Source organism: Dendrobates tinctorius, unplaced genomic scaffold (genome assembly GCF_039654945.1).
Source record: "Dendrobates tinctorius isolate UK_male_01 unplaced genomic scaffold, ASM3965494v1 ptg000173l, whole genome shotgun sequence".
Lineage (NCBI taxonomy): Eukaryota > Metazoa > Chordata > Amphibia > Anura > Dendrobatidae > Dendrobates > Dendrobates tinctorius.
In genome coordinates, this window is record NW_027361840.1 from 10,620,559 (window position 1) to 10,764,737 (window position 144,179).

Here is a 144,179-nt window from a genome sequence, read left to right on the forward strand (position 1 = left end):
GGACCTCTGGTCTGGTCAGTATTTCCCCTGACAGTAAAGCTGCCTCCTCCAGAATCTCTGCCCCTGCCACCAAGTCCTCTTCAGGAAAGTCCTTACAGATACCAGGAGTCTGGACAGTCCCTGTGAGGGTGACCGATCTTCCCACAGAGGTTGCACCTGATGTTCTGTCAGTCTGCAGCTAGATGGCCGACCTCCCCACACAGGCTGCACTTCACCACAGTACAGATATTTGCCAGGTGAAATGCCTTGCCACATTTAAAGCACTTACGAGGCTGCCCAGGATAGAAACACACACCCCTCTCCCGCCCAACAAAGAAGGAGTTGGGTAAATGGGCAGTGATGTTATTGCATTGGCGCAGTTTCACCAAAACCCGCCACCCCCCGTCCAGATACCATCACTGTCTCTGCTTTTGGTGAGGTCAGAGACCAGGTCGCAATGCCTCCGGAAGATGACAGACTCATTCCAGAAGATGACATTTACGGTGACAGTATCTGGCTTAGAGATAGGAATAAAGCTGAACTTACTCCAGCTCTCCGTGTCTCTAAACTTGGGGAAACTAGACCAGAATCTGTCCAGGTCAGACATGAGCTTAAAGCTGACATCATAGCCCTGCCTGTCTGGAAGATTAATCACTGCCAGGATGCTGACTGGCACAAACCCCATCTGGTGGCACAAGAGCTCTCTGACAACAAACCTCCTGTCTGGCAGGTCCTCCTTGGCACCTCTGTGCCGGAAACGCACGACGTTTCTCCGTTTAAACGCCTGGCCTGTATATTTGGTACCAGAGGTAAAGGACGGAGCATCACGATTCCAGGCATTACTGGGGGGACCATGCGGGGTAACATTGGGTTGACTGACGGGGTGAAGGTCTGCAGCAGGAGGGACAGCCACACCTTGTGTGCTCGAAATTAAAGGGGGGAAATCACAGACATTATCATGCACATTGTTATCATCAGCATCAATGTCATTATCAGACTGTGCAGTGTCCATCAAAGATACTGTGCTCCCCCAAGCCCCCGACCACTCAGATACAGCGCGGTTATCCCCAGCATCAGAGCCCTGCTGGGCACCATCAGTAATGACCAGCACATGTCCACTGCCCAACTGTTGTGCTTGGCATTCTGAGACTTGTAGTCCCTCTGCTGGAAAGTGCAGTCCATGCTGCTGCTTGGGATCTGCTGCAGGCTGCTGTGCTTGGCATTCTGACACTTGTGGTACACCAGCTGGAATCTGCATAACATGCTGCTGCTTGGGATCTGCCGCAGGCTGCTGCGGCTGCAGTATTTGACCCTTTTGGAAGCAGAAACTTGCAGGCTGCAGCACTGGCCGCACCGGCTTCTGGGGCCCACCTGGGCCAATGTCTGAGCTGGAACCTGCAGTGTCCTGCTTGTGTGACATAAACAATTCCTGGTTCCTATAAGTCTCTGCCAGGGGCCCCATCTTCTCTAGGACACAGTCCATGTCCATCACCACTTTTGCCAGCTGTATACCAAGTGTGTTCAGAGTCTGATCATAAAAGGCGTGATCCACAGGATTAGCAGCCTTTACATTATAGCCCATGTCTATTTGTATCTGCAGCAAGTCTTTGTGCTGCTGTAACTCACTGAGCTTCTTGACCAGTCCTGGGATCTCCTCTGCGACCTGAAGCTCAGGTGCATGTGGCGTCTCCTCCTGGGATCCTGCTTTCAGCAATGTCCCCAGATGCCTGAAACCAGACGTCTTCTTAACTTTCACCACGGCTGGTTTCGTGGCTCCAGGCTCCACAGCACTTTTACTGCTGCCACCTGACTGCGACCTTGTGCGCCCAGAGCTCGCCATGCTGGCCACCACATGCTTCTGCTGCAGGTTCTCCTGGAGCGTCTGTCTCTCCAGTGAGGTTCTCCTCTGTCTGCTGGGAGTCAGCTGCACACCTGAAGTTGGTGATTGCACCTCCTGAGCTGCAGGCTGCTTTCCTCCATTCAGCTTCTCACCAGTAGATTTCTTTTGGATTTCTCCTAGTTGTCCTTCCCTCTGCTTGCCTTGGCTGGCCGACTGCTTAACTAGAAGTTTCTTACCCACAGCCATGGCTTTTCCTTGTTCCGTTACTTTACGTACTTTCACAGCTTCATCTTTCTTGCTGCTGCTGCTACTGCTTCCATTCTGAGCTTTCTTTCCCTCAGAAACAACTTTGGGACTTGCATCCGCATAAGACGCAGCTTGAGCGTTACTTCCCAGTGTAGGCCTGGAAGCCTGGGCCTTACTTGGGGAGTTACCCCGCCCAGGGTGGCCTCCCCCTGGACTTGCTCCAGACATCAGGAGAGCTACAAACACACAACCTCACAGTTGGGAGGGAGTATTATAGTAGTTATATTCTTGTACATAGGAGCAGTATTATAGTAGTTATATTCTTGCACATAGGGGAAGTATTATAGTAGTTATATTCTTGTACAGAGGGGCAGTATTATAGCAGTTATATTCTTCTACATACAGTGGGGCAAAAAAGTATTTAGTCAGTCAGCAATAGTGCAAGTTCCACCACTTAAAAAGATGAGAGGCGTCTGTAATTTACATCATAGGTAGACCTCACCTATGGGAGACAAACTGAGAAAAAAAAATCCAGAAAATCACATTGTCTGTTTTTTTTTCATTTTATTTGCATATTATGGTGGAAAATAAGTATTTGGTCAGAAAGAAAATTTCATCTCAATACTTTGTGATATATCCTTTGTTGGCAATGACAGAGGTCAAACGTTTTCTGTAAGTCTTCACAAGGTTGCCACACACTGTTGTTGGTATGTTGGCCCATTCCTCCATGCAGATCTCCTCTAGAGCAGTGATGTTTTTGGCTTTTCGCTTGGCAACACGGACTTTCAACTCCCTCCAAAGGTTTTCTATAGGGTTGAGATCTGGAGACTGGCTAGGCCACTCCAGGACCTTGAAATGCTTCTTACGAAGCCACTCCTTCGTTGCCCTGGCGGTGTGCTTTGGATCATTGTCATGTTGAAAGACCCAGCCACGTTTCATCATCAATGCCCTTGCTGATGGAAGGAGGTTTGCACTCAAAATCTCACGATACATGGCCCCATTCATTCTTTCATGTACCCGGATCAGTCGTCCTGGCCCCTTTGCAGAGAAACAGCCCCAAAGCATGATGTTTCCACCACCATGCTTTACAGTAGGTATGGTGTTTGATGGATGCAGCTCAGTATTCTTTTTCCTCCAAACACGACAAGTTGTGTTTCTACCAAACAGTTCCAGTTTGGTTTCATCAGACCATAGGACATTCTCCCAAAACTCCTCTGGATCATCCAAATGCTCTCTAGCAAACTTCAGATGGGCCCGGACATGTACAGGCTTAAGCAGTGGGACACGTCTGGCACTGCAGGATCTGAGTCCATGGTGGCGTAGTGTGTTACTTATGGTAGGCCTTGTTACATTGGTCCCAGCTCTCTGCAGTTCATTCACTAGGTCCCCCCGCGTGGTTCTGGGATTTTTGCTCACCGTTCTTGTGATCATTCTGACCCCACGGGGTGGGATTTTGCGTGGAGCACCAGATCGAGGGAGATTATCAGTGGTCTTGTATGTCTTCCATTTTCTAATTATTGCTCCCACAGTTGATTTCTTCACTCCAAGCTGGTTGGCTATTGCAGATTCAGTCTTCCCAGCCTGGTGCAGGGCTACAATTTTGTTTCTGGTGTCCTTTGACAGCTCTTTGGTCTTCTCCATAGTGGAGTTTGGAGTCAGACTGTTTGAGGGTGTGCACAGGTGTCTTTTTATACTGATAACAAGTTTAAACAGGTGCCATTATTACAGGTAATGAGTGGAGGAAAGAGGAGACTCTTAAAGAAGAAGTTACAGGTCTGTGAGAGCCAGAAATCTTGATTGCTTGTTTCTGACCAAATACTTATTTTCCACCATAATATGCAAATAAAATGAAAAAAAAAACAGACAATGTGATTTTCTGGATTTTTTTTTCTCAGTTTGTCTCCCATAGTTGAGGTCTACCTATGATGTAAATTACAGACGCCTCTCATCTTTTTAAGTGGTGGAACTTGCACTATTGCTGACTGACTAAATACTTTTTTGCCCCACTGTAGGGGCAGTATTATAGTAGTTATATTCTTGCACATGGGGCAGTATTATAGTAGTTATATTCTTGTACATAGGGGCAGTATTATAGTAGTTATACTCTTGTACATAGGGAGCAGTATTATAGTAGTTATATTCTTGTACATAGGGGCAGTATTATAGTAGTTATATTCTTGTACATAGGGGCAGTATTATAGTAGTTATATTCTTGTACATAGGGGCAGTATTATAGTAGTTATATTCTTGAACATAGGGGCAGTATTATAGTAGCTATATTCTTGTACATGGGGCAGTATTATAGTAGTTATATTCTTGTACATAGGGGAAGTATTATAGTAGCTATATTCTTGTACATAGGAGCAGTATTACAGTAGTTATATTCTTGTATATAGGGGCAGTATTATAGTAGTTATATTCTTGTATATAGGGGCAGTATTATAGTAGTTATATTCTTGTACATAGGGGCAGTATTATAGTAGTTATATTCTTGTACATAGGAGCAGTATTATAGTAGTTATATTCTTGTACATAGGGGAAGTATTATAGTAGTTATATTCTTGTACATAGGAGCAGTATTATAGTAGTTATATTCTTGTATATAGGGGCAGTATTACAGTAGTTATATTCTTGTACATAGGGGGCAGTATTATAGTAGTTATATTCTTGAACATAGGGGGCAGTATTATAGTAGTTATATTCTTGTACATAGGGGCAGTATTATAGTAGTTATATTCTTGTACAGAGGGGGCAGTATTATAGTAGTTATATTCTTGTACTTAGGGGCAGTATTATAGTAGTTATATTCTTGTATATAGGAGCAGTATTATAGTAGTTATATTCTTGTACATAGGAGCAGTATTATAGTAATTACATTCTTGTACATAGGGGGCAGTATTATAGTAGTTATATTCTTGTACATAGGGGAAGTATTATAGTAGTTATATTCTTGTACATAGGAGCAGTATTATAGTAGTTATATTCTTGTATATAGGGGCAGTATTATAGTAGTTATATTCTTGTACATAGGGGGCAGTATTATAGTAGTTATATTCTTGAACATAGGGGGCAGTATTATAGTAGTTATATTCTTGTACATAGGGGCAGTATTATAGTAGTTATATTCTTGTACATAGGGGGCAGTATTATAGTAGTTATATTCTTGTACTTAGGGGCAGTATTATAGTAGTTATATTCTTGTATATAGGAGCAGTATTATAGTAGTTATATTCTTGTACATAGGGGCAGTATTATAGTAGTTATATTCTTGTACATAGGGAGCAGTATTATAGTAGTTATATTCTTGTACATAGGGGCAGTATTATAGTAGCTATATTCTTGTACATGGGGGCAGTATTATAGTAGTTATATTCTTGTACATAGGGGAAGTATTATAGTAGCTATATTCTTGTATATAGGAGCAGTATTACAGTAGTTACATTCTTGTATATAGGGGCAGTATTATAGTAGTTATATTCTTGTATATAGGGGCAGTATTATAGTAGTTATATTCTTGTACATAGGAGCAGTATTATAGTAATTATATTCTTGTACATAGGGGCAGTATTATAGTAGTTATATTCTTGTACATAGGGGAAGTATTATAGTAGTTATATTCTTGTACATAGGAGCAGTATTATAGTAGTTATATTCTTGTACCTAGGGGCAGTATTATAGTAGTTATATTCTTGTACCTAGGGGCAGTATTATAGTAGTTATATTCTTGTATATAGGAGCAGTATTATAGTAGTTACATTCTTGTATATAGGGGCAGTATTATAGTAGTTATATTCTTGTAAATAGGAGCAGTATTATAGTAGTTAATTTCTTGTACATAGGGGACAGTATTATAGTAGTTATAGTTTTGTACATAGGAGCAGTATTATAGTAGTTAATTTCTTGTACATAGGGGGCAGTATTATAGTAGTTATAGTTTTGTGCATAGGGGCAGTATTATCCATATACCTAATTTGGACGTGTCTGTGTGTCTGTGCACAATGAGTCATCCACAGCTCAACAGTAACTTAGGTATCCATAGTTACTACCACTCGCAGATGACTATATGCGTGGGTGTAACCATGGATGCCTAAGTACTGTAACGCCCTGTATAGGAGTTAAGTGACATATCTAATAAGGAGAGGAGCTCTCCCTGGTGACGAGTTAAGGCATAAGCCTTTTTTGAATGTTAGCCTATAAGGCAACATTGCAAAGATGGATCAAATTGATCGCACTGCTGCACGTAAAGAAGCCAATCGCATACGGATGCGTAACCTGCGTCTTAATGAAACAGAAGACGAACGAAAATGTCGAAGAACTGCTGATGCAGCCCGACAGAGGGCGGCCAGAGAAAGAGAAACGAAGGAAGTAACTGAATCTCGTAGAACATCTAATGCTGCAAGACAACGAGCAACACGCAATGCACAAAGTGACACACAAACTTCACAAAGACGAGAACAAGATAGAAGACGTGTCCAAAATGCAAGAGCCACTCGACGACGGCAAGTTACACAGGTATTTATGTTTGCTGTTAGTCTGCACATAGCCAGTCTGCTGCGTGGTTACACCCCATTGCGTGGTTCATAATCCCAGCGTGTGCCCGAAGGCCGCACAATCACTCGCATTAGTTATATTCTTGTACATAGGAGCAGTATTATAGTAGTTATATTCTTGTACATAGGAGCAGTATCATAGTATATTCTTGTACATGGGGCAGTATTATAGTAGTTATATTCTTGTACATAGGGGCAGTATTATAGTAGTTATATTCTTGTACATAGGGACAGTATTATAGTAGTTATATTGCACATAGGGGCAGTATTATAGTAGTTATATTCTTCTACATAGGGGCAGTATTATAGTAGTTATATTCTTGTACATAGGAGCAGTATTATAGTAGTTATATTCTTCTACATAGGGGCAGTATTATAGTAGTTATATTCTTGTGCATAGGAGCAGTATCATAGTATATTCTTGTACATGAGGCAGTATTATAGTAGTTATATTCTTGTACATAGGGGGCAGTTTTATAGTAGTTATATTCTTGTACATAGGGGCAGTATTATAGTAGTTATATTCTTGTACATAGAGACAGTATTATAGTAGTTATATTGCACATAGGGGCAGTATTATAGTAGTTATATTCTTCTACATAGGGGCAGTATTATAGTTATATTCTTGTACATAGGAGCAGTATTATAGTAGTTATATTCTTCTACATAGGGGCAGTATTATAGTAGTTATATTCTTGTACATAGGGGCAATTTTTATTGTAAAAACCAAACAAATACAAATAACATTCCTCCAATAATACAAAACTGAATTCACTAGGATTGTACATACATTCATTACATATCCAGTTTATACATATCAAATTAACTTAGAGTCCATACTCCTAGTTTGAGGAGAGAGAAAAAAAACAACAACAAAAAAAAAAAAAAAAAACACTTTGCAAACAGAGCTCATCATGTTCCTACCCAGTGACTCATCCTTCACTATCTTAACATTTCCTAATTTCTCCTAATGATTTTCCCTATCTGAGTTTGGACATTATCTGGTTGACAGTGTCAGAGATCTGAGTCGGAGTTATTCTGTTCACCACCGGTCTCCATCTCAGACTCTACCTGAGTGCCCTCAGGTAAGGGCTTCCGCTTTGGCTGAGGGCAGTCCCCTACGTCCCTATCACACTCTGCGTCAATTCTTTTAAGGTCATCTTCAAAATCGCCGTCAGACTCAGACAGAACATCAAACCTGTTAGATACGACCATTACACCTGCAGAACTCTGGAATTTCTTCCCGGCTCCTTGGCCAGTGTCATACTCCTCAGGTTTACGGGAGGCCTTGTCCTTTTTCTTCCTTTTCTGATTATTGCTATACTCTTCAGACACAGATGGTAGCACTGAAGTAATGCCTTCCTGTGACCGCTGCCCCTGAGGTACAACCTCCATACTCCCCTGTTCTCTCTCTGAACCCTGCTGCTCTGGTGTTAGCTGAGTAGACCCCTGGTGGACCTCTGGTCTGGTCAGTATTTCCCCTGACAGTAAAGCTGCCTCCTCCAGAATCTCTGCCTCTGCCACCAAGTCCTCGTCAGGAAAGTCCTTACAGATATTGTGCCAGGCGTCTGGACAGTCCCTGTGAGGGTGACCGATCTTCCCACAGAGGTTGCACCTGATGTTCTGGCAGTCTGCAGCTAGATGGCCGACCTCCCCACACTGGTTGCACTTCACCACAGTACAGGTATTTGCCAGGTGACCTGCCTTGCCACATTTAAAGCACTTACGAGGCTGCCCAGGATAGAAACACACACCCCTCTCCCTCCCAATAAAGAAGGAGTTGGGTAAGTGGGCAGTGGTTATTGCATTGGCGCAGTTTCACCAAAACCCGCCACCCTCCCGTCCAGATCCCATCACTGTCTCTGCTTTTGGTGAGGTCCGAGACCAGGTCACAATGCCTCCGGAGCCACACCACAATGTCCTGCGGGGGAACAGACTCATTCCAGAAGATGACATTTACGGTGACAGTATCTGGCTTAGAGATAGGAATAAAGCTGAACTTACTCCAGCCCTCCGTGTCTCTAAACTTGGGGAAACTAGACCAGAATCTGTCCAGGTCAGACATGAGCTTAAAGCTGACATCATAGCCCTGCCTGTCTGGAAGATTAATCACTGCAGGATGCTGACTGGCACAAACCCCATCTGGTGGCACAAGAGCTCCCTGATGACAAACCTCCTGTCTGGCAGGTCCTCCTTGGCACCTCTGTGCCGGAAACACACGACGTTTCTCCGTTTAAACGCCTGGCCTGTATAATTGGTACCAGAGGTAAAGGACGGAGCACCACGACTCCAGGCATTACTGGGGAAACCGTGCAGGGTCACATTGGGTTGACTGACGAGGTGAAGGTCTGCAGCAGGAGGGGCAGCCCCACCTTGAGTGCTCGAAATTAAAGGGGGGAAATCACAGACATTATCATGCACATTGTTATCATCAGCATCAATGTCATTATCAGACTGTGCAGCGTCCACCAAAGATACTGTGCTCCCCCAAGCCCCCGACCCCCCAGATACAGCGCGGTTATCCCCAGCATCAGGGCCCTGCTGGGCACCATCAGTAATGACCGGCACATGTCCACTGCCCAACTGTTGTGCTTGGCATTCTGAGACTTGTAGTCACTCTGCTGGAAAGTGCAGTCCATGCTGCTGCTTGCAATCTGCTGCAGGCTGCTGTGCTGGGCATTCTGAGACTTGTGGTACATCTGCTGGAATCTGCATAACATGCTGCTGCTTGGGGTCTGCCGCAGGCTGCTGCGGCTGCAGTATTTGACCCTTTTGGAAGCAGAAACTTGCAGGCTGCAGCACTGGCCGCATTGGCTTCTGGGGCCCACCTGGGACAATGTCTGAGCTGGAACCTGCAGAGTCCTGCTTGTGTGACATAAACAGTTCCTGGTTCCTATAAGTCTCTGCCTGGGGCCCCATCTTCTCTAGGACACAGTCCATGTCAGTCACCACTTTTGCCAGCTGTATGCCAAGCATGTTCAGAGTCTGATCACAAAAGGTGTGATCCCCACCAGAATTAGCAGCCTTTACCTTATAGCCCATTTCTATTTGCTTATGCAGCAAGTCTTTGTGCTGCTGTAACTCACCGAGCCTCTTGACCAGTCCTGGGATTTCCTCTGCGACCTGAAGCTCGGGTGCACGTGGCGTCTCCTCCTGGGATCCTGCTTTCAGCAATGTCCCTGGATGCTTGAACCCAGACGTCTCCTTAACTTTCACCACAGCTGGTTTCGTGGCTCCAGGCTCCACAGCGCTTTTACTGCTGCCACCTGACTGCGACCTTGTGCGCCCAGAGCTCGCCATGCTGGCCACCACATGCTTCTGCTGCAGGTTCTCCTGGAGCGTCAGTCTCTCCAGTGAGGTTCTCCTCTGTCTGCTGGGAGTCAGCTGCACACCTGAAGCCGGTGATGGCACCTCCTGAGCTGCAGGCTGCTTTCCTCCATTCAGCTTCTCACCACTAGATTTCTTCTGGATTTCTCTTAGTTGTCCTTCACTCTGCTTGCCTTGGCTGGCCGACTGCTTAACTGGAACTTTCTTACCCACAGCCATGGCTTTTCCTTGTTCTGTTACTTTTTGTACTTTCACAGCTTCATCTTTCTTGCTGCTGCTGCTGCTACTACTTCCATTCTGAGCTTTCTTTCCCTCAGAAACAACTGTGGGACTTGCATCCGCCTTAAACACAGCTTGAGCGTTACTTCCAAGCGTAGGCCTGGAAGCCTGGGCCTTACTTGGGGAGTTACCCCGCCCAGGGTGGCCTCCCCCTGGGCTTGCTCCAGACATCAGGAGAGCTACAAACACACAACCTCACAGATGGGAGGCAGTATTATAGTAGTTATATTCTTGTACATGGGGCAGTATTATAGTAGTTATATTCTTGTACATAGGGGCAGTATTATAGTAGTTATATTCTTGTACATAGGCGTAGTATTATAGTAGTTATATTCTTGCACATAGGGGCAGTATTATAGTAGTTATATTCTTGCACATAGGGGCAGTATTATAGTTGTTATATTCTTGTACATAGGGGCAGTATTATAGTAGTTATATTCTTGTACATAGGGGCAGTATTATAGTAGTTATATTCTTGTACATAGGAGCAGTGTTATAGTAGTTATATTCTTGCACATAGGAGCAGTATTATAGTAGTTATATTCTTGTACATAGGGGCAGTATTATAGTACTTATATTCTTGTACATAGGAAGCAGTATTATAGTAGTTATATTCTTGTACATAGGAGCAGTATTATAGTAGTTATATTCTTGTACATAGGGGGCAGTATTATAGTAGTTATATTCTTGTACATAGGAGCAGTATTATAGTAGTTATATTCCTGTACATAGGAGCAGTATTATAGTAGTTACAGTGGGGCAAAAAAGTATTTAGTCAGTCAGCAATAGTGCAAGTTCCACCACTTAAAAAGATGAGAGGCGTCTGTAATTTACATCATAGGTAGACCTCAACTATGGGAGACAAACTGAGAAAAAAAAAATCCAGAAAATCACATTGTCTGTTTTTTTTTCATTTTATTTGCATATTATGGTGGAAAATAAGTATTTGGTCAGAAACAAGCAATCAAGATTTCTGGCTCTCACAGACCTGTAACTTCTTCTTTAAGGCTACTTTCACACATCAGGTTTTCGGCGTCAGGCGCGATCCGGCGTCGTGCCGGAACGCCGGATCCGTCAAATGTTTTGTAAAACCTGATGTTCCGGATCCGGTTTTCTGCTGGATCCGTCTTGTTCTTGACAGACAAAACCGGATCCGTCTCATCCGGTTCATCCGTTTTTCTATCCGTTTTTCGACGGATTACGCCGGATCCGGTTTTTAAAATTGACCCTTGTGGCCTTCCGAACGGGATTGGCTACTGGAAAACTATATATAGAGTGTTCCTACAGCCCTTCTTTGACAGGTTGTCGAGGAGAAAGTGCAGGTTGGAGAGAAGAGCAAGTTACTGGCGAAGATGGATGTTGTGATTGGAAATATTTTGAAGAATTTGGCGGATTTTATAGCGGAGGCGAATCGTTTGAGGGTGATTGTTCTGGAGAAGGAGAGAGCGAGACAGCAGCGCATCAGGCATCGTAGACGACGTTTGTGGATCCACCCCATCACAGCCAAGAGAATGACGCGTGGGGTCTATTCTACACTCTGCATGGACCTTCGACGAAACCCGGATAAATTTTTTGGATATGTGCGGATGAAAATGGAGAATTTTGATTACTTGGTGGAGCGCATTGCACACCTCATAAGAAAAGCGGACACCTATTGCCGCTTCTCTGTTTCACCCGCAGAGCGTCTGATGGTGACTTTAAGGTAAGCCACATTTATTGGATATGCTCGCATCAGAGCACACTTTCACTGCAATCTTGTTGGTGGTAGTTTGTATCTCCAAGTGTTATAGCTGAGTTTTGGTATGTAATGCTGTGATTTTAAACTAATTGATTGTTTTTTAATTCCCCACAGATTTCTTGCAACTGGAGAATCCCTTTCGTCACTGCATTTCCAGTACAGACTCGGGATTTCCACCATATCAGGAATTGTGAAGTACACATGCCGTGCACTGTGGGACTCCTTGGCTGAAGAGTTTTTACCAGAGCCCACAACAGAGAGGTGGATTGAAATTGCTGACAAGTTTCAACAGATATGTCAGTTTCCCAACTGCTTGGGCGCTGTGGACGGGAAACATATCCGCATTGTAAAGCCAGCCGGATCGGGATCAGAATATTTAAATTACAAGAAATATTTTTCAATTGTCCTCATGGCCATCGCTGACGCGGAATACAAATTTATTGCTGTTGATATTGGGGCCTATGGCCGCTCCAATGACTCTCAAGTTTTCAAACTGTCTGCCATGGGGCGTAAACTGTATGGAAACACCTTCCAGTTCCCACCACCTAGACCGCTGCCGCAAACATCTGGTCCACCTATGCCATTTGTCTGTGTAGGGGATGAAGCCTTCCAGCTGTCAGAACACCTTTTGAAACCGTACTCTAGCAGAGGATTGACAAGACCAAAACGCATTTTTAATTACCGCCTCACAAGAGCAAGAAGAATGGTTGAATGTACCTTTGGTATTCTGACAGCCAAATGGCGGGTCCTATTGACTGCGATCAACCTCAAGACAGAAACTGTGGACGAGGTGATCAAAGCGTGCGTGGTACTCCACAATTTTGTTATCTGCAAGGAACCCATTTCCATTGAGGACACCTCTGAAGAAACCACCTTGCAAGATTACCATGACATTACCACTAGAAGTTCTGTGACGGTTTCAGTAATGAGGGACAATTTTGCACTATACTTTATGTCACCTCAAGGCAGAGTACACTGGCAGGATGACAGAGTGTGAAAGATTTGTGCCCTAACCAAACTTGTGTACCTTCTGTACCAACAGTATATACCTTTGCCAACCAAAGTTGGCTATCTTGTCATGGTCTTACTATTTTTAGCTTTAGGCCACAGGTGTGTACCTGGTTGTGTTTTATGCAAAGTATTTCACCTTTTAACAAAAGTTGTGTACATTGTTAGGAAATCACCAACAATAAACACAACTTTTTAGGTGAAATACTTTGCTTCAAACACAACCAGGAACACAACTGTGGCAAAAAGCTAAAATTTACCCACAGTTATATACCTGGTTTTGAATACCTTTTTACCTTTTAAATACCCTGTATTTAACCTTTTTTTTAAACATATTTCGCCGCAGAAAGAAATGACAGACAACCAGTGTAAACAATAATTTAACTTTTATTTAAAATATTTTTTTTTTGTAAACTGTTTTTTAAAGTTAAAAAAAATTTTTTAATAAAGGTTTGAAACCAACTGGGCATTTTTATTACAAAACACATCATAAATCTGTGTAGTGTGGGGTGGAAATACTGCTGGAGGGGCTGCGGGACACTTCGACAATGGGAGTGTGGAGAGAGGACTGGGATCGTGGTGGGGAAGGAACAGTTAGAGGTGATGGTGTGGAAAAAACTACAGAATGGGTGGACATGTGGGAGGCAGAAGAGGTGGTGGGCGGTGGAGTGGAGGGTTGGGCAGGGACTGTAGGAGCAGATGATGTTGATGGAAAGTTGTATGGGGAAGGAGTTTGGTACGGGGAAGGAGTTTGGTACGGGGAAGGAGTTTGATACGGGGCAGGTTGCTGGAAGTGGGGAGATGTCTGGTACTGGGGAGGTTGCTGGTACTGGGGAGGTTGCTGGTATGTAATAGGAGGGGGAGGATGGAAAGTGGCTGGAGGGGGTGCAGATGTAATAGGAGGGGGAGGATGGAAAGTGGCTGGAGGGGGTGCAGGTGGAGGAACTACAGTGGTGGGAGGTGGAGGTTGGGAGGTAACCTGCTGTAGAGCACCGTGGCACGAATGCATTACATGCATCTGCTGGGTAGAAGATAGTGTTGCCATGCGCTCCACAACAGACCTGAAAAAGGTGTGGTTTGGCGAAGATCTTGCTTCTGAATGCATGGTTTGCAGAAGTGTCTTCACCTCCAGAATGCTGGAGTTGATCTGCTGAAAGCCTGCGGAGATTTGCTCTGACAAGACTTTTAGACAGTTCTGGAAAGATGCATTCATATGCAAGAACTCTGGCGCATAACTCTTTTCCTGACCCCTCTGCCGCTGCTGCCCAGTACCCGCAGGTGTACTAGAGGTGGCAGGGGCAGAAGGGTGGGGTAAAGGGAAAGCGATCTCCTCACCAGCAGCTTCATGTAATGTAGGCGGCCACGATGCTCCTGTGCTGGTGGATGGGACAGATGGGTGAATGTGTGGGAAGGCTGGGAAGGTGCAGATGTACCGGGGCGATCGAAGTGTCCCTCGGTGCCGGTCTCCTCAGGGATCGCCTCAGAAGGGTCCAATCGTGCAGGCTCCCGAGTGCTGCTCACCGTGCTGTGGAATAAAGAGAAAAAAAAACAATTAAAATAGTGACATGGTATGGCCCTGGCTGAAAAAAAAAAGTTACATCTAAACATTTTTTTGTCACATGTGGTGTGTAATATTTACCTTCTGGTGAGCATTGTCTCCCGGAGGAACGACTGGGCTCGTGCGTACTTGTACTTGCTCCTGCGTCCTCCAGATCCACTCGGGGCCCGCATCTCTTTATTGAACTCCTTCTTGAAACGATCCCTCACAGACCGCCACCGCTTCACAATTCTCTCCCCTGAATCGAGAAAGGACAAAGTGGTTAGTATACAACATCAGTGTTTCCCAAACTCCAGTCCTCATGGTCCCCAGGGGTCATGTTTTCAGGATTTCCAAAGTAAATAGAAATCCTGAACACATGATCCGTGGGGACCACGAGGACTGGAGTTCGGGAAACACTGGTTTAAATCAAGCAACCGGTACTGTATATACTTACGCTCTTTAATCTGGGCCCGAGCTTCGAGGACCTCCCAGCGGTCCACAAGGAGCGAACAGATTTCCTCCCAGAGTCGTCGGGTAACGATCAGGTCAGCGTGGCGGCGGTCAGCCATATTCCAGAGCGGCTCCCTTTCTCTGACGAGATCGATGAGGCGGTCCACATCAATCCCTCCATCCTCACCGTCAGAGTCGGGAGCACGCTGTGAAGGCTGTTAAAGAAAAAGACAAAAATAACATAATTAGCCTCCACAAAAGAAATGAAATAAAAAGTGCAAAAAAAAAAAGCAAAAATATTCATACTTACACGCTGGTGACCGCCGCATTGCTGTCGCCGACGACCCTGGGAGGCACTGCGAGGACCTCTTGGCCGAGCACCAGATTGGGAAGACTAGAGAAGAAAACAAAAAATGTTATGTCTTTGGATGTAGGCATTTGTTTGCTGTGTGTGGTCTGCAGAACATTGTTTTCTATGTGTTGTGTGTAGTGTGATGTTGTGTTTCTGCGTTTGATGCAAAAAACTTACAAATTGTGAGCCCACTCCAAGTGTCTGTCCACCCCTTCCTTCTTCTTCTGGGAGCTCCTCTTCATCTTGTGATTCCTGTTTTGAAATAAAAGGCAATGAATAGACATATATTACAGAGATGATGGATTTTGGAAATAAAAACTTACCGTCAAACGCTGACGATGCGAGGGAGGGCTCCCAGAAGAAGATGTGCTGTCTTCCTCATGGCCAGACTCCATGGCTGTGGGTGGTGTTTCTGCTGCTGCCATTGCTGCTGCTGCTGCTGCTGCATCTATTGGGCGGCTGTTGAATAAAGAGAAACAAAGGGCCAATGAATATCTTGATATTCCATAGCCCTAGTTTGGAGGAATGGGGGATTTGATAATTACCGTCTCTCATCTGCTGCTGGACTCCCCTCCCGTTGTTCAGCATGCTGCTCCATTTGGGGTGGTGCTGGTGCTGCTGCAGATGTCTGCTGCCTTCTCCTGCTCCTGGTTCTTGGCTTGGGTGGCATGTTGGGTGTGGCTGAGGGTCCCACTGTCTTGCTTTTATATATGTCTTGTGGGCAGAGCTACTGAGCATGCTCAGACCAAAGAAACCGGATCCGGCCGCCGGATCCGGCTGTCGCCGGATCAGGCGCATTGCGGCACTCATAGGCTTTCATTGTATGAAAAAGCCGGACACGCCGGATCCGGCGTGTCCGGCTTTTTCGCCGGAGACAAAAAACGTTACAGTAGCCGTTTTTTCCAGACGCCGGATCGCGTCACATTGCCGGATCCGGCGAAAATCGGATGAAACGCATGGCCATCCGGCTCGATCCGGCTCTAATGCAAGTCAATGGGGGGGAAACCGGATCCGGCATTGCATTTCGCCGGATCCGGTTTTTGTCAAAAGCGCCGGATCGCGCCTGACGGCGAAAACCTGATGTGTGAGAGAGGCCTAAGAGTCTCCTCTTTCCTCCACTCATTACCTGTAGTAATGGCACCTGTTTAAACTTGTTATCAGTATAAAAAGACACCTGTGCACACCCTCAAACAGTCTGACTCCAAACTCCACTATGGTGAAGACCAAAGAGCTGTCAAAGGACACCAGAAACAAAATTGTAGCCCTGCACCAGGCTGGGAAGACTGAATCTGCAATAGCCAACCAGCTTGGAGTGAAGAAATCAACTGTGGGAGCAATAATTAGAAAATGGAAGACATACAAGACCACTGATAATCTCCCTCGATCTGGTGCTCCACGCAAAATCCCACCCCGTGGGGTCAGAATGATCACAAGAACGGTGAGCAAAAATCCCAGAACCACGCGGGGGGACCTAGTGAATGAACTGCAGAGAGCTGGGACCAATGTAACAAGGCCTACCATAAGTAACACACTACGCCACCATGGACTCAGATCCTGCAGTGCCAGACGTGTCCCACTGCTTAAGCCTGTACATGTCCGGGCCCGTCTGAAGTTTGCTAGAGAGCATTTGGATGATCCAGAGGAGTTTTGGGAGAATGTCCTATGGTCTGATGAAACCAAACTGGAACTGTTTGGTAGAAACACAACTTGTCGTGTTTGGAGGAAAAAGAATACTGAGTTGCATCCATCAAACACCATACCTACTGTAAAGCATGGTGGTGGAAACATCATGCTTTGGGGCTGTTTCTCTGCAAAGGGGCCAGGACGACTGATCCGGGTACATGAAAGAATGAATGGGGCCATGTATCGTGAGATTTTGAGTGCAAACCTCCTTCCATCAGCAAGGGCATTGAAGATGAAACGTGGCTGGGTCTTTCAACATGACAATGATCCAAAGCACACCGCCAGGGCAACGAAGGAGTGGCTTCGTAAGAAGCATTTCAAGGTCCTGGAGTGGCCTAGCCAGTCTCCAGATCTCAACCCTATAGAAAACCTTTGGAGGGAGTTGAAAGTCCGTGTTGCCAAGCGAAAAGCCAAAAACATCACTGCTCTAGAGGAGATCTGCATGGAGGAATGGGCCAACATACCAACAACAGTGTGTGGCAACCTTGTGAAGACTTACAGAAAACGTTTGACCTCTGTCATTGCCAACAAAGGATATATCACAAAGTATTGAGATGAAATTTTGTTTCTGACCAAATACTTATTTTCCACCATAATATGCAAATAAAATGAAAAAAAAACAGACAATGTGATTTTCTGGATTTTTTTTTCTCAGTTTGTCTCCCATAGTTGAGGTCTACCTATGATGTAAATTACAGACGCCCCTCATCTTTTTAAGTGGTGGAACTTGCACTATTGCTGACTGACTAAATACTTTTTTGCCCCACTGTATATTCTTGTACATAGGAGCAGTATTATAGTAGTTATATTCTTGTACATAGGGGTAATATTATAGTAGTTATATTCTTGTACATAGGAGCAGTATTATAGTAGTAATATTCTTGTACATAGGGGCAGTATTATAGTAGTTATATTCTTGTACATAGGGGCAGTATTATAGTAGTTATATTCTTGTACATAGGGGCAATATTATAGTAGTTATATTCTTGTACATAGGGGCAGTATTATAGTTGTTATATTCTTGTACATAGGGGGCAGTATTATAGTAGTTATATTCTTGTACATAGGAGCAGTATTATAGTAGTTATATTCTTGTACATAGGGGTAATATTATAGTAGTTATATTCTTGTACATAGGAGCAGTATTATAGTAGTTATATTCTTGTACATAGGGGCAGTATTATAGTAGTTATATTCTTGTACATAGGGGCAGTATTATAGTAGCTATATTCTTGTACATAGGGGCAATATTATAGTAGTTATATTCTTGTACATAGGGGCAGTATTATAGTAGTTATATTCTTGTACATAGGGGGCAGTATTATAGTAGTTATATTCTTGTACATAGGAGCAGTATTATAGTAGTTATATTCTTGTACATAGGAGCAGTATTATAGTTGTTATATTCTTGTACATAGGAGCAGTATTATAGTAGTTATATTCTTGTACATGGGGCAGAATTATAGTATTTATATTCTTGTACATGGGGCAGAATTATAGTATTTATATTCTTGTACATAGGGGCAGTATTATAGTAGTTATATTCTTGTACATAGGGGCAGTATTATAGTAGTTATATTCTTGTACATAGGAGCAGTATTATAGTAGTTATATTCCTGTACATAGGAGCAGTATTATAGTAGTTATATTCCTGTACATAGGAGCAGTATTATAGTAGTTACATTCTTGTACATAGGAGCAGTATTATAGTAGTTATATTCTTGTACATAGGGGCCAGTATTATAGTAGGTATATTCTTGTACATCGGAGCAGTATTATAGTAGTTATATTCTTGTACATAGGAGCTGTATTATAGTAGTTATATTCTTGTACATAGGGGCCAGTATTATAGTAGTTATATTCTTGTACATAGGAGCAGTATTATAGTAGTTATATTCCTGTACATTGGAGCAGTATTATAATAGTTATATTCTTGTACATAGGGGCAGTATTATAGTAGTTATATTCTTGTACATAGGAGCAGTATTATAGTAGTTATATTCTTGTACATAGGAGCAGTATTATAGTAGTTATATTCTTGTACATAGGAGCAGTATTATAGTAGTTATATTCTTGTACATAGGGGCCAGTATTATAGTAGTTATATTCTTGTACATAGGGGCAGTATTATAGTAGTTATATTCTTGTGCATAGGAGCAGTATTATAGTAGTTATATTCTTGTACATAGGGGCAGTATTATAGTAGTTATATTCTTGTACATAGGGGCAGTATTATAGTAGTTATATTCTTGTGCATAGGAGCAGTATTATAGTAGTTATATTCTTGTACATAGGGGCAGTATTATAGTAGTTATATTCTTGTACATAGGGGCAGTATTATAGTAGTTATATCCTTGTACATAGGAGGCAGTATTATAGTAGTTATATTCTTGGACATAGGAGCAGTATTATAGTAGTTATATTCTTGGACATAGGAGCAGTATTATAGTAGTTATATTCTTGTACATAGGGGCAGTATTATAGTAGTTATATTCTTGTACATAGGGGCAGTATTATAGTAGTTATATTCTTGTACATAGGAGGCAGTATTATAGTAGTTATATTCTTGTACATATGAGCAGTATTATAGTAGTTATATTCTTGTACATAGGGGCAGTATTATAGTAGTTATATTCTTGTAAATAGGGAGCAGTATTATAGTATTTATATTCTTGTACATAGGAGGCAGTATTATAGTAGTTATATTCTTGTACATAGGGGCAGTATTATAGTAGTTATATTCTTGTACATAGGAGCAGTATTATAGTAGTTATATTCTTGTACATAGGGGGCAGTATTATAGTAGTTATATTCTTGTACACAGGCAGTATTATAGTAGTGATATGCTTGTACATAGGGGGCAGTATTATAGTAGTTATATTCTTGTACATAGAGGCAGTATTATAGTAGTTATATACTTGTACATAGGGGCAGTATTATAGTAGTTATATTCTTGTACATAGGGGCAGTATTATAGTAGTTATATTCTTGTACACGGGCAGTATTATAGTAGTGATATGCTTGTACATAGGGGGCAGTATTATAGTAGTTATATTCTTGTACATAGGGGCAGTATTATAGTAGTTATATTCTTGTACATGGGGGGTAGTATTATAGTAGTTATATTCTTGTACACGGGCAGTATTATAGTAGTGATATGCTTGTACATAGGGGGCAGTATTATAGTAGTTATATTCTTGTACATAGGGGCAGTATTATAGTAGTTATATACTTGTACATAGGGGGCAGTATTATAGTAGTTATATTCTTGTACATAGGGGCAGTATTATAGTAGTTATATTCTTGTACATAGGGGCAGTATTATAGTAGTTATATACTTGTACATAGGAGCAGTATTATAGTAGTTATATTCTTGTACATAGGGGCAGTATTATAGTAGTTATATTCTTGTACATAGGGGCAGTATTATAGTAGTTATATTCTTGTACATAGGGGCAGTATTATAGTAGTTATATTCTTGGACATAGGAGCAGTATTATAGTAGTTATATTCTTGTACATAGGGGCAGTATTATAGTAGTTATATTCTTGTACATAGGGGCAGTATTATAGTAGTTATATTCTTGTACATAGGAGGCAGTATTATAGTAGTTATATTCTTGTACATAGGAGCAGTATTATAGTAGTTATATTCTTGTACATAGGGGCAGTATTACAGTAGTTATATTCTTGTACATAGGGAGCAGTATTATAGTAGTTATATTCTTGTACATAGGAGGCAGTATTATAGTAGTTATATTCTTGTACATAGGGGCAGTATTATAGTAGTTATATTCTTGTACATAGGAGCAGTATTATAGTAGTTATATTCTTGTACATAGGGGCAGTATTATAGTAGTTATATTCTTGTACATAGGGAGCAGTATTATAGTAGTTATATTCTTGTACATAGGAGGCAGTATTATAGTAGTTATATTCTTGTACATAGGGGCAGTATTATAGTAGTTATATTCTTGTACATAGGAGCAGTATTATAGTAGTTATATTCTTGTACATAGGGGCAGTATTATAGTAGTTATATTCTTGTACACGGGCAGTATTATAGTAGTGATATGCTTGTACATAGGGGCAGTATTATAGTAGTTATATTCTTGTACATAGGGGCAGTATTATAGTAGTTATATTCTTGTACATAGGGGCAGTATTATAGTAGTTATATTCTTGTACATAGGGGGTAGTATTATAGTAGTTATATTCTTGTACACGGGCAGTATTATAGTAGTGATATGCTTGTACATAGGGGGCAGTATTATAGTAGTTATATTCTTGTACATAGGGGCAGTATTATAGTAGTGATATGCTTGCACATAGGGGGCAGTATTATAGTAGTTATATTCTTGTACATAGGGGCAGCATTATAGTAGTTATATTCTTGTACATAGGGGCAGTATTATAGTAGTTATATTCTTGTACATAGGGGGCAGTATTATAGTAGTGATATGCTTGTACATAGGGGGCAATATTATAGTAGTTATATTGTACATAGGGGCAGTATTATAGTAGTTATATTCTTGTATATAGGAGCAGTATTATAGTAGTTATATTCTTGTACATAGGGGGCAATTTTTATTGTATAAAACCAACAAATACAATTAAAATAAACAGAATTCTTCCTTAATACAAAACATAAATTCTCATGAATGCATCAGACAATAATTATAGAACTAAATTAATACATTATAATAATAATAATAATAAATTTTATTTTTATAGCGCCGACATATTCCGCAGCACTTTACATTTCATTAGGAATAAAGGTAACTTAGAGTTCACTCCTGTGGAAGGAAGAATATGAAATAAACACTTTTAGTAACACGATCATGTTATTATCCCACAGACACATTCCTCCACAGTTTCTCATTACTCTGACTTTTCTTTATCTCTATTGCTCTTATCCATCTGAGCTCGGACAGTATCTTTGTGGCTGCGGTGACGGGATGGAAGGGCTCGCTGTGGAGGGACACTCGGGTACTCATGTGCCAGTGGTAATACTTAATGGTGGTAATGATCAGGTACATTGTCCCCCTGTCGATGTTACCGTCAGTGGATGGGACACCATAGATAATGTCAGGGTATTTCAGGGACAGCAGTCTGGGGATTTTCAGCTTGGTCGATACTTCCGTCCATATTTCCCTACCTCCCCAGCAATCACAAATAAAATGCTCCATGGTTTCCTCCTGCTGACAACCAAGGGGACAGTTCCGATCCAAAACACTTAAATATTTTAAGTTCCCCCTCACAAAGAGCTTCCCATGTAGCGACAGCCAAGCAATGTCAAAAAACTTTGCTGGAAGTCGCCTCCCGTTGAGGAATCGGAGACTGTCCTGAAGGGTACTAGTGGCACAATCTCTTAGGGCCAGTGGAGAGTAAAAGAAAGTCCTACATATATGAGCACACAGATCTTTCCTCGTATTACTCTCAATGTAGGACTTCTCCAGTCCCCACTTCCTGACACATTTCAGACCATATTCCAGATACTGGGGGAGGTGGTCACCTGTCCATCTCCTCCTCTTGAGACTGCCGCCTCGCACCCAAGATTCCGCAAAAGGCAATATCCAATACCTGATACTATTCGCCCACAGGGAGCCACTGTTTGAATCCATGCTCCCAAAATTTACTTTCAGAAACAAGGAGTCAAAGAAAACCCTTGGATTTAACATATCCAGCCCGCCCTCACTCCGCTGTAGGTACGTTATTCCCCTCTTTATCAGGTTCATCCTGTTCCCCCACAAGAGCTGGAAAAACAGGCTGAGGAGTCTCGCCGAGAAGGATTCTGGCAAAGGAAAAACGACAGAGACATACAAAAAGACGGGGACCAGGTAAGTCTTCAACATAGCAACCCTTTCTCTGTAAGTCAGCCTCCAGTTCTTCCATCGCTGAACCTTTGCATTTCCGGTCTCCAATTTTTCCTCCCAATTTAGGCTGGCATTATCTTCCCTCCCAAATTTAACCCCTAAGATCTTAATATGGGTGGAGGCCTTAACAAACTGCGGCAGATCAAAGTCTGGGTCAGATTGCAATGTCCACAGAGCTTGACTCTTCTCAAGGTTGACCAGAGACCCGGAGGCCTCTGAGTAACTTCTGATGGCCGCAGACAACATCTGCACCTCATGAGGATTAGATATCACCAGCGTCACATCATCCGCGTAGGCAACCACCTTCAGAGGCAAGCAGTGGGGGACCGGCACCCCCCAAAAGTTACACTCCTGCAGTGACCTCAAAAACGGGTCTATGGCAAAAACATACAGGAGTGGACTCAGCGGGCAGCCCTGTCTCACCCCCGCCTCAACTCCAAAAGTGCCACCCTGCCAACCATTAATCAGAGGAAAGCTCACCGCCTCTCTGTACAAAGTCTTCAGCCAATCCACAAATTGTCCTGGAATACCGTACTTTGACAAAGTGGCCCACAGATAGTCATGATCAACTCTGTCAAAGGCTTTAGCCTGGTCCAGACTGACAACATATCTCCCACACCGCAGAGCTTTACATCTCTCAAACATCTCCCGTATCGAGATGACTGCTCCAGAGATGTTCCGCCCTTTTACCGTGCCAAACTGAGAGCCTACCAACAGTGCCGGGGACAAACAGACTAACCTAGAAAACAGGATCTTTGCCAGAATCTTCCTGTCAACATTCAAGAGGGCAATTGGCCTCCAGTTCTTGATGTCGCTCGGCTCCTTACCTTTAGACAGCAGAATTAATGAGGACACTCTCATGGATAGAGGCATCAGGTGATTTTCTAGACAATTTTTGTAAACATCCACAAGAATTGGAGCCAGGAGGTCTTTGAATTTCTTATAAAATTCTGCTGTTATACCATCCGGACCTGGTGCCTTCTTCAGATGTAACTTATCAATGGCCTCCTTAACCTCCTCCACCGTTAATTCTGCTGTCAAAGGAGAAAAGTCCAGATCATTAATATCAGGTGTTGGAGTTGCCTCCAAGAATTGAGTCATTTTATGTTTATCCAAAGCCTTCCTCTGAAACAAGTCAGTATAATAAGATTTCACAACCCCCAGGATACCCTCCCGAGATTCCTGCAATACACCCTGGGAGTCAATGAGACCTGTGACCAATTTATTGGCCACCCGCTCCCGGCAATTCTCAAAGGGATCAGGTGCCCCCAAGACCCCATAATCCCGTTCGAGAACCAAGGAGGTATACCTGCTGTACTGATACTGCCTTATCTCAGATTTCAACCGGTCGATCTTCTCTTTGTTACCCCCGCCCTCTGAATAGAGTGACTCCAATTCTTTGCGCAGCCTTCGGTACTGGCTTTACTTACTCCTGCCTTTCTTAACTGACAGTCTCTTCAAGAGGTATCTGATATCATCCTTGACGTCCTCCCACCAGTCGGCCATGTTGTCATAGAAGTCCACTCTCCGTAGATGACCCTGCAAAAGGGAATGGACACAACTCTGGACAGAGACATCATGGAGGAGGCTAGAATTGAGTCTCCATAACCCCCTACCAACATCAGCTCGCTTAGTGGCCCCCAGGCAGAAATATAGGGCAAGATGGTCTGAGTATGGGACGACTCTCTCACTCATGGCACCAATGACTTCCATGGGACTTACAAAAGCCAGATCTATTCTACTGCCTCTATTGGAGCAGGAAAAGGTTAATTTTGGCTTTCGTCCTCTCCGTTTAAAGACGTCCCCTAATCCAGCCTGCAGGACTATGTTATTCAAGATCCTACCATCCCTCGTCACGGTTCTACCTGAGGAGCTGTCACCTGATGTCAGTATGGCATTAAAGTCCCCCGCCATTATCACTGGAAGAGAGGTGAACAGATAAGGCTTGACATCATTAAATAACTGTATCCTGTCAGTCACCGTCTGTGGCCCATAGATGTTAATAAGCCGGAGACGCCTCCCATGGACAGTGACTTCCAGGACCAGACACCTTCCCATTACCACCTCCGTCATCCTATGTACTGTCACATGCCCGGTGTTAAACAGAATGGCGACCCCGGCGTATGGCTCCATAGCCAGTGACCAAAAAGAGGGACCAGACCGCCATTCCCTCTCAGCCTCCCTCATGAGCCCCTGAGTCGTCAGCCGCGTCTCCTGCAGAAAGAGGACATCTGCGTCCAGGTATCGGAGATGGTCATAGACAGCGTGCCTCGTCCTCCTCACCTTAATGCTGTTCTCATTACTGGATGTTACTTTTAATGAGAAATCTGCCATCACAATACCACAACAGAGGAACAGAGATGCAAAAGCCGCCATCATAAGTCTGGGTCACAGATGTTCTGACTACCACCGGTCTCCATGTCAGACTGTATCTCAGTGTCAGCAGGTACAGGCTTCCGTTTTGTAGGGGGAAGGTCCGCTACGTCCCTGTCATACTCAGTCTCTATTCTTTTTATCTCTTCCTCCAAGTCCCCATCAGACTCAGACAAAACATCAAACTTATTGGACATGACCATCACACCTGCTGAACTCTGGACTTTTTTCCTGCCACCCTGGCTAGTGACATACTCCTCCTCAGGTTTACGGGAGGCCTTGTCCTTTTTTTTCCTTTTAACCTGATTACAGCCACTTTCTTCAGCTAGAGATGGTGATACTGAAGTGGCTACATGTGGCTGCTGGACCTGAGGGACGACCTCCATGCTCCCCTCTGTACCCTCTGTACAAAGCTGCTCTGATGTTACCTGAGCGGACCCCTGGTGGACCTCTGACCTGGTCAGTACTGTCCCTGACATTAAAGCCTCCTCCTCCTGAGCCTCTGTCCCTGTCACTAACTCCTCATCAGGAAGGAGCTTGCATATATTGTGCCAGGCATCAGGACAGTCCCTGTGAGGGTGGCCGACCTCCCCACAGAGGTTGCACTTGATGTTCTGGCAATCTGCCGCTAAGTGGCCGACTTCCCCGCACAGGCTGCACTTTACCACGGTACAGGTGTTTGCCAGGTGACCCACTTTACCACACTTAAAACACTTTCGTGGCTGCCCAGGGTAGAAGCAAACTCCCTTCTCCCTCCCGATAAAGAAGGAGTTGGGTAAGTGAGCCGTGATATTGTTGTGCTGGCGCAATTTCACCAGCACCTTCCATCCACCAGTCCATATACCATCCTCATCCCTGTTTTTGGTGAGGTCGGAGACAAGGTCACAATGCCTCCGGAGCCACACCACAATGTCCTGCGGGGGAACAGCCTCATTCCAAAAGATATTAACCGTGGCGGTATCCGGCTTAGATATTGGAATGAAGCTGAACTTGTTCCAGCCATCAGCGTCCCTGAACTTGGGGAAATTGGCCCAGAATCTGTCCAGATCAGACATAAGCTTAAAGCTGATGTCATAGCCCTGTCTGTCTGGCAGATTGATGACCGCCAAGATATTAACCGGCGCAAACCCCATCTGGCGGCACAGAAGCTCCCTGACCACCAGCCTCCTCTCCGGCAGATCCTCCTTGGCACCTCTGTGCCTGAACCGCACCACATTCCTCCTTTTGAAAGCCTGCCCGGTGTAATTGGCGCCGGAGGTAAAGGACGGAGCTCCGCGGCTCCAAACATTACTGGGAGGGACCTGTGGGGCCACACTGGGCTGACTGACAGGGCGAGGGTCTGCAGCGGAGGGGCCTGTTGCACCTTGTGTGCTGGAAACCAAAGGGGGGAAATCACAGACATTTTGCACATTATTATTATTATCATCATCAATCTCAATAGCATCATCAGGATGCGCAATGTCCACCACAGTCTCTGTATCCCCTTCAGCCCCCAACCCCACATGAACAGTATCAATATCCCCAGAATTAGTGCTCTCCTGGACACCAACAGTAGATGCAGTCTCATGTCCACTGTCTTGCTGTTGTGCTGGGCATGCTGGGACTTGTGGTACTGCTGGGATCTGAGCCTCTTGCTCCTGCTTGGGGTCTGCCGCAGGTAGTTGCGGCTGCTGGTGCAGTATCTGACCCTCCTTAAAACAGAAGCTAGCGGGCTGCAGCACCGGCCGTACCTGCTGCCGGGTCCCACCTGGGACAATGTCTGTGCGGGAACCAGCAGAGTCCTGCGAGTAGGACCTAAACCGCTCCTGGTTCCTATATGTCTCTGCCAGGGGCCCCATCCTCGCCAGCACACAGTCTATGTCCCGCACCACAGTCGCCAGCTCTACCCCCAGTGCATTCAGTCTCTGGTCATAAACAGAGTGATCCCCAGGATTAGCAGCCTTCACCTTGTAAATGCAGTCAATTTCCATTTGCAGAAGATTCCTCTGCTGCTGCAACTCACCCATCCTCCTGACCAGTCCTGGTATCTCCTCTGCCAGTTGCCAGCTGTAGCTCCGGGGCACGCGGCGGCTCCTTCTGGGGTCTTGCTTTAGGGGGTGACTCCTTGGTTTTTAATGTCGCTGGTTTTGGGACTCCAGCCTCCACAACACTTTTACCACTGCCACCAGCCTGCAACCTCGTGCGTCCAGAGCTCGCCATGCTGGTCACCACATGTCCTAGCTGAAGGTTCTCCTGGAGTGTTTGCTTCTCCAGAGATGTCCGTCTGTGTCTGCCTGGAGTGAGCTGCACACCTGAAGCTGGTGATGGACTCTGCCTCACCTTCTGTGCAGCCACCTACCCTCCAGCACTCAGGTTCTCAGCAGAAGATGCCTTCTGGGATTTCCTTCCAGACTCTGGACACTGTTTGCCTTGACCGGCCGACTGTTTAACAGAAACATCCTTGCACACAGACAAAGCTTTCTCCTGTTTCTTTACTGTGCTGAACTTCAACACAGGATCTTTCTCCATGCTGCTGGGACTTCCATTCTGAGGTTTAATTCCTGCAGAGGCAACTCTGGGATTTCCATCCACATGAGAAGGATGGGAGTTTCCTCCCAGTGTAGGCCTGGAAGCCTGGGCCTTGCTTGGGGAGCTTCCCCGCCCAGGGTGGCCCCTCCCTGGGCTTGCTCCAGACATCAGGAGAACCACAGACACACAACCTCACAGCTAGGAGGCAGTATTATAGTAGTTATATTCTTGTACATTGGTGGCAGTAATATAGTAGTTATACTCTTGTACATAGGAGCAGTATTATAGTAGTTATATTCTTGTACATAGGGGGCAGTATTATAGTAGTTATATTCTTGTATATAGGAGCAGTATTATAGTAGTTATATTCTTGTACATAGGGGTAGTATTATAGTAGTTATATTCTTCTACATAGGGGCAGTATTATAGTAGTTATATTCTTGTACATAGGGGCAGTATTATAGTAGTTATACTCTTGTACATAGGAGCAGTATTATAGTAGTTATATTCTTGTACATAGGGGCAGTATTATAGTAGTTATATTCTTCTACATAGGGGCAGTATTATAGTAGTTATATTCTTGTACATAGGGGCAGTATTATAGTAGTTATATTCTTGTACATAGGGAGCAGTATTATAGTAGTTATATTCTTGTACATAGGGGTAGTATTATAGTAGTTATATTCTTCTACATAGGGGCAGTATTATAGTAGTTATATTCTTGTACATAGGGGCAGTATTATAGTAGTTATACTCTTGTACATAGGAGCAGTATTATAGTAGTTATATTCTTGTACATAGGGGCAGTATTATAGTAGTTATATTCTTCTACATAGGGGCAGTATTATAGTAGTTATATTCTTGTACATAGGGGCAGTATTATAGTAGTTATACTCTTGTACATAGGAGCAGTATTATAGTAGTTATATTCTTGTACATAGGTGGCAGTATTATAGTAGTTATATTCTTGTATATAGGAGCAGTATTATAGTAGTTATATTCTTGTACATAGGGGCAGTATTATAGTAGTTATATTCTTGTACATAGGGGCAGTATTATAGTAGTTATATTCTTGTACATAGGGAACAGTATTATAGTAGTTATATTCTTATACATAGGGGCAGTATTATAGTAGTTATATTCTTGTTCATAGGGGCTGTATTATAGTAGTTATACTCTTGTACATAGCAGTATTATAGTAGTTATATTCTTGTACATAGGGGCAGTATTATAGTAGTTATATTCTTGTACATAGGAGCAGTATTATAGTAGTTATATTCTTGTACATAGGAGCAGTATTATAGTAATTATATTCTTATACATAGGGGGCAGTATTATAGTAGTTATATTCTTGTACATAGGAGCAGTATTATAGTAGTTATATTCTTGTACATAGGGGCAATTTTTATTGTAAAAACAAAACAAATACAAATAACATTCCTCCAATAATACAAAACTGAATTCACTAGGATTGTACATACATTCATTACATATCCAGTTTATACATATCAAATTAACTTAGAGTCCATACTCCTAGTTTGAGGAGAGAAAAAAAAAAAAAAAAAAAACACTTTGCAAACAGAGCTCATCATGTTCCTACCCAGTGACTCATCCTTCACTATCTTAACATTTCCTAATTTCTCCTAATGATTTTCCCTATCTGAGTTTGGACATTATCTGGTTGACAGTGTCAGAGATCTGAGTCGGAGTTATTCTGTTCACCACCGGTCTCCATCTCAGACTCTACCCGAGTGCCCTCAGGTAAGGGCTTCCGCTTTGGCTGAGGGCAGTCCTCTACGTCCCTATCACACTCTGCGTCAATTCTTTTAAGGTCATCTTCAAAATCGCCGTCAGACTCAGATAGAACATCAAACCTGTTAGATACGACCATTACACCTGCAGAACTGTGGAATTTCTTCCCGTCTCCTTGGCCAGTGTCATACCCCTCAGGTTTACGGGAGGCCTTGTCCTTTTTCTTCCTTTTCTGATTATTGCTATACTCTTCAGACACAGATGGTAGCACTGAAGTAATGCCTTCCTGTGACCGCTGCCCCTGAGGTACAACCTCCATACTCCCCTGTTCTCTCTCTGAACCCTGCTGCTCTGGTGTTACCTCAGTAGACCTCTGGTGGACCTCTGGTCTGGTCAGTATTTCCCCTGACAGTAAAGCTGCCTCCTCCAGAATCTCTGCCCCTGCCACCAAGTCCTCGTCAGGAAAGTCCTAACAGATATTGTGCCAGGCGTCTGGACAGTCCCTGTGAGGGTGACCGATCTTCCCACAGAGGTTGCACCTGATGTTCTGGCAGTCTGCAGCTAGATGGCCGACCTCCCCACACAGGCTGCACTTCACCACAGAACAGGTATTTGCCAGGTGACCTGCCTTGCCACATTTAAAGCACTTACGAGGCTGCCCAGGATAGAAATACACACCCCTCTCCCTCCCAATAAAGAAGGAGTTGGGTAAGTGGGCAGTGATGTTATTGCATTGGCGCTGTTTCACCAAAACCCGCCACCCTCCCGTCCAGATACCATCGCTGTCTCTGCATTTGGTGAGGTCAGAGACCAGGTCACAGTGCCTCCGGAGCCACACCACAATGTCCTGCGGGGGAACAGACTCATTCCAGAAGATGACATTTACAGTGACAGTATCTGGCTTAGAGATAGGAATAAAGCTGAACTTACTCCAGCCCTCCGGGTCTCTAAACTTGGGGAAACTAGACCAGAATCTGTCCAGGTCAGACATGAGCTTAAAGCTGACATCATAGCCCTGCCTGTCTGGAAGATTAATCACTGCAGGATGCTGACTGGCACAAACCCCATCTGGTGGCACAAGAGCTCCCTGATGACAAACCTCCTGTCTGGCAGGTCCTCCTTGGCACCTCTGTGCCAGAAACGCACCACGTTTCTCCGTTTAAACGCCTGGCCTGTATAATTGGTACCAGAGGTAAAGGACGGAGCACCACGACTCCAGGCATTACTGGGGGGACCGTGCGGGGTCACATTGGGTTGACTGACGGGGTGAAGGTCTGCAGCAGGAGGGGCAGCCACACCTTTTGTGCTTGAAATTAAAGGGGGGAAATCACAGACATTATCATGCACATTGTTATCATCAGCATCAATGTCATTATCAGACTGTGCAGCGTCCACCAAAGGTACTGTGCTCCCCCAAGCCCCCGACCCCTCAGATACAGCACGGTTATCCCCAGCATCAGAGCCCTGCTTGGCACCATCAGTAATGACCAGCACATGTCCACTGCCCAACTGTTGTGCTTGGCATTCTGAGACTTGTAGTCCCTCTGCTGGAAAGTGCAGTCCATGCTGCTGCTTGGAATCTGCTACAGGCTGCTGTGCTGGGCATTCTGAGACTTGTGGTACACCTGCTGGAATCTGCATAACATGCTGCTGCTTGGGATCTGCCGCAGGCTGCTGCGGCTGCAGTATTTGACCCTTTTGGAAGCAGAAACTTGCAGGCTGCAGCACTGGCCGCATTGGCTTCTGGGGCCCACCTGGGACATTGTCTGAGCTGGAACCTGCAGAGTCCTGCTTGTGTGACATAAACAGTTCCTGGTTCCTATAAGTCTCTGCCTGGGGCCCCATCTTCTCTAGGACACAGTCCATGTCCGTCACCACTTTTGCCAGCTGTATGCCAAGCATGTTCAGAGTCTGATCACAAAAGGTGTGATCCCCACCAGGATTAGCAGCCTTTACATTATAGCCCATGTCTATTTGTATCTGCAGCAAGTCTTTGTGCTGCTGTAACTCACCGAGCCTCTTGACCAGTCCTGGGATCTCCTCTGCGACCTGAAGCTCAGGTGCACGTGGCGTCTCCTCCTGGGATCCTGCTTTCAGCAATGTCCCCGGATGCTTGAAACCAGACGTCTCCTTAACTTTCACCACAGCTGGTTTCGTGGCTCCAGGCTCCACAGCGCTTTTACTGCTGCCACCTGACTGCGACCTTGTGCGCCCAGAGCTCGCCATGCTGGCCACCACATGCTTCTGCTGCAGGTTCTCCTGGAGCGTCTGTCTCTCCAGTGAGGTTCTCCTCTGTCTGCTGGGAGTCAGCTGCACACCTGAAGCCGGTGATGGCACCTCCTGAGCTGCAGGCTGCTTTCCTCCATTCAGCTTCTCACCAGTAGATTTCTTCTGGATTTCTCCTAGTTGTCCTTCACTCTGCTTGCCTTGGCTGGCCGACTGCTTAACTGGAACTTTCTTACCCACAGCCATGGCTTTTCCTTGTTCCGTTACTTTTTGCACTTTCACAGCTTCATCTTTCTTGCTGCTGCTGCTACTTCCATTCTGAGCTTTCTTTCCCTCAGAAACAACTTTGGGACTTGCATCCGCCTTAGACACAACTTGAGCGTTACTTCCAAGTGTAGGCCTGGAAGCCAGGGCCTTACTTGGGGAGATACCCCGCCCAGGGTGGCCTCCCCCTGGGCTTGCTCCAGACATCAGGAGAGCTACAAACACACAACCTCACAGTTGGGAGGCAGTATTATAGTAGTTATATTCTTGTACATGGGGCAGTATTATAGTAGTTATATTCTTGTACATAGGGGCAGTATTATAGTAGTTATATTCTTGTACATAGGCGTAGTATTATAGTAGTTATATTCTTGCACATAGGGGCAGTATTATAGTTGTTATGTTCTTGTACATAGGGGCAGTATTATAGTAGTTATATTCTTGTACATAGGGGCAGTATTATAGTAGTTATATTCTTGTACATAGGAGCAGTGTTATAGTAGTTATATTCTTGTACATAGGGGCAGTATTATAGTAGTTATATTCTTGTACATAGGGGCAGTATTATAGTAGTTATATTCTTGTACATAGGGGCAGTATTATAGTACTTATATTCTTGTACATAGGAAGCAGTATTATAGTAGTTATATTCTTGTACATAGGGGGCAGTATTATAGTAGTTATATTCTTGTACATAGGAGCAGTATTATAGTAGTTATATTCCTGTACATAGGAGCAGTATTATAGTAGTTATATTCTTGTACATAGGAGCAGTATTATAGTAGTTATATTCTTGTACATAGGGGAAGTATTATAGTAGTTATATTCTTGTACATAGGAGCAGTATTATAGTAGTTATATTCTTGTACATAGGGGCAGTATTATAGTAGTTATATTCTTGTACATAGGGGCAGTATTATAGTAGTTATATTCTTGTACATAGGGGCAATATTATATTAGTTATATTCTTGTACATAGGGGCAGTATTATAGTTGTTATATTCTTGTACATAGGGGGCAGTATTATAGTAGTTATATTCTTGTACATAGGAGCAGTATTATAGTAGTTATATTCTTGTACATAGGAGCAGTAATATAGTAGTTATATTCTTGTACATAGGAGCAGTATTATAGTAGTTATATTCTTGTACATAGGGGGCAGTATTATAGTAGTTATATTCTTGTACATAGGGGCAGTATTACAGTAGCTATATTCTTGTACATAGGGGCAGTATTATAGTAGTTATATTCTTGTACATAGGGGCAATATTATAGCAGTTATATTGTTGTACATAGGGGCAGTATTATAGTTGTTATATTCTTGTACATAGGAGCAGTATTATAGTAGTTATATTCTTGTACATAGGGGCAGTATTATAGTATTTATGTTCTTGTACATAGGGGCAGTATTATAGTAGTTATATTCTTGTACATAGGGGCAGTATTATAGTAGTTATATTCTTGTACATAGGAGCAGTATTATAGTAGTTATATTCTTGTACATAGGGGCAGTATTATAGTAGTTATATTCTTGTACATAGGAGCAGTATTATAGTAGTTATATTCCTGTACAAAGGAGCAGTATTATAGTAGTTATATTCCTGTACATAGCATCAGTATTATAGTAGTTATATTCTTGTACATAGGAGCAGTATTATAGTAGTTATATTCTTGTAAATAGGGGCCAGTATTATAGTAGGTATATTCTTGTACATAGGAGCAGTATTATAGTAGTTATATTCTTGTACATAGGAGCTGTATTATAGTAGTTATATTCTTGTACATAGGAGCTGTATTATAGTAGTTATATTATTGTACATAGGGGCCAGTATTATAGTAGTTATATTCTTGTACATAGGAGCAGTATTTTAGTAGTTATATTCCTGCACATAGGAGCAGTATGATATAGTAGTTATATTCTTGTACATAGGAGCAGTATTATAGTAGTTATATTCTTGTACATAGGGGCAGTATTATAGTAGTTTTATTCTTGTACATAGGAGCAGTATTATAGTAGTTATATTCTTGTACATAAGAGCAGTATTATAGTAGTTATATTCTTGTACATAGGAGCAGTATTATAGTAGTTATATTCTTGTACATAGGGGCCAGTATTATAGTAGTTATATTCTTGTACATAGGAGCAGTATTATAGTAGTTATATTCCTGTACATAGGAGCAGTATTATAGTAGTTATATTCTTGTATATAGGAGCAGTATTATAGTAGTTATATTCTTGTACATAGGGGCCAGTATTATCGTAGTTATATTCTTGTACATACTGTAGGAGCAGTATTATAGTAGTTATATTCTTGTACATAGGAGCAGTATTATAGTAGTTATATTCTTTTACATAGGAGCAGTATTATAGTAGTTATATTCTTGTACATAGGAGCAGTATTATATAGTAGTTATATTCTTGTACATAGGAGCAGTATTATAGTAGTTATATTCTTGTACATAGGGGCAGTATTATAGTAGCTACATTCTTGTACATAGGAGCAGTATTATAGTAGTTATATTCTTGTACATAGGAGCTGTATTATAGTAGTTATATTCTTGTACATAGGGGCCAGTATTATAGTAGTTATATTCTTGTACATAGGAGCAGTATTATAGTAGTTATATTCCTGTACATAAGAGCAGTATTATAGTAGTTATATTCTTGTATATAGGAGCAGTATTATAGTAGTTATATTCTTGTACATAGGAGGCAGTATTATAGTAGTTATATTCTTGTACATAGGAGCAGTATTATAGTAGTTATATTCTTGTACATAGGGGCAGTATTATAGTAGTTATATTCTTGTACATAGGAGGCAGTATTATAGTAGTTATATTCTTGTACATAGGAGCAGTATTATAGTAGTTATATTCTTGTACATAGGGGCAGTATTATAGTAGTTATATTCTTGTACATAGGGAGCAGTATTATAGTAGTTATATTCTTGTACATAGGAGGCAGTATTATAGTAGTTATATTCTTGTACATAGGGGCAGTATTATAGTAGTTATATTCTTGTACATAGGGGCAGTATTATAGTAGTTATAATCTTGTACATAGGAGCAGTATTATAGTAGTTATATTCTTGTACATAGGGGCAGTATTATAGTAGTTATATTCTTGTACACGGGCAGTATTATAGTAGTGATATGCTTGTACATAGGGCGCAGTATTATAGTAGTTATATTCTTGTACATAGGGGCAGTATAATAGTAGTTATATTCTTGTACATAGGGGCAGCATTATAGAAGTTATATTCTTGTACATAGGGGGCAGTATTATAGTAGTTATATTCTTGTACACGGGCAGTATTATAGTAGTGATATGCTTGTACATAGGGGGCAGTATTATAGTAGTTATATTCTTGTACATAGGGGCAGTATTATAGTAGTTATATACTTGTACATAGGGGCAGTATTATAGTTGTTATATTCTTGTACATAGGGGCAGTATTATAGTAGTTATATTCTTGTACACGGGCAGTATTATAGTAGTGATATGCTTGTACATAGGGGGCAGTATTATAGTAGTTATATTCTTGTACATAGGGGGAGTATTATAGTAGTTATATTCTTGTACATAGGGGCAGTATTATAGTAGTTATATTCTTGTACATAGGGGGTAGTATTATAGTAGTTATATTCTTGTACACGGGCAGTATTATAGTAGTGATATGCTTGTACATAGGGGGCAGTATTATAGTAGTTATATTCTTGTACATAGGGGCAGTATTATAGTAGTTATATTCTTGTACATAGGGGCAGTATTATAGTAGTTATATTCTTGTACATAGGAGCAGTATTATAGTAGTTATATTCTTGTACATAGGGGCAGTATTATAGTAGTTATATTCTTGTACATGGGGCAGTATTATAGTAGTTATATTCTTGTACATAGGGGCAGTATTATAGTAGTTATATTCTTGTATATAGGGGCAGTATTATAGTAGTTATATTCTTGTACATAGGGGGCAGCATTAAAGTAGTTATATTCTTGTATATAGGGGGCAGTATTATAGTAGTTATATTCTTGTACATAGGGGGCAGCATTATAGTAGTTATATTCTTGTATATAGGGGCAGTATTATAGTAGTTATATTCTTGTATATAGGAGCAGTATTATAGTAATTATTGTGCTGTACATAGGGGCAGTATTATAGTAGTTATATTCTTGTACACAGGAGCAGTATTATAGTAGTTATATTCTTGTACATAGGGGCAGTATTATAGTTGTTATATTCTTGTACATAGGGGCAGTATTATAGTAGTTATATTCTTGTACATAGGGGCAGTATTATAGTAGTTATATTCTTGTACACAGGAGCAGTATTATAGTAGTTATATTCTTGTACATAGGAGCAGTACTATAGTAGTTATAGTCTTGTACATAGGAGCAGTATTATAGTAGTTATATTCTTGTACACAGGAGCAGTATTATAGTAGTTATATTCTTGTACACAGGAGCAGTATTATAGTAGTTATATTCTTGTACATAGGAGCAGTACTATAGTAGTTATAGTCTTGTACATAGGAGCAGTACTATAGTAGTTATAGTCTTGTACATAGGAGCAGTATTATAGTAGTTATATTCTTGTACACAGGAGCAGTATTATAGTAGTTATATTCTTGTACACAGGAGCAGTATTATAGTAGTTATATTCTTATACATAGGGGCAGTATTATAGTAGTTATATTCTTGTACATAGGGGCAGTATTATAGTAGTTATATTCTTGTACATAGGAGCAGTATTATAGTAGTTATATTCTTGTACATAGGGGCAGTATTATAGTAGTTATATTCTTGTACATAGGGGCAGTATTATAGTAGTTATATTCTTGTACATAGGGGCAGTATTATAGTAGTTATATTCTTGTACATAGGGGCAGTATTATAGTAGTTATATTCTTGTACATAGAGGCAGTATCATAGTAGTTATATTCTTGTACACAGGGGCAGTATTATAGTAGTTATATTCTTGTACACAGGAGCAGTATTATAGTAGTTATATTCTTGTACATAGGGGCAGTATTATAGTAGTTATATTCTTGGACATAGGTGGCAGTATTATAGTAGTTATATTCTTGTACACAGGAGCAGTATTATAGTAGTTATATTCTTGTACATAGGGGCAGTATTATAGTAGTTATATTCTTGGACATAGGTGGCAGTATTATAGTAGTTATATTCTTGTACATAGGGGCAGTATTATAGTAGTTATATTCTTGTATATAGGGGCAGTATTATAGTAGTTATATTCTTGTACATAGGGGGCAGCATTATAGTAGCTATATTCTTGTATATAGGGGGCAGTATTATAGTAGTTATATTCTTGTACAAAGGGGGCAGCATTATAGTAGTTATATTCTTGTATATAGGGGGCAGTATTATAGTAGTTATATTCTTGTATATAGGAGCAGTATTATAGTAATTATTGTGCTGTACATAGGGGCAGTATTATAGTAGTTATATTCTTGTACACAGGAGCAGTATTATAGTAGTTATATTCTTGTACATAGGGGCAGTATTATAGTAGTTATATTCTTGTACATAGGGGCAGTATTATAGTAGTTATATTCTTGTACATAGGGGCAGTATTATAGTAGTTATATTCTTGTACACAGGAGCAGTATTATAGTAGTTATATTCTTGTACATAGGAGCAGTACTATAGTAGTTATAGTCTTGTACATAGGAGCAGTATTATAGTAGTTATATTCTTGTACACAGGAGCAGTATTATAGTAGTTATATTCTTGTACACAGGAGCAGTATTATAGTAGTTATATTCTTATACATAGGGGCAGTATTATAGTAGTTATATTCTTGTACATAGGGGCAGTATTATAGTAGTTATATTCTTGTACATAGGGGCAGTATTATAGTAGTTATATTCTTGTACATAGGGGCAGTATTATAGTAGTTATATTCTTGTACATAGGGGGAGTATTATAGTAGTTATATTATTGTACATAGGAGCAGTATTATAGTAGTTATATTCTTGTACATAGGGGCAGTATTATAGTAGTTATATTCTTGTACATAGAGGCAGTATCATAGTAGTTATATTCTTGTACACAGGGGCAGTATTATAGTAGTTATATTCTTGAACATAGGGGCAGTATTATAGTAGTTATATTCTTGTACATAGAGGCAGTATTATAGTAGTTATATTCTTGTACACAGGGGCAGTATTATAGTAGTTATATTCTTGTACACAGGAGCAGTATTATAGTAGTTATATTCTTGTACATAGGGGCAGTATTATAGTAGTTATATTCTTGGACATAGGTGGCAGTATTATAGTAGTTATATTCTTGTACATAGGAGCAGTATTATAGTAGTTATATTATTGTACATAGGGGCAGTATTATAGTAGTTATATTCTTGTACATAGGGGCAGTATTATAGCAGTTATATTCTTGTACATAGGAGCAGTATTATAGTAGTTATATTCTTGGACATAAGAGCAGTATTATAGTAGTTATATTCTTGTACATAGGAGCAGTATTATAGTAGTTATATTCTTGGACATAGGGGCAGTATTATAGTAGTTATATTCTTGTACATAGGGGGCAGTATTATAGTAGTTATATTCTTGGACATAGGAGCAGTATTATAGTAGTTATATTCTTGTACATAGGAGCAGTATTATAGTAGTTATATTCTTGTACATAGGGGCAGTATTATAGTAGTTATATTCTTGTACATAGGAGCAGTATTATAGTAGTTATATTCTTGTACATAGGGGCAGTATTATAGTAGTTATATTCTTGTACATAGGGGGCAGTATTATAGTAGTTATATTCTTGTACATAGGGGCAGTATTATAGTAGTTATATTCTTGTACATAGGGGGAAGTATTATAGTAGTTATATTCTTGTACATAGAGGCAGTATTATAGTAGTTATATTCCTGTACATAGGGGGCAGTATTATAGTAATTATTGTGCTATATATAGGGGCAGTATTATAGTAGTTATATTCTTGTATATAGGAGCAGTATTATAGTAGTTATATTCTTGTATATAGGGGGCAGTATTATAGTAGTTATATTCTTGGACATAGGAGCAGTATTATAGTAGTTATATTCTTGTACATAGGGGCAGTATTATAGTAGTTATATTCTTGTACATAGGGGGCAGTATTATAGTAGTTATATTCTTGTACATAGGGGCAGTATTATAATAGTTATCATCTTGTACATAGGGGGCAGTATTATAGTAGTTATATTCTTGTACATAGGGGCAGTATTATAGTAGTTTTCATCTTATACACAGGGGGCAGTATTATAGTAGTTATATTCTTGTACATAGGGGCAGTATTATAGTAGTTATATACTTGTACATAGGAACAGTATTATAGTAGTTATATACTTGTACATAGGAGCAGTATTATAGTAGTTATCATCTTGTACATAAGGGGCAGTAGTATAGTAGTTATATTCTTGTACATAGGGGCAGTATTATAGTAGTTATATTCTTGTACATAGGGGCAGTATTATAGTAGTTATATTCTTGTACATAGGGGGCAGTATTATAGTAGTTATATTCTTGTACATAGGAGCAGTATTATAGTAGTTATATTCTTGTACATAAGGGCAGTATTATAGTAGTTATCATCTTGTACATAGGGGGCAGTATTATAGTAGTTATATACTTGTACATAGGAGTAGTATTATAGTAGTTATATACTTGTACATAGGAGCAGTATTATAGTAGTTATCATCTTGTACATAGGGGGCAGTATTATAGTAGTTATATTCTTGTAAATAGGGGCAGTATTATAGTAGTTATATTCTTGTACATATAACAGTATTATAGTAGTTATATTCTTGTACATAGGGGCAGTATTATAGTAGTTATATTCTTGTACATAGGGGGCAGTATTATAGTAGTTATATTCTTGTACATAGGAGCAGTATTATAGTAGTTATATTCTTGTACATAGAGGCAGTATTATAGTAGTTATATTCTTGTACATAGGGGCAGTATTATAGTAGTTATATTCTTGTACATAGGAGCAGTATTATAGTAGTTATATTCTTGTACATAGAGGCAGTATTATAGTAGTTATATTCTTGTACATAGGGGCAGTATTATAGTAGTTATCATCTTGTACATAGGGGGCAGTATTATAGTAGTTATATTCTTGTACATAGGGGCAGTATTATAGTAGTTTTCATCTTGTACATAGGGGGCAGTATTATAGTTATATTCCTGTACATAGGGGGCAGTATTATAGTAATTATTGTGCTGTATATAGGGGCAGTATTATAGTAGTTATATTCTTGTACATAGGAGCAGTATTATATTAGTTATATTTTTGTACATAGGAGCAGTATTATAGTAGTTATATTCTTGTACAGAGGGGCAGTATTATAGTAGTTATATTCTTGTACATAGGAGCAGTATTATAGTAGTTATATTCTTGTACATAGCAGCAGTATTATAGTAGTTATATTCTTGTACATAGAGGCAGTATTATAGTAGTTATATTCTTGTACATAGGGGCAGTATTATAGTAGTTATCATCTTGTATATAGGGGGCAGTATTATAGTAGTTATATTCTTGTACATAGGGGCAGTATTATAGTAGTTATATACTTGTACATAGGAGTAGTATTATAGTAGTTATATACTTGTACATAGGAGCAGTATTATAGTAGTTATATTCTTGTACACAGGGGCAGTATTATAGTAGTTATATTCTTGTACACAGGAGCAGTATTATAGTAGTTATATTCTTGTACATAGGGGCAGTATTATAGTAGTTATATTCTTGGACATAGGTGGCAGTATTATAGTAGTTATATTCTTGTACACAGGAGCAGTATTATAATAGTTATATTCTTGTACATAGGGGCAGTATTATAGTAGTTATATTCTTGGACATAGGTGGCAGTATTATAGTAGTTATATTCTTGTACATAGGGGCAGTATTATAGTAGTTATATTCTTGTATATAGGGGCAGTATTATAGTAGTTATATTCTTGTACATAGGGGGCAGCATTATAGTAGTTATATTCTTGTATATAGGGGGCAGTATTATAGTAGTTATATTCTTGTACAAAGGGGGCAGCATTATAGTAGTTATATTCTTGTATATAGGGGGCAGTATTATAGTAGTTATATTCTTGTATATAGGAGCAGTATTATAGTAATTATTGTGCTGTACATAGGGGCAGTATTATAGTAGTTATATTCTTGTACACAGGAGCAGTATTATAGTAGTTATATTCTTGTACATAGGGGCAGTATTATAGTAGTTATATTCTTGTACATAGGGGCAGTATTATAGTAGTTATATTCTTGTACATAGGGGCAGTATTATAGTAGTTATATTCTTGTACACAGGAGCAGTATTATAGTAGTTATATTCTTGTACATAGGAGCAGTACTATAGTAGTTATAGTCTTGTACATAGGAGCAGTATTATAGTAGTTATATTCTTGTACACAGGAGCAGTATTATAGTAGTTATATTCTTGTACACAGGAGCAGTATTATAGTAGTTATATTCTTATACATAGGGGCAGTATTATAGTAGTTATATTCTTGTACATAGGGGCAGTATTATAGTAGTTATATTCTTGTACATAGGGGCAGTATTATAGTAGTTATATTCTTGTACATAGGGGCAGTATTATAGTAGTTATATTCTTGTACATAGGGGCAGTATTATAGTAGTTATATTATTGTACATAGGAGCAGTATTATAGTAGTTATATTCTTGTACATAGGGGCAGTATTATAGTAGTTATATTCTTGTACATAGAGGCAGTATCATAGTAGTTATATTCTTGTACACAGGGGCAGTATTATAGTAGTTATATTCTTGAACATAGGGGCAGTATTATAGTAGTTATATTCTTGTACATAGAGGCAGTATTATAGTAGTTATATTCTTGTACACAGGGGCAGTATTATAGTAGTTATATTCTTGTACACAGGAGCAGTATTATAGTAGTTATATTCTTGTACATAGGGGCAGTATTATAGTAGTTATATTCTTGGACATAGGTGGCAGTATTATAGTAGTTATATTCTTGTACATAGGAGCAGTATTATAGTAGTTATATTCTTGTACATAGGGGCAGTATTATAGTAGTTATATTCTTGGACATAGGTGGCAGTATTATAGTAGTTATATTCTTGTACATAGGAGCAGTATTATAGTAGTTATATTATTGTACATAAGGGCAGTATTATAGTAGTTATATTCTTGTACATAGGGGCAGTATTATAGCAGTTATATTCTTGTACATAGGAGCAGTATTATAGTAGTTATATTCTTGGACATAAGAGCAGTATTATAGTAGTTATATTCTTGTACATAGGAGCAGTATTATAGTAGTTATATTCTTGTACATAGGGGGCAGTATTATAGTAGTTATATTCTTGGACATAGGAGCAGTATTATAGTAGTTATATTCTTGTACATAGGAGCAGTATTATAGTAGTTATATTCTTGTACATAGGGGCAGTATTATAGTAGTTATATTCTTGTACATAGGAGCAGTATTATAGTAGTTATATTCTTGTACATAGGGGCAGTATTATAGTAGTTATATTCTTGTACATAGGGGGCAGTATTATAGTAGTTATATTCTTGTACATAGGGGCAGTATTATAGTAGTTATATTCTTGTACATAGGGGGCAGTATTATAGTAGTTATATTCTTGTACATAGAGGCAGTATTATAGTAGTTATATTCCTGTACATAGGGGGCAGTATTATAGTAATTATTGTGCTATATATAGGGGCAGTATTATAGTAGTTATATTCTTGTATATAGGAGCAGTATTATAGTAGTTATATTCTTGTATATAGGGGGCAGTATTATAGTAGTTATATTCTTGGAGATAGGAGCAGTATTATAGTAGTTATATTCTTGTACATAGGGGCAGTATTATAGTAGTTATATTCTTGTACATAGGGGGCAGTATTATAGTAGTTATATTCTTGTACATAGGGGCAGTATTATAATAGTTATCATCTTGTACATAGGGGGCAGTATTATAGTAGTTATATTCTTGTACATAGGGGCAGTATTATAGTAGTTTTCATCTTGTACACAGGGGGCAGTATTATAGTAGTTATATTCTTGTACATAGAGGCAGTATTATAGTAGTTATATACTTGTACATAGGAACAGTATTATAGTAGTTATATACTTGTACATAGGAGCAGTATTATAGTAGTTATCATCTTGTACATAGGGGGCAGTATTATAGTAGTTATATTCTTGTACATAGGGGCAGTATTATAGTAGTTATATTCTTGTACATATAACAGTATTATAGTAGTTATATTCTTGTACATAGGGGCAGTATTATAGTAGTTATATTCTTGTACATAGGGGGCAGTATTATAGTAGTTATATTCTTGTACATAGGAGCAGTATTATAGTAGTTATATTCTTGTACATAGGGGCAGTATTATAGTAGTTATCATCTTGTACATAGGGGGCAGTATTATAGTAGTTATATACTTGTACATAGGAGTAGTATTATAGTAGTTATATACTTGTACATAGGAGCAGTATTATAGTAGTTATCATCTTGTACATAGGGGGCAGTATTATAGTAGTTATATTCTTGTAAATAGGGGCAGTATTATAGTAGTTATATTCTTGTACATATAACAGTATTATAGTAGTTATATTCTTGTACATAGGGGCAGTATTATAGTAGTTATATTCTTGTACATAGGGGGCAGTATTATAGTAGTTATATTCTTGTACATAGGAGCAGTATTATAGTAGTTATATTCTTGTACATAGAGGCAGTATTATAGTAGTTATATTCTTGTACATAGGGGCAGTATTATAGTAGTTATATTCTTGTACATAGGAGCAGTATTATAGTAGTTATATTCTTGTACATAGAGGCAGTATTATAGTAGTTATATTCTTGTACATAGGGGCAGTATTATAGTAGTTATCATCTTGTACATAGGGGGCAGTATTATAGTAGTTATATTCTTGTACATAGGGGCAGTATTATAGTAGTTTTCATCTTGTACATAGGGGGCAGTATTATAGTTATATTCCTGTACATAGGGGGCAGTATTATAGTAATTATTGTGCTGTATATAGGGGCAGTATTATAGTAGTTATATTCTTGTACATAGGAGCAGTATTATATTAGTTATATTCTTGTACATAGGAGCAGTATTATAGTAGTTATATTCTTGTACAGAGGGGCAGTATTATAGTAGTTATATTCTTGTACATAGGAGCAGTATTATAGTAGTTATATTCTTGTACATAGCAGCAGTATTATAGTAGTTATATTCTTGTACATAGAGGCAGTATTATAGTAGTTATATTCTTGTACATAGGGGCAGTATTATAGTAGTTATCATCTTGTACATAGGGGGCAGTATTATAGTAGTTATATTCTTGTACATAGGGGCAGTATTATAGTAGTTATATACTTGTACATAGGAGCAGTATTATAGTAGTTATATACTTGTACATAGGAGCAGTATTATAGTAGTTATCATCTTGTACATAGGGGTCAGTATTATAGTAGTTATATTCTTGTACATAGGGGCAGTATTATAGTAGTTATATTCTTGTACATATAACAGTATTATAGTAGTTATATTCTTGTACATAGGGGCAGTATTATAGTAGTTATATTCTTGTACATAGGGGGCAGTATTATAGTAGTTATATTCTTGTACATAGGAGCAGTATTATAGTAGTTATATTCTTGTACATAGAGGCAGTATTATAGTAGTTATATTCTTGTACATAGGGGCAGTATTATAGTAGTTATATTAATAATAATAATAAAAATTTTTATTTTTATAGCGCCGACATATTCCACAGCACTTTACATTTCAGAGGGGATTTGTACAGACAATAGACATTACAGCATAACAATAATCACATACAGTAGATTATAACAGATACCAAGAGGAGTGAGGGCCCTGCTCGCAAGCTTACAGTCTATGAGGAAAGAGGTAGACATGAAAGGTGGGTGGTAACAGTTGCCCTGATTGTATGGACCAGCCATAATGTTAAGTGTGCAACAGTACAGACACAGAGGGCTAATGGATGCATAAAGCATGTGGGAACATGATGCTGGGAACCTGGTTATGGTAAAACTTTTGGCTCTGCCACACAGGGATAGGTTAGGTTAATGTGTTGAGGCGATAGGCCAGTCTGAATAAATGCGTTTTCAGGACACGCTTAAAATTGTGGGGATTGGGGACTAATCGTATTGACCTGGGAAGTGCATTCCAAAGAATTGGCGCGGCACGTGTAAAGTCTTGGAGACGGGAGTAGGAGGTTCTGACTATTGAGGATACTAACCTCAGGTCATCAGCAGAACGGAGGGCGCGGGTAGGGTGGTATACTGAAACAAGGGAGGAGATGTAGGGTGGTGCTGAGCCATGGAGGGCTTTGTGGGTGAGGGTAATAAGTTTATACTGAATTCTGGAGTGGATGGGTAGCCAGTGTAATGACTGGCACTAGGTAGAGGCATCGGTGTAACGATTGGTGAGGAATATGATCCTGGCTGCAGCATTCAAGACAGATTGGAGAGGGGAGAGTTTGGTAAGAGGGAGACCGATTAGAAGAGAGTTACAATAGTCGAGACGAGAATGAATAAGAGAAACAGTAAGAGTTTTTGCAGAGTCAAAAGTAAGAAAAGGTCGAATTCTAGAAATGTTTTTGAGGTGCAGATGACAAGAGCGAGCCAGTGATCGAATGTGGGGGGCAAAGGAAAGCTCGGAATCAAGTATGACCCCAAGACAGCGGGCATGTTGCTGGGGAGTAATAGTGGAACCACACACAGAAATAGCAATGTCGGGTATAGGTACATTAGTAGCGGGAGGAAACACCAGGAGTTCAGTCTTTGACAGGTTCAGTTTCAGATATAGTGAGGACATGATATTAGACACAGCGTTTAGACAATCACCAGTGTTTTCTAGAAAGGCTGGCGTGATGTTAGGAGAAGAAGCGTATAATTGGGTGTCATCAGCATAGAGATGGTACTGGAAACCAAATCTACTGATTGTTTGACCAATAGGGGCAGTGTACAAGGAGAAGAGGAGGGGGCCTAGAACCGATCCTTGAGGAACCCCAACAGTAAGGGGAACGTGAGAGGAGGAGGAACCGGCAAAAGAAACAGTAAAGGAGCGGTCGGAGAGATAGGAGAAGAACCAGGAGAGAACGGTGTCCTTGAGGCCAATGGAATGGAGCATAGTGAGGAGGAGCTGATGATCCACAGTGTCGAATGCTGCAGAGAGATCCAAGAGAATTAGCATGGAGTAATGACCATTTGATTTAGCTGTTAGCAGATCATTAGAGACTTTAGTGAGGGCAGTTTCAGTGGAGTGTAAAGAGCGGAAACCGGATTGGAGAGGGTCGAGAAGAGAGTTTTCTGAGAGATAGCGGATAAGACGGGAGTGGACCAGGCGTTCCAGGAGTTTAGAGATGAAGGGAAGATTAGAGACAGGTCTATAGTTAGCGGCACAGTTTTGGTCGAGGGATGGTTTTTTAAGTAGTGGATGTATGATGGCATGCTTAAATGAGGAGGGAAAAATACCAGTAGAGAGAGAGAGGTTAAATATTTTAGTTAGGTGAGGGGTGACAGCAGGGGAAAGGGACTGGAGGAGATGTGACGGAAATGGGTCACTGGTGCAAGTAGTTGGGCGAGAAGATGCAAGGAGCCTGCTTACTTCTTCTTCTGTGACTGGTTCAAAATCAGAGAGTGAGTTAGATGCAGTGGGGGAGGGAGGACGGTGCATGGTATGAGGGGATTTGGAGATAATTTCCTGTCGGATCTGGTCAATTTTTTCTTTGAAGTAATTGGCCAGATCGTCAGCTCGGAGCTCCGTGGTTGGGGCCTGTACTCTTGGATTGAGTAGAGAATGAAAAGTGTCAAAGAGACGTTTCGGGTTATTGGACAGTGAGGTGATGAGGGTGTTGAAATAGGTTTGTTTGGAGAGGTGAAGGGCAGTGTTGTATGTTCTAAGCATAAACTTAAAATGGATGAAATCTTCGTGTAGATTGGATTTTCTCCACAGACGTTCGGCGCACCTGGAGCACCGCTGCAGGAAACGTGTTTGCACCGTGTGCCAGGGTTGTCGCCGTCTGTGTTGTGGTGTTCTATTTATAGGGGGTGCAAATTCATCCAGGGCAGTTTGAAGTGTTTCATTGTAATGCTTCAATGCAGAATCAGGACATGAGAGGGAGGAGATAGGGGCCAATGAAGACTGCAAGTTCTTCATAAGTTTCTGGGTGTTAATGGCCTGTATGTTTCTATAAGTCTGAACAGTGGGGGTGACCTGAGCAGCCTGGCAGTTCTTTATAGAGAATGAAAGAAGATTGTGGTCAGAGAGCGGGAGAGGGGAGTTTGCAAAATCATCCACTGCACAAAGCCGAGAGAAGACCAAGTCGAGGGAGTTTCCGTCTTCATGCGTTGGAGAATTAGTGAGCTGCGAAAGGCCAAATGAGGAGGTTAGAGATAAAAGGTGAGTAGCAGATGGGGAGAGGGGAAGAGCAATGGGGATGTTGAAATCTCCCATGATGAGGGTAGGGATGTCACAGGAGAGAAAATGTGGAAGCCAAGTGGCAAAATGATCCAGGAACTGATGGGAGGGGCCGGGAGGACGATACACCACCGCCACTTGCATGGAGAAGGGGGTGTAGAGTCTGACGGCATGGACCTCAAAAGAAGGGAAGACAAGTGAGGGTACTTGAGGGATAACCTGAAAGGTACATTTTGGTGATAGGAGCAGACCAACGCCTCCACCAGCTCTATTGTCTGATCTTGGGGTATGAGAGAAGTGTAGCCCCCCATATGAAAGAGCAGCAGCAGCGGTAGTATCTGACTGCTGGATCCAGGTTTCAGTAAGAGCCAGGAGGTTAAGAGAATTAGAAAGGAAGAAGTCATGAATGAAGGAGAGTTTGTTACACACTGAGCGAGAATTCCAAAGTGCACAATTAAGAGAGATAGATGGCATGCAGGGAATATTAATGAGATTAGAGGGGTTTCTGAGTGTAGCAGTGGGGGGGTTTGACTTTCTATAACATGGGGGACCAGGGTTGGGAGCAATGTCTCCTGCGACTAGGAGAAGGAGGATAGAAAGAGTGAGCAGATGGTTAAGTGATTTGTGAGAGCGTCTCTGGTGTTGAATGGTGGGACTGCCTGGATCTGTGCAATTTAACAATGTGAAAAGAGCGTGAGTGCTATACATAGGAGAGGAAAGGAGTGAGGGGCCAATATGGATGGAGTGTGGAGAATTAATGCCAGGGCGGTGGATGTGTGTGAATGCAGCGGCCAGGATATAAATTACACAAATGCATATGGTATATATTTGTTGTACTCCAAATGTACAGGGAGTAGATGTATATAAATGTCTTACCTGTCTCCTGCCCTGTCTAACTGTCATGTTATAACTGCCAGTAGTACTTTGATACATGTACTTTGATTACATGTGCATAAATGCCACCCCTGCATAAATGCTCCCCCTAGCTATGTCCGAATATATAGGAGATTAAGGCTAAGTTTTGTTTTTTTTTGGCTCTCTCTTCTCGTTAATCAATCACACTAAATTGAGACACCAGGACCCAATAAAATGTTGTGGTCAAATAAACACATGTCCAGCACTACATGGATCATAAAGCACTTTGAAAAGTTTCTTGACCTCACAACATAAGGGGACAAGCAGAGTAAGTTGAAAAAAACTATATACCAGATATAAGTTTGCAGAGTTGAAAACACATAGATAGCATTCAGGATTAACTGCTTGCTGACATTGAATGGAGACACAGGAGTGGATTCAGAGCAGAGATTGGAAAAGCTGGTTACCTGTATGAAGAGAATAGAGATGCGTGTCACATTCATCCATGTTATAACTGCCAGAAGTACTTTGATACATGTACTTAGATTACATGTGCATAAATGCCACCCCTGCATGTTATCATCTTGTACATAGGGGGCAGTATTATAGTAGTTATATACTTGTACATAGGAGTAGTATTATAGTAGTTATATACTTGTACATAGGAGCAGTATTATAGTAGTTATCATCTTGTACATAGAGGCAGTATTATAGTAGTTATATTCTTGTACATAGGGGCAGTATTATAGTAGTTATCATCTTGTACATAGGGGGCAGTATTATAGTAGTTATATTCTTGTACATAGGGGCAGTATTATAGTAGTTTTCATCTTGTACATAGGGGCAGTATTATAGTAATTATATTCTTGTACATAGGGGCAGTATTATAGTAGTTATATACTTGTACATAGGAGCAGTATTATAGTAGTTATATACTTGTACATAGGAGCAGTATTATAGTAGTTATCATCTTGTACATAGGGGGCAGTATTATAGTAGTTATATTCTTGTACATAGGGGCAGTATTATAGTAGTTATATTCTTGTACATATAACAGTATTATAGTAGTTATATTCTTGTACATAGGGGCAGTATTATAGTAGTTATATTCTTGTACATGGGGGCAGTATTATAGTAGTTATATTCTTGTACATAGGAGCAGTATTATAGTAGTTATATTCTTGTACATAGAGGCAGTATTATAGTAGTTATATTCTTGTACATAGGGGCAGTGCAGTATTATAGTAGTTATCGTCTTGTACATAGGGGGCAGTATTATAGTAGTTATATACTTGTACATAGGAGCAGTATTATAGTAGTTATCATCTTGTACATAGGGGGCAGTATTATAGTAGTTATATTCTTGTACATAGGGGCAGTATTATAGTAGTTATATTCTTGTACATATAACAGTATTATAGTAGTCATATTCTTGTACATAGGGGCAGTATTATAGTAGTTATATTCTTGTACATAGGGGGCAATATTATAGTAGTTATATTCTTGTACATAGGAGCAGTATTATAGTAGTTATATTCTTGTACATAGAGGCAGTATTATAGTAGCTATATTCTTGTACATAGGGGCAGTATTATAGTAGTTATATTCTTGTACATAGGAGCAGTATTATAGTAGTTATATTCTTGTACATAGAGGCAGTATTATAGTAGTTATATTATTGTACATAGGGGCAGTATTATAGTAGTTATCATCTTGTACATAGGGGGCAGTATTATAGTAGTTATATTCTTGTACATAGGGGCAGTATTATAGTAGTTTTCATCTTGTACATAGGGGGCAGTATTATAGTTATATTCCTGTACATAGGGGGCAGTATTATAGTAATTATTGTGCTGTATATAGGGGCAGTATTATAGTAGTTATATTCTTGTACATAGGAGCAGTATTATATTAGTTATATTCTTGTACATAGGAGCAGTATTATAGTAGTTATATTCTTGTACAGAGGGGCAGTATTATAGTAGTTATATTCTTGTACATAGGAGCAGTATTATAGTAGTTATATTCTTGTACATAGGAGCAGTATTATAGTAGTTATATTCTTGTACATAGAGGCAGTATTATAGTAGTTATATTCTTGTACATAGGGGCAGTATTATAGTAGTTATCATCTTGTACATAGCGGGCAGTATTATAGTAGTTATATTCTTGTACATAGGGGCAGTATTATAGTAGTTTTCATCTTGTACATAGGGGGCAGTATTATAGTAGTTATATTCTTGTACATAGGGGCAGTATTATAGTAGTTATATTCTTGTACATAGGGGCAGTATTATAGTAGTTATATACTTGTACATAGGAGCAGTATTATAGTAGTTAAATACTTGTACATAGGAGCAGTATTATAGTAGTTATCATCTTGTACATAAGGGGCAGTATTATAGTAGTTATATTCTTGTACATAGGGGCAGTATTATAGTAGTTATATTCTTGTACATATAACAGTATTATAGTAGTTATATTCTTGTACATAGGGGCAGTATTATAGTAGTTATATTCTTGTACATAGGAGCAGTATTATAGTAGTTATATTCTTGTACATAGGGGCAGTATTATAGTAGTTATATTCTTGTACATAGGAGCAGTATTATAGTAGTTATATTCTTGTACATAGGAGGCAGTATTATAGTAGTTATATTCTTGCACATAGGAGCAGTATAGTAGTTATATTCTTGTACATAGGGAGCAGTATTATAGTAGTTATATTCTTGTATATAGGAGCAGTATTATAGTAGTTATATTCATGTACATAGGGGTAGTATTATAGTAGTTATATTCTTGTACATAGGGGGCAGTATTATAGTAGTTAGATTCTTGTACATAGGAGCAGTATAGTAGTTATATTCTTGTACATAGGGAGCAGTATTATAGTAGTTATATTCTTGTACATAGGGGCAGTATTATAGTAGTTATATTCTTGTACATAGGGGCAGTATTATAGTAGTTATATTCCTGTACATAGGGGCAGTATTATAGTAGTTATATTCTTGTACATAGGGGGCAGTATTATAGTAGTTATATTCTTGTACATAGGGGCAGTATTATAGTAGTTATATTCCTGTACATAGGGGCAGTATTATAGTAGTTATATTCCTGTACATAGGGGGCAGTATTATAGTAATTATATTCTTGTATATAGGGAGCAGTATTATAGGAGTTATATTCCTGTACATAGGGGGCAGTATTATAGTAATTATATTCTTGTATATAGGGAGCAGTATTATAGTAGTTATATTCTTGTACATAGGGGCAGTATTATAGGAGTTATATTCCTGTACATAGGGGCAGTATTATAGGAGTTATATTCTTGTACATAGGGGCAGTATTATAGTAGTTATATTCTTGTACATAGGGGCAGTATTATAGTAGTTATATTCTTGTACGTAGGGGCAGTATTATAGTAGTTATATTCTTGTACATAGGAGCAGTATTATAGTAGTTATATTCTTGTACATAGGGGCAGTATTATAGGAGTTATATTCTTGTACATAGGGGCAGTATTATAGGAGTTATATTCTTGTACATAGAGGCAGTATTATAGTAGTTATATTCTTGTACATAGGAGCAGTATTATAGTAGTTATATTCTTGTACATAGAGGCAGTATTATAGTAGTTATATTCTTGTACATAGGAGCAGTATTATAGTAGTTATATTCTTGTACATAGGGGCAGTATTATAGGAGTTATATTCTTGTACATAGGGGCAGTATTATAGGAGTTATATTCTTGTACATAGAGGCAGTATTATAGTAGTTATATTCTTGTACATAGGAGCAGTATTATAGTAGTTATATTCTTGTACATAGGGGCAGTATTATAGTAGTTATATTCTTGTACATAGGAACAGTATTATAGTAGTTATATTCTTGTACATAGGGGCAGTATTATAGGAGTTATATTCCTGTACATAGGGGGCAGTATTATAGTAATTATTGTGCTGTATATAGGGGCAGTATTATAGTAGAGTCCTGCCAATTGGGGGTTAGTCTTACATGAGCATTGTATTTAGTTCTATGAATGTATACTGTGTGTCTCACATGATCTCATCATGGTCACAGCATGCAGGGGGTTAACAACACTATATATTATACACCTCCTTTTACCGCTCAGGGATATGTCACGTGATTAGAGTCAGGTTTCCAGAGTGACTAATCCCATCCGGGCATTTGTTTCCTAGGCTCCGCCCTCTGTTTATTGTCCTCAGTGTCTCCGCCTCTGGTTTCATCCAATCCGGGCCGCGCTTCCCTTCCCCCACAATGTAACACTACCCGCCTTTTCCTGTGGAAACAGTGTGACTCCGCCTCTCACCATCCACCAATCGCCGGAGACTTCTCGCGCTCCAGATTAGTCGTCTCCTCCTGACTCCGCCTTTCGCTCTCATCCAATCCTCTGTCACTTTCTTTTCTCCCGCCTCATTTTATTCCCGCCTTTCTCATTGCGCCAATCGCCTGTCGCCGGCTGTCTCCGCCCTACTCTTGTTACCCCCTCCCCCATTGCGGCTCCGCCTCCGCCACAGATCGCTCCTCCCTCCGGTTCTCGCCCATTATTCGGGCTGTAGTCGGTGACCGGCGACGGCGGAACATGGAGCGCCCGTTGATTTCGGAGACTCTGGCGCAGGTAGGACCGTGCTCGGCGGCCTGGTGTGAGGAGAACGGCGCTGCTGTGCTCCGTGTGGTGTTATCTCTAGGAGCCGCCATAGATACGGAGCGGAGGGGTTAATAGAGCGTGAGGGGAGCGCTGCTGTGCCCGGAGCGGCCTGCAGGGGCCGCTGGTGGGTGCCGTCCCCTATACAATCTATAGGGCCCCGAATTTACATAGAAACGGATGATCCCGTGAGGTGAAAAGAGCTCTCCCCACCATCTATAGCATAGACCCCCACATACAGGACCCCCAGATACAGAAACCCCCCTGTATACAGAGCTCCCCACCATCTATAGCATAGACCCCCACATACAGGACCCCCAGATACAGAAACCCCCCTGTATACAGAGCTCCTGACCATCTATAGCATAGACCCCCGCATACAGGACCCCCAGATACAGAAACCCCCCTGTATACAGAGCTCCTGACCATCTATAGCATAGACCCCCGCATACAGGACCCCCAGATACAGAAACCCCCCTGTATACAGAGCTCCCCACCATCTATAGCATAGACCCCCACATACAGGACCCCCAGATACAGAAACCCCCCTGTATACAGAGCTCCTGACCATCTATAGCATAGACCCCCGCATACAGGACCCCCAGATACAGAAACCCCCCTGTATACAGAGCTCCCCACCATCTATAGCATAGACCCCCACATACAGGACCCCCAGATACAGAAACCCCCCTGTATACAGAGCTCCTGACCATCTATAGCATAGACCCCCGCATACAGGACCCCCAGATACAGAAACCCCCCTGTATACAGAGCTCCCCACCATCTATAGCATAGACCCCCACATACAGGACCCCCAGATACAGAAACCCCCCTGTATACAGAGCTCCTGACCATCTATAGCATAGACCCCCGCATACAGGACCCCCAGATACAGAAACCCCCCTGTATACAGAGCTCCTGACCATCTATAGCATAGACCCCCGCATACAGGACCCCCAGATACAGAAACCCCCCTGTATACAGAGCTCCTGACCATCTATAGCATAGACCCCCAGATACAGAAACCCCCCTGTATACAGAACTCCCCACCGTCTATAGCATAGACCCCCACATACAGGACCCCCAGATACAGAAACCCCCCTGTATACAGAGCTCCTGACCATCTATAGCATAGACCCCCGCATACAGGACCCCCAGATACAGAAACCCCCCTGTATACAGAGCTCCTGACCATCTATAGCATAGACCCCCGCATACAGGACCCCCAGATACAGAAACCCCCCTGTATACAGAGCTCCTGACCATCTATAGCATAGACCCCCGCATACAGGACCCCCAGATACAGAAACCCCCCTGTATACAGAGCTCCTGACCATCTATAGCATAGACCCCCAGATACAGAAACCCCCCTGTATACAGAACTCCCCACCGTCTATAGCATAGACCCCCACATACAGGACCCCCAGATACAGAAACCCCCCTGTATACAGAGCTCCTGACCATCTATAGCATAGACCCCCACATACAGGACCCCCAGATACAGAAACCCCCCTGTATACAGAGCTCCTGACCATCTATAGCATAGACCCCCGCATACAGGACCCCCAGATACAGAAACCCCCCTGTATACAGAGCTCCTGACCATCTATAGCATAGACCCCCGCATACAGGACCCCCAGATACAGAAACCCCCCTGTATACAGAGCTCCCCACCATCTATAGCATAGACCCCCACATACAGGACCCCCAGATACAGAAACCCCCCTGTATACAGAGCTCCTGACCATCTATAGCATAGACCCCCGCATACAGGACCCCCAGATACAGAAACCCCCCTGTATACAGAGCTCCTGACCATCTATAGCATAGACCCCCGCATACAGGACCCCCAGATACAGAAACCCCCCTGTATACAGAGCTCCTGACCATCTATAGCATAGACCCCCAGATACAGAAACCCCCCTGTATACAGAACTCCCCACCGTCTATAGCATAGACCCCCACATACAGGACCCCCAGATACAGAAACCCCCCTGTATACAGAGCTCCTGACCATCTATAGCATAGACCCCCGCATACAGGACCCCCAGATACAGAAACCCCCCTGTATACAGAGCTCCTGACCATCTATAGCATAGACCCCCAGATACAGAAACCCCCCTGTATACAGAACTCCCCACCGTCTATAGCATAGACCCCCACATACAGGACCCCCAGATACAGAAACCCCCCTGTATACAGAGCTCCCGACCATCTATAGCATAGACCCCCAGATACAGAAACCCCCCTGTATACAGAACTCCCCACCGTCTATAGCATAGACCCCCACATACAGGACCCCCAGATACAGAAACCCCCCTGTATACAGAGCTCCCGACCATCTATAGCATAGACCCCCACATACAGGACCCCCAGATACAGAAACCCCCCTGTATACAGAACTCCCCACCGTCTATAGCATAGACCCCCACATACAGGATCCCCAGATACAGAAACCCCCCTGTATACAGAGCTCCCGACCATCTATAGCTTAGACCCCCACATACAGGACCCCCAGATACAGAAACCCCCCTGTATACAGAGCTCCTGACCATCTATAGCATAGTGCCTATAAGGATGTGCTGTATACATCACTGAAGCTGCGCAGGAGGCTTCCATCAACATACGGGACCCCCCTGTATACAGAACTCCAGACCATCTATATATAGCATGGAGTCTGACCCCCACATACAGGACCCCCTGTATACAGGACTCCCGACCATCTGCGCAGGATGCTTCTATTAAATCCCCAGGACCCACAGACACAGAAACCCCCCTCCCCACGTACAGGACTCCCCAATCATCTATAGCATAGTCTATAGGGACGTCCTGCATACATCACTGGTGCTGCACAGGTTGGCTCTATCAACATACAAGACCCCCAGATACAGGGCTCCCCCATACAGAACCCCCTGCATCCAGTCCTCCCGACCATCTATACACCATAGAGTCTATAGGGATGTCCTGTGTACATCACTGGTGCTGCGCAGGATGCTGCTATCAGATCCCCAGGACCCCCCGATATAGGACCCCCAGATACAGGGCTCCCCCATACAGAACCCCCCTCCCCCCGCATCCAGTCCTCCCGACCATCTATACATCATAGTCTATAGGGATGTCTTGTGTACATCACTGGTGCTGCGCAGGATGCTGCTATCAGATCCCCAGGACCCCCGATATAGGACCCCCAGATACAGGGCTCCCCCATACAGAACCCCCCTCCCCCCCGCATCCAGTCCTCCCGACCATCTATACACCATAGTCTATAGGGATGTCTTGTGTACATCACTGGTGCTTCGCAGGATGCTGCTATCAGATCCCCAGGACCCCCAGATACAGGGCTCTCCCATGCAGAACAACCCCCTCCCCCCACCTCCCGTATATACAGCTCTGGCAAAAATTAAGAGACCACTGTAAAATTGTTCAGTTTCTCTGATTTTCCTCTTTATACTTTTGAGTAAAATGTACATTTCTCTTTTATTCTATAAACTGCTGACATTCCAAGCAATACATTTTGTATTTATTTTCAGAAAATGAGAAATGGTCAAAATAACAAACAAATGCAGAGTGCTTGTAGACCTCAAATAATGCTAAGAAAACAAGTCCATAATCATTTAGAAACAACAATACTAATGTTTTACCTCAGGAAGAGTTCAGAGATCAATATTCTGTTGGATCCCCATGATTGTTAATCCCAGCTTTCCTGCGTCTTGGCTGCTTTCCTCCAGACTCTCACACGGCTTTTGGGTGACCTTATGCCGCTCCTGGGACACGCATGTCAGCAGTTCTTCTTTGTCTGATGGCTTGTGACTCTCCATCTTCCTCCTGATTACGTTCCAGAGGTTCTCAGTGGGGTTCAGGTCTGGAGATTGGGCGGCCATGACAGGGATTGGATGTGGTGGTCCTTCATCCACACATTGACTGACCTAGCTGTGTGGCATGGCGCATTGTCCTCAGAGTTGGGGAACATTGCCTGAGCAGAAGGAATCGGCTGTTTTTCCAGGATAACCTTGTATGCGGCTTGATTCATACGTCCTTCACAAAGATTAACCTGCCCAATTCCAGCCTTGCTGAAGCATCTCCAGTGGTTGATACCTTTTCATGGCTAACTGAAAAGATGGTAAGACATTGCAGCTTTCGAGATTACTCAGGTCTCTTCATCAGGCTATAGACTAATACAAAATCTGAAGAATCACATAATTATACGCAACACAGCACAGAAAAAATGCAATAGATAAGACAAGTGACGTGAAGCAGAGCTATCATTATGGGAGAGGGAGAAACATAAATATTGGACCAGTTCGTAGATAAGAAGTCTGGATGTTTTATTGTCTTCTGATTGCGGTCGCCTAATGTGTTGTGATGCCCCCACAAGGTCTTAGGAGCAAATTCCTTAATTGATGTAAAAAGACATAAATCCATGCGACACATTCATTCCAGCATTGAGTGTGTCAAAGGTCGGCATGAGGTTGTACTCCTCTCTCTCTGAGATATGAAGTTACTTTTCAATACCAGTAATTTCATATCCATGGTGTTGTGATCAGGGATACAAATAGGAAAGTTGTGATTCTGTCTGCAAACATCTGGAGAGGTAAAGGACTTAACAAAAAGACAAGGAATACGTATGAAGTGGCGCAAAATAAATAGTGAATGAGGAGCAAACAAAAAGAGCAAATGACTCCAGAAAAGCAGAGAATCGGCAGCAATGGATCAGCCAATGTGTATAGGGCGCTATCTGTAGGCTCCTCTGTCCAGAACACTGTAATGTACAGGTCTCTGGTGCAAGAATCCCCCTCCCGTCACCCGTCAGACGTTTTGGACTGATAATGAGCGTTCTTTATATTGCTATATTTGTAAAATGCAACTATTTAGTTCATCTTTGTTACACAGCGTCAAATTATATAGTAAATAAAGTCCACATCTTGTGATATATAAGACCAGGAATTAATTTAAGCTTTTCTGCAGTGATGCTCCTCCTTCCTGCAAAAAAAAATATATATACAGTACAGACCAAAAGTTTGCACACACCTTCTCATTCAAAGAGTTTTCTTTATTTTCATGACTATGAAAATTGTGGATTCACTCTGAAGGCCTCAAAACTATGAATTACCACATGTGGAATTATATAATTAACAAAACAGTGTGAAACAACTGAAAATATGTCTTATATTCTAGGTTCTTCAAAGTAGCCACCTTTTGCTTTGGTTACTGCTTTGCACACTCTTGGTATTCTCTTGATGAGCGTCAAGTGGTAGTCACCAGAAATGGTCTTCCAACAGTCTTGAAGGAGTTCCCAGAGATACTTATCACTTGTTGGTCCTTTTGCCTTCACTCTGCGGTCCAGCTCACCCCAAACCATCTCGATTGGGTTCAGGTCTGGTGACTGTGGAGGCCAGGTCATCTGGCGTAGCACCCCATCACTCTCCTTCTTGGTCAAATAGCCCTTACACAGCCTGGAGGTGTGTTTGAGGCCATTGTCCTGTTGAAAAATAAATGATGGTCCAACTAAACACAAACCCGATGGAATAGCATGCTGCTGCAAGATGCTGTGGTAGCCATGCTGGTTCAATATGCCTTCAATTTTGAATAAATCCCCAACAGTATCACCAGCAAAGCCCCCCCCACACCATCACACCACCTTCTCCATGCTTCACGGTGGGAACCAGGCATGTAGAGTCCATCCGTTCACCTTTTCTGCGTCGCACAAAGACATGGTGGTTGGAACCAAAGATCTCAAATTTGGACTCGTCAGACCAAAGCACAGATTTCCACTGGTCTAATGTCCATTCCTTGTGTTCTTTAGCCCAAACAAGTCTCTTCTGCTTTTTGCCTGTCCTTTTTGCTGCAGTGGTTTCCTAGCAGCTATTTTACCATGAAGGCCTGCTGCACAAAGTCTCCTCTTAACAGTTGTTGTAGAGATGTGTCTGCTGCTAGAACTCTGTGTGGCACTGACCTGGTCTCTAATCTGAGCTGCTGTTACCTGAGATTTCTGAGGCTGGTGACTCGAATGAACTTATCCTCCGCAGCAGAGGTGACTCTTGGTCTTCCTTTCCTGGGGCGGTCCTCATGTGAGCCAGTTTCTTTGTAGGGCTTGATGGTTTTTGCCACTGCACTTGGGGACACTTTCAAAGTTTTCCCAATTTTTCAGACTGACTGACCTTCATTTCTTAAAGTAATGATGGTCACTCGTTTTTCTTTACTCAGCTGCTTTTTTATTGCCATAATACAAATTCTAACAGTCTATTCAGTAGGACTATCAGCTGTGCATCCACCAGACTTCTGCACAGCACAACTGATGGTCCCAACCCCATTTATAAGGCAAGAAATCCCACTTATTAAACCTGACAGGGCACACCTGTGAAGTGAAAACCATTTCCGGTGACTACCTCTTGAAGCTCATCAAGAGAATGCCAAGAGTGTGCAAAGCAGAAATCAAAGCAAAAGGTGGCTACTTTGAAGAACCTAGAATATAAGACACATATTTTCAGTTGTTTCACACTTTTTTGTTAATTATATAATTCCACATGTGCTAATTCATAGTTTTGATGCCTTCAGAGTGAATCTACAATTTTCATAGTCATGAAAATAAAGAAAACTCTTTGAATAAGGTGTGTCCAAACTTTTGGTCTGTACTGTGTGTGTATGTGTATATAATTTAGATTGTGGTTTGAGCGTCTGTTGTCGTCACTGTAATATATTCAGTTATCCATGTTCCGATTCCCAATATGACATTTTAAAGACAGCAGCTCCTTTTTAGATTTGATTTTAAGAAACATGTTTACTGGATGAATTACATTTACTATAATCAACAGAGGTTTATGAATTACACTAGAGATGCAATAAGGGGAATAGCAGATCCAGCTAGGCCCAACACCTTCCACTAACACAATAGAATGTGAATACTCCCCCAAGAATTGACAAGGTTGAGAACAAAGGTACTGTCACACTTAGCGATGCACCAGCGATAGGACGCGGTCAGGATCGCTGGTATATCGCTAGGTGGTCGCTAGTGAGCTGCCACACAGGCAGATCTCACCAGCGACATCGCTGGGGTCGGGGGTCGCTACTTACCTGTCAGACGCGGCGATCCTGACGTCCTCCCGCCCGCGTCCATGCGTCGCTCGTCGGCGCCACAGGAAGCCCAGCAGGAAGCTGACGACAAGAAATGATCCAGGACCTTCTCGTGCGACCAGCGATGAGCAGCGGGGGAGCCGGTCGGAGGTAAGTATCAGACATAGCGATATCGCTAGCAATATCGCTGCTACGTCACAAAATCGGTGAAATTACAGCGATATTGCTAGCGATATCGCAGTGTGTAACGGGGGCTTTAGGGTCTCGCTCTTAATACTCCTATGGAACATTTCCTAGATGAGCTCTCAGAGAAGAGATCACCTCTCACCTAATCTCTGCTATTCTTGCATCTCATGATTCATGTAACTGAAGGACATATCACGAGTTCCACGTAGGCCTAATGTAGATGAGTACATAGTCTTAGAATTAGATGAATCACCATAGATAAAGGGGCTTTGAACCCTTAGTAAGACAGGTTAATGAGGCTAATGCTAGGGTATTGTATAACCAATACCTGTTTACATCTTTTTCTGGAAATTCCTGAGTGTATCTAATAATTAACAGCCGAAGACAATCTGATTGGTTGCCGAATATGAATGTGATTGGGTGGAACCATTTATGCTTACCTTTGATAATTAACTGACCAATGAAATATGATGCAATGTTAACACCCACCAGAAAGGGTATATAGGACCACACCTTTTCATTAAATGTGGTGCTTGGACAGCATCCTTGATACAGATACACCCTGTCTCTGTGTTGATCTGTCACCTTGCCCGGGCAACAAGCTATCAATCTGGCTACCATTTGGTATGGCTAAAAGATCTCCCGTTGAGAGATAAAGATCAAAGTCATCAATATTGTGCTGACAACAGCAACCAACTATAACCCCCCCCCCCCCCCCCAAACAACTGCAGTGTAAAGCATGGAGGAACAGCGGCAGTTAGAGCCTTTGCTAAGGCAGCAGGTAGATTTCAGACTTTGCCCCACTGGAATAGAGCTGCAGTGTGAAGCATGGAAGAAGCACTGCCTGACTGCCTCTGATAAGACTGATGATGGAGTCCATTATTTTCTGCCTGATCGTTTGTAGATTACAATGAAAAACTATGACAATCTCTTCTCATTTATTACAAAATTCACAATATCAATAATGCAAAAATTACTGAAATTCCTCTTCAATTATTTTTATTTTATAGAGGTCTGAGCTCTATTTTTTCCAGCACAGAACTCCAAATCCACCCACATTCAGTTGCATAACTGTCTTTCTGCAGCCACCACTAGGGGGAGCGCCCCGTGTACTGTTAATATGGAATAATGATATAGCCATTGTGCAGGGAGCTCCCCCTAATGGTGGCTGTGGGAAGGTAGAATATTAAGAATTTGTCTGTGCAATAGACTTGGAGCTTTGTTTCTGGGGAAAAAAAAGAGCTAAGAATAATTTATTATGAGGGTTTGATGCTTTGAGATGGAAGACTGATGCATCCTTTACCACCCTGAAACTTACATCAGCCCTAATATCAATGCCTTTTAAACCATTGCAGATCGACTTCTTGTTTTATGCAATGGTTGTGCATTTGGGCACTAAGTAAGGCTATGTTTACACATTGCATTTTTCTTTCTGCAGGCAAAACCTGCTCTCTTTGCAGTAAAGAAACTGCTTACAAAAAAGTAGCTTAAGTTGCGGTTTTCCTGCAATTTTTTGTTGTCTCATAAAGTTTGGTGTAACCCCCCCCCCCCCCACACACACACACACAAAAAAAAAAACATGATGCAACTTCCTTACATTTTTGCACTTGCTGATTGTTTTCTATTGGTTAGAAAAAGCACTGAAAATACTCTGAAGGAGGTGACATGTTGCAGTTTAGGCCTGTTTCACACTTCCGTTTTTGTGTCCGCCAAACGGATCCGTTTCCGTTTTTTTGACGGAAACTGATGCAAACGGATCCGTTTTTAAAAAAACGGATCCGTTTTTTTGACGGATCCGCGGTAACCACTAATGGAAGTCTATGGGACAAAAAAACGGATCCTGCAAAAAAATGGCGGATCCGTTTTTTTACGGAAACCAACGGATTTTGACGGATTTGAAAAAACGGAAGTGTGAAACAGGCCTTACTAAAACGCAGCAGTTTTCCAAATCAGTCAGGAAAAAAAAATGAAGTGTGCATGAGATTTCTGAAATCTCACATATTTTCCTGGTTTCCTGTTAACGAAGCTTAAAACGTGGATTAAAAAACGCATTAAAAACGCACCGTGTGAACATGAAAAAACCTCTTGGAAGTAGGTTTAGGCTCTCTTGCATGATACAAAGTTATTGATGTGCAGTTGTACTGCACAATTACCATTCCTGAGATCACTGATGTCCCGATAATTGTGCACTGTAATTGGGCTGCTCCGATCAGCCGACGCGCAAGCAAGACATTCATTCGTTGGGTGAAATCTTTGGCGTGCACAAAACACCATTGTCCCGTGTGACCAGTATAGTCTGAAACTGTTCTCGGCAGCACATCGTCCTGTATAACCATTATAGTCTGAAATTGTTCTCGGCAGCGCATAACCTGTGTGACCAGTATAGCCTGAAATTGTTCTCGGCAGCACATCATCCTGTGTGACCAGTATAGCCTGAAATTGTTCTCGGCAGCACATTGTCCTGTGTGACCAGTATAGCCTGAAATTGTTCTCGGCAGCACATCATCCTGTGTGACCAGTATAGCCTGAAATTGTTCTCGGCAGCACATTGTCCTGTGTGACCAGTAGAGCCTGAAATCGTTCTCGGCAGCACATGTGCACTGAATCGCTGATTGCTAAATTTCTGTCGAGTGGCGGTTGGTAAATTCATAATGTAATCAGATGCCTGTTTTGCGGAGCACGGGAACTTCTCTAGTCCCAGTCGGAGCTGTATTCACAATTCTTCCACTCTTACATCGCTGCTTTCTGCCCGGGTCTATGCCATCCTTTCCTGGCCGCAGCCCTTGCCGACTCATCCTCTGCTGATGCGCCTTATTGTGGGAGCAAAAGTTCTGGAACACATGAAATGTAAATCACTATAGGAGAGAGGAAAAAAATTGTGTTTGGCTTCTTTGTTCAGGTGCACGGTTATATGCACAGTCCTTTAATAAAGTTTAATTTTGGAGTCCATGCATAAAAGAAAAGACCGACTAATATTCGTTTCCCCACCAACATTGGATTACCGTTATACTTGTGTGTCCCTTGTCTTACACATGTTTATTATACTTGTCTATATTTCCCCTTTTCACATGTAAAGCGCCATGGAATAAATGGCGCTATATAAATGCATAATAATACTGAAAAAATAGACCACGCTTAACTTGCTTGTTTTTTGTTTTTTTTTGCAAGAGAGTTGTAGCTTGCTGAACCGCATTAGGCAACATGGCTGCTTTGTTGAAGAAATGGCGCTGCACCTGTCCCCGGGCCGCCTGTAGTGTTGCCTCCGTGTCCCCGGGCCGCCTGTAGTGTTGCCTCCGTGTCCCCCGGGCCGCCTGTAGTGTTGCCTCCGTGTCCCCCGGGCCGCCTGTAGTGTTGCCTCCGTGTCCCCCGGGCCGCCTGTAGTGTTGCCTCCGTGTCCCCCGGGCCGCCTGTAGTGTTGCCTCCGTGTCCCCCGGGCCGCCTGTAGTGTTGCCTCCGTGTCCCCCGGGCCGCCTGTAGTGTTGCCGCCGTGTCCCCCGGGCCGCCTGTAGTGTTGCCGCCGTGTCCCCCGGGCCGCCTGTAGTGTTGCCGCCGTGTCCCCCGGGCCGCCTGTAGTGTTGCCGCCGTGTCCCCCGGGCCGCCTGTAGTGTTGCCTCCGTGTCCCCCGGGCCGCCTGTAGTGTTGCCTCCGTGTCCCCCGGGCCGCCTGTAGTGTTGCCGCCGTGTCCCCCGGGCCGCCTGTAGTGTTGCCGCCGTGTCCCCCGGGCCGCCTGTAGTGTTGCCGCCGTGTCCCCCGGGCCGCCTGTAGTGTTGCCGCCGTGTCCCCCGGGCCGCCTGTAGTGTTGCCGCCGTGTCCCCCGGGCCGCCTGTAGTGTTGCCGCCGTGTCCCCCGGGCCGCCTGTAGTGTTGCCGCCGTGTCCCCCGGGCCGCCTGTAGTGTTGCCTCCGTCCCATTCACGTCAGTGTACCTGAGCTACAATGTTCGACACAATCTGTGAACTGTCCTTAGATCAGCGGCTTATGAGGAAACCGAAGATGCCTCAATCTGATAACTCCTGAGGCTCGGATGCATCAGGGATGGACGTGTTTGACACCCGTGATTTAGAGAGGTGTGGTGTATGATTTCGGTGCAGGACGGTGCCTTATACAAGGGTGGAGACAGGCGATACAATATAAACATTAATTTACCATCTCGGCACATAGATTATGCCAAAATGAACATCCAGAGTATATAAAGTGACTTGCTTGTTTAGGTGTCCTCACGGTACCTTATCTGTAAGGCTGTGTTCACACGGGGGATTTTTTGTTTAGCTTGTGAATCGCGTCCAAACACTGAGCTGCAATTGTCTCTCTTTGATGTTACCATGCTGTGCTGTAATATAAGCTTGTAGGCTGCAAAGGAAAGCGGAGACCCCACTGCAGACACTGAAATTATTATTTATCGCCATTGGTTCCATGGTGCTGTATATGAGACGGGGTTACATACAAAGTACAGATAACACTTACAGTAAACTAACAATCACAGACTGATACCCTCCCCTTTCGGGCTTACATTCTACAGGGCAGCAGATGCAAGGCATTAAGATGCGAGACTCGTCCAAGTTTCTCGCATGTGTGATCCCCCGGCCTTAGAAAAAGTAGAGCATGGAGCCGTTTTTTTTTTTTTTTTTTTGCTGCAAAAATATAGGTTAATTGCCAGAAAATGGGCGTTTTCAGTGAGTGGCATTGTATTATGCTGTGTGCCATTTAGATAAATTTCCGCCATGTTTGCCACCACAGAAAATAATCCATTTTCAGTCTCTACTGAAAATTCTCCCTTGTGTCAGTATTTGCCTTACGTAAGTTTAGGACCTGGATCATTGGAAGTCTCCATTTAGAAGGATTTAGGTAGTTAGGTTTGTTGCTTGTTCCCAGTTGAGTTGTAACATCTTCAAACAGGATTTCCTTGATGATTCTGGAAGGATACGGCCATGAGAATATTTCCTCTGCAGCTGCTGGTATGAGAACGCGGGATGTGTGGGAGGGGATATGCATATCAGCACATCTTATTAAAGAGGCGCTCCCATCAAAGTTTTTATCCTCTTAATATCTTGCAATCATCATATTATACAGCACTGTGTACTTACAATTGCTTGTTTTGCCTTTCTACCCAGATAATTATTTTCTTTGATCCCTCTCCCCTGCTAGGGACTTTTTCAGTGATGCATGTAGGGATCAGTGAACCCAAACTGTAAAGTCCGAGGTTCGTACCAGACACCCAGTGTCCGGTAACAAATACTGACTTCATACTGTATGTTTGTGTTACTGTTCAGGTTTGGCAGCCTAATAAAGCTTGTTGAAAGGCAGCGCAGCTGACAGCTGTGAACTGACAGCTGTGAACTGGACTTATTATGCTGGGAAAGGGACAATATCCGTGGACCTTCCCAGCCTATTATCATCCCCACCTGTCTGCTTTGCCTTTGCATTTTTATTAAATATGGGGGGACCCTAAAAATAAAATGTGGTGTCCCTTTTTTTTTTTTTTTTCTGAATTTCCAGTTTTCACCCATTTATTAAAAAAAAATCCACATAGGTCCGCAGTAATCCAAATGAAGGTCCTGCGATGATACCAGTCTTCATCCTTTTGTATGAAGCTTTGTTCAGAGAAGCCTCTTCCGGGTCTCGCTCTGTACTCCACAAGACCCGGCTGCTGTGAACTGAGATGACGTCACTGCTCATCAGTCCGACACTCGCTCTGCCCTTTTGAGAACTGACACCTGTGAACTGAAGTAACGTTACTGACATCGCCTCAGTGAGCAGAAGCCGGGTCTTGCGGAGTACAGTGTGATGCAGTGGCTGTTGCTTCAGTGTATGGAGCTTCGCGCTCTAAACGGAGCTCCATAAACTGGATGAAGAAGGCAGGGACTGTTGTGGGACCTCCATATGATGGTGGATCGGTGTGTGTGTTTTTTTTTTTTTTTTTTTTTTTTTTAATATGTGAAAGAGGAAAATTGTCGGAGTTATTTTTTTTTTAAATAAAGGACTTTTGAATGTGTTTGTCGACTACGGGGTTAATAATGGGGTTGTTTGAAAGACGCATCTCCATTACTAACCCAAGTGTTTGATGTAAGCTGTTGACATCGACCCCGATTTGGCAATTGGGAAGAGCCGAGGCTCAATTTCTGGTGCGGCTAAGGTCTGGTTTTATTGGACTGGGAAGGGGCCAATATCCTTGGCTTTTCCCTGCCTTTTAATATCAGCCCCTGCCTGTGTGCCTTGCCCTAGCTTATTAATAAAAATAATTTAAAAAAAAAATGGGGAGACCCCCCCCCCCCTTTTTTTTTTTTTTTTTTTTTTTTTCTTTTTTTTCTTTTTTTTCCCCCATTTGTCCAACCATATTTAATAATCAGCAAAGCAGACAGTTGGGTCTGATATTACAAGTCCTAGAGGGTCCATAGATAATGTTCCCTTCTCAACATAATAAGTACAGCTCAGAGCCGACTGCTTTCCCTTAGTTTTTTATAAGAATAGGGGGGACACCACGTTGTTTTTTTAGTTTTTTATTAACAAGTACAGTAAAAATGCACACGCAGGGCGCTGCTCCATTCCTCTACTTGGATCTCCACCTCCCCGTTTAAGATAATTTTAAAGTTATTTTCTTATCCACATTTCTTTGCAGGGCGATTGTCCTGCTTTTACCCCCTTTTTGCTTCCTTTTTTCAGCCCCGTACCTCTTACTACGACCATTTTACAGCACTAAAGTTCGGGTCCCCATAGACTTGTATGGGTTTCGGTTCCCAAACTTACCTTTGGAATCAAGTTGGGCTGAACCGAAATTTCCATGGGTCCGCTCATCCCTACTCGTGGTTTATAGAGGGGAAAACCTCCTGTTTCTACATAGAGCTTAGAACGATTCGGCTCATCTGTTTTTAATTATGTGATGTCATATTCATAATGGAAAATAGAAGAATTAGCTTGGAAGAAAGGTGAAATAAGTAATAGTGTATACATGGTGCTGTATATATTGAGAGTCTAAACACTTTGATGGGAGGAGTGCTTCTTTATTACTGGAGAAGACTCTAATGAATCGCTGAGATGACGAGAAAATATTAGAATTTGAGCGTCCTCAGTGGTTGATGCCTTTTAATGCTGAACTGAAAAGATGGTAACACATTGCAGATCTCTTCATCAGGCAGAGAATAATACAAAATCCGAGAGGACGAGAAAAATTCCCAAGGAGCTCATTGGCCACATCAGCCTGAACTGTACACTGATTGGCCTTGTTTATTGCAACAGTAATCCTGATAAATCTAAGTAGTTGACATTGTGTCTTTTGGCTCAAAAAAAGCAACAAGGAACCAAAGTTGATGGTTTTTGTAGACCCTGATACCTTCGATTATAGAGACAGTGTAGTCGTGGCCGGAGAGCGCAAAATACACACTTGGATTTGACCGAACGGCTGCGAACAAAGAAATGTTGCCGTGCAGAGTCCACACCAAGACACGGGAGAAGATGACCCCTCCTGGGCAAAAACATCTTTCAAGGCCACCCTTTAAAATATATTTTTCATTTTGCGCCTTCATATCATATTTTTTTTTATTGCCTATGCCCTTCTTCCAAGCGCCATAACGTTTATTCCTCTGTCCACATAGCCTTATGAGGTTTTTTTCCCCCTTGCAAACTTGAATGGCACCATTCGCTTTCTACTCTTTTCACACACAAAAAAACAAACTTTTGTTCAGTATGATTATAGCCATACCAAAGCTTTATTGTTTATTTTATTAATTTAACCCCCCCCCCCAAAAAAAAATAAAAAAATAGTGTAAAAAATGGTGTCACCATTTGCTGATAAATGGAACTTTCTGAAACTTATCTACTAGATGGTGGCCCGATTCTATCGCATCGGGTATTCTAGAGTCTCTGTTAAAATAAAAAATAGTGATATACTCGCCTTCCGACAGCCCCCGGACTCTGTCCCGCCTCTCACCACGCTCCCGGCATCTTCCGGTCCCAGTAATGCTTTGTGCGAAACACCGCTGATGACGTCGCGCTCTCGCAAGAGTGACTTCATCTCCGGCCCTTCTCGCTAATAATTACTGGGACCGGAAGATGTATTGTACTCCAGTTACTCCCAGAGCTGCAGTCACCGTTCTGCTCTTACCTAATGCATTATACTCCAGTTACACCCAGAGCTGCAGTCACTTTTCTGCTGTTACCTAATGTATTGTACTCCAGTTACACGCAGAGCTGCAGTCACTTTTCTGCTGTTACCTAATGTATTGTACTCCAGAATATGTACAGGACTGTGTCTGTGTAATGAGCAACGCAGCAGTGATGCCTTTAGCGGCTGTAATGTGCCTGTACAATAAGCAATGCAGCCGTGTTGCCGCGACCACTAAGCAATTGTCGCTGATTGGTCGCGGCCTATCTGCCGCGACCAATCAGCAAGGCAGGATTTCCATGACAGACAGACAGAATTAGACAATTATATAGTAGATGGAGCTATGTGAGGTCTTACTTTTTTACGTGGTACCATTTTTGGATATGTGCAATGTTTTGATCATTTTATTGCTTGGTTACTTTTTAGTTAGAAAAAAAAATTCTAGTGTGTGTGGTGTTTGTTTGTTTTTTTTTTGTTTTTTTTGGGGGGGGGGTAGACTTAACTAGTTTTTAAATTATAGTTGTTGTTGTTATTATTGCGCCATTTGTTCCATGGTGTTTTAAATTTGAAAAGAGGTCTACATAATAAAGACATGTACATAATCTTGAACCAAATGAGTGAGAGTGGTACAGGAGGAGGGAGGACCCTGCCCGCGAGGGCTCGGTCTATAAGAATATTCTGTATTGTGCCCCCTTAAGGAATTGCTATCTTTATTATGCAGAAAACGAAGGTAATTGCATGTGAAGACCAGCCACAGTCTGGGCTTAAAAATATTTCCAAGACCGTGCTGATGCCTCAAATGGCATGGTAGCTCATCAACACCCCACAATTGTCACATAGTAGTGGGGGAGGACAGCTGTCTCCTGAACAGATCCTGGTCTGCTTTAATCCATTTAAAGTGAACCTGTGACATCATTTCAAGCATCTAAACCAGACCTGGGCAAAGTGCGCACCATGCCTGCCCGCTCGATGTCTCCATCTGCACTGACTGCGTTGCTGGAACAGGAGCCACTTCCTCCACCTATCAGCGTGTGAAACAGCCGACACGATAACGTGTCAGCTGTATACTACAAAGAGTCAGCGCACCAGAAACGCTGAGACAGGAGCAGAGCGCGGGGGAACTTGACAGAGGTGAGTATGTGGTGTGTTTTTATAATATATTATAATATAGGGGGTGTCGTGCAGCACATGGGGGGGGGTGGCTATGGGATTGACTTGCGCATGGGGAGGTTATGGCGGTGTCGTGTAGAACAAGAGGAGGCTGTGGGGGGGGCCCCAGATGCAGTGTATGTGGGGAGGCTGTGGGGGGGGCCCCAGATGCAGTGTATGTGGGGAGGCTGTGGGGGGGGGGGCCCCAGATGCAGTGTATGTGGGGAGGCTGTGGGGGGGGGCCCCAGATGCAGTGTATGTGGGGAGGCTGTGGGGGGGGCCCCAGATACAGTGTATGTGGGGAGGATGTGGGGGGGGGCCCAGATGCAGTGTATGTGGGGAGGATGTGGGGGGGGGGCCCAGATGCAGTGTATGTGGGGAGGATGTGGGGGGGGGCCCAGATGCAGTGTATGTGGGGAGGCTGTGGGGGGGGGCCCAGATGCAGTGTATGTGGGGAGGATGTGGGGGGGGGCCCAGATGCAGTGTATGTGGGGAGGATGTGGGGGGGGGCCCAGATGCAGTGTATGTGGGGAGGCTGTGGGGGGGGGCCCAGATGCAGTGTATGTGGGGAGGCTGTGGGGGGGGGCCCAGATGCAGTGTATGTGGGGAGGCTGTGGGGGGGGGGCCCAGATGCAGTGTATGTGGGGAGGCTGTGGGGGGGGGGCCCAGATGCAGTGTATGTGGGGAAGGGCTGTACTCGGGTTAAAGTGGGATGTCAGCATACTTAATTCTGCTCAATATTAAGTGATACAATTAATATTATCAATAATATAATTATAATATATCGATATTAATATTGAGTAGAATTAAGTTCAGCCTATTGGTTCGGCCTCCACACTAGTCAGTCTCTCATGTGGCCCCTTGGGAAAAATTAATCGCCCACCCCTGATCTTAACGGTCCTCAGTGTGTTGTTAGTGAAGTAATGTGCATCACTTACATTTGTTTAATTAAACTCAGCACTGTAATGATGTCCAAAAAGCCTTTATATAGTTATGATACCTGCTCGTTTAGTCCTAGGGGTGTGATTTCTTTTTCTGTTTAGTCATGGGCGTCACCACCTACACAATTTGATTTCCCTGGTTGCGCCGACATCCCTGGAATCCAACGCTTGTGCAGTGTCGAGCGGGCAGCCGCGTTTGTGCAGAGTGGAGCCGGTCGCGCTTGCGCAGTGACAATGCTCCACACTCAACCCTGTGCAACTGCGGCCCGCTCCTCTCTCGACACTGCACAAGCGCGGGATTTCAGTGAAGTCAGCGCAGCAAGGGAAATCAATCACATTGAGTGGGTGGCAACGCCCATGACTAAACAGAAAGTGAATCACACCCCTATGACTAAATGAGCAGATACAATATAATTACTGTGTATAAAGGGCTTTTTGAACATCATCACAACGCTTTGTTTAATGAAGGAAAAAATGTGTAATGCAAACATGCTGGGGATGGTTTAGATGCTTGAAATGACGTGACAGATCCCCTTAAATGCAGTTTTCAGAGATGGTTAAACAGCAGCGATGGGAATTGGCTGTGGTCGCGCTGTTGGCGGAAGTGCCGGCTGTATGATACAGACAGAACCTGTTGTATGCGCTCCTGAGCCCGCTCCATATAATGCACATCGGACCTGAGACATGTACGCCACAGATCATTAAAGGTTATTTAGAGATAGACTGACTGTCTCGGCGTCAGGGTGTGACTGAGAGTGGGATGATGTCATCCCAATAATTAAAAGTGGTAATTAAAGACTTCCTGAATTTCTCAACCCTGTGGGAGGTGCTCAGCCTTTCCCATGTAATAAAACTATTGTCCCAAATTAAAGGCTTTTAAATTAAAGGCTTTCTTAGTTTTATGTAATTAGCTTAATTACTGCATAATAAAGTTTTACAACTTTCATCTTTCTACCAGTATGACTTTGATACAATTCTTCATAAGTTTACTAATTGGACCCGTAGAAGCGCTCGGGTAGCGCGAAATGGCCGTTGTCAGCTAATTCGCATCTTTTGTCACGATCCCGACTTGACATGTAATATATGTGTCAATAAAGCAGCAATATAATTATCCCGATGAGTGCGACCCTTTTTCTTCATGGAGTTACTAATTGGACCGTTTCTTCACTGGGCACTGCCTCTTCCAATGTTAAGACCTGAAAAAACATTCAGCGAGCGTCTAATGTACACCAACTTGTGGCTCTCAAGTTATTGTAATACTACTACTCCTACCGTGCTCTGACGGCTGCAGGCTGCACGAAAAAATGTCGGAATTAGCCACGTCCACCAATTGGGAAGCCTTCATGAGTGCGACATCGTGGGTGACGACTGGTCTTTTGAATGATGGGTGCATTACCGGATAACAGACCCACCACTATGTGCTGGACCTGCTCTGGCTCATCGGGAGTATCTAAGGGTTTAGCCATCTTGGCCCATGATTATGAAGCTTCTCTCATATTATTGCTCAGAGCTTGAAATCTTCATGGACAGGAGGAGATGGTAAATCTTCAATGTCATGTACATGCTGATTGTTCCGCGCCACATGTTGAACTTCTGGAACATTCTACCTTGACTATTAAGGCTATGTGCACATGTAGCGGAACTCTCGAAGTTACCGCGAGAATTCCAGAATTCCATTCCGCGGGAAAACTGCATTTTAAACTCTCGCGATTTTCCCATGGAAAAACTAGCGATTTGCAAGCGTAATTAGCTTGCAGAATGCTAGTGTTTTCCAAGCGATCTGTAGCATCGCTTAGAGAACTGATTGACAGGTTGGTCACACTCGTCAAACATAGTGTTTGACAAGTGTGACCAACTTTTTACTATTGAGGCTGCCTATGCGGCATCAATAGTAAAAGAATGTTAAAAATAGAAAAAAATAAAAAATAGTGTTATATTCACCTTCCGGCATCCCGCGCAGCCTTCCCGGGCCTCAGCGACCCTCCTGTTCCCAGTAATGCCTTGCGAGACCTTTGATGACGTTGCGGTCTCGCGATAATGTAGCGATCTCGCGAGGAATAGGGACTGCTACATTATCGTGAGACTGCGACATCATCAAAGGTCTCGCAAGGCATTACTGGGAACAGGAGCGTCGCTGAGGCCCGGGAAGGCTGCGCGGGATGCTGGAAGGTGAATATAACACCATTTTTTATTCTATTTTTTTTTTTTCACAGGGATCTGGTACCCAAAGCCCGGAGGACAGTCTCCTCTCCTCCGGACCGTGGGTACCATCCGCAAATGTTCTGCTTACTTTTCGGATAAGTGGAACAATGCAATCCTATGGGTGCGGGATCGCTGCGATTCCGCAAAATAATGAGCATGCTGCGGATTTCTCCACTATGCGATTCCACCGCTGGAAAATCCGCAGCATTGCGGAATCCCATAGGATTGCATGGGATGCTGTGTTTTTTGCGTTTTCGCGGCAAAATCACGCGTTAAAAACGCTGTGAAAGCGCAAAAAAAGCGACGTGTGGACGCATCCTTAATGTTTCGACTATAAATAGGTGGGGACATTAGTTGTAACATTTGTGTGTGTGTGTATATATGTGTGTGTGTGTGTGTGTGTGTGTGTGTGTGTATATATATACACACACACACACATGTGTGTGTATATTCTCAAAACAACACATAGACCAGCTAACCTCCGAACTCTGGATGGTAAATACCTGTTTCCTCTGTGTTGCACGGACCAAGACTGGGAACAAGTCCAACAATGTAGAAATCATGGCAGAAGAGTCCAGCAAGCGTAAACTTCAGGTGGTATAATAAAATCCAAGAATTTTTATTGCAGATAATTTAAAAAATCCAGAGTTCAGTAACCAGATGCAGACATAATGCTGAACAGACTACGCGTTTCGGCGGTTACAACTGCCGCCTTCACGGTCTCAAAACAGTCTCTGTTCAGCATTATGTCTGCATCTTGTTACTGAACTCTGGATTTTTTTTAAATTATCTGCAATAAAAATTCTTGGATTTTATTATACCACCTGAAGTTTCCGCTTGCTGGACTTTTCTGCCTTGAAAATATATATACAGTGGGGAAAAAAAGTATTTAGTCAGTCAGCAATAGTGCAAGTTCCACCACTTAAAAAGATGAGGGGCGTCTGTAATTTACATCATAGGTAGACCTCAACTATGGGAGAGAAACTGAGAAAAAAAAATCCAGAAGATCACATTGTCTGTTTTTTTTTCTTTTTATTTGCATATTATGGTGGAAAATAAGTATTTGGTCAGAAACAAAATTTCATCTCAATACTTTGTGATATATCCTTTGTTGGCAATGACAGAGGTCAAACGTTTTCTGTAAGTCTTCACAAGGTTGCCACACACTGTTGTTGGTATGTTGGCCCATTCCTCCATGCAGATCTCCTCTAGAGCAGTGATGTTTTTGGCTTTTCGCTTGGCAACACGGACTTTCAACTCCCTCCAAAGGTTTTCTATAGGGTTGAGATCTGGAGACTATAATTGTTGTTGGTATGTTGGCCCATTCCTCCATGCAGATCTCCTCTAGAGCAGTGATGTTTTTGGCTTTTCGCTTGGCAACACAGACTTTCAACTCCCTCCAAAGGTTTTCTATAGGGTTGAGATCTGGAGACTATAATTAAACAAAACCGTTGGCACAACCCTGTAGTATTAGTGGTGCTCAAGTAGGATCCCAATCCGTGACTCGTGATATACAAAAACTTGGCACACACTCGTGGATTCTGATGCAGAAAAGTGATTGATTTTAATAAAGTACAGTACATACAAATAGACGTTTCGGTCTATGACCTTCATCAGTGTACGTGAGACTGTACTGTGAGCTCAAAAATAACTGGGCATAAATCTAGAAATCCAATAAATGAGGAGGCACAAAAGGCCGTTTCTCGTGGCTTGTAAATAGTAAATGGACGCGGTATCCGCCGCAAGTCAATAGCTGATGAAGGTCATAGACCGAAACGTCTATTTGTATGTACTGTACTTTATTAAAATCAATCACTTTTCTGCATCAGAATCCACGAGTGTGTGCCAAGTTTTTGTATATCACGAGATCTGGAGACTGGCTAGGCCACTCCAGGACCTTGAAATGCTTCTTACGAAGCCACTCCTTCGTTGCCCTGGCGGTGTGCTTTGGATCATTGTCATGTTGATAGACCCAGCCACGTTTCAACTTCAATGCCCTTGCTGATGGAAGGAGGTTTACACTCAAAATCTCACGATACATGGCCCCATTCATTCTTTCATGTACACGGATCAGTCGTCCTGGCCCCTTTGCAGAGAAACAGCCCCAAAGCATAATGTTTCCACCACCATGCTTTACAGTAGGTATGGTGTTTGGAGGAAAAAGAATACTGAGTTGCATCCATCAAACACGACAAGTTGTGTTTCTACCAAACAGTTCCAGTTTGGTTTCATCAGACCATAGGACATTCTCCCAAAACTCCTCTGGATCATCCAAATGCTCTCTAGCAAACTTCAGACGGGCCCGGACATGTACAGGCTTAAGCAGTGGGACACGTCTGGCACTGCAGGATCTGAGTCCATGGTGGCGTAGTGTGTTACTTATGGTAGGCCTTGTTACATTGGTCCCAGCTCTCTGCAGTTCATTCACTAGGTCCCCCCGCGTGGTTCTGGGATTTTTGCTCACCGTTCTTGTGATCATTCTGACCCCACGGGGTGGGATTTTGCGTGGAGCACCAGATCGAGGGAGATTATCAGTGGTCTTGTATGTCTTCCATTTTCTAATTATTGCTCCCACAGTTGATTTCTTCACTCCAAGCTGGTTGGCTATTGAAGATTCAGTCTTCCCAGCCTGGTGCAGGGCTACAATTTTGTTTCTGGTGTCCTTTGACAGCTCTTTGGTCTTCACCATAGTGGAGTTTGGAGTCAGACTGAGGGTTTGCACAGGTGTCTTTTTATACTGATAACAAGTTTAAACAGGTGCCATTACTACAGGTAATGAGTGGAGGAAAGAGGACTCTTAAAGAAGAAGTTACAGGTCTGTGAGAGCCAGAAATCTTGATTGCTTGTTTCTGACCAAATACTTATTTTCCACCATAATATGCAAATAAAATGAAAAAAAAAACAGACAATGTGATTTTCTGGATTTTTTTTTTTTCTCAGTTTGTCTCCCATAGTTGAGGTCTACCTATGATGTAAATTACAGACGCCTCTCATCTTTTTAAGTGGTGGAACTTGCACTATTGCTGACTGACTAAATACTTTTTTTCCCCACTGTGTGTGTGTGTGTGTGTGTGTGTGTGTGTGTGTATATATATATATATATATATATATATATATATATATATATATGTGTGTGTTAAATACTCCATATTAATATCCATATATAACAAAATAAGTTGTGGAATTTTTGACACAGAGCACTAGGCTTAGTGCTAAACTAATTTTTCCTGTTCTCTCCAATGACTTTTCAGTAGTCTTATTATCATCACAGACATGGATACAATGACTCGTAATGCCTCTATATATTGTAGATAGCTCACTAAAGTACTGTTACTGGTCTTTGAACTCCTGACTCTTCTGATAAAGAGCCTGCTGAAAAGTATACTTCAGGCATTGTCAGGTTGGCAGTGTTAAATTGATTAAAATGATACCTGGGGTGAAGACCTCAGTCTTGTGGTTATAGTGTAATCAGTGTTAGAAATTTTCAGTTAATGACATGCCTGTGCTCCGAGGCGGGACTGTAGGCAGAATCTTATCTTCAGAGAGACCTGCCCACAGGCCGCCCCAGCACATCAGTCTGTGCGTCTGTCTCTGAGGAGGAACATGTTTGTGCATGGGGGCAGCCTGTAGGCAGGTGTCTCTTTGGGTCTCTCTGGTTTAGAGAAGGAAGATAGAATTTGTGCCCATAGTTTTGCCCTGGAGCACAGGCATCTCCTTATCTGAAAACTTTTAACATTGATTACACAAGAACAACAGGACAGATTTCTTCACCCCAGATATCATTTTAAACCGTTTAAACACTGCCAGCCTGACATTGTCTGTAGTTTACTTGGCAAAATCCTGCTGACTTTTCTTAAAACGAACCTGCTTTAAGGAGAAAAAAAAAACACTTCTCAGAGGCTGTATCATGATTTCCTTAAATCAAAATTCTAAATTTTTTTTTCTTTCATTATTTTTAGTTATCCATATTTCCAAAAATAATATCCCCAGACTAATACACTATTATATAAAGCATAACAACCCTTTGCGCTGTCCGAGGATCCCTAACCCTGCTGCCAATCAATTCTGTACGTGACTGTATCCTCAGTATAAAAAATATACATTTTATTGGAGACAATTAATAGAAAATTGCAGTAAAACTTACATCTTCTCACTGTTTATCTCAAAATAAAAAACAATATCAATTATAATTGGCATAAAAAAAAGCCAGAATGATGAACAATCCCTTTTCGAGTTTGTGCAGTCCTTGATTGATTGGACACTGCTCCCAATGTTAGGAGGCTCTTAAAATATGAGAACGTTTCCACGTGGTGATTGTAGTATTTGTGATGAGGCCCCACAGACCCTCGTGCACACGGCAGCACTACAAGGCGGTGACCTATCGAAGTCCACGAGCCTCTGTGGAATCCATCACCTTATCTTATACATAAGCAGATACAATGTGATCTCTACACATGATGGGTTTGATGCTGGTTTGTATACGATTAGACCAAAAGAACAACCTAGCCTCCAAACAAGTGAAAAGTTGCATATTTTTGGGTCTGACCCAAATGGTTTGAATTGAGTGGTGGTCCCTCGTGAACACCTTCGCTCTATATACTGTTTAGGGGGCTGTGGGACGTTCCCGAGTACCACCCTGTAGGTGGGAGATATGTCATTGTAGCCGTATAAGAGGGTATCACAATATATTTCCAATCAGTGACGGCAAGCCAAGAGACATTGTGGTATCGTGAACAGAATATTCCATGGGATCCTCTGCATGTTTTTTGCTCTCTGGCGTTGAGGATGTTGGGAGTTGCGGTGATGATATCGCTGTCAGGTCATGTTTGCGCTCGTTACCTGGAGAGTCCCCCAGCGGTGTATTAGACTTTGTGGTGCGAATCATTTACACTCCACACATTAAATATTTCTCTTTTATTTGCTAATTATTTTCCACTAATTGCTTCTTTGAGAGCTTAATAGCCGTGCGTGTAAAGTTTCCTAATTGCCATGTAATTATTCACTGTGAGCGCGTGTATGAGAGAGAGCGAAAATAAATCTGTCTCTGGGCTGAAGGTTCGCTCCTTCTGGAGATGTTAGGAGCTAAAAGTCTCAGCTCTTCACGCTAGTTCTTAAAGGGATTATTTAAGTCATTTTGTGCAGGGATATGTCCACACGACCTAGGATACTTGTAATGAACCTACAAACATTTTCTCTCTTCCTCTCAGGTGACCTTTGATGATGCCGCAGTTTATTTCTCAGAGGAACAATGGCAGAACCTGGAGGACTTTCAGAAGAAAATATACAAGGAGCTCATCAAGGAAATCTATCAGACTATGCTGGCGCTGGGTAAGGATGGCGGTCATATAGATGTTGGTTATCGGTGATGAGCAAAGCAGACAAAATTCTGCCGGTCACTCACGTCAGAGGTGTTCCCGATGCAAAACATCTCCCACCATTTTGCTGAAATCCACACAAAAGAATCAGAGCATTGGGAGCGGCTGGCTGCTATTTTCCTACCTGTAATAACTCTGTCCATTTCTTGTACTTCACCGGACCTGTGATTTGCTTTTAGGATGAGTCTGTTTAATCCCATGTAATTTACCACAAAGCTTAAACTTGTATATCCCCATCTAAAGCTAGTTTCACACTAGTGTATGGCAGAGCTGCGAAGGGATGCGGACTTCCACTGTGAGCCTCTGCCCACTGCCACACCTCCTCCAGTCTGCTCCACCTACATCTGCAAGCGGCCTGCGTACCTATCTTTAACATTGGGTACGCAGGCCATGCGGATGCCTCCGCATGCGTCGTTTTGACGGTGCAGCGACCGCAACAAAATACAACACGTTGCGTTCAGTGCAGGTCACCACACCGTCAAAACGACGCATGTGGAGGCATCCGCATACATCCGCATGGCCTGCATACCCAATGTTAAAGATAGGTACGCAGGCCGCATGCAGATGTAGGTGGAGCTGACTGGAGGAGGTGTGGAAGTGGGCGGAGCTTCACAAAGGAAGTCCGCAGCTCTGCCATATGCTAGTCTGAAACTAGCCTAAGTAAATCTGCACCAAATGAAGGTGTTTGTCCTGGTGTTTGCTAATGCAGTTCATGGCCAAATAACGGACTTAAGGTCTTCTGGCTATAGCCGCCGGATCAGTAGTTAGAATCCCCTTTTAGGTGGTAAAAATACATTTTTTTTCTTTTTTTTTTTTTCCAATCGTCTTGTGTCACTTTGCATACTTTCTGAAAAGCATTTGAAGGGTTAATAAACTAACGGAAAGCAATTTTCAATATGTCGAGAGGCGCTGCTTTTAAAATATTATCACTTTTGGGGGATATATATTGGCCCCCCAAAGTAATTTCAAAACTGAATTGGTCCCTTAAAGTTCTGTAAATTTTCCTTGCAAAACAATGAAAAATTACTGCTACATTTTTAAACCTTTCAATATGTTAACAAAATGGAGTTGATGTAAAGCAGACATGAGGGAAATGTTATTTATTATTGTCTTTGTGTGTTTTGACTGTCTGGATTTAAGAGATAATCAAAGTTTGAAAAATGCTAATTTTTTTTGAAAATTTTTTCTCAAATTTCTGATATTTTTAGAAATAAACAAAACATATCAACATAAGTTTACCATTATCGTAAAGTATATTGTGCCATGAAAAAACAACGTCCAAATCAATTGGAAATATTGACGCGTTGCAGAGTTATCGCTACATAAAATGACAATAGTCAGATTTCAAAAATTTGGCCGTCATTAAGGGGTTAAATCAAATTGGTGATATTGTTGTCCAATTTAGTTCTCTTATTTATTCCATTGTTTTACAGGATATCGCATCCCAAAACCAGACATTGTGTCCCGTATTGAGCGGGGAGAAGAACCATGCGTTGATGCCAGCAAGAAGTCGAAACAGCAAGAACCACAGCCAGAGGGCACCCCAGATGGCAGCAAAGGTGCGCAGTGTCTATTATATTTCCTAATATTTAATATGCAAATAAAACTGGAATCATTTCTAAGGTACTAAACTGTCAGGGTAGAAACAAGGGCTTTATAAGCATCTAATTGCCTCTATATACAAGAATATACGGTAACTACTATAATGCTGCCCCTATGTACAAGAATATAACTACTATAATACTGCTCCTATGTACAAGAATATAACTACTATAATACTGCCTCCTATGTACAAGAATATAACTACTATAATACTGGCCCCTATGTACAAGAATATAACTACTATAATACTGCCCCTATGTACAAGAATATACGGTAACTACTATAATACTGCTCCTATGTACAAAAATTTAACTACTATAATACTGCCCCTATGTACAAGAATATAACTACTATAATACTGCTCCCTATATACAAGAATATAACTACTATAATACTGCCTCCTATGTACAAAAATATAACTACTATAATACTGCCTCCTATGTACAAGAATATAACTACTATAATACTGCCCCTATGTACAAGAATATAACTACTGTAATACTGCCCCTATGTACAAGAATATAACTGCTATAATACTGCTCCTATAGTAATTATATTCTTGTACATAGAGGCAGTATTATAGTAGTTATATTCTTGTACATAGGGGCAGTATTATAGTAGTTATATTCTTGTACATAGGAGCAGTATTATAGTAGTTATATTCTTGTACATAGGAGCAGTATTATAGTAGTTATATTCTTGTACATAGGAGGCAGTATTATATACAAGAATATAACTACTGTAATACTGCCCCTATGTACAAGAATATAACTACACTGCGTGCAGAATTATTAGGCAAGCTGTATTTGAGAGGATTCTTTTTATTATTGAACAACTACACTCACTGGCCACTTTATTAGGTACACCTGTCCAACTGTGTGTTAAGACTTAATTTCTAATCAGCCAATCACATGGCGGCAACTCAGTGCATTTAGGCATGTAGACATGGTCAAGACAATCTCCTGCAGTTCAAACCGAGCATCAGTATGGGGAAGAAAGGTGATTTGAGTGCCTTTGAACATGGCATGATTGTTGGTGCCAGAAGGGCTGGTCTGAGAATTTCAGAAACTGCTGATCTACTGGGATTTTCACGCACAACCATCTCTAGGGTTTACAGAGAATGGTCCGAAAAAGAAAAAAAATCCAGTGAGCGGCAGTTCTGTGGCCGGAAATGCCATGTTGATGCCAGAGGTCAGAGGAGAATGGGCAGACTGGTTCGAGCTGATAGAAAGGCAACAGTGACTCAAATTGCCACCCGTTACAACCAAGGTAGGCAGAAGAGCATCTCTGAACGCACAGTGCGTCGAACTTTGAGGCAGATGGGCTACAGCAGCAGAAGACCACACCGGGTACCACTCCTCTCAGCTAAGAACAGGAAACTGAGGCTACAATTTGCACAAGCTCATCGAAATTGGACAGTAGAAGATTGGAAAAACGTTGCCTGGTCTGATGAGTCTCGATTTCTGCTGCGACATTCGGATGGTCGGGTCAGAATTTGGCGTAAACAACATGAAAGCATGGATCCATCCTGCCTTGTATCAACGGTTCAGGCTGGTGGTGGTGGTGTCATGGTGTGGGGAATTTTTTCTGGGCACTCTTTGGGCCCCTTGGTACCAATTGAGCATCGTTGCAACGCCACAGCCTACCTGAGTATTGTTGCTGACCATGTCCATCCCTTTGTGACCACAATGTACCCAACATCTGATGGCTACTTTCAGCAGGATAATGCGCCATGTCATAAAGCTCGAATCATCTCAGATTGGTTTCTTGAACATGACAATGAGTTTACTGTACTCAAATGGCCTCCTCAGTCACCAGATCTCAATCCAATAGAGCATCTTTGGGATGTGGTGGAACGGGAGATTCGCATCAGGGATGTGCAGCCGACAAATCTGCGCCAACTGTGTGATGCCATCATGTCAATATGGTCCAAAATCTCTGAGGAATGCTTCCAGCACCTTGTTGAATCTCTGCCACGAAGAATTGAGGCCGTTCTGAAGGCAAAAGGGGGTCCAACCCCTTACTAGCATGGTGTACCTAATAAAGTGGCCAGTGAGTGTATGTTCTCAATCAACCCAAAAGACTCATAAATATCAAAGCTTAATATGTTTGGAAGTTGGAGTGGGTTTTTTTTTTAGATTTGGCTATCTTAGGAGGATATCTGTTTTTTCAGGTAACTTTTACTGTGCAGAATTATTAGGGAACTTAATAAAAACCAAATATATACCCATCTCACTCATTTATTTTCACCAGGTAAACCAATATGACAACACAAAATTTAGAAATAAACATTTCTGACATTCAAAAACAAAACTCAGTTACCAATATAGCTTTCACCTTTCTTTCTGATGACACTCCCCTTCCTTCCATCCATAGATTCTGTCAGTTGCTGGATCTGTTTACGATCCACATTGCAATGTGCCGCAGCCACCACAGCCTCCCAGACACTGTCCTCAGAGGTGTACTGTTTTCCCTCCCTGTAGATGTCACGTTTTATGAGGGACCACAGGTTCTCTATGGGGTTCAGATCAGGTGAACAAGGGGGCATGTCATTATTTTTTCTTCTTTTAGACCTTTACTGGGCAGCCACGCTATGGAGTATTTGGATGCATGTGATGGAGCATTGTCCTGCAGGAAAATCATGTTTTTCTTGAACGATACCAACTTCTTCCTGTACCACTGCTTGAAGAAGGTGTCCTCCAGAAACTGGCAGTAGGTCTGGGAGTTGAGCTTCACTCCATCCTCAACCCGAAAAGGTCCAACAAGTTCATCTTTGATGATACCAGCCCATATCAGTACCCCACCTCCACCTTGCTGGCGTCTGAGTCAGAGTGGAGTTCTCTGCCCTTTACTGATCCAGCCTCGGGCCCATCCATCTGGCCCATCAAGAGTCACACTCATTTCATCAGTCCATAAAACCTTAGAAAAATCAGTCTTAAGATATTTCTTGACGTTTTATCTTATGTTTCTTGTTCAAAGGTGGTCATTTTTCAGCCTTCCTTACCTTGGCCATGTCCCTGAGTATGGCACACCTTGTGCTTTTTGATACTCCAGTAACGCTGCAGCTCTGATATGTGGCAAATGGCATCTTGGCAGCTTGATGCTTGATTTTCCTCAATTCATGGGCAGTTCTTTTGCGCCTTTTTTTTATCAACACGCTTCTTGCGACCCTGTTGGATTTTTGCCATGAAACGCTTGATTGTTCGGTGATCACGCTTCAAAAGTTTGTCAATTTCAAGACTGCTGCATCCCTCTGCAAGACATCTCACAATTTTTGACTTTTCAGAGTCCGTCAAATCTTTCTTCAGACCCATTTTGCCAAAGGAAACGAAGTTGCCTAATAATTAAGCACACCTTATATAGGGTTTTGATATTAGACCACACCCCTCCTCATTACAGAGATGCAAATCACTTGATTTACATAATTGGCAGTTGGCTTTCAAGCCTATGCAGCTTGGATTAGAACAACATGTATAAAAAGGATGATGTGATCAAAATACTCATTTGCCTAATAATGCTGCACACAGTGTACTATAATACTGCTTCTCTGTACAAGAATATAACTACTATAATACTACCCCCATGTACAAGAATATAACTACTCTAATACTGCCCCTATGTACAAGAATATAACTGCTATAATACTGCTCCTATGTACAAGAATATAACTACTATAATACTACCCCCATGTACAAGAATATAACTACTATAATACTGCCTCCTATGTACAAGAATATAACTACTATAATACTGCCTCCTATGTACAAGAATATAACTACTATAATACTGCCTCCTATGTACAAGAATATAACTACTATAATACTGCCCCCTATGTACAAGAATATAACTACTATAATACTGCCCCCTCTGTGCAAGAATATAACTACTATAATACTGCCCCCTCTGTACAAGAATATAACTACTATAATACTGCCCCCTCTGTACAAGAATATAACTACTATAATACTGCCCCCTCTGTACAAGAACATAACTACTGTAATACTGCCTCCTATGTACAAGAATATAACTACTATAAGGCTGAGTTCACACGTCGGGGTTTTTTCGCGGCAGTTTTAAACGCGCGATTTTGCCGTGAAAACGTGAAAAATAAGCATCCCATGCATTCCTATGGGATTCTGCAATGCTGTGCTAATGCTGCAGTTTTTACCGCGGCGGAATCGCTTCGCGGTAAAAAACGCAGCATGCTCATTAATTTAGCGGAATCGCGGCGATTCCGCACCCATAGGAATGCATTGTTCTGCTTACTTTCCGCATGTGGTCATTCGCGCAACGTCAGCGCGAATGACCGAGACGTCGCGATCCCACAAGAACGGACGTCATCGCGGTCATTCTCGCAAAGGATTACTGGGACCCCGGGAGCGTGGAGAGAGGCGGGAAGGCTGCGTGGGACGCCGGAAGTTTTTTTTTTTTTTTTTTTTTTTTTTTTTCCATCCTATCTTTTACTTTTGATGCCGCATAGGCAGCCTCAGTAGTAAAAAGTTGTTCACAGTCGTCAAACACTGTTACACTATGCTACAGATCGCTTGGAAAACGCTAGCAATCCTGCAAGCTGATTATGCTTGCAAAACGCTAGTTTTTCCACGGGAAAATCGCGGGAATTTAAAATCCTAATTTTTTCTTTTTTCTTTTTTTTTTGATTTTTATTTTTTTTCCCCCCGGAATGGAATTCCGGAATTCTCGTGGTAATTTCCGCGAGAGTTCCGCTACGTGTGAATGAAGCCTAATACTGCCTCCTATGTACAAGAATATAACTACTATAAGGCTGGGTTCACACGTAGCGGAAATTACCGTGAGAATTCCGGAATTCCATTCCGTGGGAAAATCGCATTTTGAATTCCCGCGATTTTCCCGCAGAAAAACTAGCATTTTGCAAGTGTTTGACGAGTGTGACCAACTTTTTACTATTGAGGCTGCCTATGCGGCATCAATAGTAAAAGATGGAATGTAAAAAATAATAAAAAAAAAAAATTATTGTTCTCACCTTCCGACGTCCCGCGCAGCCTTCCCGCCTCTCTCTACGCTCCTGGTCCCAGTAATCCTTTGCGACAATTACCGCGATGACGTCCGTTCTCGCAGGATCGCGACATCTCGCGGGCATTCGCGATGACGTCGCGTGAATGACCGAGACTTTGCGATCCCGCGAGAACGGACGTCATCGCTCGCAAAGGATTACTGGGACCGGGAGCGTGGAGAGAGGCGGGAAGGCTGCGCGGGACGTCAGAAGGTGAGAATAACAATATTTTTTATTTTAAATTCTATTTTTTTACAGGGATATGGTACCCAAAGCCCGGAGGACAGTCTCCTCTCCTCCGGACCGTGGGTACCATCCGTAAATGTTCTTACTTTTCGCATGGTGGGCACAGCCACATGTGGAAAGTAAGCAGAAAAATGCATTCCTATGGGTGCGGGATCGCCGCGGTTCCGCGAAATTAATGAGCATGCTGCGTTTTTTACCGCAAAGCGATTCCGCCGCGGTAAAAACCGCACCATTAGCACAGCATTGCGGAATCCCATAGGAATGCATTGGATGCTTATTTTTCTCGGTTTCGCAGAAAATACCGCCGCAGAAACGCGAAACAAACGGTACGTGTGAACGAGGCCTTATACTGCCCCTCTGTACAAGAATATAACTACTATAATACTGCCCCTATGTACAAGAATATAACTACTATAATACTGCTCCCTATATACAAGAATATAACTACTATAATACTGCCTCTATATACAAGAATATAACTACTATAAGGCCGGGGTCACACTGGCGAGGAATACGGCCGAGTGAGAGGCGCTAAAAGCCCGCATTACACACGGACAAATGATTCTCTATGGGGTCCCTCGCACCAGCCGTATATTTCTCATCCGTATTCTACGGTCCGTGCCAATCGCAGCATGCTGCGATTGTCAGCGTACTACGCCCGTAATACGTCAATGCAAGTCTATGGGTGCGCAAAAAATACGGATTGCACACAGACCACACGTTTGACTTGCGAGAAATACGCACCAGGTGTCTTTTAGCAAAGCCGGCAATTCAGTGAGCTATACAGTAAACTCACACTGACAGTTTTAATAAAGAAACGAAAGAATAGATATAGACACATAGAATACATATTCTATGTGTCTATATCTATTCTTTGGTTTCTGTTAGAAACCCTGTCATAGGGCTCCATTATATGTCCATTTTGCAAGCCTGCGAGAAAATCTCGCCATACGGGTTACATACGGATGCTGACATGCGCAAAATACGCGACCACACCTTGCTTACGGATGACCTACGGAGCACTATTTAGGGGTCATTCATCCGTATTACGCCTGTAATCTACAGACCGTATTTTGCGCAGGTTAGTGTGACCCCAGCCTAATTCTGCCTCTCTGTACAAGAATATAACTACTAAAATACTGCCCCTATGTACAAGAATATAACTACTATAATACTGCCCCTATGTACAAGAATATAACTACTATAATACTGCCCCTATATACAAGGATATAACTACTATAATACTGCTCCTATGTACAAGAATATAACTACTATAATACTGCCCCTATATACAAGGATATAACTACTATAATACTGCCCCTCTGTATACAAGAATATAACTACTATAATCCTGCCCCCTATGTACAAGAATATAACTACTATAATACTGCCCCTATGTACAAGAATATAACTACTATAATACTGCTCCTATGTACAAGAATATAACTACTATAATACTGCCCCTATATACAAGGATATAACTACTATAATACTGCTCCTATATACAAGAATATAACTACTATAATACTGCTCCTGTGTAAAAGAATGCAACTACTATAATACTGCCCCTTATATACAAGAATATAACTACTATAATACTGCCCCTGTGTACAAGAATATAACTACTATAATCCTGCCCCCTATGTACAAGAATATAACTACTATAATACTGCCCCTATGTACAAGAATATAACTACTATAATACTGCTCCTATGTACAAGAATATAACTACTATAATACTGCCCCCTATGTACAGAAGAATGTAACTTTATTCCCTGTCCTATAGATAGGATCTAACTTGCTAATCGTTGAGTGTCCCAGCAGTCACACCCCCAACGATCCTGAGAGTGGGGTACTGGAGTCTCTAGTACTGGTTTTGTATCCCTGTCCCGAATAGAGTGGAGATACACATGGGTACCTTTTTGTTTTATTCCTTATCTATGGGACTGAGAAAAATAGCGGAGCACAGTTGCATAGACAATGAGTGAAGGCTGTGCTGAGCCCCAATCTTAGGATTGCTGAGGGTTCCTGTGTTCAGACCTCAAGCAATCAGCAATTTTTTTTTTCCTCCTACCTTATGGATAGTAGATAGCTTAATATTTTTTTTTTAACCCCTTCATGACATGCGCCATATATACTGTATTTTTCGGACTATAAGACGCACTTTTTTCCTCCCATAATGTGGAGGAAAATGTGGGGTGCATCTTATAGTCCGGATGTACCAGCTGTGCTGGGGAGGTAGGGGAGCAGTTTCGGCGGAGCAGTGGGTCACAGAGGCAGGAGCCTGCGGCTAACTCCTGTGCCCGCTGCTAAAGAGAAATGAATATTCATTGCATTCCACGCCCATGGGTGTGGAGGGCAATGAATATTCATTTCTTTTTGGCATCCTGGTATGATTGGCCCCATCCCGTTCTTGGTATGCATGGCCCCATCACAAAAGATAAAAAAAAATTACACTTACCTTCCTGCGCTCCCTTGCAGCTTCCTGCTTCGGTGCCAGCAGCTGCTTTATGCTTGTGAGCAGCGCATGGCAGGGACGTCATGCGCTGCTCACAAGCAGATCACAGTTGCCAGTATACTTACCGGGACTGTTCATCGCAGAGAGATTAAGATAAATGAATATTTACGTGGCCGCCGGCAGCAGCAGCAAGGCTCCGGCTGAGACTGTGTGCGCTACTGAAGAAGAATGAATACTCACTGCTCCCTGCAATGAACAGTCCCGGCTAGTATTCCGGTAGCTGTGCCTGCTTGTGAGCAGCGTACGACGTCTTGAATGTGGTTTTGAGCACCTTGAGGGGTGCAGTTTTTAGAATGGTGTCTGTCACCCCACATGTGATGTGGTCCCTTACAAAAATAAAAAAAATTTTGTTGGAAAAATGACAAATTGCTGCTCAATTTTAAACCTTTCTAATTTACTACTTTAACAAAAAGTTTCAAAAATTTCTGATGTAAAGTAGACATGAGACGTGAGAAATGTTATTTATGAATTATGTTGTGTGACATAATCTCATTTAAGGGCATAAAAATGCCCGCTGCAATAGAAAAACCGGTGAGTGTTGCTTTAGGATGGTAGTCCTGCCTTACATTTCAGCAATGTATCTGATCCATCCTTTATCTCCTTCTTTCCAGATTCTCAGCCGGTGATTAAGGTGGAGCGGGAGTCTCCAGAAGCCTCCACTCCTATGGCTCCAAGTGAGATTTCCTCATCGCAGGAGCGCAGCGGAGCTCAGTGCCCACGTTGCGGGATGTTCTGCAATAACCAGTGCAGAATGGGATTTCAGTGGAATGCAACAGGGATGTATCCCACATCTCCTATGGAAGGAAATCATGCGAAGCCATATATGACCCCTCCACCTGCTTACTTTAATGGGAGCCCAATATCACCTGGATTTGCCAGTAGGGGCGAAGGAATGTCACATCCCACCTCTCCGATGGCTGCTTATGGAAATGCAGGAATGGTTCCTTTGTCTCCACACTATCCTGGTCCCAGCTACAGAAATGCCACCGACCCCAGCCCCCCCTATCCAGTGCCAGAGCGGCATGGAAATCAAGTCTTTGCTTATGAGCAAATGCCCATGGGGCCACCCAGTAGTCATGTCGGTAAGTGTCCAGTTAGAAGGAAAGCTTGAGTCTGTGTCGGTTTGTTGCAGGAACTGGGCTACATTAGTTGTTGACTAATGGCTCTGTCACACACAGCGAGATCGCTGATTTTATGACGCCAAAGTGATCTCGCCTGCGAGATCGCTGTGTGTGACATGTATCAGCGCCGGCTCCCCCGCCGGGTATCGCTGATCGCACTCCAACGTCCTGGGCCATTTTTTGATCATTGGTCTCCCGTTGGCCAGCGCGCATCGCTGCGAGAGACCAACGATCAGCGACACTGGATGGATACCCGCTGTTTACCTTGGATACCAGCTTGCTCACTGGTCCTGATCGCTGGTGGGTCTGTCTAACGATGTCCCAGCGATCCCATCCACGTCAGATCGTTGGTGGGATCGCTGGGACATTGAAGCGTGTAACGGGGCCTTAACATTCCTATTGTCCTGAATAATAGGCTGTGTTATGGAGCGGAACAAGGCATAAGATTGGTGGTAAATCTGACTTTTATCCGTACCTGTATGAACTCTTCATGTATGGCCAAAAACAGAAGAAGATATCTCTGCTGAGCGGCAGTACAGACACTGTTTATTCTGGGTCACCCTTGCCATGATTGTTTGTTCCTCTACACAATTTTTGATATATTGGTCCAAAATTCTGTGCTGATTCGTTTCTTAAAGGGGTTGTTGGCATTTTTTTTAAATTGTTTTTCAACAAGGCTCGGCACCCTACTAAAAATGATTTTAAAAAAAGTCCCTCATTCACCATGGTGCTTCTGGAGTTCCCCACTGTACATCCTATTTTGGTTGTTCAGACATGTGACCAATTCAGTCAATCACTGGCTGTGATTTTTCACATGTCTGTCCTTTCCTGAAGAGGAATCCCTGAAACGTGCATTGAACAATGGCATCTCTACAGAGGAATGTCAGGGGCTCGCTAAGGGCAGTTTCACACGTCAGTATCTCCGGTACGTGTAGTGACAGTTTTCTCACGTATCGGAGACACTGACACACGTAGACACATTCGAATGGATGTGTCTATGCAGATGTCAGTGTGTTTTCACGGACCGTGTCCGTGTGCAAAACACGCTGACATGTCCGTTTTTGTGCACCAGCACGGATCACACGGACCCATACAGGTCAATGGGTCCGTGTAAACACGTACCGCACACGGGTGCTGTCCGTGTGCGATCCGTGTGCGTTTTTCAAAGTCAAAGGGTTAACATTGAAAATAATTTTTCAAAAACACGGATGGTACTCACGGACATACGGATGTCACACGGATGGCATACGGATGCACACGGACACGGATAGCTCCGGTACCGGTTTTTCTGGTACCAGAATTATCTGGACATGTGAAACTGCCCTAAGATAGGATACAATTTTATTTTTATATCCTGGTGTTACCTTGTTAAAAAGGGCTGGGCCGGTGTGGGTAATGGGGCTTTAGTGGTGCATTGTCCACTTCTTCATTGCTTGATGCAGCTGGACCGGAATTTCAGCTCTTCCAAAATGTATAACTTCTGGCGGATGACACAGGTGCGAGGTACACTGGTCTGTTCTGGGGGTGTGCAATGCTTTGTCTGATGCTGCTTGAGTTCCTGAAATGTATATAAGAAGGACCGGACCGTGGGTACCTGTTCTGTCTCATCGGAAACTGTCGGGGCTGTCACCTGTCTGGGGGAAATGTCTAAGGGACCGGACCGATCTTGGTATCTGGGAGCAGAGGGTGTGGCTAAGGGTTTGCAGCCTGAGTGCGAAGTGGTCAGACTTGGCGGGAAGAGAGCGCGCAGCGACGAGAAGTGTATGCTCTGTCCCTCGAGCATCGTTGCAGTGCTGGCCCAAGCTTCCCCGCTGCCGACAGCCGAGGCTGTGAGGAGAGACGTACGGCATGTCTGTTGGCCACCATGAACCAAGGTGCCAAGTGCTCTGGGTCCGAAAGTACCGCGTGCCACCACAGAGATCGGGTGCAGGACCGTTTTCTGCACACCGACCACCCAGTGTATATATGCTGGGCCACGTTGGGCTCAGACAGAGCTGAAGCTTGCTCCCTCTAGCTCGCATCAGACAAGCACCGCGCCAGCTGTCGTTGGCGCCATCGCGTGATCTGAAACTTCTACAGCCTGAGGGATGACTGACAGACTAAGTGGATTCAACAAGAACTACTATCACAATATCCTTTGTTGTTCTTCATTGACTTTGCAAATTTTTTCCCGCATTTAAATTGCCTTTTACCCCCCATTTAACCTGCTCACACTTGGCGTAGTCAGCAGGATGCAGTCTCCAGGTACAGAAGAGACAGACCAAGCGGCCGGGGGTGCCCCAAGAGCCAGTATACCGCTGGGGGGCAATGTTGAGCAACCTCCCAAAGTTTACAGGGAGCAATGCTGTGCTGTGCTGTGAGACTGGACTGAGCGAGTCAGGGGTATGTTAAGGATGCACCCCATGACTCCTGTGATGGAGGCAGAGATTGCCATGATGGTCCTGGATGGAGAGGCGAGGAGCTCCGTCATGTCCCGTCCTCCCTAAGAGCGCGATACCTTCGACCTTGTGTTACAAATATTGGAGGACATGCATGGAGATCCCACGGATGTCAGAGAATTGCGCATGCGCCTGTTTTGCCATGCCTAAGGGGAGTCCAGGACCCAATACATGAACGCGTTGCAGGAGATCCACGCTGCAATTGCTAAGTGAGATGGCATAAGCGTAGGACCCTCTGACATAGTCCTGAGAAATCAGCTAGTGGCAGGCTTTAGATATGCATTGCTTAAACAGGTTTTGCGAGAGCGTTTGCGGGTCTATCCGTGCATGATCTTTTTGGAAATTGGGGCCAAAGCATGCAAGCAAGAGCAGAGCGTGACAGTTCCAGTGGGAAGGTCTGGAACGTGGAGGTATCCGCATTGTTGGCAGTTGAACCAAGTTGGGTGAGAGAGCTTCGGAAGGAAATCCAGGACATGAGAGGAATGGTCTGATTTGAAGAACAAACCTTCAGTACCCCCCAAACCCCTCTGCAGGCCAAACTGGTCCCAAGCTTCACCATGAAATGATAGTGCCTCCCGCAGAAGGGCTGCTGGTCTGTGTTTTAACTGCAGGAGCACTGCACATTACGCACGAGGATGCGCGCGTTGGAGCAGCTAAGAAGAAAGAGAGAGAAGTCCAAATAAGTTTGGTTTCCCTGAGTCCTCTCATGTGAGCTGAAATGGATGGTCGGGCCGTCCGCTGTTTAATTGATACCGGCTCTCAAGTAACCACTATGCCCAAGACTTTTATTTCAGGCGTCATTTCCCCAAGACAATGCGGCCTGAATGGGGCCCAGTGATAAAATTGACGGCGACCAATCAGTTGCCCATCCCGGTCGCAGGGGTGGTCTGGATGCAGATTACTGTGTGGGGCAAAAATGTGGGCTGGAAGGGAGTCGTGTTGACCACTGGGGACCTTGACAATGACCTCACTGTGACTTTAGGAATGAATATGTTGAAAGAACTTGGCAACATTTTGGTCACTTGGGTCATCAGATGTATTTCTGAATCGATGGAGCCCTCACCCCCCCCCCCCCCCCCCCCAGAGAAAAGTGTTCCAACAGTTGATACGGGCAGCCCTAGAGACATCGAGTGAAGGGAGAACACTGGGTAAGGTGGTTATTCCGGCCGCTGCCAACCTCATCTTACAACCGGGTCAGACTGTGCTCACTCTACCTATCCGAGCCTGTACCCCTCTCGAAGGAGTCGAAGTCCAGATAGAACCGGCGTTCATAGAGCAACTACCTACAGGGCTCCTCGTTGTGCCAACGTTAGCCGTTGGCCACGACGGTAGTGTACCAGTGCGCTGTGTTAACCTCAGGGAAGATTATCTCATGCTTTCACCCATGAATGAAGCAGCACACATCGTGGGAATTCCAGAAGTGCGGATGCCGCTGGGGGCCGTTCAGTTGGCGGTGAAAAAAGGGATCCCTGGACGGTGGCCGTGACTGTGTTTTCTGAACCAGCCTCTAGCTACCTAAGGGAAGGACGTTGAATCCTGGAGCAGATACGGCCCGAATCAACGGAACTATCACCCCAACAGGTACAACAAGTGGAAGCGGTATTGGAGCAGTATTGGGATGTTTTTGCCCGCGATAATGATGATGATTTTGGGTGTACCACAGCTATCGCCCACAAGATTCCAACAGGAAGCACCGCGCCCGTCAGAGAACGATATCGACAAATTCCACCCCAAATGTACCAGGAGGTGAAGGAGATGTCACATATGCTGCAGAGTGGGGTCATCCGAGAGAGCCAGAGTCTGTTGGCTTTGCCGATTGTCCTAGAAAGGAAAGGACGGGACCCTGCGTTTGTGTGGATTATCGGAAACTGAACGCCTGCACCGTGCAATACTCATATCCCCTATTGAGGAATTGCTGTCTGCCCTGGGTAAAGCAAAGAACTTCTCGTTGGACCTGGCCAGTGAACATTGGCAAGTGCCCATGTCCGAACATGACCGGGTGAAGACAGCATTCATACTGCCCGTGGGATTGTTCAAATTCAATCGGATGTCCTTCGGCCTCACCAAGGCACCCATGACCTTTCAAGGATTGATGGAGAGATGCTTGGGAGACCTGAATTTTGAGGCTTCCCTCATCTATTTGGATGACGTTATCGTCTACGCAGCCACGTTTTGAAGAACACCTGCAATGGCTGGAAATAGTGTTTAGTCGGCTACAGAAGCACGGTCTGAAGGTGAAACCTCGGATGTTTCCCCTCTTCCGCCAGCAGATTGAATATCTGGGACATGTTGCATCTGCAGAGACAGTCGCTTGAGAAGATTGCAGCAGTACAGGACTGGCCCACCCCGAAGACTGTGCAGGATGTCCATGCTTTCTTTTCTGGGACTCACGGGGTACTATCGGCGGTTTGTGAAAATTTTCCCCCGTAACGTAAACTTGCCGCTGGAGTTGCTAAAAGGTAGGCCGGCCGGTGCAAGGAATCGGACCATCCAGTGGGAAAATGGCCAAGAAGCCGCTTTCCGAGCCCTAAAAATGGCTGATGCACGTGTACTGTCCTATGCAGACTTCTCGCAACCGTTCATTCTTCACACCGATGGAAGCTTACAGGGATTAGGCACTGTCCTGTCACAAATGCAGGATGGGAAAGAGCGAGTGATTGCCTTTGCAAGTCGATCTCTCCACGACTCCGAACAAAACCCAGCTAACTACAGTTCTTTCAAGCTGGAACTGCTGGCATTGGTGTGGGCGATGACCGAGAAATTCGCGGAGTACCTGTTGGGGTCTGAAGTCTTGGTACGCACCGATAACAATCCTCTGGCTCACTTAGAAAATGCGAAGCTAGGGGCCCTGGAGCAGAGATGGGTGGCCCATATGGCCAAGTACTGATACAAGATCGCCTATCGAAGAGGAGCTGAGAATAGATATGCTGATGTTTCCTGAGTGACTCACGAGCTACCCGGACCCAATCGAAATGAAGTGCTGGAGGCTGAAGAGATCCCTGAGTTTCGTATTACCACAAGGACGTTGGCGGCAACGCAGGGGCAGATTGGGGAGGCGTCCGGGGAAGTACATACTGAGATGCTTCTGTGACGACTGGGTGCGGCTTCAGCAGGAAGATGGAGAATGTGCTCAGATGAGGCAATGGGTGGCTCTGAAACAACTTCCCAGCAAAAGGGAGTGAGACGCCTTGTCCCTGGGTACGCTGCAGATCCTTCGGCAGTGGAGGAGACTTCAACTGAAAGATGGCCTACTACATCGGAAAGTCCAGTTGGCACGAGAGTTGGGAGACACCTGACAAGTGGTGCTCCCAGAAAGGCTGTTCGACGAGGTGTCCACAGAAGCTCGAGAGAGGGGCCCACTTTGGCCAAGAGAAGACGCTCCAGTGGTTGCAGAAGTTGGTCTACCATCCTCTGCTGAAAGCTGCAGTGGATGAAGCCTGTCAACGATGCAGGAACTGAGTTAGCTAAACCTCCAGAACAGAGGGCCCCTACATTGTGACTTCTGCTCCCCTCGAAGTGTTTGATCGACTGTAGGTCCAGCTCACCTTGGATACGAACACTGTCTGGTAATAACCGACCACTTTACTAAATTTGCTGTGGTGACTCGAACCTGGGATCAGACTGCTGAGTCAGCGGCACAGGCCATTTGCAGAGACTTTATCCAGGTCTACGGCTGCCCGAAGAAGATTCGTTCGGACCAGGGCCGGTGATGGAGGAATTGCACCACATGTATCGAATTGAGAAATCCAGGATGACACCCTACCATCCACAGAGAAATGGGGCCTGCGAGTGTTTTACCGGACGCTGATTCAGATGTTGAGAACGCTGGAGGAGGACCGGAAACTTCGCTGGCCTGAGTTCGTGGCTGAATTAGTCTGGATGTACAACAACCGGGTGCATTTCACAACTGGATACACGCCATGCACTCTGCTGTTCGGCGGAAAAGGGTGAGAAATCACCGAGATGGAACTGGATCCAGAGGAGGACTACCCGCAGGCGGGGGTGTCCACCTGGGTCCGTGAACATCGACACTGTCTGCAGACTCTACATTGACTTGTACAGACCAAGTTTCGAGATCCAGAACATCACAATACGATTTGATTTCCCTATGATGGACAGCTCTCAAGGCTGGGGACCAGGTGCTGGTCCGAGACTAACGTCCTCTAGGCAAGTTGGAAAGCCGGTGGGAAAAGACCCCGTACTGGGTAAAACACCAGGATTGGATCCGAAGGTCATGTCTGCGAAGTTCAACCTGAAGGGGGGAAAAAGGCTCCCCCCACTAGGGTAGTCCATCAAAACATGCTATGCCCTTTCTTGTCACAAGACCCCCGACCAGCCAGAGGGAGCACCAAGCGTTCCTGAAACACCCCCTCCTACAGCTTTCGACTTCAGGAGAGGAACAAGAGCCTGAAACTCCCAAAATAGCTGCTCCATTCAACCTGGGTGAGTCCCCCGCCCTCGCCTGCGCAACCTAACTCGACTACTCAACCTGACTTGCGCCGCACGGAGCGGTCAACAGCTGGAATACCCCCCAATCGATACAAACAGGACCAATTCATTTGGTAGCAAATTATCTGAGAGATGGAAGAGTGTCAACGTCTTTTGCAAGAACTCTTTGTCTGTGGAATGGCGAGCAAAAGGAGAGGGGGAGTGTAAGAAAAAGGATCGGACCGTGGATACCTGTTCTGTGCCGGATCCTGAACAGTCGGGCTTTCGCCTCTTTTCCAGGGAATGTTTAAGGGACCGGACTGATCTTGGTATCAGGGAGCAGGGGGTTTGCAGCCTGAGCGCGCACGGAAATGGTCAGACTTTGAGGGAAGAAACAGCATGCAGCGAGGAGAAGCGTGTGCACTGTCCCTCGAGCATCGTTGCAGCACAGGCCCGCGCCGAGCTTCCCCGCTGCCGACAGCTGAGGCCTTGAATAGAGATGTACAGCGTGTCTGTTGGTCACCACGAATCAAGGTGCCAAGCACTTCAGCTCTGCAAGTACCGCGCGCGTGCCCCCAAAGAGAGACCGGGTGCAGGACTGTTTTCTGCACCCTGATGCCCCCCCCCCCAGTGTATATATTGGGTGCAGAGCTGAAGCTTGCTCCCTCTCGGCCACATCAGCAAATGGACTAGGGGCCGAGCGGAAGGTACCGGATACCGACCGCTGCCGCCAGAAGACAGATCATCGCTAACCTCTAGCTCACATCAGACAAGTATCATTTGTTGTTCTTCATTGACTTTGCATATTCTTTCCCCCCATTTTAACTGTTTTCCTCCCTGCGTGGAGTATCCCTGTGTTAAGTAAAATCATTAATCCTTGCTCTGTCTCTTGTCCTTAGCTGCATCTCGCAACCTGCTCACATATACTCAGTTATAAGCTGTCCTGAATATAAGCAGAGGCACCTAATTTCACCACAAAAAGCTGGGAAAACTTATTGACTCAAGTATAAGCCTGGTATGCATGGCCCCCTCATCCCCATCCTGATATGCATGGCCCCCCCATCAGAAAAACATTAAAAAAACAAACCATTCTATTTACCTTCCTGGTGCTTTCTCACAGTATCCTGTTCGGGCTCCAGTAGCTGATTTATGCTTACAATCAGCGCATGGCAGTGACATCATGCACTGCTTATAAGCAAAGGACATCTGCCGTAATACTCACTGCTCTCCACTCCGAGACTATGGGTGTGTGTGGAACAGTGAATATTGATTGATCTTTAATAGCTGGCATAGTAACCTCAGCTGCTGGCTTGCTGTAGCGGCCGGGCTATCGCGTGTGACCGTTAGCAAAGGGAATATTCGCTGCTCTCCTCGCCCATGGGAGTGGAGAGCAGTGAATATTAATTCCGTTAAGTCGCAGTCACACTTCAGAGCCCAGCAGCTGCATGAAGCTGCTGCAGCTAACAGCGTGTCCACTATTAAAGAGAAATGAATATTCACTGCTTTCCACTCCCATGGGTGTGGAGAGCAGTGACTATTCATTTCTCTTAAGCAGCAGGCACAGGTGTCAGCCGTAGCAGCCGGCTCTTGCCTCCTGTGACTTGCTGCTCTGCCGCTGCCGCTCCCCCTCCCTCTTATAGTCCAAAAAATACCGTGTGACCCTCACTCAAGTATAATATGAGAGGGACTTTTTCAGCATAAAGAATGTGCTGAAAACTCTGCTTATACACGAGTATATATGGTACTTATTTTACTAGTTTTGGCGTAAGCATGTTTGGAAAGCTGAACTACAACTACATATGGACATGCTGGTGGTTTACTGCACCCAAAGTGATGAGTATTTTAGCTTTTCCATCTACAGGAACATGATCCAACTTTTTTTTTTTTTCTTTTTCATTCTCAAATTTTGTGCAAAAAAAACCCAAACACTTGAGGACTGTCAATGCAAAGGTCAGTGTTATACAGTGAGAAAGGTGGACATTTCTGTAAGCAGAACCATTGCAGACAGGACTCTGCTACACACATGTATATAGCGCAGACCCTGAATAGAGTGTGCACACGAAGTAAAGCAGAACCTAATTGGCACAATTTATTTTATCATTTCAGATCTTGAGAACAGAAATAGGAATCATCTCACTCATATGCGTGATGCAATGTTCCATGATCGGAGGAATCCTTTGTCCCCATGTCCCGGATGCGGAGCTTTTTGCAATAATCAGTGTGGAATAAACATGCACTGGGAACAAAGGCGGTTGCACCATCCTATGCCGGGGCCAACTGACGGAGCCCAGGGGCATCGATACACTTCTCCTCCCAATCCATACTATAGTGGTGGAGTCAATTCTGGTCCTTACTCAAATATCCGCCCTCCAGTCAGACATGGAGCCCCTCCAGTGAATGTTCAGGGGAATCCTGGGATGATGCCGGTATCCTCACCATATACAGGATATCGTGGGCCTGGGGATTCTAAGTCTCCAAACTTTTTTCCCAATAAGCCAGAGCTCCCTGTGGGCAATGGCATCCATGGAAACAACACAGCAGTCTCTTCGCCTCATGGGGCTAACCAGGGTGTGAAGTATGGAATGGTACCTGCAAACAGTAGCGGGAGTCATAGGAGGTCACAATCTATGTCTCCTCTGGCAGCTCTTGAAACCATGCCGGTGTTTGCAGCCATTAATAGTCCAGGTGCTGTTGGTGACCAGAGGAATAGACATTTACCCCAAACGGTGACCAGTAGTGATAATGGCAGAGACCGAAACCTGATCCCTTCTTATAACAACAGTCAACAACAACAACTACATTTTTCTATCCATGGTAGCAAAATTACCAGATTACATCAAGTGACTTCAGCGACTGGGCAACTGAAACCCGGGGAAGCCGCTGTAAATAAGACTGCCTTGCCATTAGATGGAGGGGACAAAGCTTCCAAACAAGCTCTTCCCTCATCCCCCACTTTTGTTGCTCAAGAAATGAAGCAGGTCATAGTAAATGAAAGTCATGCCACTAAAAGGCCTGCTTCCCAGACTGCTTCAGAAAGTGGGCTTCCTGTAAAAAGAGCCAGTCCACCAGTGATCATTGTTGACTGTGACGAAAAAAAACGCACTCCAAAGGCAAGATCTGCTGGGAATAACCAAGGTTCAGCTTGTGTTATGCCTCCAACCACTAAACCAGATCCTCCTGTGATGATTATTGGAATCCCGGCCCCTAAGAAGACTCTGACACCTGAAACTAGAGAAAATAGGAGCCAAACACGCCAAACACCACCTATTACCATCAGTAATGTTCGGAGTGCAGGCGAGCCTGAAAAAAGGTGCCCAACACCACCAATCACCATCAGTAATGTTCGTGGTGCCGGAAGTCTGGAAATTAAACAAATGAGGCCCCCAACTCCACCAATTACCATCAGCAACGTTCGGAGTACCAGCACTCCTGAAGTGAAAGATAATAAGCGCCAGACACCACCAATTACCATCACCAATATCCGAAGTTCTGGAATTTTTTTCCCTCCGTCTCCCAGAGGGCCAATAGAAGTAAAGAAGGACTCCAATCCGATCATAATAATTGATGACAAGGATGGGGAAGGAATGGCTGAACCACCACACACGTCTCCCACCAGTAGCTCAAATATTGAGCTTAAAACTTCTGCACCTGTGACAACTCAACCAACCAACCCCATAAATAACCGGGAACCTCCTCCTGCTGCTCTGCCTTCCTCAACCAATAAAACGATCCAAACTCAAGGTGCCCAACAGGGTGGTGCAGTTTTGGTCAATAAAGTTCAGGTGCCACAGCCCTCTCCAATTATTGTCACTGGAGGTACAAATCTGGGCAACCAGCAATTGTCTGTCCCCGTGAATGGCAATCAAAGTATCATGTTGACTTTCCCTGTCTCGGTCGGTAGTTCAGGAATCGTGCTTGCAACACCTCTGAATATTGCAGAAAACCAGATCTCTGGCATAAAACAGAACAACAGAATGACCATTAATAAGAACACAAGACTCGTGCAAACAAATGCCATTAACACTCCAAGAACTGTCAATCCTAAATTTAGCTCTGTGGCCGTCACACCAGTAATTGGGCAAACAAATACACTTTCTGTACCTCCTGGGCAAGCAAAACCTGTGGCCATCAATGTTAACAAAACAGGCACCATCAACAGTGCGCTCGGTGTAAAAAACTCTAACCTTCCAAAGGTTGGTGGTGCAGCCCTCAAGGCCGTTCCGGTATCTGCTGCGGGAAATCCGCCTGTGGGACAAGCTATTCCACTATTTGTAGATGCTAATTCTGGGTTAATTCTAACTGGATCCGCTGTTCCTTCCAAGGATAATGTCTCGTCCGGCCTTGGCAATGCAACTGTCGTCACCGTAAATGGGAATGTGGTTGGTGGAAAACTGGCGTTTAGCAACCTTTCTCCTGTAAATGGACTTTACATAGGCAATAATTCCCCTGTTGCTCTGGCAGGCAATGCCAATAACTTTAATAGTAAAGGAACATTGAGCATCAACAATCCCACCATCCTCACCCTGAATGGCAACTTAGGCATTGGCAATTCGGGATCAGTTGCAGCACCAATCGCGAATATTGCTTCTGTCGGTGCAAACAGGACTTTGCAGGTGGCTGCCCCGACTGCAGCTCCTACTGTGTTGGGTAACGGTAGTCAGCAGAATACAGTGTTTATAAGAAAAATTGGCGAGCAGAGTGTGGTATCCACCCAACCCAACAGTGAGCAGCATCCAGCAGTTGTATTGGAAAGACTGTTTAAATGCAGCAAATGTGATCAGAAGTTTAATTCCCTCGAGAACTTGACTTCCCATCAAGCTGTTCACAGACCCACGGGCGTCCCAGCCAGTGGACATGCTGGTGAATCGGCCTCCAAAAACTCTAACCAAGTACTTCCAGGAACGAGAGAGGATGATGCTCCGACTATATTGTACACTACACAGGGAGACGACGGCAGCACGGTCTACGTCGTTACAGTATAGAGCTGCCTAAAGATGTTATATGTTGTCCTTTTAGTTTTTTGGTAGTTACAAGCCTTTTTTCTGTTGTTGTGGGTTTGGGGGGGGGGGGGGGGGGGTTCTATATGTGTAATATATATGATAGAAAATTAGATTTTCAATGTGTTGTCTCAGATTTCAAGCTTTCCCCGACCTTCGTCTGGAACTTGTGTAGAATATCGGCATGTTCGTTGTAGGATACCTGCCTTTTTACCACTGGCTGATTAACCAGAAAGGGAAAAATTAGTTTAGAAATGTAAAATTGTAAATAGTGCACTGTACCGAAAGCAAATCGCTTTACCTATCCCCACTACAGCTTCCCAAACTTCCACACATCAAGAGGAGCTCGAGTTCCTGCTGATCTGGTCATGGACCGAACCGGGTTATGACAAAGTGCAGACACCATTAATTACTGTAATGACAAGGAGATGGTAGCGTGAGGCTGTATTCACACTATGCAGCAGTCTTGCAAAAGATTTTCTGTTGTGCAGTCTCATGTAGCATCGCATGAACACAACTTTAAAGACGTACAAAGCATGTGTCGTGTGGACATCTGCCCACGTTTGCCATCAGTACCAGCAGCAATCCTGTGGTTAAGTCGCTGCTGTAAATGTACGTGCCATGACCTGATGGCAGAGGAAGTAAAATCAATCGGTTTTAAGGTGCTATCAAGGACTAACAGATTCCCTGTTAACTTCACACTAGTGGGGGTGAAGTAGGTTTCTTTTTTTTGTTTTTGGCCTTGAAGCTACACGTTAGCTCCAGGTACACTGCAGCACCTTGCCCTATACATACAACTGCAGCATCTGTTCATCCTGCCCTTAAACGGGTTATCTGGTTTTCTTCCGGGCTGCAGTTTGTATATAAAAAAAAAAAAAAAGTAAAAATAAAAAAAATAATTGTTCTTTAGTCAGTCTTTCCAGGTCCAGCGTTGAGGCTCCGTCGGGGCTTCTGGTGTCTCTTAATGATCACATTGATGGTGCTGCACCCGGTAACGGAGCTTCTTGGCTCTGCACAAGTCGCGCCAAACTCGCTGGCTGCAGCGCTTGTCAACACAGACAATAACAGACACTGGGAGCAGAGACTCTGCACCCGACTTGGGGAAGGTGAAAAACGCAATTTTATTTTGTTGAAAGGTTTGTGGTTTTTTTCGGAACTAGAAAATATTGTCCATATTTAGTGTATCACTAGTCAGGAGTGTAGAACGGCCCATGTTTAGACTGGCAATGCGTCCATGGTGGCTGAAGCCCAGATTATCTGGAGAAATTTATATGTTTAAATCGCTAAATACAGCTTTTCAAAATGTGATGGAGGCTAACGAGTATTTACTGGGATTATTAAAAAGTTTTGGTGAAATTTTCCCTGCAAGTTTTTGCATTGGATGTGTTGAGAGCCAAACTCTACCTAGGACCCGGTAGGGATTATGTACATAAAGCCATTTTACTGTAACAGTATGGAAAATGCCTATTTGAGCAAACAAGACATTCCAGTCAAAGCCAAAAGTGGGCAAGAAACAAAAGCGGGGATGCCCTGGGCCAATGACCGTGCAGGCGGCCTTCAATGGATCATGGTCTGCTGTGAGTACTCCGCAGCTGGTGGCTAGATGGGCAGAGGACTGAGCACTCGCCTAACTCCTGACCTTCCTGCATGGAACAGAAGACGATTCGGGCACAAAGTATATCGGGAACTTGTAATGATGCAATATTTAAATAAGTATTCCTGAGATTTAGATTTACTTTCTCATTTGTTGATTGCATTTTCTTCACTGGAGAAAACCCCTAAAATCTATCTGCTCATTACGACAGGCGTGCACCCACCCATTATAATAAAGGCTTATTACTGCAGATGAGGGTCTCCTGGGATTATAAGCTACTGAAAGAGTTGCGACAAATTGCTTTGTTTGGAAATATTTGTGGTTTTTTTTGTGTTTTTTTTTTTCTTAAACTGGAAAATGGCTCATTATCCACTGACATTGTTAGTTTTGCAATTCCTTTTTAAGTTTCTCCACTGGCATAAAAATGTGCGCAAGGCAATGAGCAGGTAGCATTCACTTGTATGGGGATTATATGTTACTTCACAGTGTGATAGGGTAGTGGGCGCTGCCATTTTTGCATTATATATACTTCCTCAACAAGACTTTCACTGCCGGGAGCCCGAGGCAGTATCCTTCATGGTGTACACTGAACTCGCGTGTGCCCACAGCCCAAGCGTGACATTGGGTAACCCTGAGAGATTCTGAACTAATTGCACTTGTGGCCTATATAGTAATTGGCATTCCTGACCCCAGTCTATATAAGAGCTATTGGTTTCTTGGACCAAAGCTTACAGGCTTCCCAGTAAGGTCACCACACATGGCGCCGTGCTGCCCTCATCACTGCACACCGTGATGTCATGTTCTGGTTGCTGCCAACAGTTTATCTTGTAAATATTTTGTATCAGTGTTTTGTTAACCAATGTAGTGTTATGTACCTGACCTGTCACTTCTACCTCAACATGCGGTCCCGGGGTACACAGCCTTCTGTTTTCAATTTTTCACATAACTTTGTACTCAATAAATATTTTAAAGTCCGACCTTGACTCCAGCGCTTTTTTTTTTTTTCTTTTTTTCTTTATTACGAGAAATGTACAATGGATTTTGCTGCTCAGTGCTTGTAAAAAGCAGAAAAGAATTAAATTAGTCCTTACTGGGGTGGATTTGACAGTAATCTAATTTTTTTTACGTTTATAACCAACTTTTATAGTAAGTAGTTTGACACTCAACTCCACCGTTGTTTACTTTTCCAAAGTTTTATTGTTTTTCAAAACAAAACAATAACATCGAGTCATTAATTGACGCAACAGACGTTAGATCATACAAAATCAAGTGCAAGCGCAAACATAGCGATCAAAGTAATGGATAAAGTACAATAAACGGTATGTCACAAATCAAGTTGAGGGACCACTTTGTTAAATAAAAATCCTACCAAACTCATACAGGGGAGGGAAGACATGGTCCCATACAGACCATTTCTTGAAGAATTTGTTGAAGTGATCATTATGAAGAGCGAATTGTAGCTCATGTGATCTATGTTGATTGATCAGTTTAATTATGTCATTAGAACTAGGTAAAAAATTGGATTTCCAATGGTATGCTATGGTGTTCTTCGTGACGAGACATATATGATTGAAAATAGGTCTCAGTGAATGATCTATTTCATCCAAATTTAATGAAAGCAGGGCAATGCAGGGAGTAAGGTTGAAAGGCTTTCCAATTATTTTGTTGATTATAGATGAAGAGATTTGAGACCATAACAATTTAGTCATTGGGCATCCCCAAAAGACATGCAGAATATCCCCTTTTTGGCCGCATCCTCTCCAACAAAGTGGGGAGTTTGAGGAACCTATGTGAGCCAGTCTCTTGGGAGTGTAATACCATCTGGAGATAGTTTTATAGTGGGTCTCCTGTAGTGGGATGGACATTACAGATTGGTAAGCTGAAGATAGAGCGTCCTCCCAACTCAACATTGAGGGATTTTTAAGTAATAATGTGTCGTTATTTTAAGTTATGGCTCCAAAAGATCTGGTGCTCATGATTGTTCAATAACTTTACAGATGCTTCAGAGAAATTGAATTTTAGGTCCAGAAAGGATTGTATGGTGTCTTTGAGGATTTGGTACTCTAGGAAAGAAGATGAGGAAATATTATATTTTCTCTTGAGAAAAATAAAACTCGAGAATTTGTTTTCGTGGAAGATGTCTCTTAGTTTGAAAATATTGGAATCTGCCCAGATAGGAGACAGAGTACGGTTGACGAGATTTGCTATGAAGGTAAGGGGGAGTTTTTTTGAATTTCAATTTGCTGAATTTTTAGTCTTGTTTTTGAGAACTTATTCCAGGCTGTAGCAATGGCCTGGAAGATTGGGTGAGCATTCATGTTGGGGAGGTTATTGGTAATGGCTTTGATAAGTGTGGCTTTGGGGTGTACATCGTTATTCAGAGTAGTTTCCAAATCAAGCCAGGCTGGGCTGTGAGAATCATTTAGCCAGTGAGCACTCTGATTAAAAGCGTGTTATAGTGAACTGTGATATTTGGTATGCAAATGCCTCCGTGTATTTTCTTTTTATATAACATTTGTGTTGCAACTCTTGGCTTCTTATGGCCCCATATAAAGGAATTTATCTGTGATTGCATGCTGGTAAGGTGGATAGAGATTATTGGGAGAGGAAGACATCTAAGTATGTGAAGAAGTTTAGGAATAGTGAACATTTTCATTGTCAAGACCTTCCCCCACCAGGTTAAGTGTTTAGTTTTATAGGTGGCATTGTCTTTAGTGATGATTTCAGTCATTTTATTAAGATTGGATTTGACCATCTGTGTGAGGTTTTTGGAGATGAGTATACCTAGGTGGGGAAGAGTTTTATTGGTCCAATTAAGAGAAGTAACTGTTTTGATATGAGACTGATTTTTCATTAACGTTAATCGGGAGAATATATGATTTTTGGTGGTTAATTTTAAGGTTAGATATGGCAGAGAATTGGTCAATTTCAAGGATAGTTTCAGGGATGGAGATGCAGGGTTCCGTAAGAGTAAGGAATAAGTCGGCGGCATAGAGGCTAATTTTATATTGGCGATTTTGCGTGTCTATACCTTTTGATAGGATGGTTTCTAATTCGCTCTGCTAGGGGATCCATGGCAAGATTGAAAAGGAGAGGAGAAAGGGGGCAACCTTGCCTAGTGCCATTTTTTGAGGAATGTGTCAGATACATGGTTATTGCAAACTACTCTGGTTTTGGGGGATGAGTAAAGAGACATTATGGAGGTTACTAGTGAATCATTGAATCCAAATTTAGTTAGGGTTTCTCGAAGGAAAGGCCAGCTTAATCTATCAAATGCTTTTTCTGCATCGAGCGATATTAGTCATAGGGTGTTTGGTAGCATTGGCGCATTTTATGGAGTTTCAGTCTCCTTGTGGCATCTGCTGGTTGCCTTCCTTTGACAAAGCCCGACTGATCATTGTGAATAAGCCTAGGGAGAATAGAGCTAAGCCTGTTCGCTAGAATTTTAGCCCGACTGATCATTGTGAATAAGCCTAGGGAGAATAGAGCTAAGCCTGTTCGCTAGAATTTTAGAGTATAATTTAACATCAGTGTTAAGGAGGGATATGGGTCTAAAATTCTCGATAGCCTCTGGATCTCCTTTGTTTTTAGGTAGAACTGAGATGGAAGCTTCCAACATCTCAGAGGGAAATTGACCTGTATTGGAAGCATGGTTAAAGGGTGAGGTGAGGTGAAAGGATAGTGTTGAAAGCTTTATAATACGTATTGGTGAACCCGTCGGGGCCTGGAGATTTGTGGAGGTCGAGCTTGTTGATGGCTTTCTGATTTGTCTATTGGGGCGGATAAGAACGAAAGGTCATTTTCAGAAAGAAGGGGGAGTGTCACGGGGTCCTTCTCTGGTATCACACAATCAACAGAGCAAGCGAAGAGTGAACAATTCCAAGACCTTTATTCAGGCAAAAATACGAAAAGGTCCATATTCAGTCCACCACACAAAGGATAAGATAGTCCAGAATAAGAATGCAGTCCAGTATCAGGATACAATGTCCAGGGAAAGGAGATTTCAAAACTCTAGCATTCAGAAGATAAAAATGGATCCTTCTCTCTGAAATGCAGCCTTTTCACCATCCTGTCTATACCGGAACTGACCTGTCCAGCTGCTGTTCTTCCCCCCACCCCCTTCCTTGTCCAGGGGTAGTCCAACAAGTTGCCTCCCAGAGGAGAACAAAAGGCCTTGGGGATTAATGCACTACAGGGGGTCATCAAGAGACAGATACAGTGAGGCTGTAGACTTAAGGCCCTTTTACATTTAGCGATGCACCAGCGATCCAACCCGGTCAGGATCGCTGGTGCATCGCTACATGATCGCTAGTGAGCTTTCATACAGAAAAATCTCACAGCGACGCAGCGCACGATACTTACCATTCACACACAGCGATCCTGCGTCCTCCCGCCCGCCTCCACGCGTCGCTGGACGTCACAGCAGGAAGCGCCCGACGAGAAATGGAGCCGGACATTCTCGCGCGATCAGCAATAACCAGCGGGGGAGCCGGTCGCTGGTAAGTATCACACATAGCGATATCACTAGCAATATCGCTATAACGTCACAAAACCAGTGACGTTTTAGCGATATTGCTAGCGATATCGCTTAGTGTAAAGCCCGCTATACAATGTAATAAAAACTCTATGAAAATAACTGGAATTGTTAAAAATAGGAATATACAAAAAATGACATCCACATAACATATCACACCATCACAGAAGGTTAATAGATGAGAGGTAATTGGCAATTTCTGCTGTATTCTGAAGCGAAGATGTGGGGTTGGTATTTAAGTTGTAGAGATTGGCATAAAATTTTTCAAATTCATTTGAAATCTCTTGAGGATGGCAAATTTTGGAGTTTCCTACAAGAGATTTGATTGTTTATTTTACTTTGAATTCTGCTATCTTTAATTTTGTTGGCCATGTATTTTGTGGGCTTGTTTAGAGAGGTATAGTAATTGAATTTGGATGATCTCACTGCTGCTTCATAGGGGGCCTGAATTAGATTCCTAAAGTCAATTCTGAGTTTTGATAGGTCCGATTGATGTTGTGATGGCGAGGGCAAACAAATTATATTGTTCTCTATTTTCCAAATTGATTTTTGGATATTGGAAATTTTTAGGTTATTTTCCTTTTTGTTCTTAGAGGAAATCTCTATTAGGATACCTCTTACCACTGCCTTGTGAGCACACCAATTTGTTAGCGGACTGGTGTCTTGTTCTCATTAAAATAGTTGTTGATAGCGTTTTGTAAGGTAACTTTATGTATGGGGTTATTGACAATGTTGGCGTTACATCTCCAAAGTTTAGTATTTCTTAGCGGAGGACCTAGAAATTTTTTTCCAATAACCGGTGCATGGTCGGACATTGTTCTGTGGCCAATAGAGACATCTTCAAATCTGGTAAGAGAAAAAACATCAGAAACGATGAGGTCGATTCGCGATGCGGATTGGTGGATATCGGAGAAATGTGAAAATTCTACTGAAGAATTTAGGCATCTCTAAAGGGGGTTTTACACTAAGCGATATCGCTAGCAATATCGCTAAAACGTCACCGGTTTTGTGACGTTATAGCGATATTGCTAGCGATATCGCTATGTGTGATACTTACCAGCGACCGGCTCCCCCGCTGTCCATCGCTGATCGCGCGAGAATGTCCGGCTCCATTTCTCGTCGGGCGCTTCCTGCTGAGACTTCCTGCTGTGACGACGAGCGACGCTGGACGCGGGCGGGAGGACGCAGGATCGCTGTGTGTGAATGGTAAGTATCGTGCGCTGCGTCGCTGCTGCATCGCTGTGAGATCTTTCTGTATGAAAGCTCACTAGCGATCATTTAGCGATGCACCAGCGATCCTGACCGGGTCGGATCGCTGGTTGGATCGCTGGTGCATCGCTAAATGTAAAAGGGCCTTAAGTGTCGAACAGCTCATTTTTATCAAGCCAAGTGTTTAGGTTATCAGTAATGGGTCTAGATAGTGAAGATGAGTCTGTGCTGTCTGGGGTGAGGTTAAAATTGCCCAGGAGAAACAGATCTCCTCTCCTCACAGATGATGATACCTTTTTCATCAACTTATTGAGAAACTTATGTTGGCCTCTATTGGGTGCATACAAATTGACTAGTGTGCAGACCTGATTATTCAATTTGGAAACTAATATGTGGAACCTACGCTCCTCGTCATCATGTTCCTCTAAGGCCTCGAAGGCGATAGATCCATTAATCAGCGTTATAACCCCTGCTTTCTTGCTAGAGTTGCAAGACTCATAAATATGAGGATACTTGCTGTGTTGAAAGTATGGGTGGTTGTCTCTGAGGAACTTCGACTCTTCAACACATGCAATGTCAACACGTGCATTTATCAACTCTCCAGAAAGTGTGTCTTTTCTTAGGGCTGTTTAAGCCTCTAACATTGTAAGATAAGAATTTAAGACTCATATCTGAGGAACGACAGAGACGGACCACTGATATGAGGAGAGAGCTGGTAAATGGTTTAGGTTGGAAGCTAACAAAGCAACTAGACCAATTAATGAAAAGAAATAACTATCAAATGTTATTTCAACTTTTGCTTCAAATTATATATAACGGAACAATTTAAACTGTAAAACTGTTCAAGTAGTTCAAAGCAAAGAAACTACCTCTATAATATCGGGGGTAATTCCGTGAACTAGAATAGGAGGGTAAACCTCCATTATAAGAGACTACAGGCCTGAGTACCTGTGGAAAAAAAAAAAAGGTGAATAAGCAGGCAGGCTATGTATGATTAGATCAATTATTATGCCTGGAATGACTATTGCTAATTGAATCCAAGAAATCAGCTCCTTCCTCTGGAGTGAAGATGGGGATCGTTCTCACTCTATAGTTCACCAGCAATTTGACGGGAAAACCCCATTTTTAGGGTATGTCCTTGTCCCGAAGGGCTGCAGTTATATTATGAAAGGACCGACGTAGTTCCAGCGTTTCCTTGGATAGATCCTGGAAAACTTTGAGATCTTTGTATGGGTCAGCAAAGAATTTGATGGTCTTGAGATAATTTAGGGTTCTTTTCTTAGTTTGATAGAAATGGACTCTAAGAATTGTCTCTTTTAAGTTCCTGAGAAATTTTTGGCGGGTGAGGGAGCCTGTGTGCTCTGTCTATTATCAAGACCGATTCGGATAGGTCAGGGATGGCTAGCTTGAAAATTTCTTGGATATGACTTGTAAGATTTTCTCGGAGGATGTTTTTCGGGGATCCCCCGGAATTTAATATTATTCCTCCGTCCTCTAGGTCGGCCATTTTGACTGTTTTCGTACTTCGGCTAATAAGTATTGAATGTTGACTGAGGACTCCGACTTTCGTTCAAGTTTGCACAGTCTTTCTTCATGATTGGCTAGTTGCCTGTCGATGGTCTCACAATATTTTTTAAAGTTATTATCCATTTTTTGGCTTAATAGCTCAAAATTTTTGTTCATAGAATTAAACAGTTTACTGAGCATGTCTTGGCTGGGGTCTTGAGGGCTAGCAGATTGCTGAGATGGTGGATGGTCAGGTCCTGGATCCAGAGCAGATTTTTCAGGTCTAAATTTGGTTTTAGCAGGAGTTGGATTAAGTGATGTGTCGCTTGACACTCCTTCGGAGTCTGAGATCTCCTCTTGATTTGAGCAAGATTCGGCCCGAGCTCCTAGAGTTCTCCTTTTTTTTTTTTTGTTGTAGGAGGTATCCATAGTTTCCGCTGAATAATATGTTGATATCTGTTTCGAATTGGGGGTATTGAATTGAGAAGACAGATTTGTTCTTCTAGTTTGACCTGAAGTAAGAGGAAGGTCCCTTGTAGGAGACCTGGATCTCAATGGACTTGAGGTATTGTCTTGTGGACTAGTTTGATGCCTGTTCCAGGAGGAAATTTCCATCTTTCGTTGATTTTGTGACTTGTGAAGAGATGGAGTAGAGTTTACCTTTGGACTTGGAATTGCTCATAGTGGTAATAAAATTGCGTAGAAATGGAGAAACAGAAATATAAAAGATTTTGCGGTGTCGCAGTAGCGATCTTAAATGGAGTCGCACAGAAATTGTAATGCGGTAAAGACTCCGCAGGGATTTTTAGTGCGATACCAAAGGATTGCGACGAGGAAGGAAGACTTGGTAAAGTTTTGTTTGAGGACGCTTGGTTCCACTGAGTCTCGTTAGGGATCTTGCGAACAGAGTCAGGGTCTAGTTGAGACGAAATAGGGACGCTTGCGTCTCCAGTAGTAAGAGAGATCGCAGGGGGATCGCGGAACCTCGCAAAGGTAGGTCGCAGCTGCGTCCCGATTATGGAGCTTGCAGAGGTCACAACTACGACCTGATTTACGGAGCTTTGTGGCAAAAGAGGGCCTCTGCGTACCAGTCAGTCCCGTTCTGTGTCCGCAGTCCTGATGTGTCTGCAGGATGCTGATGGTGTGTGGTCTGGACCAAGAGGGCCTGTATTCTCGGCTCCGGTCAGAGTTGTGATGAGGCTGACAGCTCTGGAAGTTGTCGGTCGCTACCAGCTACTTTAGCCTCTGGCTTTGCGGCCTAGCAGCAGGTTTTAGGCCTCAATCCTCTTTGGTGCCCCGGAAGATCAGAGGTCGATTTTTACCGGGCCTGAAGTGATCTCTTGGGTGACAGAAGAGTGTTATGCACAGATTTAGCACTGAATGGCCTGTTTTAGCCGCTGTGGAAGTCAGATTAGGGAGGTATACTCTCCAGAGCTCCAAAACCTATATCCACCTCATGTGGGATCTAGGCCACACACCCCTCCACCGTTGTTTAGACCAGGTACGTAGTGCAGAGAACTATGGCAGCTTTCCTTCTGGATGATGACCTGATGATCATAAAAGTATTGAACAACAGGATCGTTCAAATTAATTTCTACCAACCAAACTAAAGTCCCAGTAAGAACCTGCTGTAACTTTCTGCTGGTAACGGGGGAGATGGAGCTGATCACGTGGTCGCTGCAGATGCTACATCCCGTTTAATACAATGTTATGGGGTAGTTCTATGTACGTGACAAATGATGACTGCAAATGTTCTAAGGCCTGTTTCACACATACGTTTTTATATCAGCTGCAATCCGTGAAAATGGCGGGACACGGATCCGCAACCGTTCTCAAAGCAACGTGTGCTACCAGACCGTTGCTTTGATGGATCCGGAAGGCAAAAATTTAATGGAACCCGTGCAGAGAGTGAGAGCGAGACCGGGCATGCGCAGTGACAAATGCAGATCCGGCCAGCCTAAAAAACGTTTCATTGTCCCGTCCTGTCATGCCAGCGGACGCCAAAATGTTGGCGGTTCCGTAAAAAAAACGGATCCAACGAATGGCCATACGTCAAGATCCGCAGATAATGCTACTCAATGGGAAAAAAAACTGATCTGCCAAGAAAAATGGCGGATCCGTTTTTTTTTTTTTGCAAAACGGCGGATTTTGACTGATGTAGACAAACGGAAATGTGAAAGAGGCCTAAGGAAGAAGCTTATTCGGTTTACCCCATAATTACTAGACCTGTGTCAGCCCTAAAGCACATTAACTTTTTGCTTTCACCTATTAAAATTTCGGTAACCATCATAACTTTTTTTTTTTTTTACCTGCACCAGATCTTATGGTGAGCAAATTTAGTTCACATCTAAAAAAAAAAAATCCTTTGTACCCGATAACACTGGCGCAGATTATCAAGTGAGCTGTTTCTGTTCCTCTGTGCATATGAATAGTACGCTGACCACATTTACATTGCTCTGAACATCACCTAACTGAGTACAAATAAGTACAGTGAAGGTTTGGGGTTAGTGGTCGGAGATTTTTGCAGTCCCAGGTGAGCTAGGGTTTCAGTAGCCATAAAAAGGGCCCTAAAATAAGGCCCCTGTAATAATAACTTGTAAAAGGCATATCGGCCACCATTTAAAGTGGTTAATAAGACTATGCATCGCAGCATTTTAAACTGATGGCTATGAAGTTTACATTTATATCCAAATCTGGTGACCTGCAGAGACTAACTTATGTCATTTTTAATATTTGTTTGAAAATCCTTGATCATTGCCCAAAAACTGAAATCTATATAGTAGAGTTGGTGCGAATCAATGAGCAGAACCCAATTTTTTTTTTTTTTTTTCTTTTTCAGCCACTTCTTTAATCTTTGGATGGGAAATCTCGTGATCTGCCTCTTACCTGACTGCGTCCCCGGCTCTTTTTTTTTTTTTATGGTTAGCTGGCCTGTTGCAACACCATAATTGAGGTGATGCATGGGTGACATCGTTCCAGATTGGCTAATTAAAAGAAGAGCCGGGGAGGTACAAAAAGATAGGAGGTGGTATGCAGGGCTTCCTATCTGACGACCACAGATTACATGGCCACTGGACATGCGAATCAATTCGCGCCATCTCTACTCTACAGACACCGTGGGCCTCATAAGAATGCTAAATAATCACTGTCGGGTTCTAAAACAAAAAAACTAAAGAAATAAACTGGAATACAAGTTGATCTGTAGGCGACGTGTAAGAGCAAGTTCACATTGGCCACTAAAAAGACAAAACCCAAGATGAAAACATGAGAAAATACCTTGCGGTAAATAAATATACAGCAATAGTGCTTATAGAGGGTGCTTAGTTAACAATTTTGATTAAAAAATAAAATGTAAAAGCCATCCCACCACGTCATGGTGACCCTATGCAGGGTGATTTATTGCTGTCTATTTACTGCAGGGTGTTTGCTTATCATGTTTTTATCTTGGGTTTTCACTGTCTGGTTCTGCTTAACACTAAAAAATAAAATGATCTATTGTGATGCAACACATGCTATGAAGCAGGCAAGGTAACGAAAATTCACCATATGTAGCCGGGACCATAACCTGCAGCACAGGCTTTCCTACACTACACCTCATACCGCATAGAGACCCTCTCTGTCACACTAAACTCCTACATGATGTGGAAGGTGAACAGAAAAAGCACAACATTGTGGAATTTTCTTCCAAAAAGGTACGAATTTATTAAATATACAATGAAGAACAAGCTTTAAATATTAAAATCCAATAACCTCAGATGTGAGAGACACAGTTGGCTACGGACACCTTTAGGCACACCCTGCTGGTATTATGCATCATAGTAGATTTATATAAAATATTATTTTAAATAAAACTGCCTGTAAATAAAAAAAAAAGAAAAAAAATCTTGCTAAGGATGGTAAATTCCCATAAAAAACAATTTTATTATTAAATATTAAAATATCACACACCCAGTGTCTACCATAACACAAGTCAGCATAAGAAATAACTTTATGTGCAATAGAGCGATTAACAATATAACCTGTCAGCAATTGACTCTTGATAATTAAGTTTTATCTGTTCATCTCTACACTATCATTTATTGTTTTCCCACCTATAGATCATTAGGGATGACCAGGGCTAGTCTGGGACAGCCGTAGCGGAGTGGGGGCGCCAAAACGTTCTCTTTTAGGGTGCCAACCTCCACTGCTAGGAAGGGACAGCAGAATAGTGCAGGTTATCAGACTGGTGGTTTTTTATGCTGTCTTGAATTGTTTTTTATGGGTATATATGTTCGCACTATATAATTTTGTTCCTTAGTCCTTTGGACTCTCTTTAGTTTTTGATTTAAGGATGGTAAATGCAGTTAAAGTGCCTGTGCTGAGTTAAAATTTTAGTTATGTGCCCAAATCCTACATGGAGTAAATAATTGTATTAACCTAGGAAAGCTCTAGGGCTTTGGATCAACAAATCCCTCTTATTTATTATTAAGGCACATGATCTGCAAAATGTAATGCAATGAACAGGCATTGAACCTCTAATACTTACAAGTGTGTGTCCCTGCAACTCCACGTGCATTTTGTCCACACTTCTTCAGGGGGTGTGGGGACGAACGCGCGTTGGGGTGGAGGGGACACACCGCATGGACTCCACACAGCTTGTAAGTAAAAGGTTAAATGCCTGTATGGGACCGAGAATCACATGCTTGAAACAGTTGTCTATCCACAATTCTGTAACACAACGAGAAGAACCGAAAACAACATCCAGTATAGATTATAAATATTTATTGAAAAATCATTTTCAAGCAATAAATGTAGGGGTGGGAAAAATTACCAAAGGGGGCGACACCAGAGACAGTCTGCACAAGTAAAATGCACGCTATTATAATGCAGCTTTATAAAAATTACAAAAGATAATGAAAAAATAATAAATCATACCATGGTTATGAAAAAGTGCAATTAAATAGTTCATGAATAAGCACAGGTAAATACAAGATAATTCCTATATAAAGTGCAATGAGCAACATAAATATAATGGGCTTAGGCATACAACCATATACTAAAAGGGTTTTTTTTGGTAGTAATTAAGGATAATTTATATGGACAAAAAATGGATAAGTGTCCTAATAGGCAAAAAAAAATGCACAATGGCAAGTATAAACCAAGTCCTGTATTGACTAATCCTATAGAGTTTTATGCGGCTCCAAATAAAAAATATCTTCCTAAAGAATTGTGTATTTATCCATGCCGCTCAAGATGGAATATATAATGGCTGTGCCAAATGATTAAGGTGCCCAAACCATACCTTGTGCCAATGTGCAGACAGCTCTCCTGAATGCGCCCGTCCCCGACGCGCGTTTCGGCATCTGCCTTCGTCAGGTAGTGGCGTCATCCAAAGCAGATAAGGTATTTATGAAATGAATAGCCAATGGGAGCGAGTATTAGGTGACGCGCAACGGCATACAATGTGACCGGATGGTCCCGCCCAACTGCCCCACGTGATCCCCAAGGCCGCGAATGATTATCACGGCGCCGGGGGACGTGGCTGCAGTGGGCGGAGATCCCCAGGACGCCGACACCAGCGCGCGTTCTACCCGGCCCTCTGTCATTGGTGGGCTTATATCATGTGACCAGCAGGTCCCGGCAGATAAACAAAAAGGGAAATAAGCAAGAAGAAGGTCCTAAAGGAAAGATCAGAACAACAGTATCTAATAAAAAAAGAAGGAAAAAGGAATAAAAAATATATATCATTACCCCTGGTGAGGGTAAACATCACACAGATAACCGACAATTCAAACAATTGAAAAGTTTAGATTAGCACGGCCCTTGGCATGGAAGGACATATGTCAGGTGACCAATAAATCCTGACAATTAAGATGTATAGGAGAGAAAAAAAAGACTTAAGTTAGCTCAAATCATGCTTTAGATGGATATTTAGCAGGCGAGCAAACAGATTCTTGCTGAAAAAATAAATATATATAAAGAAATTATATATAAAGAAAAATTATATGATATAAAAACGATATAGTGAGAAAAATGAATAGAAATTAGATATAAATAAATATAGGAAAAGAAGATATAAAGTGATATGATTAGACACAAAGGAGAAGAGAAATATAAGGGACCATATAAGATTATGTATGTGAGATGGTATGGAACCATCAAAAGGTGAAAAATTGTAAAATATATTATGACTGTGATGATAAAATAAAATTATAAAAATTTTTTAAAAATGATAAGTGTGCATGTAAAACATGCAAAGAGGAATAATTAGTGCAATATATGAAAAAGTGATAATATGGTGTAATTACATACAAAATTTATATGTGATATATAATAGTAATCCGTGTATACATATATAATACCATATGTTAATAAAATATATAAAGTGCAAAGTGTATAATAGAAAATCAACATATTTAAGAACATATATACAATAAAATGTATAAAGTGCCAAGTGCCTCTTTTTAGTACAATACATTATATATAGTGCAAATAATAACAATTGTGTTCCATTTTATCTTCTTATATTCTCTCTCTTTTTTACTATTATTTCTCTCTCTCTTGCAATATCCAGATGAACGATTCCATCAACCGCAACAAAGGACGGGGATGCAGGAACCAAAGGACTCACAAAGGCTGAATATGCAAATGATGTTGAAGATAGTTGTGGAAACTAAATATGAGATAAACAAAATTAATGAGAATCAATATAATAAAAGCATCATTACATACTGTCTTACAAAAAAGGATTAAAAAGTATGTAAATAAATAACAATTAAAATAATTAAAATTACTAATATGTAAACGGATGACTATATGGTCATAGGAACGGAACTAAGCTAATATTTTCATTTAATCCATGTGGGTAGATGGTATCCAAAGTCCATATCCATCTAGTCTCCATTTGCGCCAATTTTTGACAGATATTACCTCCCCTTATTGTGGGTGGGATTTTATCAATGCCCCTTACTCTCAGACATGATGGATCACAGTTATGAAACAATTTAAAATGTTTAGGAATTGTTTTTAAAAAGGATACTTCGTCTTCATTCCTTGCAGCGGTGATACCATTTACGTGTTCACGAACTCGTATTTTCAATTGGCGTAGGGTGAGCCCTACGTAAATTTTAGGACATGGGCAAATTGCGTAATAGATTACTGCTTTAGTTTCACAGTCAATGTGATGTCATTGACTGTGATGAACAGGCTGCCACGAGAAGTGGTGAGTTCTCCTTCAATGGAAGTCTTCAAACAGAGGCTGGACAGACATCTGACTGGGATGATTTAGCGAATCCTGCTTTGAGCAGGGGGTTGGACCAGATGGCCCAGGAGGTTCCTTCCAACTCTACGAAACTATGATTCTATGATTCTATGTCTGATAGTAAAAGATTTGTCACCCGAAGAATCACTAAAACTGTCAATTCTATCAATATTGGGACGAGCTACGCAATGTCCACATGGAGAAGATCCTTTCTTTTGTTGTGTCTGAGAAAGAAAGTTTTTGCTTTCACCATGAAAGTGACTCCTCACCAATGTATCCCGGATATTTTTTGACCTACGGTAAGTTATGCTTGGTTCTTTGGGAAGGTAAGTGGATAACGTCTTATCCACTGTAAGAATCGGCCATGCTTTCGCCAAAATATCCCTCATTCTCTGCTTTTCCGTATGGTAGAGATGAAACGAACTACAGTAGATCCAGTAGGTTTAGAGGAAGAGTATGGTAAGTCATTCCTTTGTAGGTGCTTGGCCCTATTATATGCCCTTTTACACTCCGATGACTATATCCTCTATTGATAAATCTCAATTTGAGTTCCTCCGCACGGTAATTCAAAATCACTCTGTCGAGCATGGATGAAATGAAAATATTAGCTTAGTTCCGTTCCTATGACCATATACTCATCCGTTTACATAGTAGTAATTTTAATTATTTTAATTGTTATTTATTTACATAATTTTTAATCCTTCTTTTTTGTAAGACAGTATGTAATGATGCTTTTATTATATTGATTCTCATTAATTTTGTTTATCTGATATTTAGTTTCCACAACTATCTTCAACATCATTTGCATATTCAGCCTTTGTGAGTCCTTTGGTTCCTGCATCCCCGTCCTTTGTTGCGGTTGATGGAATCGTTCATCTGGACTTTGCAAGAGAGAGAGAAATAATAGTAAAAAAGAGAGGGAATATAAGAAGATAAAATGGAACACAATTGTTATTATTTGCACTATATATAATGTATTGTACTAAAAAAGAAGCACTTGGCACGTTATATATTGTATATATGTTCTTAAATATGTTGATTTTCTATTATACACTTTGCACTTTATATATTTTATTAACATATGGTATTATATATGTATACACGGATTACTATTATATATTATCACATATAAATTTTGTATGTAATTACACCATATCACTTTTTTCATATATTGCACTAATTATTCCTCTTTGCATGTTTTACATGCACACTTATCATTTTTTATAATTTATTTTATGATCACAGTCATAATATAATATTTTATAATTTTTCACCTTTTGATGGTTCCATACCATCTCGCATACATAATCTTATATGGTCCCTTATATTTCGCTTCTCCTTTGGGTCTAATCATATCACTTTATATCTTCTTTTCCTATATTTATTTTTATTTATATCTATTTCTATTTTTATTCATTTTTCTCACTCTATCGTTTTTATATCATATAATTTTTCTTTATATAATTTCTTTATAAATATTTTTTCAGCAAGAATCTGTTTGCTCGCCTGCTAAATATCCATCTAAAGCAGGATTTGAGCTAACTTAAGTCTTTTTTTTCTCTCCTATACATCTTAATTGTCAGGATTTATTGGTCACCTGACATATGTCCTTCCATGCCAAGGGCCGTGCTGATCTAAACTTTTCAATTGTTTGAATTGCCGGTTATCTGTGTGATGTTTACCCTCACCAGGGGTAATGATATATATTTTTTATTCCTTTTTCCTTTTTTATTAGATACTGTTGTTCTGATCTTTCCTTTAGGACCATCTTCTTGCTTATTTCCCTTTTTGTTTATCTGCCGGGACCTGCTGGTCACATGATATAAGCCCACCAATGACAGAGGGCCGGGTAGAACGCGCGCTGGTGTCGGCGTCCTGGGGATCTCCGCCCACTGCAGCCACGTCCCCCGGCGCCGCGATAATCATTCGCGGCCTCGGGGATCACGTGGGGCAGTTGGGCGGGACCATCCGGTGACATTGTATGCCGTTGCGCGTCACCTAATACTCGCTCCCATTGGCTATTCATTTCATAAATACCTTCTCTGCTTTGGATGACGCCACCCCCTGACGAAGGCAGACTCCGAAACGCGCGTCGGGGACGGGCGCATCCAGGAGAGCTGTCTGCACATTGGCACAAGGTATGGTTTGGGCACCTTAATCATTTGACACAGCCATTATATATTCCATCTTGAGCGGCATGGATAAATACACAATTCTTTAGGAAGATATTTTTATTTGGAGCCGCACAAAACTCTATAGGATTAGTCAATACAGGACTTGGTTTATACTTGCCTTTGTGCATTTTTTTGCCTATTAGGACACTTGTCCATTTATTGTCCATATAAATTATCCTTAATTACTACCAAAAAAACCTCTGTTAGTATATGGTTGTATGCCTAAGCCCATTATATTTATGTTGCACATTGCACTTTATATAGGAATTATCTTGTATTTACCTGTGCTTACTCATGAACTATTTAATTGCACTTTTTCATAACCATGGTATGATTTATTATTTTTTCATTATCTTTTGTAATTTTTATAAAGCTGCATTATAATCGAGTGCATTTTACTTGTGCAGACTGTCTCTGGTGTCGCCCCCTTTGGTAATTTTTCCCACCACTACATTTATTGCTTGGGAATGATTTTTCAATAAATATTTATAATCTCTACTGGACGTTGATTTCGGTTCTTCTCGTCGTGTTATGGTTTGAAACCCGATTTGTCCTTCTTATAATTGTCCATTTGTGCTTCAATAAGGTTTACAAGTTGTCCTTTTTGAATATGCACTTGTTGACCTGAGAATTTTGTTGTATCCACAATTCTGGAAAAGTGCCAACAGTCTTGTGTGTGTATATATATATATATATATATATATATATATATATATATATATATATATATATATATATATATATATATATATATATAATTTTTTTTTTTATGTCCAATTTTTTCTTCTTTTTTTCTTGTGTTTTTTCCAATACACACAAAAGAAATAAATGCGTGCAATAAGCATGAAAATGTAATTGCATTAATTTTCTGGAAGAAATACTTCATTTTCTTCAACAATTTCAAGGGTGCCAACACTTTTGGCCATGACTGTATAACTTCCTGACAAATCCGGCAACATCCCTTTTTGAACCAGGGAGTCAGTCCCATCCAAGTCCCTGCCATAAATGAAAGGGGCAGAAATGTGACAGAGAAAAGTGAAGCTCTGTAGGGTTTTCTATGAGTCCTGCAAACACAATCACAAGAACTATGGGGGGTTCAGGATAGTAGCGATTGATTTTGGAGGATATGTGACCAAAAAAATACCTTTTAGTCCATAACCTCAATATTTGCTTTGCTGGAATCTCTATTTCTTGATAGTTGCTTCCCCCTCTTCCCCTCTCTCTTTCCCTTCTGGCTGCATGGGTCATAATTAACTCTTTCTTTGACATGCTTTCTAGTTCAGCACCCTGGGCTATTTCCTTCAGATCAATCCATTGCATATTCCGCCACTCCGGGCGACTAGTACATACTGCGGTCTGGACTATAGGTCTAAAACCATTCATGAAACAATGCAGCAATAGTAAGGGGTCACTGTAATATGACCGAGGCTAGATCATCCCATGTGGCCTGATATGTCTCCTCAGCATCCTGGAGACGCATTCTAAATGTTAGAGTTCCGGGAGCTGGGTAACAAGAGTGATGAGATCACTGGGGGCCAGGGCCAATGTGTTGCTATTGGTTATACCTATGGTAGATCATGTACCAGCAGGTTATTTTCTATCCTAGAAAGTGTACAGTGGAGAAAAAAGTATTTAGTCCGCCACCAATTGTGCAAGTTCTCCCACTTATAAAGATGAGAGTGGCCTGTAATTGGCATCATAGGTCGACCACAACTATGAGAGTCACAATGAGAAAACAAATCCAGAAAATCACCTTGTCTGATTTGGGAAGATTTATTTTGCAAATTATGGTGGAAAATAAGTATTTGGTCATTATTCATCTCAATACTTTGTGATATATCCTTTGTTGGCAATGACAGAGGTCAAACGTTTTCTGTAAGTCTTCACAAGGTTGCCACACACAGTTGGTGGTATGTTGGCCCATTCCTCCATGCAGATCTCCTCTACAGCAGTGATGTTTTAGGCCTGTCACTGGGCAACACAGACTTTCAAATGCCTCCAAAGGTTTTCTATAGGGTTGAGATCTGGAGACTGGCTAGGCCACTCCAGGACCTTCATATGCTTCTTACGAAGCCACTCCTTCGTTGCTTTGGAGGTGTGCTTGGGATCATTATCATGCTGAAAGACCCATCCACGTTTCATCTTCAATGCCCTTGCTGATGGATGGAGGTTTGCACTCAAAATCTCACGATACATGGCCCCATTCATTCTTTCATGTACACAGATCAGTCGTCCTGGTCTGTTGTGAATTCGCTTTCTGGCCTACCTCTGGTTACTAGTGAAGGTAGTGGAGCTGGTTGTATTGACAGAGGGGTCGCGAGTTCTCTTTCCGGGCTCCCTCTGGTGGTTACTGGAGGTAATGGAGCTGATCTAATTAAGAGGCCTGCCACCTGATAATGAGGAGGATGACTGGAGATCTGGAGTTTCTGAATGTATTTAAGTCAGCCGACTCCCTCTATCCCTGCTGGTGATTTTTTCCTGCCTCCTGAGGTCTTAGTTTCCAGCTCAGTCCCTGCATGATCAGCTAAGTGTTCTGTTGCTATTGTTCACATTTGATCTGGTTTTGTTTATTTCAGTTTTGTGTGTTCAGCCAGCTCCGGCTGGGGCTGTGCTAAATTTCCATCCTTATGTTACTGCTTGTGCCAGTTTGTTTTTCTTGTCCCTTATTAGATTGGCCTCTCTTTGCTCTGCTTTCAGAATATACCAGAGTGCTGATATAGTGGGCGAAGTCTAGTGACTTCAGTATTTTTTTCTTATCAGACGTGTTGGACATTTTTTGAACCAGGGTTTTTTGTGTGATTGCAGACAGTATCTTTCCTCTCCTGTCTAGTTAGTGTGGGCCCCATCGTTTGCTCAGTCTATTTTCCTACCTGCGTTTGTGTTTTCATCTTGTCTCACTGACAATATATGTTTGGGGGCTATCTATTCCTTTGGGGTCTGCTCTGGGGCAGTTTAGATTTCATATAGTGAACATATATTTCCCTTGAAAACAATTTTAATTCCTTATTATAGTAAAAAACACCTATCCCAGTGTGTAGGGTAAAAAAACCCATATAACCCACACTATTAACACACAAAAATTGCCTGCAATAACCCTGCAATATGCCTCACTGACTCCTTCCTTGCCGTGGAGGTTGGCACCCTAAGAAACGATTTTTTGGCGCCCCCACTCACCGTGGACTCTCCCCTAATATCACCCTATCAATATAGGGGGGAAAACAATATAGCAAGGAAATGAAAGGAATAGATCCTTACACAATATATAACATTTCATTTAGTAGGTTCAAACCCAGAATTAGCAGGCAACGTAAAAAGGCCAAACAACATTAAGGCCCATAATTGCCACAATGATCCAAATCCAGAAAAAATGTTAGACACACAGCCGCATATTCACATCCTAGGAGCAACAATTTTTCCCCCATAAATAAAGGACTTATTCATATATGATAATATCAATGTAACAGCCCCTCAATCATAGGGACATAAGGCCTTTGAATTAGAGCCATATGTAATAATACAAATGATTGAATTTTAACATATATTTAAGCCACCTCAAAGAGTGTTACACACATAGCGGCATATTCATTAACCTAGGAGCAATAGTCTCCCTCATTAATAAAAAACTTAATCACATATGGTAATACCAATAGGTAGCCCCTCAATCGTAGGGACATAAGCCCTTAAAAATAGAGCAATATACAATGATGCAAATAATTGGAACTTAGCGTATGTTCAGGCCATCCCGACGCGTTTCCCCGTTTGCACGGTTCATCAGGAGGAATGCATATTGATGTCGGATGCCCTGATGATGTAAAGCATAACCGGCGCTCTTAGGGGATTTAAATAACCCCCGTTTAATCAATCCCATAATCAGGCTCCGCCTACCTATAATTGGCGGTAAACACACTCGGGTCGCGCTGTTATTACATGCTCTACTTCCCCTCCATCTGCGGTCCACACCTCAGCCCCAGGCACTCTGTCAAGTCACGGGACAGGCTCCGATCACGTGAGACGTCACTTCCGGTCTCGGGGATCCTGCACTCCGGTCATATGACCATCATTATATTTAACATTCATGATTTACAGCATCATAATAATAGCGATCGTATATCGCAGAGTCTCTCATCCATCTCGGCTCATGGATATAGCTCAGAGTTAAACAATATAAAATAAGCAATGTCTGGTACATACATATGAACAAGGATGATAACCCCAGGATATTGCCCATATTTAGGTGAACATCCCCTTCAAAGGGTTAATAACCAATCTCACCATAGGCAAATATGAGAAATTGGATAATCATGATATATATACTGTATGTGTGTGTGTGTATATATATATATATATATATATTTTATTTTTTTTTTTCCGCCGACATAGTTTAACCTCAGGGAGTAGAGCATGCCTAGTTTTCTTTCAAACTGATAAAATCAGAGACTATAGATTATTAATAAAATACGAAGTCCCACAATTGAGTGCATGTTAGAAGAATCCAGATACATGCAGAATATGCAGCTTCTCGACACAGATCCATCAACAAGTACAGGCAATAACCAAACCAGAGGTTCAAAACTGTACAGTCTATTATTTAGATAAAGCAAGTATACGATAGACACTCATTCAAACCCCTCGGGGTGAGGGACTGTAGCCTGAATATCCATTCAGCCTCTCGTCTCTGTATGATCTTGTCCAAATCCCCCCCTCTTATTTTAGGCTTGACCAGTTCTATCATACTAAATGTGATCTCAATCAAGCGTCCATCATGTACTTCATTCATATGACGGGCCACCGGTGTATCTCGTTTATTTTTTATATCACATATATGTGGGGGAGCCAAAAAAAACGTTTCTTAGGGTGCCAACCTCCACGGCAAGGAAGGAGTCTGTGAGGCATATTGCAGGGTTATTGCAGGCAATTTTTGTGTGTTAATATTGTGGGTTATATGGGGTTTTTTTACCCTACACACTGGGATAGGTGTTTTTTACTGTAATAAGGAATTAAAATTGTTTTTAAGGGAAATATATGTTCACTATTTGATTACTTCTCCCGGAATAATTCTGTTAAAGTGTGGCAGTTTAGATTTCCCCTTTCTTGCTTTAGGCTAATTTAGTTCTACGGCTGTGTTGAGGCATCAAGGATCATCATAGGTACGCTCTACAGCTCCTGCTAGTTGTTTGGATAGAATCAGGGGTCTGCAATCCGCTTAGTTACCAACCTCTCTGGTTTTCTGTGGCTTAGCTTGGTCTTGCTTTTCTCCTCGGTGACCCAATCATATCACTGGTTCCTTTGCAGAGAAACAGCCCCAAAGCATGACGATGCCACCCCCATGCTTCACAGTAGGTATGGTGTTCTTTGGATGCAACTCAGCATTCTGTATCCTACAAACACGACGAGTTTTGTTTCTACCAAACAGTTCTACTTTGGTTTCATCAGACCATATGACATTCTCCCAATACTCTTCTGGATAGTCAAATGCTCTCTAGCAAACTTCAGATGGCCCGGACATGTACTGGCTTAAGCAGGGGGACACGTCTGGCACTGCAGGATCAGAGTCCCTGGCGTCGTAGTGTGTTACAGATGGTAGCCTTTGTTACGGTGGTCCCAGCTCTACAGTATGCCGGTCATTCACTAGGTCCCCCCGTGTGGTTCTGGGATTTTTGCTCACCGTTCTTGTGATCACTTTGACCCCACGGGGTGAGATCTTGTGTGGAGCCTCAGATTGAGGGAGATTATCAGTGATCTTGTATGTCTTCCATTTTCTTATTATTGCTCCTACAGTTAATTTCATCACACCAAGCTGCTTGCCTATTGCAGATTCAGTCTTCCCAGCCTGGTGCAGAGCTACAATTTTGTTTCTGGTGTCCTTCGACAGCTCTTTGGTCTTCCCCATAGTAGAGTTTGGAGTGTGACTGTTTGAGGTTGTGGACAGGTGTCTTTTATAATGATAAGAAGGTCAAACAGGAGCCATTACTACAGGTAATGAGTGGAGGACAGAGGAGCCAAGGAGATAGCAGAAGAAATTTTTGAACCGCTCTTCATAGTCTTTGAAAATTCGTGGAGAACAGAAGAAGTCCCAGAAGACTGGAGAAGAGCAAATGTTGTTCCTATCTTCAAAAAGGGGAAGAAGGTGGACCCAGGCAACTATAGACCGGTGAGTCTGACTTCTATACCAGGAAAGATCTTTGAACAAATTATTAAACAACATGTTTGTCAGTACCTGCATAAGAATGAAGTGATTAAACAGCGTCAGCATGGGTTTGTCACTAATAAGTCATGTCAGACTAACTTAATTTCCTTCTATGATGGAATCACTGATTGGGTGGATCAGGGAAATGCTGTAGATATAGTAGATCTTGACTTCAGCAAAGCATTTGACAAAGTATCTCACACAATCCTTATTGAAAAAATGACTATGAGATGGACAAGGCAACTGTTAGGTGAATTCATAACTGGCTTAGTGATCGGACCCAAAGAGTGGTCGTAAATGGCTGCACATTTAGTTGGAAGAATGTCTCAAGTGGGGTACCACAGGGCTCTGTCCTGGGCCCTGTATTGTTCAACATCTTTATCAACGATTTAGATGAAGGAATTGAGGGTAAATAGATTAAATTTGCTGATGACACAAAGCTAGGAGGGATAGCTAATGCTAGAGAAGAGAGAGAGAGGATTCAAAAAGATATAAATAAACTGGAGAAGTGAGCAGCAACTAACAGAATGGTTTTTAACAGGGAAAAATGCGCAAAGTACTACATCTGGGCAATAAAAATGAAAAAAGCATATACAGAATGGGAGGAATAGGGCTAAGCAACAGCACATGTGAAAAAGACTTGGGTATACTAATAGAACACAGACTGAATATGAGTCAACAGTGTGATGCAGCAGCAAAAAAGGCAAATGCAATTCTAGGATGTATTAACAGAAACATACAGTCTAGATCACGTGAAGTCATTATTGCCCTCTACTCCTCTTTGGTCAGACCTCATCTGGAATATTGTGTCCAGTTTTGGGTGCCACATTTTAAAAAAGACATCAACAAACTGGAGCAAGTTCAGAAAAGAGCGACCAGAATGGTGATCGGTCTGCAAACCCTGTCTTATGAGGAAATGTTGCAGGATTTGGGAATGTTTAGTTTGCAAAAGAGGAGACTTAATAGCTGTCTACAAATATCTAAAGGGCTGTCACATTGTAGAAGGATCATCTTTATTCTCATTTGCACAAGGAAAGACTAGAAGCAATGGGATGAAACTGAATGGGAGGAGACACAGATTAGATATTAGAAAAAACTTTTTGACAGAGTGATCAATGAATGGAACAGGCGGCCACGAGAAGTGGTGAGTTCTCCTTCAATAGAAGTCTTCAAACAGAGGCTGGACAGACATCTGTCTGGGATGATTTAGCGAATCCTGCTTTGAGCAGGGGGTTGGACCAGATGGCCCAGGAGGTCCCTTCCAACTCTACCATTCTATGAGCCTCTTAAAGAAGTTACAGGTCTGTGAGAGAGAGAAATTTTGCATTTTTTTTAAGTGATCAAATACTTATTTTCCACCACAATTTGCAAAATAAGGCTACTTTCACACATCCGGTGTGTGGGGTCCGGCGGCGTGCGGCGAAAAGCCGGGCCGCCGGATCCAGCCTGCAGCCGTGACACCGGATGTGTGTGCGGCGAGATGATACGGCTCGGACATTATTAAAGGAGCCGCAGGACAGAGGCAGCCAATGAGACAGCTGCTGAAAGGGAGGTGAGGGGAGGAGAGGAGAGGGGAGGGGAGGGGAGGAGAGGGGAGGGGGGTGGAGAGAGAGAGACATGGGGGGGTTAACATTAGTGTCCAGGCAAGAGAATCTCTCTCTCTTGCTGGGCACTTGTGGGGTTAACCCCACAGAGAGATCTCTCTCTCTCACCCAGACACTGTGAGTGTTAACCCCACAAGTGCCCGGCGAGAGAAATCTCTCACAAGTGTCCGGGTGACAGAGAGAGATCTCTCTCTCTCTCGCCGGGCACTTGTGGGGTTAACATTCACAGAGTCCGGGCATGCGCTGTGGAAAAAGCCAGTCCGGCGCTGCAAAAAAAGTTACATGGAACGTTTTTTCCAGACGCTGGACAGGCTGTTTTTGCCGGATCAGGCAAAAACCGGATACGCCGCATAGGCATCAGGCGCGATGCGGCAATAATGAAACTGAATGGGGGAAAAACCGGATCCGGTGGCAACCGGCGCCGGATCCGGTTTTTACACTTTTCGCCGCATCGCGCCTGATGCTGAAAACCGGATGTGTGAAAGAGGCCTAACTCTTGCTAAATCAGACAAGGTGATTTTCTGGATTTGTTTTCTCATTTTGACTCTCATAGTTTTGGTCTACCTGTGATGTAAATTACAGGCCTCTCTCATCTTTTTAAGTGGGAGAACTTGCATAATTGGTGGCTGACTAAATACTTTTTTCCCCAGTGTACATGACTCGTGGAGCAGAGACACCTTGGGCATCCATGGGCGTTAGGACCCACAGAACACTAATTTACCACAGGGAATTCTGTTGGCCACAATATCTGTAGTAATATCCTATTGTTCCTGAATAAGACAAGGGTGTCAAAAAAGATGCAAGTTTTACATCAAGTACAGAGACTACGGGGGTCTCTGTGTTTTCATACTATCATAATTACAGACACAGTTCTATGTCTATTTCCTCTGATTTACTTTCACTAATTGAGAGGCTCTCTGACTCCTTCTAACCACAGCCTAGCCAGATCATGTCTGCTCTTCTCTATCTTCCAATAATCCTTCCCAATTGCAGATACACTTCTGGCATAACTTCGTAGTTGTTTCACTGTATCACATGCAGGGACAAGGGTGGTATCTCTGAGGTTGCTTACTTTCAGTTGCCAGTCCTTTGACTGCAACTTTAATGCCCACAGTTATCCAAAGAACAGAACGGGCTCAGAGTCTTAACTGCAGAAGACTACTCTTCTACCAGCACAAATTTGCACTATAGAGGATTCCAGTTCCCAGAACCACTGTTCTCGCAAGAGAAGAATTTTTAGAAAATATCAACATTTGTAACCAGCCTTTTGTACCTGTGCAACTTTGACACACAGCCAAATAACAATCCAAAAACTATACTACCAATAGTTATTGTTCTGCCCTCTGAATATAGGGCAAATATGTTTATATTATGTGCTGGTTTAGTTATAGCACCATCTAGTGGTGGATGAATTTATAGCGGTGTCTTTAACAGAGTATTGCATTGTGGGATTGAAGCAATGTATTCTGGGATGAGGAAGATACCATTTTCTTCTGTGTATTTCATGGGACGCACGTGTTTATTTGTCCTCCTGTAACTGCCCTACTTGAGTTCGTTATCCTGGTAAAGCATATCTGGTAAGATTAATATCTTTTCTTGCAATGCAGTGTTGTACAGAGATGTTATTAACTGTATAGCAGCCAGTGCACAGCAGATGTAATTAGACACCTGTGTATTTCTGTGTAAAGTTCACATCACACTGTATACTTCCTGTAATTGTGTTAGCTGTGTGATCATCTGCCCAATACTTACCCATGTCATTTGTATTCTTTATAGTTTTACCGCATGTTCTATACTCTTCACCAATAAACAAGTTAGGCTACAGAGAACAGTCTGCTTATTTTGGAAGATAGAAGGTGGTTTATGTTGTATGCTAGATTGCACACCGTGTCCACGTGTATGAAGGCAGAACAGTTATTGCAGTTACTTCCACTAGTCAAAATAACATGTCATGGGAGAATAAGTTATTTTTCTACAAAACATTTATCCACCTTCTCTGATTCAAACAGATTACAACTAGCACAAAAGAGGAGGATTACCTAGATCAGAGCATAGTGGCAGATTTCAACTACGTAATCAAGAAGTTCGTTTCAACATCCTGCAAGGGGCACAGCTTGACATTTAAATCTGTTTTCTCCCTTCTCTGGCTATTGTTTCTCAGTCTGGATATGCTGGCTGGATGGTCTACTACTGTTATAATGACATTTCTTCTCTTGAGTTCATACAGAACAAAGCACAGGCACTGAGTACAACAATTCTAATTCATCAACACAAATTTTGCAATACGTCAGTCACTCAATCCACACTCCAACATCGCTGGTATAAAATCCTCCTGCTGTATTCGGGCTAAGGCCACATGGACACTGAGTATTTATTGAGTTTTTCACCCCAGTATTTGTAAGCCAAAACCAGGAGCGGGTGATAAATACAGAAGTGGTGCAAATGTTTCTATGATGCTTTTCCTCTGTCCATTCCACTCCTGATTTTGGCTCACAAATACTGGGGTAAAAAACTCACCAAATACTCAATGTGTGCACATGGCCTAAGGCTGCATTCAGCGCCTCTTTCAAGAAAGTGCCCTTATCAATATAGAGGGGACAATCAATTCTTTTAGAGTACTACCTTACTGTGAAGGATTCCTCTGTTATGAACAGTCACACTTCTCTGATCCTGTTAACGACCAATTTTTCTCTTCACCACAGGTGAAGGAACGCACCTAATGGGATCCCTTATCAATCAGAGACCGTAGTTCCTTATTGGTCACTCAAAAATCTTTCAGTCCCACCATCAAGGATCCTCATAGTTTGCAACAATATCAATCCAGACTTTACAATCACGTAGACAATGAAGACAACATGTAACAATACTCCAACTCCTGAAATATACAGGTACAACTGCGAAGGCGCCTAACCAGAATCGTTGGGCAAGGTTGGCTACTTGTCACTTGATTCAATGTTCATTAAATTGTCAATCATCAGTTATACATCTAAAGCCACATTGAAACATATAACATACCACAAATGATATATACAAAAATTAAAATACCGGTAAAGGTTCAACAGAGATTGTCTTGTTCAGACCACCAATTACATGTCCCGGAGCCCTCTAGGTAACACTGAATTTTTAGTAACACAATGGGTTACTCACCGCAACTCATTCAGTGGTTCCAAGAGAGATCTTTACAGTTGGGTCCAAAGGAGGTCCAGCTCTGACAATCCTGCATTGCGGCACCATGTATTGGTGTGGAAACCTATATGGAAAGTTTTAGGAGAAATTCAAAAGCTCTCATTCACATAGCTCTATCGATGGAAGAATATACCACTTAAAAAAAAAAACGAAATAAAAAAAGCTGAGAAGTTGGTATTGCTGTCCTGGCACTGACCTGGAAAATCATTTTGCCAAGTTATTTTGTACAACACACTAAGCATCATAAAAATTAAATCCACAAACGACGGGTTCCTCAGAGTTCAATCCTAGGCCCCCTCATCTTTTTCTCTATATACCATATATACTAGTGATTCTCTGTTTGCTGTCTCCATTATATCTTGTCTTTATCTTTCCAAAATTGAACTTCTTGTATTTTCTTCCGCTATTAACCTAGCTAAACCTGATATTTGCATCTTTGTGTGCTTCTACCATAACTAGATTATTCCACCTCTCTACTTGCTACACCTCTGCTTCTCCCCTCTGCAAATCCCTTCAGTGACTTCCAGTTTCCCAACAAATCCAATTCAAACTGTGACGAATGTTGGAGATATAATTTCATGTCAATCACTTGTATCCTATCTGGCATAAGATTATAAAACCCCCTTCAGCATGCAGCTGTATAAGAAAGTTGACACCTAGTTCAGGAGTGAGTCAAGCCTCAAAGGCTGCGAGTGATAGATCTCATACTTTGACCAGCTCAGAGCTTGTTTGCAATATAGAATCCTGCTGATGCTGCAGACACCTTCTGGACCCTTCCAGAAATATAATTCCATAAGGAGTTATGAAGATACTATATGTCCTATATATGGCCATATAAATGCATGTTCACATGGCCAAAAAGCATACAAAATGAAAAAAAACCCTGCTAAAATTAAATAAGTAAAAAGCAAACGTGCATTTAAATCAAACCAAGGTCAATTTTTGCGTTTTTTTTTTCTTTGTATTTTTGCATTCTGTGCAACCTGGGGTGTGGCCTCCCTCTCCTGAGCTGAAATTGTATTTAAAGGCTTTCCCTGACTGGTATCCGGTGGTTGGACCCGGTCCTTGTCTGCCCTTATTCACACAAACGTCAACTTTGACACATGATAAGGTTATTAATACTAGACAGTGTAGGACCGCCCCGACCACCTTGTCGATGGTGGGACGACTTTTATGCTATGTTTGATCAAATACAGTATTACTAAGAACTCTGTATGATTTAAATGCACTTTTGCTTTTTACTTATTTAATTATAGCAGGGTTTTTCTCATTTTGTCTTTTGTAGGTTTTTATATGTCCTTGCCGTATATAGTGTATATGTCCGAGATCCCCAGAACATGATGAATGCCTGCATTGGTCTCTACCCATTCTAGCACCCAGGGTTATGGAGACATACGGAACAGCTAGTTGAAACAAGATAGCAAAGCTGTGTTTGGTCTTAATGCATAGCAGGGGCCCGGCCAGGACCCTGCTATGCCAAAACCAAGTCCCTCTGACTTTCTAATAAGGTATTCTGACCCATCTTAGGATTTGGAGTTTTAGCTGCAGTGCAATGGGAGGGGATTTAGGTTTAGCCCAGAGGGCAGGAGAGGAGTGAACCACAAGGGATAAAGGCTAGTGTAATGTTAAGGATAAGATTGTGAAGATATAAAAATCATGGCCGCTTATATTAAAAATGGACGCTTTGCTAAACATGTATTGAATGAAGTTCTCATGTGTTCTATAATTCATGCCTGTTAAGTTACATAAACCTTCAGTACTCTGACATGGCTAATACACTGAGCTTATCAAGAATGAATGCTGTACTAGGGAGTATCCGTCTGCACTTTCCTGATATAAACCAAAGATCAATATGCTGCAGCTGTCAGCTTGACCTTAATTGGTTAACCATTAGTAATAATTTTTAGATAAGGTGTGGAAAAACACCTTGTTTCTCTCTATGAATACTGTACACCTCAACTAATAAAACCAGAATTTATTTGAGACATGACTCATTGTCTTTGTCCTTTGATTTTTCCGGCCATAAACCTGCAAGATACAATTTGGCAGCCGACAATTAAGATGACAACACACGCAAGTCATGTGCCCTAACAGTAAGGCCATGTGGCCTCGCTCTCTGTTATGCATGTGGTCCACTTCGATAGTGGGACCGTGTTGAGAAACATGCTGTGAAGGACCTAGGAGCCAGCTGGTGGCCCATGCCCCCTGCTGCCCATTGCACGCATGATCGAACATCACCCGGTAATTAACCTGATCCATCTGCTTTTATATTTTGTCCTACCACTGTCAACGTCGCTGTCAGACTCAGGGCCTGCTGGTCCGGCTTCGGCCACTAGGAGGCGCCGGACTGACAAGTCGCCGCCAGACTCGGAGCCTGCTGTTCCGGTCTCGGCCACTAGGAGGCGCCGGACCGTCACGTCGCCGTCGGACTCGGGGACGGCTATTCCTCCCCACTGGGAGGCGCCGTGGTTTGCCCCTGGGTGAGGGTGGTGACAGAGAAGAGGCTCCTGCGCAGGCATCTGGTGGGCGCAGGCTCCGCCCCTCTGTCAGTCATGTAGGGCTTACTGCACCTCCATCTGGCCTGGTCCTGGGGGCGATCCTAATTACATCATCAGTCCGGGAACCTGTGAGGGATGACCTGATCCCTCAAATACCTTGGGACTGGTCTTGCAAGCCGCCGGATATATTCTTGGTTCCCCTATGTGATACTGTGTAATTTGCTATAGTTAACTCTGACCTCAGCCTGGATCTCTGACCATTCTATTGCCTGCCGTTTTTGTACCTCTGCCTCTCTTCCGATTTTTTGACGCTGACCTTCGCTTGGATTCCTGACCCTTCTGTTGCCTGTTGATTCTGTACCTTGCTGCCCTCCTGGTTTTACAGACCCTGGCCAGGACTTTTGACTCTCCTTCTGCCTGCTGATTTCGTACCTCTGCTGCCCTCCGGCCTCCGACTCCTGCCTCCTAACCTCGATTACGGGTTTTAGTTTTAACTCCTTGGCGGCTGTCCTGCTCTGGTCCACTGCTCCACTAGACAGCTACCCCCTGGGCCTTGCTACCACTCCAGATCCCTGTATAGGGGTTAAGGGTCTCGGGGTTACTCGGGGTGCTGTCTCTACTGCAGCCCAGATTCGCAGACGGCCGTCACAACCACAGGTATTTGCATACCTGACCAATGTATATGTATAACCATTGTGTATATAGTGTATTGTCCAGTTTACCCTTAAGGTGATTAAATATATAGTTTACCCTTGGGCTGCTCTTGTATCTCGATCCATGAATCCACACATCCGTTTCTTGGTTTAACTTTCCATGCTACTGTGGATGGTTTCTGGCTCGATATAATCTCATTAATGGACCGGGCTTATATCTAACAAGGAACTGGTAGCAGTCCTACCTATCTGACTAGACACTGTTTCACTAGTGCTACCGAAAGGGCATCTCAGCCTGTCAGGGTTGTGAGACAGTGAGCTGCCACGTCAGGGACTATGTGGGCCAGATCCTCTCACTCCCTGTGCCTCCCTGGGCCCGTGTGGACAGGGGGCATCTGTGTTAAACGGTACCAAGCCAGTCTAATACTGCTTTACAGATACAGGTGCTTCTCATAAATTTAGAATATGATCAAAAAAGTTAATTTATTTCAGTTCTTCAATATAAAAAGTGAAACTCGTATATAGAGTAATTACAAACATGGTGATATATTCCAAGTGTTTATTTCTGGTAATGTTGATGATTACGGCTTACAGCCAATGAAAAGTCATTATCTCAGTAAATTGGAATACTTTATAACACCAGCTTGAAAAATGATTTTATAATCCAAAATGTTGTCCTACTGAAATGTATGATCAGTAAATGCGCTCAATACTTGGTCGGGCTCCTTTGGCATCAATTCCTGCATCAATGCGGCGTGGCATGGAGGCGATCAGCCTGTGGCACTGCTGAGGGGTTATGGAAGCCCAGGTTGCTTTGATAGATGCAGCTTCCTCTTGACAATATCCCATAGATTCTTTATGGGGTTATGTCAGTGGAATTTTAATCTTCCAATTAGAAATCGTCCACACCTGAATAAGTAAGGCGAGTTATTCTTTATTCATCATGCCGGTATGGAGAGAGAATGACGGCTGCACCAGGTGTCAGCGCAATCATGTCTCTCTACCTCAATACAGGTTCTTTCAGTTTAAATAGTTGAAGGAATAAGGCGTATACAATACAATGTTTACAAAATGGTACACATGGTAATCATTTGCTTGACCATATATCATTGTTTATCTGGTCACCCTGCTACGTGGTGAGCACTGCTGATCGTGGCCGGGTGTCAGCTGATTATCACAGCTGACACCCGGCACTCACGACACGTTAACCCCTTGTACACCGTGATCAAACACGATCGCGGTGTACCGGGGGTTAAAGGGAAGCATTGGTACGGAGGGGGCTCCCTCCGTGCTTTCCTGACCACCCCACGGCAGCGCAATGTGCAGCGCTGCTGCGGGGGGCTCTTTCCCTACAGGCCCCCGGATCCAAGATGGCGACGGGGACCTTCGGGGGCCTGTAGGGAGCTGACTTCCTCACTGCCTGCAAAGCACAGGCATGAGGAAATCTGCTGCACTGCCTGTGACAGATCGCTGATCTGTCACAGTGATCTGTGATGTGACAGATCAGCGATCTGTCACAGGACAGTGATGTCCCACGTGGGACAATGTAATAAAGTAAAAAAAAAAAAAAAAAAAAAAGTGTAAAAATAATTTTTTAAAAATCGCTAAATAAATTAGTAAAAAAAAAAAATTCCCCAATAAATTCATTTTTTGAAAATAAAAAAAACAATAAAAGTACACATATTTGGTATTGCCGCGTAACGACCCGCCCTATAAAACTGTCCCATTAGTTAACCCCTTAAAAAATAAAAAACAAAGCAAAAAATGATTTATTATACCACCGAACAAAAAGTGCAATAACGCGCGATCAAAAAGACGCATATAAATATCCATTGTACCACTGAAAACGTCAGCTTGTCCCGCAAAAAACGAGCCGCCATACAGCGTCATCCGCAAAAAAATTAAAGTTATAGCTCGCAGAATAAAGCGATGCAAAAATAATTATTTTTTATATAAAATAGTTTTCATTGCATAAAACCGCCAAAACATAAAAAAGACCTAAATGAGGTATCGCTGTAACCGTACTGACCCGAAGAATAAAACCGCCTTATCAATTTTATCGCACGTGGAACGGTGTAAACGCACCCCCCCAAAAGAAATTCATGAAACGCTGGTTTTTGTAAATTCTGCGTACCAAAAATTGGAATAAAAAGCGATCAAAAAATGTCACGTACCCGAAAATGGTACCAATAAAAACGTCAACTCGTCCCGCAAAGAATAAGACCTCACATGACTCGGTGGGTCAAAATACGGAAAAATTATAGCTCTCAATATGTGGTGATGCAAAAACTATTTTTACAATAAAAAGCGTCTTTTAGCGTATGACAGCTGCCAAACCTAAAAACCGCCATAAATAGTAAATCAAACCCCCCGTTATCACCCCCTTAGTTAGGGAAAAATAAAACTAAAAGAAAATGTATTTATTTCCATTTTACCGTTAGGGTTAGGGCTAGGGCTGAGATTAGGGTTAGGGTTGGAGTTAGAATTGGGGGGTTTCCACTGTTTGGGCACATCAGGTGCTCTCCAAATGCACCATGGCGTCTGATCTCAATTCCAGCCAATTCTGCGTTGAAAAAGTCAAATGGTATGTCACGGCGCCAGTCCCTGCTCCTTCTTACCTCGCTGCGCGCTCTGTTCAGCGCGCTCCTGCTCCTCAGCGCGCCCACGCACCCAGCCTCCGGCTCCCTCGGCGTCGGGTACCAGCACACAGCGCCCGGCCTCCTGGATCATGTGACATGCTAACTCCACCCCCAACATGGCGGCGCCCACCGCTACATATGCCCGGCGCCTGCTCAGGTAAGACGCCTGATTATCTTATGCGGTGACGCCGTCTGCTGCGGTGCCCACTGTCCTCAGGCCCCCTCTCGTTCTCTGTCTTTGCTTTTTAGTGCCTTAGTTCTTCCTAGTTCGCTGCCTGCCTGATCTCGGTCTGCCTTTCCAGTGCTTTGCCCTCCCAGTCTCCCTGAGGCTTTCTTCCCTCTGTCCAGCCTCCTGCTCTCTCCCTTCCGTCTCGGTTACCTGTCGTCCTACTCCTTTTGCATCACTGTGCTCCTTTACCTTTTCAGCCTCCAGTCCTGTACCCCACTGGATCCCTGCCTTGCCTGTTGCTTCGCTTATCGTCCACGTCAGTGCCTTTTTTTCTATTGCCTCAGTCGTCCGTTTGGTTCCGGCTGTTGCGGCTCTATCCCCTGGAGGTCTGTCCCTAACACTCCCTGTATAGGGGGTGGTCCTCACCTGGGCACTCGCCCCCGGGGGCTCTAGAGTCGTGACCCAGAGGGTCCACTTTCAGGTACATCTTTATTTTTCCTCAACACTGTAACAGCATAATCAGGCCATGGACCCCGCTGGAGCCACGGCCGCTCAGAAGGAGTTAGTCTTCCTTCGGGAGAATCAGACGCGCATGATGTCCTTCATGAAAACTATGGAAGCACGTCTTTCCGCCCTCCAGTCCTCTGACCCTGGCAACGCCGCCCAGTTGTCTGGCTTGCAACAGGAATTGGCGCAGCAGCGAGTCACCCAGTCGCATATCCTCAGCTACATGGTTTCGGTGGACGGTCGGTTGCTCACTTTGCACTCGGCCGCATCTGCTCCCCCAGCCGCGGGTTCCCATCCTCCTCCGCGGTTGGCCAAACCTCCCCGATATAGCGGAGACGCCACGCCAAGTTATGCCGGGTGTTTTTAAATTAGTGCCGCCTCCATTTCGAATTGCTGCCCCAGCAGTATCCCCCTGACCGAGCCAAAGTGGCCTTCATCATTTCTCATCTTGAGGGGGATGCTTTGGCTTGGGTCAATCCGCTCTGGGAACGAGATGATCCAGTAGTTACTCAGCTTTCCGTTTTTCTGGATACGTTTCGTCGAGTTTTTGACGAACCGGGCCGTTTAGCCTCCACCACTGAGGCTTTATTTTACCTATGTCAAGGTTCTTTAACTGTAGGCCAGTATGCTATCCAGTTTAGGACGCTTTCTTCAGACTTAGGTTGGAATAATGAGGCCTTGGTGGGTGCTTTCTGGCGAGGCCTCTCTAGTCGTATAAAGGATGAGCTCGCTGGTCGTGACACCCCAACAGCTCTCGAGGATTTGATCTCCTTAGCTACGCGAATTGACCTCCGCTTTCAAGAATGCGCTAGGGAGAGAAGGGTCTCTCGTCCATTTTCTACAGTCCACAGGCCTCCCAGTCCTCGACCTAGGAGTCTCCCTTCACCTCGGACACCCGAACCTATGCAGGTGGATCGCCTGAAGCTCTCAGACCAGCGTCGTAGGGAGAGGAGCTTCCACGGTCAGTGTTTTTACTGCGGTAGCGGGTCCCATCTCATCCGAACTTGTCCGGAAAACTTCTCCGCCTAGGCCAGGTAAGAGAGGCCTCCCTAGTTGTAGATGATACTTCTCTTCCTCTCACTTTGTCTGTCCTCTTGCATGTTGGTGGGAAACGGGCTTCTCTGGTGGCCTATGTGGACTCGGGTGCCACCGGGAATTTTATTAGGCTAGAGGAGGTTAATAAGCTTTCTGTTCCCGTAAGGGCCTTGGAAAAACTGCAAGTTCTCGCCTCCGTAGATGGTCGGCCCCTGCTAGAGACGGTTACTCTAGTTACTCAAGAAGTAGAATTGCAGGTAGGGGTGCTGCATAAGGAGAGGATTACGTTTTACGTCCTAGCAGGTATTTCTCACCCTATCCTGCTTGGTCTACCTTGGCTGCGGCTCCACATGCCCACCTTAGATTGGCATAATGGCAACGTCTTGCGCTGGGGGGAGTCTTGTCGGGCTCGGTGTCTGCTGTCGGTGCGTCCCATAGGTGACCCCCGTCCTTCCCTTGTTCCCCATGGATTGCCGTCGGTGTACCATGATTTTTTGGATGTTTTTGACAAGAAAGAGGCTGAGACTCTTCCTCCACACCGTCCCTACGACTGCCCCGTCGAGCTCGTTCCTGGTACCATTCCACCTCGTGGTAGGATTTATCCCCTCTCTCCGGCAGAGACCCAAGCCATGTCTGAATACATCCAGGACAACTTGGTCAGAGGCTTCATTCGGAAGCCTTCATCCCCTGCAGGAGCAGGCTTCTTTTTCGTAAAAAAGAAAGATGGGTCCCTGCGCCCGTGCATCGATTATCGTGGCTTGAATCGGATCACGGTGAAGAATAAGTATCCACTACCACTCCTCTCTGAACTTTTTGATCGCTTGAAGGGGGCGCGTGTATTCACCAAGCTTGATCTTCGAGGGGCCTATAACTTGGTTTGCATACGCTCCGGGGACGAGTGGAAGACTGCGTTTAACACGCGTGATGGACACTACGAGTATTTGGTTATGCCCTTTGGGCTTTGCAACGCACCTGCAGTATTCCAAGAACTCGTCAATGATGTCTTTCGAGATCTCCTCTACTCCTGTGTCGTAGTCTACCAAGACGACATCTTGGTCTTCTCTCCTGATCTGGCCACACACCGCCGAGATGTCCGCCAAGTCCTTCTACGTCTCAGAGAGAACCATCTCTTTTCCAAGTTTGGAGAAATGCCTCTTTGAGCAAACGTCACTACCTTTTCTTGGTTTCATCGTTTTGAACTCGGGACTAGAGATGGATCCTGAGAGAGTCTCAGCAGTCCTCAATTGGCCACGTCCCTCCGGAGTCAAGGCAATCCAGCGGTTTTTGGGCTTTGCCAATTATTATAGGCAATTTATCCCTCATTTCTCGTCTTTGTCGAAACCCATCTCAGCTCTTGTCCGCAAAGGGGCCGACCCCAATCGTTGGCCCTCTGAACCAGAGGCTGCTTTCGCGGCCCTGAAACAAGAATTCCCTAAGTCTCCAGTACTTCATCGCCTGGATGCCAGCAGGCCATTCATCCTTGAGGTGGACGCATCCTCGGTAGGAGCTGGAGCAGTTCTCATGCAGAAGTCCTCCTCGGGCCGCACTCTTACCTGGGGATTCTTTTCTAAGGCGTTCTCCGCTCCCGAACGTAATTATGCCATTGGAGATAGGGAACTCTTGGCCATAAAGATGGCTCTTGAGGAATGGCGCCATCTTCTCGAAGGTGCTCTCCATCCGTTCATCATTTTTACGGATCACAAGAATTTGGCCTATTTTCAGTCCGCCCAGAGGCTCAACCCTCGACAGGCCAGATGGTCACTGTTTTTCAAAAGATTTGACTTTGAACTCCACTTCCGACCCGGGGAGAAGAACATCAAGGCGGATGCTCTTTCACGGTCCTTCCTGTCGGGTTGACAAGGAGGAGGGTCCAAACCATCTCGTTGACCCTGCCAAGATCCTTACCGTGGCTCCAGTAAGCCTGGTCTCCCCACCATCTGGTAAGACCTTTGTTCGGCATGGAGATAGATTAAAAGTTCTATGCTGGAGTCACTCTTCAAGATTCTCTGGACATGCCGGAATTAACAAGACTCTCACGCTTGTCTCCCGCCATTACTGGTGGCCTTCGCTTCGCAAGGATGTTCAAGGCTTCATTGCCTCCTGTCCTTCTTGTGCCCAGAACAAAGTTCCCCGGCATGCTCCTGCGGGCCTCCTGCATCCGTTACCAGTACCTGCAAACCCATGGACTCATAGTGCCATGGATTTCGTCACTGACTTGCCTCCTTCGTCTAGGTGTACGGTGATATTAGTGGTCGTGGATCGATTTTCCAAAATGGCCCACTTCATCGCTCTGCCTGGTCTACCTACCGCTCCCGAGTTGGCAAAGGTCTTTTTGCTTCACATTTTTCGCCTGCATGGTTTTCCTCAACATATTGTTTCGGATCGAGGAGTCCAGTTTACCTCCCGTTTTTGGCGAGCTCTCTGCGGATTACTGAAGATAACATTGGATTTCTCCTCAGGCTATCACCCCCAATCGAATGGGCAAGTCGAGCGAGTCAACCAAGCCTTAACATCTTACCTTCGACATTTTTCCAATGCTCATCAAGACGACTGGGTCTCTCTCCTTCCTTGGGCGGAATTCGCCTACAACAATCATCCAAGTGAAGCCTCCTCCAAATCTCCCTTTTTTGTAGTTTTTGGTCAACACCCCGGCATTCCTCTTCCTGTGTCCCCCACCTCGGGTGTGCCGGCAGCGGATTCCTTGTCCTTAGATTTCTCTCAGATTTGGAGGGAGACCAAGGTGGCTCTTGAGAGTGCCAGCCTCAGAATGAAACTGTATGCCGACAGGAGACGGCTAGACGTTTCCCCGTATCGCCCTGGGGATAAGGTTTGGTTAGCTTCCCGATATATCAGGTTGAAGATCCCTTCCTACAAGTTAGGTCCACGTTACATTGGTCCCTTTGAGGTCTTAAGTCGGGTCAACAACGTAGCCTACAAGTTGAGATTACCCGCCTCATTAAGAATTCCCAACACCTTCCATGTGTCTCTCCTTAAACCAGCCGTGTTTAACCACTTTCATTCTGCACCTTCTCGAACTTCCCAGCCATGTAGCTCGGATAACACCTTTGAGGTGCGAGAAATTCTGGCTAGGAAGATTGTTAAAGGAAAGACTCTGTTTTTGGTTGATTGGAAGGGCTTTGGTCCTGAGGAGAGATCATGGGAACCTCAAGAGAATATTGATGCTCCCCGCATCATGAAACGGTTCCACTCCAACATTATTAGGAGAGGGCGTAAAGAAGGGTGTACTGTCACGGCGCCAGTCCCTGCTCCTGCTTACCTCGCTGCGCGCTCTGTTCGGCGCGCTCCTGCTCCTCAGCGCGCCCACGCACCCGGCCTCCGGCTCCCTCGGCGTCGGGTACCAGCACACAGCGTGCGGCCTCCTGGATCATGTGACGCGCTAGCTCCGCCCCCACCGCTACATATGCCCGCCGCCTGCTCAGGAAAGACGCCTGATTATCTTATGCGGTGACGCCGTCTGCTGCAGTGCCCACTGTCCTCAGGCCCCCTCTCGTTCTCTGTCTTTGCTTGTTAGTGCCTTAGTTCTTCCTAGTTCGCTGCCTGCCTGATCTCGGTCTGCCTTTCCAGTGCTCTGCCCTCCCAGTCTCCCTGAGGCTTTCTACCCTCTGTCCAGCCTTCTGCTCTCTCCCTTCCATCTCGGTTACCTGCCATCCTACTCCTTTTGCATCACTGTGCTCCTTTACCTTTTCAGCCTCCAGTCCTGTGCTCCCCTGGCTCTCCAGTCCTGTACCCCACTGGATCCCTGCCTTGCCCGGTGCTTCGCTTATCGTCCACGTCAGTGCCTTCTTTCTATTGCCTCAGTCGTCCGTTTGGTTCCGGCTGTTGCGGCTCTATCCCCTGGAGGTCTGTCTCTAACACTCCCTGTATAGGGGGTGGTCCTCACCTGGGCACTCGCCCCTGGGGGCTCTAGAGTCGTGACCCAGAGGGTCCACTTTCAGGTACATCTTTAATTTTCCTCAACACCGTAACATGGTGCTCCTTCCCTTCCAAGCTCTGCCATGCGCCCAAACAGTGTTTTACCCCCATATATAGGGTATCAGCATACTCAGGACAAATTGCAAAACAACTTTTGGGGTCCAATTTCTCCTGTTACCCTTAGGAAAATAAAAAATTGGGGGCAAAAATATCAGTTTTGTGGAAAAAAATGACTTTTTTATTTTCACGCCCAGGCTTTATAAACTTCTGTGAAGCACTTGGGGGTTCAAAATGCTCACCACACATCTAGATAAGTTCCGTAGGGGGTCTAGTCTCCAAAATGGGGTCACTTGTGGGGAGTTTCAATAGTTTAGGTACATCAGGGGCTCTCCAAACGCACATGACACCCACAGACCATTCCATCAAAGTCTGCATTCCAAAACGTCACTACTTCCCTTTCGATCCCCGACGTGTGCCCATACAGTAGTTTTCTCCCCCATATGAGGTATCAGCGTACTCGGGACAAATTGGACAACAACTTTTAGGGTCCATTTTCTCCTAGTACCCATGGGAAAATAAAAAAATTGGAGACTAATTGATCATGTTTGTGTAAAAAATACGATTTTTTTATTTTCATGCCTGGGCATTATAAACTTCTGTGAAGCCCTTGGGGGTTCAAAGTGCTCACCACACCTTTAGATAAGTTCCTTAGGGGGTCTAGTTTCCAAAATGGGGTCACTTGTGGCGGGTTTCCACTGTTTAGGTACATTAGGGGCTCTCCAAAGGCAACATGACACCTGCAGACCATTCCATCAAAGTCTGCATACCAAAACGTCACTACTTCCCTTCCGAGCCACGACGTGTGCCCATACAGTAGTTTTCTCCCACATATGAGGTATCAGCTTACTCAGGACAAATTGGACAATAACTTTTGTGGTCCAATTTCTCCTGTTACTCTTGGGAAAATAAAAAAAATGGGGACTAAAAGATGATGTTTGTTGAAAAAATACGATATTTTTATTTTCATGCCCGGTCGTTATAAACTTCTGTGAAGCACTGGGGGGTTCAAAGTGCGCACCACATATCTATATAATTTCCATGGGGGGTCTAGTTTCCAAAATGGGGTCACTTGTGGAGGGTTTCCACTGTTTAGGTACATCAGGGGCTCTCCAAAAGCAACATGACACCCGCAGACCATTCCATCAAAGTCTGCATTCCAAAACGTCACTACTTCCCTTCCGAGCCCCGACGTGTGCCCATACAGTAGTTTTCTCACACATATGAGGTATCAGCGTACTCAGGACAAATTGGACAACAACTTTTGGGGTCCAATTTCTCCTTGTACCCTTGGGAAAATAAAAAAATTGGTGACTAAAAGATCATGTTTGTGGAAAAAATTATTTTTTTATTTTCACGCCCGGGCGTTATAAACTTCTGTGAAGCACTGGGTGGCTCAAAGTGATCACCACACATCTAGATAAGTTTCTTGGGGGGTCTAGTTTCCAAAATGGTGTCATTCGTGGGGGGTTTCTACTGTTTTGGTACATCAGGGGATTTCCAAACGCGACATGGTGTCCGATCTCAATTCCAGCCCAAAACATCAAATGGCGCGGCTTCCCTTCCGAGCTCTGCCATGCGCCCAAATAGTGGTTTACCCCCACATGTGGGGTATCAGCGTACTCAGGACAAATTGCACAATAACTTTTAGGGTCCTGTTACCCTTGGGAAAATAAGAATTGAGGGTGAAAAGATCATTTTTTTTGTGGAAAAAATATGATTTTTTAATTGTACGGCTGTATGTTATAAACCCCTGTGAAGCCCTTGGGGGTTCAAAGTTCTCACCACAAATCTAGATAAGTTCCTTGGGGGTCTAGTTTACAAAATGGGGTCACTTGTGGGGGGTTTCCACTGCTTAGGTACATCAGGGGCTCTCCAAACGCGACATGGCGTCCGATCTGAATTCCAGCCAATTTTGCATTGAAAAAGTCAAACGGCGCTCCTTCCCTTCTGAGGTCTGCCATGCGCCGAAACAGTGGTTCCCCCCCACATATCAGGTATCAGCGTACTCAGGACAAATTGCACAATAACTTTTGGGGTCTGATTTCTCCTGTTACCCTTGGTAAAATAAAAAAAATTTAACCTGGTTTTTTTTTGTGAAAAAAAGTTAAATGTTCATTTTTTTTTTTAAATATTCAAAAAATTCCTGTGACGCACCTTAATGTGGTTTTGAGCACCTTAAGGGGTGCAGTTTTTAGAATGGTGTCACTTTTGGGTATTTTCTATCATATAGACCCCTCAAAGTGGCTTCAAATGTGATGTGGTCCGTAAAAATAAAATGGTGTTGCAAAAATGAGAAATCGCTGGTCAATTTTTAACCCTTATAACTTCCTAACAAAAAAAAATTTTGGTTCCAAAATTGTGCTGATGTAAAGTAATGTGGGAAATGTTATTTATTAAGTTTTTTGTGTGCCGTATCTCTGTGATTTAAGGGCATAAAAATTCAAAGTTGGAAAATTGCGAAATTTTCAAAATTTTCGCCAAATTTCCGTTTTTTTTCACAAATAAACGCAAGTTATAAGAATGAAATTTTACCACTAACATGAAGTACAATATGTCACGAGAAAACAATGTCAGAATCACCAGGATCCATGGAAGCGTTTCAGAGTTATTAGCTCATAAAGGGACAGTGGTCAGAATTGTAAAAATTGGCCCGGTCATGAACGTGCAAACCACCCTTGGGGCTTAAGGGGTTAAACTTCAAAGTCTCCATTCCTTGATGCATAGTGTTTGTTATGGCAGAGTGAATCGGTCTTTGAACAAGTCCTCTAATGCATAGAATAGCACAGCATCCACAAACAATCAGCACTCCGGCCACGATGGTAAGAGATGTCAGCGCAGAAGTGAATAATCCGGACCATTTCCCAAACCATCCTTCAGTCCAGGAATATGTCATCATATCCAGAGTTCTCTGCTAATTCATTAGACAGGGCAGTCAGTCCATCAAGAGTTTTGGAGATACTTCCATCAGGAGCTGCATTATTAGGAATAAAGGTGCAACAAAATCCTCCAAACCTTTTATATATACCTCCCT

The 144,179-nt window shown here is 42.9% G+C and overlaps 1 protein-coding gene across 1 annotated transcript; it reads left to right on the forward strand.

Moving 5' to 3' along the window:
* The first annotated feature begins 52,835 nt into the window (after positions 1 to 52,835).
* LOC141054061 (uncharacterized) lies at positions 52,836 to 102,991 on the forward strand. The gene is made up of 5 exons (XM_073551238.1): positions 52,836 to 52,991; positions 77,871 to 77,991; positions 79,472 to 79,597; positions 88,048 to 88,518; positions 97,530 to 102,991. The coding sequence occupies exons 1-5, from the start codon at positions 52,956 to 52,958 to the stop codon at positions 100,403 to 100,405; spliced, it is 3,630 nt and encodes a 1,209-aa protein (XP_073407339.1). The 5' UTR covers positions 52,836 to 52,955; the 3' UTR covers positions 100,406 to 102,991.
* The last annotated feature ends 41,188 nt before the right edge of the window (positions 102,992 to 144,179 follow it).

Coding starts and splice junctions, on each gene's coding strand:
- LOC141054061 (XM_073551238.1), top strand. CDS start 52,956: ATGGAGCGCCCGTTGATTTCGGAGACTCTGGCGCAG. Junction 52,992..77,870: donor TTTCGGAGACTCTGGCGCAG/GTAGGACCGTGC, acceptor TCTTCCTCTCAG/GTGACCTTTGATGATGCCGC. Junction 77,992..79,471: donor TCAGACTATGCTGGCGCTGG/GTAAGGATGGCG, acceptor ATTGTTTTACAG/GATATCGCATCCCAAAACCA.